At 30.9% G+C, this 127,870-nt stretch overlaps 9 protein-coding genes across 13 annotated transcripts in view; all 9 read left to right on the top strand.

The window, feature by feature from the left end:
• The first annotated feature begins 8,046 nt into the window (after positions 1 to 8,046).
• On the top strand, positions 8,047 to 35,039 carry LOC113511705 (T-related protein). Its single transcript, XM_026895404.3, has 8 exons — positions 8,047 to 8,324; positions 23,866 to 24,027; positions 27,726 to 27,846; positions 27,926 to 28,069; positions 29,869 to 30,145; positions 30,737 to 30,853; positions 31,487 to 31,829; positions 32,138 to 35,039. The coding sequence occupies exons 2-8, from the start codon at positions 23,867 to 23,869 to the stop codon at positions 32,379 to 32,381; spliced, it is 1,407 nt and encodes a 468-aa protein (XP_026751205.1). The 5' UTR covers positions 8,047 to 8,324; position 23,866; the 3' UTR covers positions 32,382 to 35,039.
• Positions 35,040 to 39,546: 4,507 nt separating this feature from the next.
• LOC113511692 (origin recognition complex subunit 3) lies at positions 39,547 to 48,210 on the top strand. Of its 4 annotated transcripts, none has more exons than XM_031913684.2 (13): positions 39,547 to 39,742; positions 39,902 to 39,994; positions 40,628 to 40,771; positions 41,005 to 41,183; positions 42,070 to 42,178; positions 42,621 to 42,844; positions 43,663 to 43,810; positions 43,897 to 44,022; positions 44,542 to 44,859; positions 44,955 to 45,338; positions 45,528 to 45,761; positions 46,564 to 46,748; positions 48,058 to 48,210. In XM_031913684.2, exons 2-13 carry the CDS (start codon positions 39,968 to 39,970, stop codon positions 48,152 to 48,154), a joined length of 2,175 nt encoding a protein of 724 aa, XP_031769544.2. In that variant the 5' UTR covers positions 39,547 to 39,742; positions 39,902 to 39,967; the 3' UTR covers positions 48,155 to 48,210. The 4 variants fall into 4 exon arrangements, with proteins under 4 accessions (XP_031769544.2, XP_026751188.2, XP_026751186.2 ...); XM_026895387.3 differs by having other exon boundaries at positions 39,547 to 39,746; XM_026895385.3 differs by having other exon boundaries at positions 39,547 to 39,811.
• Positions 48,211 to 58,382: 10,172 nt separating this feature from the next.
• LOC113511696 (larval cuticle protein 1-like) lies at positions 58,383 to 59,672 on the top strand. The gene is made up of 3 exons (XM_026895392.3): positions 58,383 to 58,533; positions 58,723 to 58,832; positions 59,197 to 59,672. The coding sequence occupies exons 1-3, from the start codon at positions 58,525 to 58,527 to the stop codon at positions 59,405 to 59,407; spliced, it is 330 nt and encodes a 109-aa protein (XP_026751193.1). The 5' UTR covers positions 58,383 to 58,524; the 3' UTR covers positions 59,408 to 59,672.
• A 3,790-nt stretch (positions 59,673 to 63,462) lies between these two features.
• LOC113511960 (larval cuticle protein 1-like) lies at positions 63,463 to 65,550 on the top strand. Its single transcript, XM_026895695.3, has 3 exons — positions 63,463 to 63,617; positions 63,912 to 64,021; positions 65,094 to 65,550. Exons 1-3 carry the CDS (start codon positions 63,531 to 63,533, stop codon positions 65,302 to 65,304), a joined length of 408 nt encoding a protein of 135 aa, XP_026751496.2. The 5' UTR covers positions 63,463 to 63,530; the 3' UTR covers positions 65,305 to 65,550.
• An 8,481-nt stretch (positions 65,551 to 74,031) lies between these two features.
• LOC113511843 (uncharacterized) lies at positions 74,032 to 87,753 on the top strand. Its single transcript, XM_026895565.3, has 10 exons — positions 74,032 to 74,073; positions 75,890 to 76,161; positions 77,855 to 77,945; positions 78,803 to 78,878; positions 79,237 to 79,579; positions 83,653 to 83,695; positions 84,372 to 84,548; positions 86,014 to 86,204; positions 86,599 to 86,719; positions 87,361 to 87,753. The coding sequence occupies exons 2-10, from the start codon at positions 75,890 to 75,892 to the stop codon at positions 87,538 to 87,540; spliced, it is 1,494 nt and encodes a 497-aa protein (XP_026751366.2). The 5' UTR covers positions 74,032 to 74,073; the 3' UTR covers positions 87,541 to 87,753.
• A 4,043-nt stretch (positions 87,754 to 91,796) lies between these two features.
• LOC113511684 (endocuticle structural glycoprotein ABD-4-like) lies at positions 91,797 to 92,831 on the top strand. Of its 2 annotated transcripts, none has more exons than XM_026895369.3 (2): positions 91,797 to 91,959; positions 92,318 to 92,824. In XM_026895369.3, the coding sequence occupies exons 1-2, from the start codon at positions 91,948 to 91,950 to the stop codon at positions 92,702 to 92,704; spliced, it is 399 nt and encodes a 132-aa protein (XP_026751170.1). In that variant the 5' UTR covers positions 91,797 to 91,947; the 3' UTR covers positions 92,705 to 92,824. The 2 variants fall into 2 exon arrangements, with proteins under 2 accessions (XP_026751170.1, XP_031769466.1); XM_031913606.2 differs by lacking the exon at positions 91,797 to 91,959 and adding an exon at positions 92,041 to 92,230 and having other exon boundaries at positions 92,318 to 92,831.
• A 5,332-nt stretch (positions 92,832 to 98,163) lies between these two features.
• On the top strand, positions 98,164 to 99,113 carry LOC113511628 (endocuticle structural glycoprotein SgAbd-8-like). Its single transcript, XM_026895299.2, has 2 exons — positions 98,164 to 98,251; positions 98,420 to 99,113. Exons 1-2 carry the CDS (start codon positions 98,240 to 98,242, stop codon positions 98,798 to 98,800), a joined length of 393 nt encoding a protein of 130 aa, XP_026751100.1. The 5' UTR covers positions 98,164 to 98,239; the 3' UTR covers positions 98,801 to 99,113.
• Positions 99,114 to 104,463: 5,350 nt separating this feature from the next.
• LOC113511627 (larval cuticle protein LCP-17-like) lies at positions 104,464 to 107,790 on the top strand. The gene is made up of 5 exons (XM_026895298.3): positions 104,464 to 104,618; positions 104,784 to 104,950; positions 105,840 to 105,912; positions 106,672 to 106,761; positions 107,281 to 107,790. Exons 1-5 carry the CDS (start codon positions 104,607 to 104,609, stop codon positions 107,401 to 107,403), a joined length of 465 nt encoding a protein of 154 aa, XP_026751099.1. The 5' UTR covers positions 104,464 to 104,606; the 3' UTR covers positions 107,404 to 107,790.
• A 17,011-nt stretch (positions 107,791 to 124,801) lies between these two features.
• LOC113511549 (larval cuticle protein LCP-30-like) overlaps positions 124,802 to 127,870 on the top strand; it is an 8,288-nt gene continuing 5,219 nt past the window's right edge. The window contains exons 1-3 of the mRNA XM_026895176.3: positions 124,802 to 124,925; positions 125,298 to 125,344; positions 126,570 to 126,773. Of these exons, the coding sequence (XP_026750977.1) occupies positions 124,911 to 124,925; positions 125,298 to 125,344; positions 126,570 to 126,773 (266 nt within the window). The 5' untranslated portion in view covers positions 124,802 to 124,910. The remainder of the gene's footprint in view (positions 124,926 to 125,297; positions 125,345 to 126,569; positions 126,774 to 127,870) is intronic.

Below are 127,870 nucleotides of genomic sequence, written 5' to 3'. Positions count from 1 at the left end.
TGTACAAAAACGCCTCCAGCATTCTTGCTTTCTCTGGCGTATGAGTTTCTTATATTGTTTTTTGGATGTTGTGTATTTATTCCAGTCTTCTTGTGACCGTTTGTTCATGGCTATGTTAAACAATTTCCTTAACTTACGACGGTGTCTTTCCAATTTTGGACACCACCAGTGTTGCCTCCCCCATACTGTGGTGTGGTTAGGGCACAGGACTGTTCATAGCTTGAGGTTAAAATGGACGTGATGTAGTTTGCACTATCGTCCAGATCTGTTACCGCTAAATCGTCTAGTAGTGGCAGTTGATTGTCAAATTTTTCCCTGACCAGTGTAAGAAATTTATGTTGGTCAGTCCTTCGAGGTATACGTCTAGGCTGTGGTTTGGGTAACTCCATATTAATGGAGAATCGAATCCATCTATGATCTGAGCATGATATTTCATTGGATACATGCCAGTCACAAACAGATTCCGAAATACCAACAGTCGTTAGAGTTAAATCTATAATAGTTTGTGATCGAGCGTTTATAAAGGTAGGTTCAGAACCTTTGTTAATTAGAGTAAGGTTATTACTAAAAATAAAATGCAGCATTTCCTCACCTCTGTTATTGCACTTGCCGTTACCCCAAAGGGTATGATGCGCGTTGGAGTCGGCAGCGATGACCAGGTCCAGCTCCTCCCTCTCACAAAACTCGACCAATAGGTTGAGCTCCGGAGTTGGTATGTCCTCGTCGCTCGGCAGGTATGCGGAGGCAAGGACAATATCCGGGAGATGCTGTTCTGTCCTAGTTAATCTGACTGCTGTCAGGTTCCTTGAACAGAATTCGTTGATTAGTAATGTTGGTACATGTTTCGGTACTAGTATACATGTTCTCGGTTTACTTACGGAGGTGTCTAGAAGAAGTTTTCCTCCGCTGTTTCCAAGACCACATATCCTGTTTTTCCTGATCCACGGCTCTTGGCTCAGTGATATGGTCTGTGTGTTGTTTTCCAGCACTCTGCGTAAGGAAGCCGTTGCAGTTTGGCTGTGCTGGAGGTTGATCTGTATGATTTTAGTCTTCCCGGAGAGGGGAGGAGTAGAGGACACCATCGCTGGTTTCACTCTCTCCCCCCCCTTCCGGAAAGTACTCTTCATCCGAGATAGATCTCGGAGAAGGCAGATTTTGCACTTCCATCGCAATCGGGGGTTCCGCGTGCCCAGGCACGGTCGCAGCTTCCCTCGTCGACAATGTCGGCTTAGGTGCCGCGCTCTGCGTCAAGGTTCGCGCCTCCTCCGGTTGTTGCGTGGGGTTTGTATTGGGTTGTGGGGAAGCATCTTTATCCAGAAACCGAATATAAATGTTCCCCATGAGGTAATATAATCTTCTGTCCTGGGCCTTTAACAGATTAGCATCCGTTTCCGGCACCCGGAAGAACAGACAGGTTCCTGGGGGATCCGATCTGGCCCTCTCGTGTGTCAGTGTCCAGGAGTTAATGTTCAAGTTGCGGTTCTGCCGCGCCAAAAGCTTCCGTAGTGCAGCTGAATCGCCAGTATGACCCGGTACGAATAGCAGACACGGTACTTTCTTTGGGATAGCTGATTGTGGCCTGACAACCAATTTTGAATTAGCTACCGGTGAGGCCATGTTTTGAACGGTCCGATTAAGCCAGGCTAGCGTGAAAGCATCCTCGCACCAGGTTTTGAGGACGCCATCCGCATAATGTGCTCGGCCTCGGAACCTTATATCGTTTGGTTCAGTTTCAAGGGAAGCATCCGGTTCCGCCATGAGCTCATCCCGAAGCTTGCCTTCTATTTCTTGCCGAATACCTTCAGCTTGCTCTTGCGTCATGTCAGAGAAGGGTTCCATCATAACAGCAACGCAGAGCTCGTTAGCGATGAAGGTTGCGGCCGCTTCAGCGTACGACGCAGCGGTTCCTCTCACCGTTCGGGGTTTGTTGGTTTTGGGTTTTTTACCAACCCCAGTCGGTGTTACAGAATCCTCTGGACGTGCACGCTTCTGCGCCCTCGGCTCTGGTTTTTGTTGATTATTACCTGATTTCTTTCGACCTCTTGGTTTCATGCTGCGCTTGCGTATGCCTGTGGAAGGCGTAGCACTCGCACCGACAGACGCAGGTGCCGAGGGTCCGCCCAATGTTACCTCTCCTACTGGTTTGGTTTCCACTGGGCGAGAACCCGGTCCCGCGATCTGCCTCGCAGCATCTGCTGCCAATGCACGTTGTGCCGCTGCCTTCGCTTTGGCTTTAAGGCGCCGCTTCTTAGAGGCCGACATTGGTTTTGTTATTGTTTTCCAGGTTGAGTCTGATGGTGATTGTATGGCATCCTTAAGGGATGACATATCCATCGTTGGATAGTCTATTTCTGCATCTGACGCAGCCTTTGAAGACAAACCCTCCGCCACAGCCTCGGTCAGCACCACTGGTTTTCCCTTGGAGGACGCTTCCTTTGACGCAGCCTTAATTGGCGCATCTCGGAGTGCGTCTTTCCTTGGTTCCACCGTTGTAGTAGCCGTCCTTGGTCGGGTAGAGGGAGTTGCCTTGCACGGCGCATCCTTGGACAACGACGTGGAAGGTGCATCTCGGGACGCTGCCTGGGTTGGCGCATTCCGTACCGCTACCTTCCTCATCGTATCCTTGGACGCAGCCTTCTTCGGCGCATCATTTGCATTTTTAGACATAGGGGCATCGGAGGACGCAGCCTTGAGCGGTTGTCGCTTAAGCGCATCCTGAGACGCAACCCTTTGTTCTGAATGTTTAGGCGCATCCGACGACGCAGCCTTTGGTAATTGATGTTCAGGCGCATCCAATGACGCAGCCTGTGATGTTGGTTTTGTTGTTTCGTTATTTGTCTCATTGTCCATGAGGTTGTTTGGTTTTATTCACCTCAGGAGCTCTCCACCCGCCACGGAGCCCTCACGTCGGGGACGTCATTCGTTCTACGAATGATCGCCAGAGTTACTCCCTTGGTATAGGCTCAGCAACTTGAGAAGAAGGTGAATCTGCACGCAGCAAAGCATCAAGAGCGCACCTACGGCACGAGACAATACCATAGGCTCTACCTCGAGACGCCGTGCCGCGCCGACTACCCCTCCCCAAATCGCCGATCCTCGCTTAACAACCCGCTTATGGGATGTCGCAGCCGATTGATCGTGGTTAGCTACTCCACGACCGCCCGTTTGAGAGGAAATCCAGACCGAAGAGATGTGTTGTGAGCAGCGTACAACTACCGCCGGCACACTGCTGCACTCAATCTCCAGGACTCCTTCATCCCTCCGTACGGGTCTCCGCGCACGGCACAAACACGCGGGAGGTCATTACTATCCACCATCAGTCTTGTTTGATGATGAACACGCAAGGACATGACCTCTCCATCCCTGCATTGGACGCACGGCAGTTTTAGTTACGTCTATTTCTTAAGGAACTAGACCAATAACAAGGCGGCAACCTCGTGAAGGCTAGTCTACCGCACTTGCCTTGAGGATCTACACGACTTCTGCGCTCTCCCTCAAGACCACGCCCCCCCACCCCCTCTGAAGGAGGAAGTAGGGTAGGCCTGTATCTGTACTTCTGACATTATACTCTAGAAGCAGAAACACAGGCCCGCCTCTTGTCTCTGTATATATATACCTATATAATCTGTGCCAATGTGGGTAGCTATATTACTTTGTATCTAATTGTCCACGAAAATATTTGATTTGTTAATGTCACTAGTCGGTTGATTTTCAACCACGAACCACTAAGAATTTTGTGTTACTAAACAAACGGATAAAGGGACGTTCAGTAGTTTCCAGGAAGGGTCAGAGTAAGCGTATAATCAAAATATGCTTATGTGGTGCAAGTTCTTCTTGATAATTTTGTAGTATTATTATGCTGGAGTGTTAAATGGATGATTTGTAAATTTACTTATTTAAAGAAACAACGTGTAAATAACTTATTGTAAGTAGGTACCTATTTTTATACTTAGGTATAAAATATTAGGTACCTATCTGTTCTTTCTATGACCATTCTATTCTTTTCAATCCCTTCCTTTCTCTCCGAATTTCCTTAGTTAATTCAGTTCCAGCATTATTGTTTCTTAATAATTTAAAATATGTTTCTATTTTAATTTGATTTCTACTTTTATTATTATTAATAAAAGTAGAAATCATGTAGTAAAAACGTAGAAAGTTGTAATTTTTCTCAGTTTATTTACTTTATATAAAATACATATCTATACATATTTCTAAGGTCAAATATATTATACTTATTCAACTATCTATCTTTCATCTGCTATCGTTATCCATTTTACAGCTTTCCTGATCCTTATCTTAAACGTCGTTCAAAATTCTCTTTCAAAAATGTACTTTCTCAAACTTTGTGGCGAATGCACTCTGTACCGCTCCATATGAACAGAAATAAACTCAAGATCAAGAAAAGTAACACATAGGGTACAGCCTGTAGTCCATTTAAAAAAAATATATTGTGGTGAATTTTTAAAAAATATACATAAATATCTGTCATGCCTATCTTCCATTAGGGTAGGCAGAAACAATGAAACGCCAAATGCTTCGATTCAATCAAACCTAGTTCGCTTCTTACAAATTCATCAATCATTACCTCATTCTAAATTTATCAATAATAATCTTTTTGTACACGCTTGCCAGTTACGGGTACTTTTAATTTGGCCCTTCTTCAGCATGTCGCCTATTTGGTCGATATATGTCCGTCTAGGGCGGTACCTACCGACATCTCCATTCATTCTTACTCAGTAAATCTCTATCGTATTTCTCCTTTCATCCATCCTCTCCAAAGGCTAAATTAACGCAACATTCCCTTTTCGATTTTTGTCATTACGTTATCTTTTAGGCCACACTTCTCTCTAATCACAGTTTTTCGCTCTATCTTCTAATGTAATACCACACATAATTCTCAAAGCTCTCATCTCTATGGCATTTATTTTTCATGCTTTTAAAAATATTATTTACATAAATTACGAGAAACGTAGGTACCTGCCTACCTGCATTTGTAGCGATCGGTTATAGGTAACGGTCACGAAGATGTTTAAAACTGAAACATTTCTGTAGAGAGCATTGAGCTCGGTCGTTGTTTGAGGTTTCCTTTACCAATTAGCACTCCGGCCGGCAGACCGTAACTGGGTGAGGCGGCCCGATGTGTTGGAATGCTGCCTAGCTCGCACGGGTACAACTCGGGAGACTTGCATTATTATAAGTATGTTTATGAACTGTTGGTAAAATAAAGATAAATTTTATTAAACATAACCTAATATTACATATAAAAATTTTAATTTTAATACAAGTCCGTGTAAGCGAGCTAATAATTAATACACAGGAAATCACGATTTATATACTTAATGTCTTTAGCATTTTCAAATCATTAAATTGTCAAGATAATGGTTTATAAGAGAGGGGAAATAACGCTTTTATTTACGTAAAACTATAATAATTTACCTGGATTACCTTGATGTTTTGATGATTGCAATTTGGTTAATTAATTTCTGTCTCTAATAGGGGAAAGAAGGACAAGACGGAGTGGCGGGCAAGAAGGGGAAGCAGCTTTATACGTCGATACAACTGATCAATCAGAATCCCGCTGGCGTGTGATGATGCACCGTCATGATGCCAATCAGTTTGCGTAGTGATTGGCTAGCGACACCGCGTCATTTATTATATAACTGAAAAAACAGGTTTTTGTCATATTCTTTGTAATTTTTGTGTTTTGTCTGATACATGATTGTTGCTAAATGTCACCAGCACAATATACATATGTATAGTTATTCATATGCGTTAACAATCACGCCAACGGGTCTCTTCCTATGTTAAGAGGAAATTAGCTTTTTTTAGCCTCGCTGTCCAGGCAGCTTATAATAGTTTTATTTTGAGTTTTCCTACTAATTATGTATTTTGATAGCTTTAGCAGCCTCTTACAATATCCTGGAGTAAAATATAATGACAACAGGTTTTTATTATTCTTACATTATCGCCACACGACATTCTCTTTATCCCATTTAGATATGTGCCTACTTATTACTTGTATGAGGATGAAGACCTCAATTATCTAAAGATTTTAGACAATATTATAGGTATCAATATCTTTGTGTCCTTATCATATTTATTCGGGGTTGGTGTAATGTGATTTTGGGAATGCATTTGTTGTTGATATCCGTCACCTATAGGTAGATATAGTATCTATTATATTATTTGTGCCTACAGTATAGAGGAAAGTATGGAAGAAAAATGAAGAAGTAAGTAAAGGAAGTTGGTAAAAAAAGAATGAAAGATCAATAGAGAACAGTAAAAGGGGGACACTGCAGTTGCGGAGGGGATACTGGTCAGAAAATGCAGTGACTCGTGAGGCAGAAGTCACACCCATTTATGAATATATGAACCTTTGTAGGTATATGTTGTTTATATATTTATTAATTTATATTTATACTGTAGGTTTATTATTGTATTATTATATACAATTACTTACTATTTTTTATCTTTAGCTATACAGTTTTTATCCTCGTACATTTTATAGTTTTCTTTCAGCTTTTCAAAGCTGGACTGTAAGAGATTCCTCTATGGGTTAAGTAAACTATTGTACTTATATTAGATCTTTTTATGTGTGCAATGTAAATTATGTACTATAAAGATTTTACAATTACAATACAATACTCTTGTGCCCACATACAGAATTTTTTTTAAAAACAATAAAATATCATTTTTTTCTATAACTAGTTAACTATTATTTCTTTAATAATTAAAATTGTCTAATAGCTTAAAATATTAATAGTTTTTTTTTATATACAATGTGAATAGTTGAGTACTTACTTTAGGTACTTATTACGATAATCATTGTTTATTTTGAGACTGACATCTAACTAGAATCCTAATTTATAAGTATATAATATTATATTAAAATTGTTAAAAATATTATCCCTGTAAGTAGGTATTTATATATGCTTTCTGATAATATCTACATACTTACTATATTAATATTATAGGTATATATTTTTATAGAAGTAAGTATTATTAATAATAATTTCTTTTTCAGATATCTTTCCGTCCCACGATCTTCGTTTAAATTAATCTTTGAAATCACCTAACCGATATTAGCAAAAATTTGTAAATGTACCTAGGTATGTGTATAGAACAAACATCTCCAAATTAAGAAATATATGTTTTGATCGTAACAAGAAATTATAGTCCGGTAAGTGGCAGCAGAGAGCAAAACAGCGCCTGTCTAGTCAACTAGTTAATTAAGGATATAAAATAAATAAATGCGTTCATTATTTAGTTCAATATATTTAATTATTATACAATTATATGTGTAGTTGTATCGATGTAGTAATTATTTGTTATTAAAAAATAAATATACAGTAGTGATATATTAATGCATAAGTAAAAAAAATAATAGGTACCTTCCTACCCAAATAAGTAGGTGTGCCTATTTATCAATGATTATGCTTTTTGGTCTTCATAGGGGATTCCAATTGATATCAAGGCATTTACAAATTATTTATTGTTCGTAGCTATAGAAGGCGATCACAACTTTCTCCTTGTGATTTACAGCGTTTATCCAATTTCTATTTATCTACTAATACAAAAAATACAAATGTTTTTTAGGTACCAATAGAATGTAATACGATACTTTGTATATTCTTCTGCATATTTTTAGTAAAATTGATAACTTATTCCTTAAAATAAAGAAAGTAATTTTGTATTAAGATTGATGGAAATATTGTGGAGACTATTTACATGAGTAACCGCCTCAAAGCTGCGCAGGATTGTCTCTACAATGACCAAAGCGCGCCACCAATCGTTTTGTTTGTCAATATACAGAGGCGGAGTTTCGTTCACTTTACGTGATCACGGAGCGTAATTTAATATTAACTCTAACCAGTTAACATAAAGGCTAAATTACTATGAGAATACCTCTGTGCCACTCATGGTCTGATGTATAAATATCTCTTCTAAGGTACTGAACATAGGTTAGGTATTTGATTGATGCCTCCTACAGGTAGTGGGTATGTTATTTTGTGTACATGCTAATGAAGCGTAGTGTGGTCGAGTTTGCGGTAGTTGCTCTTACAGTTGGCACGCCATCACCGATTTAAATTGTGTATGTGACAATAAAATTTAATTTCAAGCACGTAATGCGGATAAAAATTATTTTAAAAATATGTAGTTGTCGGTCTTTAATTATGTGTTAAAAAAATTTATAACCATACTTACGTTTGGTGGTAGAAACAAATATTGTGCTGTGAACTAATATCTGAAAAACTATCTTTATAATATTTAATGTGTGCATAAATTGTGGTCGAAATTGAGGATAAAGCACGTGCCGAGGACAGGTAAGTTTACATAATGAGATTATGAGATCAAGTTACAATATCCGAATATGGATACCTACCTATTTTTTCTTAATTAGGTATAAATATAAGATCTATTTGAATATCTAATCCAGTTAAATTTGCCTATTTATTTTTAGCTTATATTTAAAACAATTTTTTTAAATATTGCGCATGCGCATCTTGAATGATTGAGAAGAAAGGGTTGCCAAAATTAGGCAGGTACCTAATACTTTAGTGTCTAGAAATGTCTAGCTCATAACTCAGTGATTTTGATGAGGGGTTTTAAGACCAATTCTGAATAAATATATAGGTAAGTACCTGCCAACTTTATTGTATATTATGTAAAATCTCAATTAGTCATTACATAATCTAAGTCATCGCAGCAGGAAGCTTCTATATTACAGCATTTCAGAGCCGGATGAAACCATAATAGAAGCTCTTAAGAATTACGCATAGGTACCTGTCTTAGAAGCCTTCCCTAGTACCTAGGTAATGTCTAGTTATTTAAATTATAAATTAATACAAATTTCCAATAGGTATATTAATAATAATTAATATATGTCTTTACCAATCTGAAAATTGACGTCACGAATATTACAGAGGTTTTTTGTGTGTGTTATTGCCACCGAGTTTTGAACCTTAGTATATAACTTGTTTTTATAAAATTGATCTTTTAGTAATAATTATACCAGAAGGAGGCTTTGTACAAAAGTCGTTTGCTTGGGTACCTCTATCCCATTTATGTTTTAACCGTAAAGCAGTTGTGCTTACATGGCTGTGTTTCGGTTTGAAGGGTGGGATATGGCGTAAATTTACAGGGTACAGAGGAATAACCTTGAGCCACAAACTAAAGTTTCATCCCAATCATCTGGACGAGTGGCGGTCTTCCACCGTGCGTTTTTCAAGGCACTTTCTTCCACGCACAACTATTCTTTGGAATCAACTTCCAGCAGAAGTATTTCCGAATCGATACGACAACATAACCTTCAAGAAAAGAGTATATTCCTTTTTAAAAGGCCGGCAGCACACCTACAATGCCGCTGGAGTTGTGGGTAATCATGGGCGGCGGTAGTCACTTACCATCAGGTGAGCCGTATGCTCGTTTGCCCCCTGTCTTGTAAAAAAAAGTCCTCAGGAATGACAACGCATGGGGGGTATCATGGGCGAAACAGTATGCTCTGTTATGTCCATGGTACTGCTCATGTCTATGGGCGACGGTGACTACTTTCCATCAGGTGGGCCGTCAGCTTGGTTGCCATTCTAAGTTGTATAAAAAAAAAATATAAAAAATGTCATTCAATAAGTATTCAATAATATAAACAGTATTTAATTGATTTTACCATATTTTAATAAATATTCTAAGAATTCTTAAAATGATACAACATAGATAAGATCAAAAATAGAGAGTTAATTTAGTATCGAGGTTTGTCCGGAAAGTACGTATAAAAGTTTTTTAAAAATTTTATTTTACAATTATTCAGGTAAATCAATTTTATCCCCTTCAAAGTACTCCCCCTGTGACATAATGCACTTGTGCCAACGCCGTTTCCACTGTGAGAAGGCTCCTTGAAAGTCCTCTGGTTGTAGGTTTCTCAGCTGCCCCGTCGTAGCTTTTTTTATCTCATTTATGTCCCCCAAATGCCGCCCCCGAAGTACCAATTTGATTTTTGGGAACAAGAAGAAGTCACACGGGGCCAAATCCGGCGAATAGGGGGGGGGGTGTTCGGTCACCGTAATGGAATTTTTACTCAAAAACTCACGGACAACAAGAGAGGTGTGGGCAGGGGCATTGTCGTGGTGAAGAATCCAACGCCCCTCTCGCGCCAATTCTGGACGAACTCGTGCCACACGAGCTTTGAGGCGTCTGAGCACATCGACGTAGAATTTTCCATCAACTGTCTGGCCTGGAGGGACGAATTCTTGATGGACAATCCCCCGAACATCGAAAAAAACAATCAACATTGTCTTGACATTTGAGCGGGATTTTCTTGATTTTTTTGTTCGTGGTTCCCCGGATGTCTTCCACTCTTTGCTTTGGGATTTTAATTCGACATCAAATTCGTAGAACCAAGACTCATCTCCAGTGATGACTCGGTTCAAAAAGTCACCATTCTCTTCGGCTTCCAACCAGTCCTCACAGCAAGCAACTCTTCGTGATTTTTGATCCGGGGACAAAAGCTTGGGAACGATCTTGGCGCAAATTTTTTTCATTTGAAGTTCGTTTCTTAGAATTTCGTGGACCACGGTTTTGCCCAAATTAAGCTCTTCAGCCACCTGTCTGACCGTTAAACGACGGTCCCCATTAACACAAGTTCGAATTCTTTCCACGTTTTCGTCGGAATGTGAAGTGGAAGGACGTCCTGAACGTGGGTCATCTTGAACGCTTTCTCGGCCCTCTCTGAATCTTTTTAGCCACTTGTGGACGGTTGGTTCCTTCACAGCATCATCCCCATAAACTGTTCTGAGATCGGCAAAAATTTCACGGCCATTCTTGCCGAGTTTCGAGAGAAACTTGATTACGACGCGCTGCTCTTCAACGGAAGCGGGCTCCATGCCGACGGGGTCTCGTTAAGAGGTAACTTCACAGATGGCGTGACAAGCCAGTTCGCACCGCACGGCGGTCAGACCAGAACTGAAGCATTGTTAGGGACATAAGGAAGGGGTACCTGGCCTCCCCACTCCTCTTTCTCGCATTCCAGAACACTTTTATACGAACTTTCCGGACAGACCTCGTAGACTGTTACGAATTTGGAGCAAACAGATGTACCTACGTGCGAGGTAATATTAACTCTAAGACTTATAATAGATAGAACAATGGATTTGGGAATTAATACATATATTATTTTTGTAGATTTAGAAAAGGCTTTCGATAGAGTAGATTGCAAGAAAATGGTAGAAGTATAGAGGAATTCGGGATTAGATATGAGGGATAGAAGACAATCTACGAAACATAAAAATATCAAGAAACTGTAACAAAAGTAGAAGAGGAGAAAGGAAAAGCAAAAATTTATTAAGGAGTAAGACAGGATTGTTCATTGTTACCACTCATATTAAACATATAGAAACAGCTATAAGAAAAATTACAGAACATACAGAAAAAGGTGTTTAGTTCAATATCAGCTCAGGCCCTGGAATGAGCTCCCTGCCGAGGGTTTTCCTAGAGACTATCGGCAACGCACACATGGCATCCATAGTTTTGCAAGAGTCCATAGGATGCAGTAAACGTTTACGACCAGACGGGCTGTATGCTTGTACCTACCTACCTACTGTCACCTACGTAGTATAAAATGAAGAAAAAAGAATTAAATTTATTAGATTTTCCGATGATATAGAATAAAAACAGACTCTCTCTCTCTTCAGTGGTACACTTTTGACAGAGTGGTCGTGGTTTTTATGATGATAGTGGATCATTCATGAGGCCCTCCTTCGCCACTAAAGTCCTCGCAATGCGTCTCCATCTACTTCTGCTCACAGACGAGTGTGAGCATTTCACAATAGACTGCTGTGTGACCGTTTTGATGAGGTCAGTCCATCGTGTTGGTGATTTATCCCGGGAACATTTGCCTTGTATCGACCCTTGGACAATTAGACGCTCCATAAAATTTTCATTCCGGATGATTCCGAAGTACCCGAAGTGGCGGAACAAAAACACTCAATACCTTTAATAGGCCAATTAAATTGCAATACCAAAGTTAAATAAATTATAATAACATGTCTATCCAAAATGTTAAGAACTTTAAGTACCTACTTAGGAAATATAATTACAGAGGACGCTAAGTGTACATTGAATATTAGATTTAGAAAAGCATCGCAAAACAGGTCTAAAATAATAAAAAATATATATTAACATAAAAAATAATCCGTAAAAAATTTACATTTAAAGAATATGGTTATATATATGTGAAACATAGACAATGACGCAAAATGATAAAAAGATGCTTGAGGCATTACAAATGTGGACATGAAGAAGAATGAAAAGGATAAGCAGGACACACGAGAAAAGAACATTAATAAAAACAATAGAGAATAGAAGAGACAAATGCTGGGCTACCTAGTTATATGAGATGACGATTTTTTAAAGAACATATTAGAAGAAAAAATTAAGGGCAAAAGAGAAAGACGAAGACCGAGAAATTATATGGAAGAGATGATGGAAAGAATTGGTGTCATATCGTATAGAGAGGTCAAAAATATGACCTGAAATAGTTGGAAAAGAATTTATGAATTAATTACTCCAAAAAGAGGAAACTCATGAATAAAAAAATTAGGTGTATAGAAACAATTACTTTCTTAAACTAAAATTATCTACTTAGCACATATTTTTTCATGGACAGCCGAGATCGTAGACGATGGCCGCATATATATCTACTTATAGTTAGTTACATTCCCATAATGTATAAAACTAAGCCTAAGTAGAGTCCTTAATTACAGAGATAACAATTGAGACTCCACTTAGGGTAAGTATGGATGGAAAATGAATGTACGACGAGGTGTTACCTTATGTAATAAATATCTTATGCGAGCAGCGCTTGTACTATCTAGCGCAGAATCTGATTTCAATGTTGAAATATTTTTCTAATCCTCCTTTTGGATCCTTTAAAACCGTTTCGGATGAATTCTGTAAAATGAATTCTGCACAAAAGAATTCTCTTACAGTTAATGTTCGCACGAAAGGCGACAACACGGAAAATGCCGTCGTGTAGTGCGGATTGACGCTGAAACCGATGGTAAATTCCCTTTCGCCAACAGTGATACCATGGCGATAAATCGCGTAGTATGTTTCTCAGCATACAAGATTTATAATAAGATCTGTCAGCGATGGTTTACCATCGGATTTTCTCAGCGAATAAAGCGCTCATGAGCAGTCTCTTTTTTTAATCGACTTCAAAAAGAAAGTTTCTTACCGTCACTCCAGTTCTATAATATAGATTTGGAAAGTTCTTTTTTTATTTAAAAGGATATACTTACAGTTTAGTCTCATATAAATATTATCAAAATCAGTTCAATAGTTTTTAATAGTGTTCGACCGAACTTTCGGTTTCGGTTTCGGCTAGTTTTGACCAGAAATTATACTTTCGGTCTTAATTTCGGTTTAGGCCGGGTTTTTTTTTAAGTTTACTTCCAAGAGTAACTCATAATTTTAACATGTTTTTACATATAAATATATATGACATATTTGTCACATACTTTAATTAATGTTTATTATTACCCTTTAAATATCTGTTTGTTTGTGTAAATAATTGTGATTTTGTGTTTAGATTTCAGTATAGAAGAGAAATTTTAAATATGTTTCAGTAAGTTTCGGTTTCGTCCGAAACAGACCAAGGCCGAAAGTTCGGTTTCGGTTTCGGCTGTAAAACCTGTTTTGATCGGACACTAGTTTTTAAATAAAAATAATTAGTTTAAAATATTAATAATTAAAGTCGGTTTTTTTATAGAACTTTAATTATATTACGAAAATACTGGATATTTAGTTTTATAAAACCAAAATTTTCTCTTGAGATGAATCCATATCATAACCAATCGAATTTAGGTATAAATATCGGCGTATTGTTGGTGAAATTCATCTTATTAAAGCTTCTTCTAAGGCAGAGATATACCTATTAGTTTGTTATGCAACGTGCAACTCGATATATTCATGTTACCATGCCATATTTAGAGTTGATGATTTTCATCAGTAAATATTAATTTTCCTTAGTATTAAAAGGCATTATTTGGTTTTGTCATTTCAAATTATTTGAAAAACGTTGGTACAAAAAGCGAAGATTATAGCTAGGTATAAATAAATGTTTCTCAATAAGAAAGAATTCTCATAACTTGAAATTTTCTAATTTTGAACACATCATTGATGAGAACGTGACTGAATGATAGAAATGTGTTTTTCAGGCCCTTACTAGCTCACTACAAACTCTATATTTCTGATGAGCGAATAGCTAGTTTATAGGTACAACTTCTGAAGCTTAGGGGATCCTACCTTTCTATTATTTCTATTAAAATATAATCAAGAAAAATGTTTATATGCAGTGCAATTTGAATACAATTGTAGTGTTGGGTAAACTAATAATAAATTATAAAATTTCATTAAAATCCATTCAGCAATTATCTGATTGAGATAAGGAGAGATTTTATGAGGAATATACTCGTATGTAGGTTTGTAGATTGCTTTTATCATGCTGGTCAGGAGGTTTTACATACTATTTTAAACTTTTATATTACTGATGTACTGCTTTATTGCTTTATATACCTAATTGCCTCTTACACATCTGACATGCCGGAGGCAAAAGAAGTGGTTGGAACGGTGGTGCGGAGATATTGCACATATTTTCATCCTACTAGTTCAAAGATCCAACCTACTTAAATTTAAAATTTCACTGATAAAATCTTAATGTATGATTATAAGTCCTAATTAGAATTATAATTTAACAGAAGAAAGCTTTTAATGATTATTTTTTTATACTATTGTTGAACAATTGATTTGAGATTTTGAACTTTACCTACGCACGCTAAATGTATTTTTATTTATCTCGTTATATCGGTTTCTCTATAAAGTAACAATTAGTTATATTAAATGTTTTTATAAATTTTAATGAAGTAAATAGCTATTCATGCAATTTCCTACCAGTAACATGTTGACCATAAACTGAATAGTCTCTTTTATCTTAATTTATACGTATGTACAAAATATAATTCAAACCCCGTCCTTAAACATTCAAATCTTAACAAAAATGTTTAAGATATTTAACGAAAATTGGAATTAATCATTTTTGACTAATTCTGGGTTTAAACAATTTATTTAAAATATATAAATTCCAATATGGATGGATGGATTGTCAGTGAAAAATATCATATAATCTGTAAAGTTGTATCTTCTCAATATTATTCATACTATATATGTATACGGATATTATTAAACCTATAGATACATTCAATAATGCAGGTTATTGTGGCCAGATGGGTCCAGTGTATGGCGGTGGCGCGGGCGCAAACGACACAAAGCAATACGGCGGCGGCCGGCAGCCGTTCGCGCGCATCTTCCGTCATCGACAACGAAGGCCTATCGGCGCGTCCGGCTCGCCACAAAGCCCTACAATAAACTTTTACAGCTCACATAAAACCCTGACTTTTTAACCTGAGTTATTTGAATTAATATCAATTCGGAGTTTCTCAATGGGCTTTACTCGTCAAACTTTAAAGTTTTATGACAACCACAGAATTGAGGAATAAAATTTAATTGAAATGTAGCCTCAAAGAACTTTGATTGCTGTTATCAGCTTCCGAATTTGAATATTTACATTGAATTTAAGCAGAAAGGAGAAATTAAAATAGACTGTCAAATCATTTTTGATATTCATTGCATCTATAAACCTATGCGTAACAACTAAATGAAATAGTAATGGAGACTTCAGAAGAATTGATACAAAACTAAGTCGTGTTGAATCATAATAATTATAGTTTACATTTATTATGTCCGACCGTCAACGACAGGGCTTACCGCCAATTACTATCGATCTCAATGGCTGTCCTTGTTCCAGAAGCAACGCTCACTTCGTAACAGGATTCGTGTTATAAAAATTGTCAAAAGGAACTGTTTTTTAAAAAAGAAAAAAGAGACTTAGAATGATAAAAAATTGTTCAAAATAACATCTGTTATTTTGGTGTGATTCTTTATAAATAATAGATACCATTAAAAATGTCGTATTTAAATTTATAAAACTCTCGAGATTGAAGAAGAATTGAAGTAAACAACTTCAATTCTCCTACCTAAGTAACTTTATAAGTTAATTAAAAAAAAGAATTAATATAATAATAAACTACGTTCACGTTACTTGTACCTTAAATAGAACGGTACAAACAAGTAGTTATTATTTATGACTCTTGTTATTTGTGACAGTTTTAGTTTTTACATTCAATAGTCAAGTTTTTTTTATACAACTTAGAATGGCAAACAAGCTGACGGCCCACCTGATGGAAAATGGTAATCGTCGCCTATAGACATGAGCAGTACCATGGACATAACAGAGTATACTGTTTCGCCCATGATACCCCCCATGCGTTGCCATTCCTAAGGACTCAGGTGTTATTCCTCTGTACCCAGTAAATTCACACCATATCCCACCCTTCAAACCGAAACACAACCATGCAAATACAACTGCTTCACGTTAGAAACACGAATGCGACAGAGGTAGCCAAGCAATCGACTTTTGTACAAAGTCTCTTTCTGGTAAAGTGTGACTAAAGTTTGATAGATTGTTAGATATATTTCAAATTTCGCATAAAAATTAAAGATAAAAGGAACTATTAATAAATATTGTAATTAATTGCTTTAACTCTAGAAGAGTTTTCTTAAGTAGGTATTAGTATAATATACATACCTACTTGAGGAAATACAATACACACACAATTTTAATAGAATATGATGTTGTTCTTGATTATTATAACGAAAAATTAAAATAAAAATTTACTACACTTAGAAACCTAACAATAAATATAGGTAATAAGTTATTAATTAAAAGTAAAAAGAAACTTTAAATTAATAATTTCAGATAGTCTTACATTGTTAATCATTTTTACAACCACTCGTTTTTTAGATAGATATAATTCGCATTAGATATTTATTTGTTACTACTTAACTATCTGTATTAACAATAATAAGCGCCACACAATCATACCAATTATCTAATTCTCACGTTAAGATACTTTTTGGTATAATGACACATTGTTTAGTAATGAACATTTAGGGACACAAAAACATCCAGCCATATTAGTCTGACTAAGAAATAAACCCAATTTCGCAAAACAATGTGCCTATGTTAGTTTCAGCTTATTATATCCACTACAATTAAACTTGTATATTATTAATTTTATGTTTATAATTAAATAATAATAATATGAAGTAAAATAAATATTTATATTTTCACAACACTTTGTTTATTATCAATGATATATATTATAATAAAAAGCAATTTAGTAACATTAGGTACTATGAGATAGCTAGAGGGAAGAATCAAGTATTTTCAGGCTCAACTGGTAGGAATGCATGAAATGAGTTATATATTATGAAAATTGCTTGATGTGGCTATAAATCTATCGAGGTATTTGGCACTTGATTCTTTTTTTACCCCCATCCCTCTCTGCATGTACGAAAGCTAACGTGAACAAGCCTGTCTTTTGTAGCAGTCTATGGCGAGGATTTAGTATTTAATAAGTAGATACATTTAGTTCCGTAAGAAATAACAGCGCCTTCATTCGTGAATATGTACGATGAGATTTAGACACACTAGCTACAGTTGCTCCCAATTTATTTGTTCAACAAAGAAAAACTATTTTTAAAAGAACATACAATTTACATGAAAAGGTTTGCTGGAAGAAATCTCTTATTAGAGATAAGCTTGCCTTTGTACATTATGTTTCAAATGAATTGTGGTTATCATTATATTTTGTGTACAATAAAGAATAAATAAATAAATAAAAAAAATTAATATGAAAGTTCAAATTATAAAATGTTGGCTAGGTAGCTTGCTATATATTTTTATTCTCAGTTTTGCTAGTGTTGCATTGATATTTTATTTTATTCCCTCAGTCGTCTTTTATGAGGTCTTGAGAATGAAAAGTAGTGATGACATGTTGTGTTCTTACTCCATTAACATACATAGTTTTCGATATAAATACTCTAATCAATTTTACCTTTAATTTATTCCGTCTGAATATAATACCTGTAATGAGACTGTCTATTGGAATACAAAAATATGAGTGGTTATATTATCTAATATAAAATTGTTAATCAGCACATAATTTAAATAATTTATCGTCAAAATAGAATATCTATTTATTAAGCAAATTGTTTTTTTTAAACACGGTATTGGTAAATTATGACGCTTAAAATTTAGCATGTTTTCCATGACAATGTAAGCACTTGTAAAGAAAATTGTTGCTTTTCATTTTTTCCTTTTAAAGCGGTTTTGTGTTAGAAAACAAGTCTGCGTAACATAGCCAAAAAAAAAGCGGAAAAATTGACATACCTAAAATGACGACTAACTCATTTCCATGTGTAGGTACCATAATTTCAAAGTAAATTAAATTTATCGTTTTATTTGATACCATATTCATTAGTTCTATAGTGTATTATTGTATTGTAAAAATATAGAATTTGACAGCCATACTAATATAAATAGATGAATCGACAAGAGGAAACTTTTAAATGAAAAAAAAACTAACATAAAATATAGATAATAAATTTAAAATACCACTGAATCATGAAATCTGAAAAAATATTTATTGGAATTAGTATATATGTATATATTTATATGATATAGGGACAAGCTAAAGTAAGATATCTGGATACAGCTAATAGTATCTATAGTAAGTTATAATAGTTTATAATAAGAAAAGTATATAGATATTTTTTAGAAAAAGATACCGTTGTAGGCTATAGGGCAGTTACTTCTATAAATCAAATTAAAATGTACACTTAGAATAGGTATGCACACAATATTGTAATTTTATTTGTAAAGTCAAATCTTATTATTGATCATGTCTTGTGGTTATTTGATTTTAGTCTATTGTTTGATTAACATATCAAGGCTGACGTTGTATAGGTACATACTAAGTGATAATGAAAATTCAAGTTTGAAACACCGATGACGCAAGACCATTAAAATACTTACTTGAGTTTTCGGCATCGTTCCATTTGCATAGCCTTCATTACGCAGCCATTCTGCAAACTTTGAAATTGGAAAAGACAACACAGCCTGTATTGTTTCAATGGTTTCAATATCGGTTTGGTCAGTCTTGCATTTGATAATTAGCACCTCTCGCCTCACATCGCTTGTACTCGCCCGGCTCGACAATTGCGCCCTGATACTGACTGATATATTCACTAGGTACACAGGTACATATATAACGTACACAATGCAATACATTTATTGGCCTGAATGTCATAAATGTCCAATCAATGGACTGGGGCTTCTTTCGTCGTAGCCGTCAGAACCACTCGTTGTTATCTTTGATATTTTATAGGGATCAGTAAAACGTCGGCACTGCAAGTGATAGAGGACATTCCACGTGCAGAGATCGAGCCATCTCTTCTGGAGGATAGAAGGGAGGACCTGGCGGCAATAGATAAAGAACGTTATAGCTTATGCGTAATTAAAAGGCGATAACAATTTATGTTGTCTGGTACGCTTTGAATATTTTGTAGCGAGCCTCATCAGATACAGAGTTAGATTCGAAACCGGGGCCAACACTCGCACATCATATTTAACCTCGCCATTAAAAAGAAAATGTTCGCAATTCGCCTATACGACTTAAGTTTAATATTTATACCTCATGGAGTCGTAAAACGATGAATAATGACGCTGCGGACGAGTGGGCTAGCGCTGTAATTACTTCGCTTTTATACATACATGTTGGATGCTTTCTTGTTGTTTAAACTTAAATGTTATACGAATACGATAGGAACCTTCGTAGTTATTCTGTAAGATGATCATAAAACAAATTACGAGTACATACTCTATAGTGGACACAACAATAAATAACAGTATTCAATAAAGTGTCGGCATTCAGACTGTCTTCGTAGCCATGAACACATCGTTTCAAATTGTTTCAATATTCAGCCAGTTCTTCCTTTCGTGTTTATTTTTATCGTTTCATAATTTCACTTAGAACTGTAATACGTCAGTATTACGTAGGTAGATATATACAGTGTTTACGTATAGGTATATATTTATATTTTCGTTAACTTTAAATGTTTATTTAAGTATTTATTTATTCTTTACTATAAAATATTATTTGTACAAATGGCGAGCTTAATGCCATATGACATTCTCTACCAGCTAACCATTACGTAGAAACTGCAAGCGTATGGGGACAGTGATGGGGAAATATCTACCTGTATATAAATTATTGTATTACTTTTATATTCTGTTAATGATGTTAAATATAACAGTTTACTTGAATTATTTTATTTCATTTAATATAAAAATAAATCTAATTAAAAGTGCTGACCATCTTTATAAATATATGAAATGCACAAACTTTATACATATTCGTATATACGTAAATTTAATATTAATATATGTAATTTTTATGTCAGTACTTACAGCTTTTTTTTTACATTTATATCGAAATAATAACAAACGAATTACTGCTTCGCAGTAGATAATAGTAGGATAATTGTCAATTTATATAATACACTAATCTTAGTTAAATTAATGTCTAATAAGAGTAAATATTAGCTCATCTGATATTATAGAGCTGTTTAGTTTTTATTAAAGTATCAACTGTCAAGTGATTAGTGAATTGTGTTGATGAAACTGAACAATTATTTTTTTTGCACAAAAAAACCGATTTCAATCAGGACAAAATAATTATGCAATCAAAAAGGGGTAAACCCTATTATTTGCAAAAAGAATCTCCAAATTTGATATTACCTACCTAAAAAAAGTACGAGTAAGTACCTGCAGTTGAATAAATTTTTTTAATAGGTAAGTAAGTTTGTAATATAGATTAAAAATAAAATAGTATAATACGTTAGGTGATAAATTGATGTTAAATTAGCAGATTTTTAAAAGTTTAGAATATTTTGTTTTAAGTTTATGGCTAAAGCAACATTCTAATATGACAATACTTATTCTAAAATATAATGATGATGATATTTGAAAAACTAAGAAACTAATCTAGACTAGATATTAATAACTTTGTGGATATTTATTCATATACCTAACCCTAATATACAATTTAGTAAATAAATTACAACGTATAATATAGGTACATATGGTAGCTATATATAAGTCGAAATGATCCCATAGACCAGGGGTGGCCTTTTTGACTAGACTAAATCTACCAATTACATACTTGAAATCTCAAATTAAACAACATAGTTCAGTACACAATACTGTCTAAACAGATGATTATATTACTGTTTGTTATATCGGAATACTATGAACCGATATAGGAGTAGACAGATAATTAGATGAGAGTGAGTGAATCTTTGTGTTAGTTTTTATTATATAATTGCCAATTCTATTTAATTGAAGGGATTTCTTGTAATGAAGACAATAAGACCATGATTTTTCTTGATAAATACAAACAGTCGGTCAAAAGTGACGTGCTTATATATGTGTATATTAGACAATTTAGATTTATTTATATAAATTAATATGAAAGATGCCGTATTTTGTGTATAATATAAGCACTTTTTATATTTTTTACAAATTTACAAGTAACTCTTTAGGAATGGAAAGCACTATTATAGTTGAAAAAGTTTTTCTCCTGTTACGTTAGATTGAAATACTCGGCGAAAAGTGGATATGTCGAATATTATGTTCGTGGTGAACAACGGCGATATTGATAGATGTCTCAGACTGTTATTATTAATTATTTATATTGAATTTAAAATTTAGTTGTCTATATTTTTTATAGAAGCAAAATGTTACAATTGATTTTTGCATAAATAAGTACTTTCATAGTTTCCTTTTAATAAGTTGCCGTCTTAAATTATATAGATAGAGTGTCTTCTTAGAAATGCTTTGAGAAAAACTGGTCAACTTTTTCATACAATATTGCGTGTGTTATATATAGTTATGAGTGATTCCTTTTTAACTTCTATATTTATTTTGTCTTATAATTTCTACATATTTTTAATGCGTAAACACCCACTTTATTTATTAAATAATACGTTAAGATACATTTGAACGAAGTACACGTGAGAACACTCACTAAAAAAAAAAATGAGTTTGCTAATTTGACAATTAGCTGACAAAATTTGACCTGGTTTTGAGGCTTGATGCTTTATCTATATAATCTAAAGTTGCAGTCTTTATTATCCTTATTTATATGGGATTGCGTGACCCACATAAATATATTTAAGATTTTAATTTATCTATAAATTAACCTACAAAAAGTTAGGTATACTTATTAGAAATAAAAAATAAGTATAAATCTAATTATTCAGTTTTAGTGATTGCTGTTTTCGTATTTAGTTTTATTGATCGCGTTGATGCTATTCTTCCAAGTTTTATTATATGCTTAATAAAAACTTTTTTTTGATCATAAATACCGAAGATTTTTATAATAGACCACAATTGCCACAAATCAATAAAATAATAAAAATGTCTCCTCTAATTTTTGGGTAGGTATTTAAACAGTTTTTAAATGTAACCTAAGTATTATACGAGTATAAACAGTTTTTAGTCATTAGGTACTTTTAGGGTTCCGTATTACATTTTATATTATATTTATTTTAAAAAGGAATATAGTGAAAATTTTGAAAATAAAAAATTTAAAAGTTTGTTTTCTAATTTTATAATTTAGGATCAGTGACTTAATATTTTTGTCACTATACATATAATTTTGAAACTATACATTTTAAATTTACAAAATAAAATATTTTAAATTCTTACAATAAGCCCTTTCTTTTGATAAATCACACGATGTAGTTTGCAAAACTTTTTTTTCCCTCCAGAATCATATACTCATATGTTTAAAATCCATTTACATTGCACATTCGTTTTTGAGTTACCAACTTACATATATGAACAAAATTCACAGACAAGCACGTGAGTGATCCTATAAGGGGAATCCTTTTGTCTGCTTTTGTTGTAACACTAAAAGTGGTTGTTAATGTTATATATGTATTAAAATTTTAATAATCATTTCTAGAAATTTTAACACAATTGACAAAATTCGTGTATAGTAGCAGAAGTAGGTACTGGTACGTGGAACCGACATGTTGCCAGCGATAATGGGCACAATAAACATTCGAGTCGATCGTGCAGCGGCCAAACTTACAATAAAATATCCCGCTTATTTGCATTTAGATTTCGTGATGCTTTCCGTTTGTACAGTGGAGATTTGTGTATTTCATAACGCAGTAAACTAGTAGGCATGTTTGTTTAAAATCAAACTTGGATGACTCGTAAAGACCTTGGAGTTTTGTCACTGTGACTGACGTGGTTTGAGCACTGCGCGAAATATTAAAATTATGTTTTCCAATGACTTTAGAAAAGAGGTAGTCAATTCGACTGTATTTTTTTAATTATCACGATTTTGACTATTTACTTTTAAAATAATAAAAGTTAATATAACAACAGAATACGATGGGTTAATGTAGGTACAAATACATATAGAGTTTAATTGCTACACAATTAGTACGATATTACTTTGATAAAATATAAAAACAGTTACCAAAATATGCTAAGACATTGTGTGATATCACAGACGAAGACTTACTTACTGCTGAATTGAAAATCACCTTTTCTTTAAAAGTTGTTTAAAAACAAAAGTTACTTACTTAGCTATTTCTTATATATATGTCACTACGGATACCTAATTAGAATTATTAGATAAGTAATTATTAATTTATATAAAATATTTATATATTGCTTCGATTTCTATTAGTTAATAAAAAAAAATCGAAATGAATAAAAAACACAACAACTGTAACCGTAATGGAGTATTAAATTTTTAACACGCACACAATTCCCGGTAATACAATGTGACATAGGGCATAATACTATCTATTACATATGTATGTTTTCTGCAGGATGGCGGCATCGCACATCCTGAGCGCGGTAGAGCCGACGGTTGGCGGAGGCGGAACGCGCGGCGGCAGAGAACGCGAAGTTAACGTCGCGCTCGACGATCGGGAGCTTTGGGTGCGCTTCCAGACCCTTACTAATGAGATGATTGTCACGAAGAATGGACGGTGAGTTTTATATATCCATGTGCTCTCCTTAACTCCACGAAGGCTGCGGCAAAAAACGAAACTGAATAACTCATATAAGTGTAGAAATATTTCCTACATGTATTTACATTTATTACAATAATAATAGAGAAAACTACAGCAGTTCGATAAATATAAAGTAGAAATAATATTTCACATTTACCCAAGTGCCGTAGAAATCATTGTGATAGTGAGGTAATGTTTGCTGGGTAATGGCAAGTTATAAACTCAGAATTTTATTATTATTGAAAGACGGGCTTTTTCAGATAGAAAAACCTTTGATACTGCGACTTTTCTATGATATTTTATGCTCGCCATTTTTTAAAACTTTTTCTTTCGCTGCTAATTCTGACTACCTTAGTTAGAATTAGCAGCGAACTTTAAATAATTTATTTTATATTGTTATACATAGAATTTCCACAATTAAAACTAAAGATAATTATTATTATAATGATGATGAATATGATTAATCTAAAGATACCCTATTTATTAATGTATTAAGATTTTTAGGTATTGTGGGTAACATTTTGCACGAAAAGTTTGGTATCACGAAAAAACACAAATATATATGCACCCGAAAAATACTACCGTCACTTATTTCGCAGTGGGATAAATATAAAATAGGAAATGTATTTTCTTACATCCTCAAATTGTAAGTTAATTCGCAAAAGATAGCAATATAAATATAGTAGATACTAAATTATATTGCTATCTTTTTGACATTTTTTTAAATAGTAGTTATTTAGCAAATTTACAGTTAAATAGGCAAGATATATATTAAAAAAAAAGATAAATTATCAGTTAGTGTACAGTGGTACAATTTGAATAATGCATTTCTCTCCAAAAATTAAAGCGTAATAACATATAAAAATGTAGCCCTATTAATGCAACAAACCAAAGACATCAACGCGCTTGCATACAATATTTCTTGCAATTAAATACCTGCACATTTAACTATAATTTTTAGACAAGTTCTGTAAATTAATTCAAATTTTTCAAATAATTATTTGTTTACTTTTGAATCATTATTATACTTCTACATTGTTGCTATACTCACATAATATAGTTTTTAATTGCTGTCTTATAGGTTCAGGTATCACTACTACAATGCTGAAATGAATATCTTATAATTATACCTAGTCTTCTGTCAAGAATAAACAAGTTACTATATACATATTTTTTATCTATTACTACATTTAAACACTACTAATATTTAAGATATATTTGTTGTAAAATATTGAGTTTCCTACTAGGAAATACTAATATTTAATTAAGACTTCGCTATTATATATCTTTATAATAAATATTACAGTATCTATTATAAAGATATAGTCAGCGGTTATGGATAGCATTGTTAACATTATGAGTGACCCTGTATTACAAACAAACGGTACAAACCCGTATACATAGACACAATAGTAGAAATATTTATAGTTCCTTGTGTCATCTTTTTATGTTGAAGTCGTAAATTTCATCTGAAATATATTATATGGATGAATTTGCAATGTTTACATGTTTTATTTAGAAGGTCAAGTTTAAAATAATTATGAAAGTGACGTAATAGTTTATTTACAGAGAGTAAAACTTATGAAATGACAATTATGTTTATTACTTACTGCGCTGCGTGTTTCGTTTTTCAATTTTGCATTTTTTAGAATCTAATTGCATATGAATATGCAACGATTGTATTAGAAATTCTTAAATTATTATGCCTACTGCTTAGGTAAGCAAGATCTTATTTTTCAACTTGAAATGTCAAATAAACTGACAGTCCAGTCGATAAAAAATAAATCTAATCTATACAGAAAATAACATAATGTTATAGAAGTCTTGATTTATAGATTATTTATACGTGAAGAAAATATATTAGATGGATTTGAATAGGCATATCTATTCCATACGTGTTGTCGCCGCCAAGCAATTGTGCTTGTAGGTTGGCTATGTTTCATTTTAACAGATGACCTATGGTAGATATACTTAAATATGTTTTTTTATATACAAACCGCACGCTATGTGGCATCGGGATAGAATGGATGACCCCTTCCTTTCTTTTGAGTATCGTAAGAGACATCTAAGGAAATCTTAATAGTCGATGGACGAGCAGAAACTTTTCTCTTAAAACATTACCACAGCATAACTGTGTCCGCCTGCCATGCGTGGCAACAACGATCATATACAGACATAATATAAATATAATACATGTATACAATATATATATATATATATATATATATATATATATATATATATATATATATATATATATATATATATATATATATATATATATGAATACAAATTGTACAAAAATTTGTACAATTTATGTATTATATGTATGTATGTATTGCGGATAGAACCCGCGGCCTTTGAATAGTGGGACAGTGTGTTAAACCGCTATATAACTAAGTCCATTATGTTAGAAAAGTTGCTTTTTGCTTTACTTGAAAATATCTATAATGTCGAGTAATGTCCTATCTACCTACGCAAAATCAATGTACCTCTAGGATGCCATTCGCATTATGTATCAACACGGAGACATTCTCAGTGTTAAACAGTCACTGACGGGCGGCTAGTTTTTAGCTATTAACATGGTAGGCCATTCTCATTAACGCAGACAGGCTAAACGATGCCGCTGATGGAAATTCAGCGGTACGAACACTCATGTCGCAGATGTAGTACTTAAAATGGAGAGACATTTTAAAAATACAAGTAAGTATGCCTTTCTTTTATGAGTTGCAGCTGTACTGGCCTGAACTGATGGCAAATGGTAATTAAAGACATGAATAGCATAATATATCTTTATTTTTAAACATTTTTTTTTATCAACTAGTATATACTTGTTTTAATCTATGTCTATATTTCTATAATATATTATAAAAAAAAAGTCCTGACTGACTTATTAACACACGGCCGAAAATAATAAAGTTAAAATTATCTAATTTTAACAGTAGGTTCTTTTTATACCCTACACAAATAATAAAAAGACAACACTGCAATAGCTAAAACAGGTTTATTACATATATTGAAGGTTTTATACATAAATATAGGGGTTAAATGATATTCTACTTCCTACTTCCTACTACCTCTAACTCCTGAAACACAGGTTTTTTCATACCAACCTCGGGAGTTAGGGACTTCAAACTATATTGTAACAAAGAGTGAAATAATGATTATTTATATTTATATATTTATATTTACTTCACCTTATCGAGTACTACTGTTATAAAGTTTGGGAGGACGTACATTTGATACTTAATTATGTTTAAATGGTTGAACGAAATTTAATGTTATTTGGTACGGGAGTAGGATATATTTTAATATATAGGTAATTTATACATAGATAACGCGGGCATAGTTATATAGTAACAGCTAGTTTACTATAAAAGTATAAAGAGATCGTTTCCATACATGGAGTTTTTTTTTATTACGATGTAGTTAGGTAGCTATTGACTTACAGACAGTATTCTCATTTTTGGTATTTCTTAGTACAATAAGTATAAGTAGAAATTCGAATGTTACAGATTATTGTTAGATACCATTTTGATGAATGTCGCACAAAAAATGCCTAAATTTCATGAGCATATTCAAATCCAACGTGGCAATAGGAGATATCAAAAAACTATATTTTTAGATTGTTATTTTAAAATAAATCATTATAATCTTAATTTAATTTGTTTCAGGCGCATGTTTCCTGTAGTTAAAGTAACCGCTAGTGGTTTGGATCCAACGGCAATGTATACAGTTTTGCTTGAGTTTGTTCAAGTTGACTCACATCGGTGGAAATATGTTAACGGTGAATGGGTATGTTGATTGTCATTATAGTAGGACCATAGTCATTAAATTATTAAAAAATAATGTGTAACTATTATTTACTTTTTAGGTACCTGGTGGTAAAGCAGAAGTACCACCGTCAAACGCTATATATATTCATCCAGAAAGTCCAAATTTTGGAGCCCATTGGATGAAGGAGCCTATTTCTTTCGCGAAAGTTAAATTAACCAATAAAACTAATGGAAATGGTCAGGTAATAATTGTTAAAAACTTTAAAAAGCAACCCGATACTTTACAAATATTAATTTTTACATCATATAAGATTATAAATTTAGATTATAAACTGGATGTTTAGAGATAATAGTTATTTCAGGTAGGCTCTGTACTAAGTTCAATGGTTTATATATTTGATTTTAATACAAAGAAAACAAGTAGAATAAAGGTATAAATTCCTACTCCAAAATGTACAAAGAATAGTTGTTTGTTATACTCATTTGTTACTTATTAGCATGATCAAGGTTCCCACTGTAACAATGTATTGAACAGTTGAACTACATTACCATCTCCAGCATATTTACATTTGATTTTTTCTGTGCTGTATTTTGTTCAGCTTCTTCAAAATATGGCATATTTAATTAGTTCACTGTACTCTTAGAATACGTTATTAGGAGCATGCGATTTGAAGGTGTCATCCACAGTTTCGTAGTTACCGCTAGTTTAGGGAAGCAAGTTCTCACGATTGAATTTGGTGCGAATGATTATGAAAGTAAACACATGTAGTACATCCAGATCCATATGTTGACGGCTCGGTGTGAAATCTGTAGCTTTACCAACTGTTTAGCGGGTGCCGTATGCACTATCATTCGTAATAATTATTGTCTCAATGCTATGTTTACATTACACATCTTTTTATGTTAGTTGCTTCTAATCAATATGCAACTGACTTTCATTATCAAAAATTGATTTATACGAGAGAGACTAAGATTCGCATGTCAACGTGAGATATTTGTTGTAGGCATACCATTTCATGTTTTGTTTTTTCTACAATATAGCCTTGTTTAGAGTTTATTATTTAATTAGCATAAAATAGAAGGCAAGAAAATGTAGTAAATGTGTTTTTTTTTAACAATAACCCTTATCTGTCGTATTGGTCTGATTTTTATATTAATAAAAAGAGAAATATGGATCACTATCTTGAATGTGGGCCTTTTTTTAAGCTACTAATTATTTTTTATCACGTTTAATAGAATTATAAACATTGAACTGTTCTACCACAATTATATATATATATTTATTTATTATACTTAGAATGGCGAACAAGCTATCAGTCCACATTTTGGAAAGTAGAAAACGTTGCTTATAGCATGAACAGTACCATAGACATTACAGAATACAGTATTTGTCGATGGAACCCATCATGCAGTGCCAGTCTTCGTCTTAATGGTTCTCAAAAGTTAATACTGGTGCCTAATAAAGATTTAAAACTTTTGTAAAAGAATTTATTGTGGTATCATAAGATATAAAGGATATTAAAAATAACACTCTGGAAAAAATATACTTGCTCTTAGCATTAGTACATATATGTAGATTATACATAAATTTTCTTTCATCAAAAATAAAAAACATAAAATGATTTAAAACATGTTAAAAAAAACTAAATTATTATTATATAAGTTTTTAAAGAAAACATGTAAATGTTAAGCCTGTTAAGCACGTAGCCTTTCATTGGAATATAAGGTTTTTGGTTTGAAGAATGGGATATGGCAATGAAATTATAGAGAACGGAGGTGTGTTATCTTAGTCCTCAGAAATGGTAACTATAAGGAAATCATGTACTGTTCATATCTATAGGCTACAGTTACTACTTTCTATTTAAAAAATAAAATAAAAAAGTAAACATTCACTTAAGTAAGATTTTATTTGCATGCAAAAAAAAAATAGACATATTTGTACACAAATGATACAAGAAGTAATATTTTTAAATTGTTGTCAAACACATTTAATTTTACTTTTATATTAAAGCAATAAAGTTTATTATTAATTTCTTTGTAGATCATGTTGAATTCTCTGCACAAATATGAACCTCGGGTTCATCTGGTTAAAGTCGGTACTGATTTACGGCGAATCATGACTTATCCTTTTCCTGAGACACAATTTATCGCTGTCACTGCATACCAGAATGAAGAAGTGACGTCACTTAAAATCAAATATAATCCTTTTGCAAAAGCATTCCTGGATGCAAAAGAGAGACCGGAGGGATATTACCAGAGAGATTTTGTAGGCACCCATTATCCTCAACAAAGTTCTTCGCCCCATCAGTATCCACAATGTAAGAGTTTATTTATGTATTTATTTTTTATTTTAAACGAGTCCAGTTTATTTATTGTACCTATATTATCTGATGTATTTTGCGGCACTTATTATTATTATTTTTAATAACTAATAGATATAGTAAAATGTTGAGTAAGTAGATTTTGAGTAGGTTCTTTCTGTAATATTGTTTATTCAGAAGTCATTTAAATTGACAGTCTTACAATTTATTTTATGTTAACACCTTGGTTGAAGTATTTTTTGGTATCAATGTTAAAACCTTTACAACCAATAAAGTACAATTTCTGATAACATCAGATGCAGCAACGTTTAAAAAATATTGTTCATGATAGGTATTACGAACATTTATATGCGACAATTATCATTTTCCATCAATTTAATTTTTAGTAGAATAACACAATAGAGACTCGTGACAAATGTATGATTTTAATAAGTGCCCCATAATCACACCAGTTATCTTATAATTCTTTCAGTGAGGGCATAATTCAGAATTTGGAAAAGTTTTATTTTCTAAATTGACAGGATCGGAAATTTAAATATTATTGTAGCACGGATGTTGTATTAAGTTTATAAGAGGTTTGTTTTACAGTTGGTGGATGGTTTGTAGCGTCGCAGTCTTTGTATGGAGGTAGTAATACAGCGTCTCGGAGGCCAGCGCCGTACCCACCACGACCGCCTTCACGGCCACGGACACTATCTCCTCCTTGTAAGTTCATACATATTCTTATATAAAATATACGCTACTAATTTTCCAAGGATTTGGAAAATCATTAAATTTTGTATATAATTCATCCAAATACCAGTCGTTATCTGTCCATTGCTGAATATAGGCCTCCACATAGCCTGCCATTAGGAACAGTTTTAAGCCACCTGCTTCCGCTGACTCCCTGCAATAGATTTTAAGTCATCACTTCATCTAGTGGGGGAGTTGGCATTTGTGCCATTGGGGATTGCCACTCAAGAACCTTTCTTCCATATTGAGTATTGGTAGTTGTCACTTTTTCTGAAGCATAGAGGTTATGACATAGGCGCAAAAACAGAGTCCATTTGAATTGTTTTGTGGCTCGTGGCAGTCTGAATTTTATTGTGGGCAATCCGTATGTAGGTATACTGGCACAGGAATTTGTACGTTTGGAAACAAATTTTGACGGCAAACCTTATCAAGATTGTATTACGCGTAAAACTGCAAATCATATATTTTTGTTATGATATCTATGGCACAGCAATAATGTATTTTTTATTTCTTAAGATTCAATAGCAATATTTTGATACTTATTTTTGAAATAGGAAGAAATATAATATAACTCATTATAAATATTATTTTTTTCTCTTTTACCAGCTTCGTATAGCAATTCTGAGCGGACTTCTGTAGCGCCCTCAAATAGTAGTAGCAGTTATACATGGCCAAGTAGCACTGGTTATTGGAGCTCAACACAAGGAAACAGTTCACCGCAACCAAATACATCTCCTGGGCCGTACCGTACTCCGCCGCATGGGTATCCTGCTCCACTAGAATATGCACCTCCACCACCTACAAGCAACTCTGCGTCAACATCTGCGCCGACGCCTTTATATCCTTTACAGTATGAGACTCCTACTCAACATCATTCACCTTACTACCAACATGCATATGCGCCGTATGCCCATCACGCTATAGAAGATATATCTTACTGGCCGAATAGGTAATAAAATACTTATCCTATTATATATAATATACCTATGCTACAAATGTTAAGAAATAATGTAAGTGTAAATAAAAATGTTTGGATTTTGTTATTCAATTATGCTATTTTATATTCAAATATTTAAAACAGATGAACAGATGTGAATAAATTTGGTCTAATACGGGCAAAGACATAGGTTACAGCTGTTATAAATATGATAAATTTAACGATACATTGATACAACTATAGATATAAAACAAATTATATAATTTTGAGACAGGAAATATTATTCTAATAGTTTTAATCAACTTTTCCTTATATTTCAGTTTGAACAGCTACGGATATCAACCATCTGAATATGTCGGGACAGGAGAAGTGGCCTATGGAACAGAGAGTATGGCTTTCGGACCAGCGGGTCCTACTCTGGAGGCGTCTACTACTACCGAAGGCAGAACTTCTCCCGTACCGGAACACTCATCAACTGAGAGAGAATATAAATTTAGTACTGAAGAAGAACGTCATTCTCCATGTGAAGAATCTGCATTAGCACCTCGCTCTCCAGCTCAGTGATATATCATAATAATATAGTTCAATTTTTTCTCAATTTATATCGGTATTAAACATCAAGTATTATTGGAGAGCATTATAGCTTAGTGGTATACTATCCGGACTTACAAACTATAAAGGCCATGAATTAGAACGTGGAAGACACATAAAAACTTTGTATATCAATTTTAATTTTCATCTAATTTTCCGGCTACTCTAAACATCACCAAACCAAATCAAATTAATTCAAGTGAAGTCGGTATGCTCGCCAGCTTGTATCGAAATATGCTCGGCCAAATATGAGCAAAACAAATGTCAAGTGTTATATATATATATTACAATGGGAATAGTGTGGACAAATTATTTTGACTAACCTATCAAACATTACAGTCGTGAGCATATATTTTTATTTATTTAATATGAGATATGACTATATTCTTTTTAAACTGGATTAGCGAGCGAGCAATATTTTATACAATAGATAATACATATGATTACAGAAATGCTTAACTGTTCTTATATTTCTGTGGTACTTCCCTTCTGTGAATATAAATAAAAATGAGTTTTGAATTGTCATGTAATTGTTCGACGGTAGACTTGGTTGTTCTTTGTATTAAGATAAATATATATATATATTAAAACTTATATTAATTTTATGTATGTTTATATATAACTGGGAAATGATATTGAATTATAATGTTTGTTGTTTAAACTTTATGAAATCATCTATGTCAGGTCTTGAATCTCTACACATGTACGGCTCAAATATAATACTTATAGAGTGAGCATTATGTATGTATATGAAATTTGAAGAGTTCTAAAGTTAGCTGTTATATACTATAAAATTAAAAAAAAAAAACTTTTTATATAGTATATTATACACCTATGTAACATATTGACTTTACATGACATTTTTAATGTATATTATTAAGGGTATCGGAAAAAGAACATAAGAACTGTAGAAAAGTTATGTCGATTAGTATTTACTTATACACATTTTAGGTTCATATTTTTAGAGAAGAAGTGGTAGAACAATCGAATAATTCTTATGATACTAATATTATAAATGTGAAAGTGAGTTTGTTTGCCTGTTACCTTATAGCACCTAAATCGAACTTTATGATATTTGGTATAAACGGCCTACATGGGATGAACAACGATATAGGTTACTTTAAATTCCAGTCAGTATACCGGCCACGCGGACGAAGTCGCGGGTAAAACTACTAAGTAATAAATGTAAAATTAATTGTGCTATACTTTTACCTATGTATACGTTTACTACTTATAAATGACGTGATTATTTACATTGTTATTTTTTTTTATGTTATGTGAGCTTAATTTGATCATTAGATTGAGTATTTTATATTCTTCGTACCCGTATACTGACCAGTTTTCAGTAAAATGTATAGAATTAAGCAAAATTAAGATATTCTGAGGTGCTTTGGTGTTAATGAAATTCTTGTTAAGTATTTTTACATGCACATAGATACTTGTTTCAAAAGTAGGATATTAAACTCCTCAGTTATGTACAAGTACCAATTACCTAGCTTAATATTTAATTTCTTAAATTATAATTTCAATTGTTTAAAAATAAGAAACTACCTAAATAAATAAATAAATAGTTAATTATATTAGGTACTATGTACCTAGTTCCTATAGCAGCAGGATTAGTAAGGCCTGTAATTTTTAACATTCAAATTGAAAAATACCTCCGATATTTCATGATTTGGGATCTCGTGTTGACAGAGAAAGATATTTATAATTAACAACGTAACCTAGTTTTTCATACAGTGCGATACGCGTGGGTGTATATATAATAGTTATTTTTTGTTTCATTGAGAAAATCATGAATGTCCGAAGTTTACAATTTGTAATGAAAAAAATATAATAAGTGTCAGATTTAATGAACATCTTCCACGAAAAGTAACGAGAACATTCTTAAAAAAAATATTTAATTTTTTATTACATAAAATAACTAATTTTGTTATGATCAACCATAATAAAATTAGAATAAAACCAAAATTAAAGTAAATTTTAAATTAGAAAAACAATTATCACAAAAATATAGTTAACTCCAAGAATTTCCAACAATCTCTTTTTTAAGATAATGGAGGATGAGGATAAAATTATTTTGTGGCTTCACCTAGAAATTTACTTACCCATAAATTTTATTTTCTTAAGAGAAACAGCTGTTCCTTGTTTCTGTTTTTAGCGTTGTTTACGATTTGGATATGCTCTCATATTTATTTTTTAGAAACCATTTGCACTAGGCTGTATCACTATAATCCCTTAGTATAATCCTTAAAGTTGCCTGAGTCGTAATTACCTATCTACTTATATATTATATCAAATTTTTCCAGGTAATATAATCATTATCTATCTTTTTCAATGAAATAGTGGCATGGTTTAAGCTGAATTAGATTATTATGATGATTGAGAAAAAACACATATTAGAGTTACAAGGAATGGCTATTAATAACTGTAAAATCTCATCTCGGTAAGGGTATTGGAACTATTGAAATTACGTTAATAATTTGAAAAGTTTGTTGTATGTTATTTTAATAAACAATGAATGTACATAAATCATACAATGTTTATAGGTGCTTAGTTACTTCATTAAGCTATAGTGAATGGCTTTAAAGTATTTTATTGAGCTTCAACAATAAAACAATTTTTCTTGTTACAAAATTTTGTTATTTTCATTTTTTTATTGAATTATGTATTTATGATAGAGAACATCAGATGTTATTCATTATAGGTAATTATTTCATGTCGTTATAATTTCTAATTACATAGATGGTTAATAAATATATATATGGTTTAAAAAAAAATTTTAGGAATGGCAACTATCTATACGTTTGTTATTAACTTTTAATGGCAAATAAGCTGATGGTTCACAGGTTCACATCATGGGAAAGTCAATAATATAAGAGAAAGTGATAACTGTCTCATATAGATATAGCGGTAGTCGTTTTACCATCAAGTGAGCCGCATATTCGTTTGTCCCTTGTGTTATATATATATAGTTGTTAAAGGAATCGTTAGTAATGGGGTTGTAAGACCCCATTACTAATAAATTAAATAAGAGAGGTGTCGGCTCGTTAAAAATGTACATCTGCATATACAGATAATACACAGATACGGATACGGATTTCTACTTTTTTACTTAGTTGGTGTCAAACAATATTTTAGTAAATTATAATGGTATGATAAACCTTTTATGCTATCAAAATATGCTAACTGGACTTTAGTGAGGGATGGTAAACAAGGATAAATCAGGTCTGACCCATTGTAATGAGTTCGTCAAGAATTAACCATGATAATTCTAAGAGGAATGATCTATTAGGCTAGCAATGGGCCCGCTAGCCCTTGTCATTAACAATCTCTTACCCTTCATGAAACAATAGTTAACGTTTTGCATCAGTAATATGACATTTCGACTTGCACTGTGCGAGTTTTTTTTGTTTTCTTTAAAATTTAGAATAACACGAAACAGCATAGATTTCATTTGTATATTTAGCGTAGTATTACACCTTGTTGAAAAAAAATTAAGTAGATGATATCTATACATAAAAGATATTAAAAAACATGTGAGGGGTCTCAATAAGAGCAAGAGAAGTCAAAACAATAATTTTTAGAATTATTGTCTGTCTGTATGTTTGTTCTGGTATCGCTCAAAAACTAGCGCACCAAATTTGATATGGTTTTTTTAGTGTTATTCCTAGAAATCTTACTTAAAAACTAATGTATTTTTTATCTTGATGCACCATCTAGAAATACTCATTGGTTTTCGTACTCTTACTCTTAATTAATAAAATTGTAACTAGATCTTGTTTATATAGGAGATAGATGAATAGAAGCCAAAACAATATTTAAAAACAATTATGTCTGCTTGTATGGTTCTTTTGATTACACGTAAAAATTGTTACATGAAATTGAATGCGGTTTCCACAATTATTAAAAACTATGTTTTGTCTTGATACATCATCTACTAGATGGCGTATCAACTAAACACATCAAAAAAAGTTTAAGCAACACATACAAATTTCTATTTTACAATGTGTTTTCGCATTAAATCCTTAGTTTTTTTTGTTATTTATATTATTTTTTAATGCTTTTTTGATATTAAACATTTTTTTTTATTTATTTTTTAATAATCTTATCAATAATTACGAGTAAGTACGTACGTAAGTATGTACGTAGTATAAAGTAAGATGCCTAATCAACTAAACCTAAACTAAAATTAAATGGTTGTACAAAAATTGCATAAATTAATACAAAGTATGGCTTCCTCTGTTATGGAGAACTTGCTGGCACCGATTATTCATAGAATCGATGAGACAGTTAATGTTATCCTGCGGCAATTGCTCCCAATGAAATTTTAGTAAGTCCATTAGTCTTTGGGTTGTTGTCACTCCATCCAAGTCCTTTAAAACACGTCTCTGGAGCATGTCCCATGCATGCTCGACGAGGTTGAGGGCTGGCAATTGTGCAGGCCAAGGCAATACCAGGATGTTTTCCCTTGCCAAGTACTCCCGTGTGTGCAAAGCTGTATGCGAACGCGCATTGTCATGCATCAACGTGAAATCGGAGCCAAGCGTTAGTGTGAATGGACGGACATAAGGCCTTAGAACATCCTCAACGTAATTTACAGCGTTCATATTACCATTTACAAAAACGAGCTCAGTTCGTTTGTTCTTCATAATACCCGCCCATACCATAACTGTTGAGGCGTTGTATGGATGCACTTCCATACTCTTAAACGTTTCGGGATCATCCCTGACGACAAATGCCCATGCAACGCCGACCACCAGCAAACCATGGATCACCTCATCCGGGCCTGCCCAAGGTTCGACTCCACCAGACTCGACCATAAGACCGCTTGCCGAATGACCGGCATCGCCGACCCATACAACCTACTAGAGATCATCGGAAAAGAATCCACTGTGCATAGCTTCAAAACACACATCAGATGCATTATCAACAACGCCAAGTCTTTTAACTGAACCTAACACCAAAAGCGCAACCGTAAGTGCATGGGAATCCAAATCCTGTACATTAAACAAAAAAAAAAAAAAACTCATGCAGTCGATTTCGCAGTTTGGCAGTTAACAACAACACCACTTAAATTTGTAGCCTTAAACCTATCTCTCGGGCGGTTAACATCGGCTGGCGTCTTGCAGTCAGTTGTATGTATCGATCTTGCTGTGTCGTTGTACACCTTCCTCGACCTGGGTGCTGCTCAGTAGGATCTCCCGTCTTAGTATAACGCTGATGAAGACGGCAAATAACGCTTCTGTTGACACCAAAATACCGAGATACCTGAGATTGACTTCTTCTCGCTTGCAACATCCCTACAGCTTTTTGCATTTCATTTGCGTTTAAATGATGTCACTGCATGACGTAAAAAATGTCTCAAAATCCAAATTTGTTCAAAACTTTTTTCAAATTATTGTTTAAATTATAAAATTAATACAGAATACTAAATTTTAATAAGTAAAGTAAACGCTATAAAATTCGAACAAATGCATGCTTTTGAATTTGTGAAAAAAAAACAAATGATACTCGATTTTTTTTTACAACTAGCCAGTATGTCCTTAAGATCAAAAAAGTTTACATAGGTATTACCTATTTGGTAAGAAATGATATAATAATTGATTAATAATTTGAAATAGTATGTGTTGCTTAGACTTTTTTTATGTGTGTATATATAGTGTATAAAACAAGATGATCTAGGGGAAGTGATTATTAGTATGGGCTTACCAACCTCATTGCTAGCATACCCTATCAGGTCGACCTTCCCGCGGTCCCCCTTAGAAACAAACTTAATAATTTTTTTTACGAATTCGTCCCTATGGGTTATTCCATTACCACTCATATAAAAAAAGCGGTTTATTTCTTTATTTAAAAGAAAAATATTAAAATGTTATTTGTTTGTATTCACCCCGGACATGGGGTTAAAATAAACGACATATGGGGTGAATAGAAAAATTGGCCAGGGCTATTACCGTCCAAATAGCATTTTAGTAGATTTAAGTTAAACTTAGTTTTTTCTTCAAGTCAAATATAAATTCATGTCTAATTGAATATACACAAAAATACTACATGAAATGTTTAAGATAGATTTATCCTTGTTTTTATTAGTGAGTAAATTTGTAATATAAACCTTTACATTGATTTAAATATTGTACTTTTTTACAAAATTGTTAATAAGAAGGAGTCCCTAAAAGAAAATTGAACAGTTTTTTGTTAAAATTTGACAATTTTGATTTGACTAACTCCAAAAATACTTAAATTTTATTAACAATATTACATAAGTATAACGTATTTAAGTAATATTGTAATTTAATTAATTAAAAAACTGATAATAGATTCTTTCTTTGGCATTTGATTTCAAACCTGATCGGCGGAGTAAATGTTATCATTAATAAAACGACAATAATCGACGAATGCTATGTGACTACCTGGTGACACTTAACTGGCAATACGAATTACACACTTATTATATGTTTTCTTTGGAAAATATTCTATTTATCGATATAACAATAATATTGGCAGAATTTAAATTTTACCTACGATTTGTCTATTGACTTCTTGTCCGTTTCTATTAGCCCCATATTACCTATCTATTCGTCCCATATTATGTCTCTATTTATCTTTCTTCCATTACTATTTACCTCTAATCATTCTAAAAAAGAGACATTTTTCAAATTTTAATCATCTTACTTAAATATTTCACAAATTTATTAGATTTTACATTATATGTATTCCGGAAAAAAAGAAAGAAATATTTTTATTTATGTAAACCTAGATTTAAGAATTTTTATGTAGTCATTTTTATGATTAATGTACAGTCTCCCTCTGGTAGACCCTGTCAGGTAGCATTAAGGTTCGCCCTCTAAATTCTTAATATCTGCTGTCAATCTTCATTTGCATAAAATGATACCTACATGTTAAATTAAAGCCAAAGTAACTCTTTAATATCAAGAATAAGACATTTGCTGTTATGGATTAAAGATAATAGTACCCACGACGATCTTTTGTTGTAATGATTGATCTAAGTTTGCTGATAGTTTTGCTGTTAAGGTAACGTGTAAGAAATCACCACAGACATATTTAGGCATACATCTGTGGAAATCACATTGCCTATTTATGATCTGTCATCTGTTCTGTTTTGTAATCTGTCAGTTTGACTTAAAAGTTTCTCGCGGTTACTTTTGTTTGTTAAATATTTCTTCACGTTATTATATTATTTGCCGCTTGGTTTTTTGTGATTATATTGTGATACGAATTTTATTATCTTTTTTGCTTTTCTGTTCTTGATAATCGACAAATAATTAAAAGAAAAGTTCAAGTAGTTACAATTTACGGGATGTTTCTTACCTGTTTGTAAATATAAATTTCGTTTTAGTTATTTATATCGACTTATTTATCAATAAATTTCGTTTTATTATGTCAGTAATTGAAATATTTTTGATAATTCTATTTTTTTTAATGTTTTGGTAAAATTATAATTGTTTTAAAGTTTCCATCTTTATTCACAGGTACTGGTAACCTCCTTTGAAAACTTACTTTAATGCTAATTCGTTAACCCGAAAGTTTATTATAACATGGAGTCTACAGTTTCAGTTTCCAAGGTGGGCAATCAATAATTCCTTAAATAGTAGTTGTTTCTTTTTTTTTTCATTTCTAAGTAGATGAGGTTAAGTATATTGTTTTTATGTTTATTTATATAGATTAAATACTATAAAAAGTTTTTGTACCGTTTATATACAGAGGAGCAGATTTTTTTGTAATTTTATACTAACAATTATATTTTTATATCTTTATATTTACTTTGCATGTGCGATTGTGATGTAGGTGACAGGTTATTGAAACTATATGAATTGAATGATTTACAAAAAAATACTTCTTTTATAAATGAGTAGAAAAAGTTGAGATTGAGATAGAAAGTACTCCATTTCAGATACTTTGCACATGTCAGATTTTATATTAATTGATTAACACGTTAAGGCTCCAAGAGAACAAACAAACTCATATTTATAATATTAGTAAGGATTTCCTTCCTTTGAGCTTGATTGTTAAAATTCCTGCCAAGTATTATTAGGTTTCAAGTTAAGTTCTATAGAAATTAAGTAGATAGAGTTATGATCATAGTTTTAAAATTTGTCTGTATAAAATGATTAAAATAAATTCTCATGTAATTTTTATGTTGTCTAATAATTTTTAAATAACTACATAAAATGATGTTAAGCATTTCATTATTACAGGGTGTATTTCTATTCTCTAAGGGTTTAAATAAAAAGCACTCCCAGAAGAAAAGTAATCCAAATCTTTTTGATAATATATTCAAAAAAGAACCTTGGTATGTGACATATAAAAGGAATTGGAAATATATAGAAAATAAATTAACAGTAAGTTTTTTAAAATATTTTCTTTTCCATTGTTATAATTTTTTTTATATTTATTATTCAACTTGCAATCCATTGGAGGACTAGAAGAGCTTTCTTTGTAGGATATATTCTGATGTGTACGTATATCCTCCTAGTGTTAGACTGCCTTTATTATTACATACTATTAATTTAAACTCTTCTAACATATCCCATATGTTTATTAGAAAAAAAAAATTATAAACAATTATTTACAGGAATTACATTGCAAGACTTATAGTATGTTACTAAATGACATGGTAAATTATATTAATTCTTTTTATTTTAACAATGAGACCGATGAATGTGGGAGTATTATACCTAGTGCTACTCTCCTTACTGGTGTTAATCAACCTGATCATGTGTCTCAGTTCACAGCCCTTATTAGTAAAATCAGGTAAGAATATATTTTTTTTATTGAAATAAGTAATGAATACTTTTATAGATGTAATTACTGATGGTTACTAATGGTAAACTCTGTTACTACAGTCATTGTATTGTATTGTAAAATCTTTATTGTACATAACTCAGATTAAACACTAGTAAATGATTTAATATACAATAATAGGAATCATAATAGGAATTAAAATTTCTAGAAAACAGTGACATCATCATTATCTATGATATAATTTTCATTATATTATAGGTGTAGAGTTTGATTCTTGATTGGACTCATTTAGGACATTCCTTTTTTTCCTTTCAATTTGTTTGAATCGGGGGTATTTAAGTTTGCTTTTTGGTATTACTTGGTTTTTCATAACCCAACTTGGTTTATGGCATCCTATGAAGGTAATTTGTATGAGTATTCTCTCTTTGATAATGAAGTAAGAATACAGTTGAATAGCCCCTTCATTGCAAGGATGCTGTATAAAGTGACTATGTGAACAAAACATACCACTGCAAGAAAAGTAAAAATTGAATTCATTATATATATATATATATATATATATATATATATATATATATATATATATATATATATATATATATATATATATATATATATATATATATATATTCATTTAAACAGTGTGACAGAATTTTTAAAATTGGTTAAGTATTTATCCTTTAATTAAATACAAATTATTTATTACTATTTATTATTATATTTTCAATACTTTTACATCAATCAGTTTCATCTACAAATTAAGTAGAGTAAATTTTCTCTACTATTTGGACTTGTTTGTTCAGAAATGAGGACGAAATGAGAAAGCTAACATTGTGTAACTAATAATGTTTCATATATTTGTTTTTTATCTTTTATTACTTTTTGTATTTTTTAGGCAAGAAGTGACATCACATATAGCAATGGTAAATTCACAAGATGCTCCCACTTTGAAACATTTGGTAGAAAATACCGTTTGGCAGTTGATTCATGGATATGAAGCATTGGTAAATAGCCTTTATGATTTTTAGACAATTTTTTAAGGCTTTTGTATTAATTGATAATAATATTCATAAAGTATATGTGTAAAATAAGGACAAACTTCTAAAATACTAATAAAAATACCATCATCATCATATCACTTTTGAACATAGGCTAAATGGAGTGTTTTTTTGCCAATAGTTGCCATATTTACCAGGTGGGATGACAATACAGTTCAGCTTTTTGTGATGTTTTAAAAGGAATGCTGCTACCCATCTTTCGACTATTAAATTCTACTAGTCCCCACTTATGACACCCATGGGAAAGAAAGGGATGGCCTTTTCTATATTTTGACCACATGGCAAAAAATATTTGTCAGAAATTCTTTAAAATTTTAATAAAATGTTTTTTTATTAATAAAACTGTTTAATGGGTAGGTACATTAAATTATATGTATATTCATTACAGGATGATATAGAGAGTAAAGACTCACAAGATAATAATGAAATAAAGAAAATAAAAAAGAGTCAATGTACATTGAAAGTATTATTAAAGTGGTATAATTCTAAGTATATAACTGTATCACCAAAGAAGAAAAAATGCATAAGAATGAAGAGATCTCTAGTTATTATAATACCTGATTTTGAAAGTTTTAATTGCAATGTATTACAAGATTTTGTAATGATTATAAGGTATTTTGTTTAATTATGTAACTTCATTAACTTAAAAGAAATAATTTGTTGTTAGTATATCAGGAAAAAATAAAAATTTTTATTTTACTATAAGGAGTATATAGCTAGCTATTTGCGCTATTACTAGCCGTTTCCCGCTGCTTTACTTGTGTTAATCAATACATAAAATATCCTATCTGTTAAGTTAGGATATGACCTACTCATGTACCAAATCTTTTTTAAATCCATTCAGTAGTTTTTGCATGAAAAAGTAACAAACATCCATCCATCCACCCTCCCGTCCACCTAACCACCCATCTATCCGTACATCTTTACAAATTTTCGCATTTATAATTATTAATCAGATTTTGACATAATTGGTTTTCTCTAGATTATGACACTAGCGGAATATTAGAAAATATTAAAATAGATCAGATCAAACAACTACTCCATCTCTGTCCCATTCATATTTCTACCGTGTTTGAGTACATATAATTTACAGGGTACATCATGGGCGAAACAGTATACTCTGTTATGTTCATGGTACTGCTCATATGTATAGGCGACAGATTCCACTTTCCATCAGGTGGACTGTCGGCTTGTTTGACATTCTAAGTTGCATAAAAAAACTTCAAGAACATCTAATGAGACTAACAATCAACAAACTTCAAAGAGGTTGGGGAATAACTTATTTGGGGTGGGGGGAGGGGGGAGTGCCCATCTTCTCCCCATCCTCTTCTCCCATACCTTTCCTCTCTAGCTAGATAAATGGAAATATGAGACAATAAAAGAATCTTGAAAAAAAAAATTATATTGTATTATATTTTGTTTGATTTCAGTTCATATGTACCTGCACTGCCAATAGTATTTGTGTTTGGTGTGGCAACAGCAGTGTCGGCGCTACATAAGTCACTTCCGTATCACGTATCATCCAAGCTCTTGATAAAAGTATTTCATTCACACTCATCACCTGTTTATATGAATCAAGTAAGGAGAATTGAATATAATTATGTTTTATTATTATATCTTAACATTAAATAGAAATGTTTTTAATACGTGCAATCTAATTTCAGGTGCTTGAAGACATATTTTTAACTCATACAAGTCCTTTTCATTTATCAGGGAAAGCATTTGAGTTGTTGACCGATGTATTCTTATTTTATGATTTTTCAGTAACAGGACTTGTTCAAAGTATCAAGGTAAAGTATTATTTATAATGAAAGCACTGATATCTGTTATCTAAGATAGGGTATTATGAATTTGCATAGCAATACTTGCTTTCTCTAATTTTTAAAGTGTATATTTGTTTTTTGGATGGTATTTTAATTATTATGTTACATACTTCATACCAGAGGGAGACTTTGTACAAAAGTCGATTGCTTGGATACCTCTGTCCCATTCGTGTTTCTACCGTAAAGCAGTTGTGTTTTCATGGCTGTGTTTCGGTTTGAAGGGTGGGATATGGCGAAAATTTACAGGGTACGGAGGAATAACACCTGAGTCCTCAGGAATGGCAATGCATGGGGGGTATCATGGGCGAAACAGTATACTCTGTTATGTCCATGGTACTGCTCATGTCTATAGGCGACGGTTCGACATCACAGTCATTTAACAAGCCACTTTGAAATTAACATAATACATATATAAACATCTATTTTTACAATATATAAATTATTATTTTAAATTACTCAGATGACTAAAGGTAAAAATGTTTTCAGTACTGTATGATGGATCATTATTATGGAGACAATATGAAAGCACTTTGCTGCGAAAGAGAAAATATTGAGGAAACAGTCAGAAATTTAAGTACAGATGATCTTGAAAGTATTAGGCAACTATTGTCTTTCAGGCCATTTTTGGAAGCGCAACTGGATTGCCAAACAAGAATCAATCTGTTTGAAGATGACGATTTCTTCAGAGAAGTACTTTGTACTGAGATTAATAAATTGCATGACTATATGTACACATTTTATGTTTGTGTCAGATTATTATCGGTATTGGTCACTGATCTTCCGAAAAATGTTTTAGGAAAATCGGTAAGAAATCTTTTACTCTAATTTTAATAACATGGATCACGAATGTATAAAGTTACAAATTATTACTAGAAAGATTGTATATATTATTCTTACAGGTTCGCGAAATTTACACAAAATGTGCAGTGGAATGTGTAACTGGTACACAAGGTTTCAAAGAGTGTATGCAATTATTAAATTTCCAATCGCAAATGAAGTTGGTTGAAAACATAAAACAAGCATTGAAAATAATAAACGCTGCTTTACAAGTGGTCTCGCCAGTGAAACCTCTTCGGTCTACACCAACTAAAAATAATTTAAATAATATTCAATTAAGCAATGATATTGGGGAGAAATTCGTTAAAACTATTCGAGTTCATCTTTTAATGTTTTCCCGACAAATTGAAAATGCCAATACAGAAACTTGTATTTTAACTGACAACATTGAAAAAGGTGATGATAATTCAGAAAATATTCCTGGAAACAGATACAAATTAAAAGAGGTAAGTCACCTTCAGTACATTTCTATGTAAATTTATAGGCGCTTTAATAATATACTGTAGCACGCTACGATATCGTACGATTGTATTGCGATATAATAGGAAGATCAAAACCTAAATAATTGTATGGAAATGCTTTTATTTTTCTGCGACTATACATATATTGTATTTTAAATTTTATAATAATTTTAGAAACTACTTAAAGCTACAAGAGTGGACAAAATACAATCGGAATTTGAAATGGTGCGTTCGAGGTTCGTGAGTTACTTAGAGGAAATGTTTAATAAGGGGTTGCAACCGCCGCACACACAAATATTCCATGAGATATTTTTCTTTAGCGATGTTGCGAGCGTAAAAAAGCATATAGTAGGATCCCCACGGGGTGCTTTACACACGGCTCTGAGCAACCCAATCCATTATCTTCAGGTATGTTATATAATCAAGCATTAAAAGAATAATATATAATTATAATATATTATAACATCATGTTTTTTACGTTTTGGGAAACAAGTTCAGTTCACTTGATAGTAAGTGCCTCATGGTGTCAAGGTACAGACCTATAGACATGATATGACTATAGATATCGCCGAATATATCGCGACGATGGGAAACCGATGGGGTAGAAAGGTTATTGAGTGGTGACCTCGTACGGGCAAATGCAGTGTGGGACGACCCCCCACTAGATGGAGTGACGACCTCAAATGCATTTGCAGAGTCAGTGGATACAGATGACTCAGGACCGTCACTTGTAGCAGTCTATGGGGGAGGCATATGTCCAGCAGTGGATGGATAATGGCTGAAATGATGATGATGATCATATTGCTACGACTTCATGCGGTTCTCAAGTATTAAGATGTTTCCCTTCACTAGAAGATTGCAAAAAGCAGTAATTTTAATTCAAATTCAAAATATCTTTATTTATGTAGGTCTATTACAGACTCTTATGATAAGTCAAATCTACCGTCAGTTCGGAATGATTTCAAGATGAGAAGAACTGACAAGAAACTCAGCTCATATTCTTTTTAAATAAATTTTATACATGTATAAATTTTATAATGCCATATCTCATCCTACAAATGAAACACCGTGATGCAATTATTTGGCAGATGACTATGTATAGTTTTCTGGATTTTTTTTGGAATTCTTTGGACATACCTATCTCAAATTTCTTGTTGAGTAGTTTTAGTTTTAAATAATTACGAAATTCTTATTTTGATAAACTTTTTAGTGTTCTTGTTGTCTTCTGGCGTCTTCGGAGAGCGTAGTGGATACATTACCGGACGTTTGCTTAGCGTACAAGTTGCATCGAGAGTGCGGCAAGCATATAAATTTATTCGATTGGCTGCAAGCGTTCGCTGCAGTGTTGCGTCCCGAGGATGACGATGACCAGCGACAACAGGATACGAATATTCAGTAAGCTCAGATTACAATAATATTTTGTTATATGATTTGGGAAGGCAAGCAAACTGATGGTTTCTTTAATGCTAAATAAGGGCCGTATGAGCAGGTCAAACTATGAGCAGTCTTGTGAATAACACAGAATTTGCTGTCGCGCTCATAGTAGATGTACTATTAGTGAAAATTCTGTCAAGCGTTGTCCTTCTTGAGGATTACGATGTTATGTATTTAGTATATAAAGACCAAGTGTGTTTATTTTCCGTGCATTTCAGTTGCAGAATCTATAGCGCATTTGGGTTTTCCTTAACTCTAAATAAAGTGAGATTAACAAAGAAGCGATGATATTTTTGATCAATATTACATAATAATGAATCCTACTAGTAGATAGAGTTCTGTATGACTTGCTTGGGTTTTATTTACTCGTCTATTTTTGCTTTAACTCACATATAAGTAAATATAATAATATTGTGAATGAATATTATGTTCTGGTCTGATGTGTAAAATAGCCAAAGTAAGTGTAATGGTTATATATTATTATTGGTTTCATAGATGATGACAGATAAGATTATAACAACTTTCCATCATGTGGACTATCAGCTCGTTTTGTGTTTTTAGAAGTAGTCTTTTTAGGTTCTGCTTTAAAAATGGAACAAAGGAATCCTTATTGTGTAACTTTGTTATTCTTTTATCAGATTATTATAGAAAGTATTAACGCTATCAATTTGGAATAGTTTTACATGTAGTTGGTCCACACATATTGCCATATAAATAATGGGAATTTTCTTTGTTAAAATTATATGATACCCTATATAATATAAAAGAGTTTCATTTGAACATATTAAGATTATATTTTTATTCTGCTTAATTTTTGACTTACAATCGATAATAAACAAAAATCGCTTATTTCCGAAGGTATTATATTGTTTGTGTCCGAAAAGCTTGAAGCGAAAATCTGAATTAATTACAGTTTATAAAGGTATATGTAAATATTATAGCAAAATAAAAAGTATTTCTAACTAGTATCATTTTGAGAAAATATTAGAAAATCTTCAAAAACTTAGTTATGCGGTCCAGTTTTTAAAATTATGGTCCAAAATATTACGAATTGCAGTATCAGTAATAATAACTGTGGGGTTTCTAATTCTTATTAGAAATGCAATAATCTATGTACGGAACCCTCTTCGTGTGAGTTCAATATGCACTTTACTGGCTTTTTATGTTTAAAAAAAAATAAGAGCAGTTTTGAATGGAAGTTAACAACTAAATTCTCGTAACAAACTTTTATGTATGTGAAGTAATATCTAATTCTTTTTGTTTGTTTCAGTATAAGATTCACCCGTGCTGTGGCAGAGCTACAGTTTCTTGGTTTTATAAAATCATCTAAACGAAAAACTGATCATGTTATGCGTCTGACGTGGTAATATTAAGGCGATTAATTTATTTCGTGTACCAAATATTAAAAGTTTTCAGTAAATAATTGGTTTGTTTCAAATTTTCCTTATCTGTCCTATTTGTATAATTTCAATGTTCACATATGGTTATAAGGAAATATACATTGAAATGTATGCATTGTAAACATAGGCTTTGTTTTCTTTATTTTTCTTAGTAACTGGATATACTTTAAAAAAAAATCACTCTTTTTTATAGATCCAGAACGAACAAATTCTAGTTAAATAGTTTATTAGAAAACAATAGCCGACAATCAATATTTATCAATATAATTTCATACTAAGTGTAATTAATCCAGTTGTTTTTGTAAATAAAAAAATGTAAGTATAATATAAAAAGGATTAAATAACAAGGTTATATAAGTAAGTATGAAAATGGAATGTAAAACCCATCTGCGCTATCGGTTTACGCTGGCCATCAGTGAAGGATAATAGTTAAGCATGAACTTTAGTCATTAGTTATTTGATTAGAATTATTTAATTTCGCTATCATTAGTATGTCTGTGACTGTCAAGATTCCAAGATTGATCACTATTACTACCAGAATTTCCACAACCTTCTATATAAGCCATCAATCTATGACTGCTATTTTGTTTACACAAGTTTTGCGACATGTGTTTTAGCTCTAAACGAGGCAACTTCAGGCAAATTATTAGATCGCTGTTTTGAGCCTAGTGTTAACCGTTCGGCATCCAAGCTGTGAATGACAAATTTGAAGTCTTGTCTCATAGTCTATTGTGGTGAATACATTAGGAATTAATCATTACAGGTTCCAAGAAATATTGCGTAGACATCTAGTTGACAGGATATTAACAGTGAGGGTCACCCATCACTAACAAACTTTTTTCTCCTTGTAGTAGTTGGTAGGTAGGCAGTACGTAGGTGTAGTATTACTTTGATTGTCATTATTTAAATGTTTAAATCATCTTTATTCAGCTCAAATTCATGTAATTATTAAGTTTTTACTCATATAATTGCACGAAAAATAACTTGTCAAGTTTATATATGGGAATTTACTAATAAAAAAAAGAATGATATTTATCTAGATAAGCACGCATAATTAAAAAAAAGTAATTGTATTAGTATATATAATTGGATGGAGTTTGAAAAATTAAGCTAGGTGTCTAATTTCTTTGAATATAGATTTATGTGATATTGAGCTAATATTTACCTTTGCACTTATCCGGTTTTTAATAGTGTATCTACAAACACTTGACCTGTTGTTGCCAATTTTAAATACCAATACATTTTGTTGACTTTTTGTTTTGAATAACATATTAGGAACTTTATTACACTTAAATATTGTTTTTGTTCTCTTTTTTTTTCTTATTTATGTCTGCAATAATTAAAACTAAAAAGACTAAAAAGTTGGACTGATAAACTATGATTCAATTTATATTTAGTATCCATTTGCTTTTGATGTGGCTGCGAAGGATGTTTGATCAAAAATAATTAATATATATATGGGGCCGTCCTATATATATAAAATACTAACTTTTACCCGCGACTTCGTTCTCATCATCGGGATTTGTTCATTGACCGGAATTAAAAGTAGCCGATGTCCTCTTTACCATATAGTACATGTATACCAAATACCAATACCAACCACTCTTTGGAATCAACTTCCAGTAGCAGTATTTCCGAACCGATACGACATCATAACCTTCAAGAAAAGCGCATATTCCTTTTTAAAATGCCGACAGCACATCTACAATTCCGTTGGTGTTGTGGGTGATCATGGGCGGCGGTAGTCACTTACCATCAGGTGAGCCGTATGCTCGTTTTCCCCCTGTGTTGTAAAAAAAAATAGCGATTGGTTATCACGTTAAGACATTAAAATTTAATAACAAACTTTCACATTTTAAATAGGAAGCAACGACAGTTTCAGAAGTTTTTTTTAATTGATGATAGTGGAATGGTAACCCCGCCCCCGTTAACGGTTTACGCTGGTGGGCCACCATTGAGGTATGATAGGCGAGGATGAGTGCAGGTCAATTGGCCCATCGTGTTAAATTCAACATTAACCACGACAGTTTCTAGGGAGAACCGCGTGAAAGTTGGCCTGATAGAGTAACAAGGGGGTGTTGGGGGGAAAGGGATTGTTAGTAATGCTAGCAATACACCCTATCAGGTCGACCTCTACGCGGTCGGGGGGAAAGGGATTGTTAGTAATGGGGACTAAAAATTTCATTGCTAGCAATATACCCAACCAGGTCGACCTCCTCGTGGTTTCCTCTGGAAACTATCATGGTTAATTCCTGTTGAATTCATCATGATGGGCTAACTGGCCTGTTTTCATTCTCATCGATCACCCTTCACTGGTGCCCCGCCAGCGTATACCGTTAGCACAGGCGGGGTTACCATTCCATTTTCACCCATCAAAAAACCTTCACGCGGTGGAGGGGGAAGGGATTGTTAGTAACGCAAACTACTTGTTGCATTGCTAGCAATGTACTCAGGTCGGCCTTCACGTGGTCCCCCCCTGGAAACCATCGTGCTGAATTCCAGGTTTATTCATCACGATGGACTAACTGACCTGCATTTTCATCCTCATCTATCATCCTTCACTGGTACCTCGCCAGTATATACCGTTAGCGCAGGCAGGGTTAACATTCCATTACCAACCATAAAACTGAAACCTTCACGCGGTTCCCCCTGAAAACCATCGTGGTTAATTCTAGTGGAATTCGTCACGATGGGCTAACTGACTTGTTTCATCCTCACCTATCATCCTTTACTGGTACCTCGCCAGTGTAGGTACCGATAGGCGGGTGGTGACCATTCCATTAGGTATAACCCTAAAAAAAAGGGGTTATTTAGACCCCATTACCACCAATCCTTTCCCCCTATATAAAGGCAAGTAGGGTTATTTGTAATAAGAAAAAAAAGTAGTCCTGAACTTTACAAATTGAAACTCTTAATACCTATTAAGGTAAAAGGTATAGGTAAATTGAAATAATATTATTAGGTCCTTTCATATGAAATTGGCGTTTTCTATGGGAGGAATATAAAGTCATTTATTTTTGTAAAATATATTTAATTAATCAAAGTATGCACCGTTATTATCTATGCACTTTTCTCATCTCATAGGTAGTTCATTGAGCCCTTTACTAAAAAACCATGGGGGCGAGAATTAATAAACTCTTTGAAGGCAGTTTGGACTACTGCATTGGAGTTGAATTTTTTCTTTGTTAGAAGTTGTCCAAATTTTGGAAAAAATGGTAATCTGTTGGAGTAAGGTTCGGGGAGTATGGTGGATGTTGCAGACATTCCCATTGTAGCTCATCTAACTTAGTGGTTGTTTGTTGTGCAGCGTGTGGTCTTGCGATGTCGTGAAGCAGCAGTGGCCTAGAGTAATTGACCAATCTCGGTTGTTTAGCAGTTTTTAGTTCTTCCTTCATGGTTTGCAGTTGCTGACAATAGATATCTGCCGTAATCGTTTGGCCAGATTTTAGAAAGCTGTAGTAAACGACACCGGCGCTAATCCACCAAACACAAATAACCTTTTCTGAGTCAATTTTCGTTTAGGGTAAAATTTGTTTGGGACTCCAGAGTTCAGCCATTGGGACGAGCGTTTCCGATTATCGTACAGTATCAACTTTTCATCACAAGTAATGATTCGATCCGATAAATTCATTATTGTGTCGGTTGAGCAAAGTAACACAGCAGTCGACGCGTGTTTGTAAGTTCGATTCACTCAATTCATGAGGTACCCATCGTTCAAGTTTTTTTACTTTCTCGATTTGCTTCAAGTGAATTAATACAGTTTTATGACTTACCCTGAAGCTTGCAGCTATCTCTGAAGTGCTTTGTGATGGATCCGCTTCCACAATAGCCTTTAATTCTTCATATTTCACTTTGAACAAACAAGAATTCCACACGAAATTTACAGAACGAAAACGTTGAAACCAAAAACGTACCGTGCTTTCTTTTATGACACCAGCGCCGTACACATCATTGATTGATTGATTGATCCTTCGAGCTGTTTCTGCAGCACTGGTGCTACCGTAGAACTCGTTCTCGTAAATATACCGATATTTCATGTTTTCCATTGTGCGGTAATAAGCGACGCCAAGGAAAAAAATAAAGAATGAGTACAAGATAAATTAATTTATAAATTTGAATTTTGAATTCTTAATGAAAGAACAGAAGAGATATTTTAGATCAAAGTGGTCAGTACGACAAAACGCTAATTTCATATATAAGAACCTATTATTAGTCTAATTAAGCTTGAGTAAACATCAATTTAATTATCAAATCAGGTAGTCTGAAGGCGTCAATTCCATATAATAGAACGGTGAACCGCACGTAGTAAGGTGCGATACCTACCTTTTCGTTTTAGAAACCTATCGTTCGGTTCAGGTGAAATGGGCGCGTATTAAAGATCTGTGTCAGGAATATTACATATATATACTATATTTTTATTGTTTGTGTTTACATTACTTTCCATATATTTATTTTTCTTTTAAGAACGTTATGATATAATTTTATTTTAAATTACATTATGAACATATTTCAACCTATTTAAAAAGTCCATTGCAACAAAATACGGTTCCGGCTGTACTACATACGTCCATTAACCAACTGCAGTTTGTTTGAGATTGTTAAAAATATTTTTTTCTGATTTTATTTATAATAAGGTATAATTTAGTTTACATCTTAATTTTATAAAATCGTGTTTTTGTACATGAGAATTTGTATTTTGTTTGTCAGCTTTTCGCGACTCAACTATTCTATTGATCGTAACGAAATTGACACAAATGTAATATTTGGAACAAAGAATGACGTGGGCTTTTTTATCCCAGTAAATCAATATGTACGTAATATTTTGATTATGTCAATTACGTCGCGGGTCAGAAATTAAAATGTACATTAAAACGGGACTACCAAAAAAGAAATCATTTTTACGTATAATTTTTTTTTTTAATTAAAACATCGTCATGGTAACGTGAAACGTTATCTAATGTAATCTTACCTATACTTACATACTTTTCTAAAAGACTACAAACATAATAAAATTTACACCTTATATAAGAGGCAAAAAGCACCTAGGTAAGTGTAAGTAAATATATGCGTTCATAATTTATTAGAATAACTAACTTTTCAAGTTCTGTGAATTATGACAAATATAAGTTATATGATAAATATATTTAAGAAAGTGAACATAGTTATGGACATTATTAATATCAATTATATTAATTGTCGCTTATATTACATATGTACCTACTTGTATTTATTATAAAAAAAGTAACCTTGAATTCTATATTTTCACTATGGACCGGACCTGAAAGGTCATCGAAAAGGCACATCACTTTTATTGCGATACGGCGGCATAGAAACGTAAGACGCTTCTAGACATAGGTAGTTTATTTTTTCTTATTTGAAACAATTTCCAGAGTTTAAGAGGCGATATTTTAATGTCGTTTGAATTTCTACATTATTTTTATATTTTAACTATGTATATGGATTAATACGCAATCGGCGTATTAGGCACACGAATGCCTATATTATGTATAATATTGATTTTATTTGTACTTGCTGACCTTTTCGTGTTTTTGAATTAACTAGTCTTGTTTTGTATTTAAGAGATGTAAATTGCATTAATTAATTACCTACCTATACGGTGATACGAGTATATGTGCGCATTTTCGTGCTTAATCTGACTCTGGCAGCTTTATGTCAAGTTTCTTTTATATAAGTGATAGGTATTCAAATTTGCTAGGTGATTTTTCAATGCAATCATAAATCAGAATATACGTTAGTCTATCATTATGTGTTGAGCTTCTTTGGATAACAGGTCTGGTTTTAGTGTTTTGAGACACGGAATGCGGTAATCACGCAACCGCGCCCACGACTGAGGACACATGTTTGATTCACAATTGATGAAGATGTCATGTAATATAAAAAAAAAAACTAACATCGATAGAAACAAGAAAGAATATTTTCCTTTCTAAATTTATTAAAAATATTTTTTGGGTCACGTTTTTGATTCAGTATTATCAAAAACTATTTTCGTATCTAGGCTTATAAAGTATCTGTAGGTTAAGATGTTTTATAAAAAAATAACCTTTCTAAAAATCACATTTAGAAGCGCCAATAAAGATCTTATATATAATAGTATTATTTGAAAGAGTACTCTTTTGTTCATTAAAAATATTTTTATTTTTTGCGAGGGATAGACTACTAGCAAGACAATAATAATATTTTTTCAATTATTTCTTTTGAAATAAGGTTAAGAATATTCCAAATTTTAAATCGATAGCGTTAATCATTTCTAAGTTACAGCGTTGTGACGGAGAAACAAAGTCACACAGATTAGGTACGACACTCTTAAAATAATATTTGGATTCTATGTCTATGTATAGATTAGGAAAAAATATTTATTGCATAAATAGTTCAGTCTTTGTAGCTTTGATTTTATTATATACGTGGGTGTTTATATTAAATATATATAAATATAAACAATAATTTGTAAAAGAAATAATAAAACAGTTCTATATAGTCAACGTTGTCTGTTCATTTGGATGTACACAAACAAGGTCGTCAAAGCTATAAAATTATTGTAATTTATTTAGAATAGACTATTAGGCACTTGGATAAGTACTATGTATTCAAGTGCAGATTAGGCAATCGATCAGGATAAATACGGTACGCAGGTACGTAAAGTTTTATTCCATGTATTTCCATGACCTACTTTTGTACAGATTAGGGACGTTTACCGTTGTTCACAGTAATAAAAATAATTATATCTTATATCAAATTTATTTAACTGTAGGTACTAACAGTTTACTATATCCACTATCTATATAGCATCTACTGAGGTGGGGGGAAGAAGGAGATTGTTAGTAATAGGATTAAACTATCCCATTGCTAGCAATATACCCTATCAGGTCGACCTCCACACGATTCCCCATTGAGACCATTGTTACTAATTGTTAAATTCGTCATGATAGACTAACTGACTTGCTTTATCTTCACCTGTCATTCCTCACTAGTGCCCGTTAGTATAAACCGATAGCGCAAGCGGGGTTACTTTTTAATTTTTACCAATTAACAAAAAAATAGATAAAATGCACCTGGGTGGCTTGTTCTCAATTAGCCGCAACCTAGGGTTGCCTAAACAGAGTAAATTCAAGTAAATAAAATAATTTAGTCATGGACTATTCGTTGATTTAAGTAATTAAAAATATTAATATTATTAGACACAATAGAATACACATGTGCAGAAGGTTTATCTATAGGTAAAGATAGGTACTTAATGACGATACAAATTATTTTTTAAATCTTAGTAATCATTAAAATTATGTTTTGCTAATGTTTCATGATACTTCATTTGTTTGTGTAAAGTTGGTAACAGTAAGTGTCTAAGTAGGTATGTATGCTGTGTATTAATCGTTATTAAATTTAATACATTTTGATTAATTATTTAATATGTATTTAATCGAGTTATATGGAAGATTACCAACCAATAGGGTATTGACAAATTTGTGTGCGTATGTGTGCGTATTTGATGAATATGTTGAGTGTGTAAAAATGTGAAGGTAATTGAATGTGGGTCTCAATAAATATCAGAGGTCAGTTAGCTTTGGATTACTTAATTTCAGTATAATATAAGGATAGGTGGTGCTTTATTGAATAATAAAAAATCTATATCTGTGTACTAGTACTTTGTTTCGTAAAACCAATATTTCTATGTACCTACTCTCTGATGAAGTGAGGAATGATTTATGAAGAAGTCCTGGCATTTTGCAGTATTAATGACAAATTTAACAAAAAAATGACCTTTTATAACTTGTAGATGGTATATAGTGCCAGGTAAATATTGAAAGTTCAAAGTTTATCGTATGCATTACATGAATAAAAAAATGAGAATAGCAAACGTTTCACGAAATATTTTAAAAGACTTATAAAAAAATTAACTGCAAAATAATAAGTAGGGGAATTCCTAAATACGTGCTTCAAATCTAAATTTTTATAATTAGGTACAATACGTATATATTTTAGATACATAATGGCGTATAGCTGCGGTTATGAAGATTTTTATTTCAAACTTATATTATTCGGGTAGATAGGAAAAATATTTTCAGATTGTTTACTAAAATTGTAGTAAGTTAAAACTACCAAACGCATAAATAATAATAGGTAAGTATAAAATGTCATAAAATGGTCAAAATATTGACCAGATCGCTGAAGCTGTTTATGTCGATGATATAGAATGTTTAGCAAATAAAACAGATGAGTTAAAGCATCAGATGAACTACAACAACATAAAAATAGAATTAGTGTAAGATTAAAACGTAAAGGAGAAAGATAATTCTTTTTAGTGACAAAATCAAACTAGATAACCTTCACACTGAAAATGAACCAGATAACCTTCACACGTAAACAAGTAACTTCACAGTGGACGGTGGAATGAAATTATGTTCTAAAGGTGTTAAATATGAAAGTGGATGGACGTAAAGGCTCTCCTTCCATACAGTTCATCTCCCTTTTCTTTGATCATACCCCTGGAAGATCGAAGAAAAGGTGGATGAACTGTGTGAAAGATGATATGCAAGAAAGAGGAGTCAGATATGCCGGTTATTTGAGATCTGTGTAAGAAGAAGTTATTTTATTATTTTTATATTAATTAATGACTGCATAAGCGACAATATATTTGACTACTGGTGACTCGAGATCGATTCGAGGAAAAAAGAAGAGAAATTTAAAATTATAATTTAATATTCTTTATAAAAATATGGATATAAGTAAAAAACCTTTAAATATTTATCGATGAAGATAGGTTAAATCTTTGGGCATTAATACCTTATAAAGATAACATGTTGGAGGGCAGCCAGAGCTGTTAACCAATTAATGCATCCATGCTATATCTTGTCTGTCTTTATGCCCTTCCGTGTCTGTTAAAGTAGGTAAGTAAGCTACTAGGTATTGCCTGTGGCTTCACACGATCCCAACGTTTTAGTTCAGTTTAAGGTAATTTATATAAAATAATATAGTTTTTAATTTGGACAATAAGACTAAATAAAACATTAACGTATGTTCTTTAATTTGTTATCTAAGTAAATAAAGCCGTACCGAAGTTTGATGACAAACAAACAGACAATAATTAAAATCAATTGGATTAGAATTTCCCATATATCTAAGGTATTTTATAATAATAATTATTATATTTCAAATAAATTAAATATTTTAAATATTTTATAATAATAATTTATTAATTAAGGAATTATATGTCCATAGTAACGATATTTTAGCATATTAAGTTTGTCTTAACGAATGTGCAAATTATAAACAGGCCAAGCAAGTCTGTTAAATAAATACTTGCACAATATTAGACATCACTGATAGCCCTTTATGATGAGGATGGTGTGGTTTTTTATAAGATGGAAATAAAAAAGTAACTCTACCTGAGCTATCGGTATACGCTGGCGAAGTACCAGCGACGAATCATGTGCACGAAGTCAGTTCAGTAGGTACATAGTAACGAATTCATCAAGAATAAATCACATTGATTTTCAGGGGGGATGGCGTGGAGGTAGACTTGATAAGGTATATTTTTAGCAACGGTAAATAGGTATCATATCATATATTGCTAGTGGTGATGCCAAAGAATTCTGACGGAGAAAACTACGTAATGCTAAAATGCGTTGCCGTTGCCTACCAATGCGCACAAATCCATGGAAATGTCAGGATCATTCCGTAAAACCTGTGAATTTACCAGAAATCTTGAGAGCTTTTGGGTACTATTTGATAATATTAGCCATGATTTTATATACACAACTATAGGATTGCGGAATATTGAGTCCGTTTTACTGTATGTATTTTTCCATTAAAAGTTTAAAGAAATAGACTTACTGTATTTATTATGTACTTATCACATTATGCCAATAGTCCCTATTAAAATTTTATACATGTTTTTAAATTAAATTTGTTAAAAATAAATAAATATACATACATACACGCACTTTTATATTTGTATGTATATGTATATAATTACTTATGTAAGATGGGCCTTTACCCTTGACCTAATACCTACCGTATTATAATTTTGTGACAAATTATTAAGTAAATTATTGTGAGTAGAACCTTCAGAACGGTTGCGTATACGCACACATGTAACCATACGACTAGGAATATCCGTAATATACGTGTAGGCACATAACGCACAAGCATACGCTTGTGATCATCGATGACCGAATCCGACGAGCCGGTATATCGACATCGTATGTTTGTTCTCGCTTGACATTACGTTAGATGCCGGAGAAATGTATAAAAGATTTTGACTTGAGCGAGTAACCATCAGTTGCTCATCAGGTAGCCAAGAAACCAAACCAAAAAATAAAATGAAACTCGTACGTCTCTGTTTTTAATATAGATATTTGCAAATATTTATTGTAGATCCTTTTATTCCATATTTAGATTTAATAAGTGAAAATGTGTTTGTAATTAAGGCTAAATTAAACAAGTGTTTACATATCAAAGTGCTAACATTCAAAAGTTTATATGTTTACTGTCATTAAATAATTGTGAAATAATTGCAGATCGTAGTTGTGTTCGCCCTGGTGGCAGTAGCTGTCGCAGCCCCCCCAGAGCCACCAAAGATCCTACGCAGCGACTTCAACCAGGAGCCTCAAGGAGGATATGTATTCAGGTATGTATTAATGTAGTATGTCGAATTAATTTACTAGAGATGTGGTTCCATTCTATTACATTCTATTCTATTCTTAGTGGACAGTTTTTTTTATATAATACATACTAGACTTGTCAGTGACTTCTTAGAAAATATGGAATGAAATTAATATTTCATTTCTAGATATTTTTAATTTTTCTATGCCAGCTTACTAAAATTTGGAGTAAAAACTAGGAATCAAAATTAATTTATTCTAATGTTTTTTCAATATATCTGTGTTCGAGAAATTGTAGGCACGTCAAGTGTGATTCACTATGATAATGTTAATATACCTACTGCCCCATCTAAGTTTGATAAATTAATAAAATTCTCCAATTGTTTTCAGTTTTGAAACCGAAGATGGCATTACTCGTAACGAGAACGGCGAGGTGAAACAAGTTCTTGATGAGGAGAATAAGCCGCGTGATGTTGTCATAGTGCGTGGATCCTACACCTACACGGACCCTGAAGGAAAACCCGAGACTGTGAACTACTACGCTGATGAAACCGGCTTCCACGCCGAAGGGGCCTCCATCCCGAAACCTGCAAGAAAGTAAAAAGCGACATCTATTGTTTATGACATAATCGATTATTCGAAATTACAGTCTTGAATAATGGATTATGCCAAATAGTCTATTGGCTAAGGCTGATAGATATAAGTACTAATGCCAAGTATGTGCGTCGATGCATCCGCCGCATATTGTTGCTTGTTATTATTATAACAGATGCACACTGCCATATTTTTTACGTTTATGTATGTCAATATTTTGTTAAGTTTTTTTTTACGAAATCGGAATGTAAATAAATTTTGATATAAATTAACTGGTTTTTCTATTAAAAGGAGGAGAATTTAATCCTAATACAATAATATATTTTTGTATGTTGGTATGTTATGCAATATTCATGCCAATTATAACCTAAGGGATTGATTTAGGTGATTTTTTTTTTAAATCAGTAGGGTTTCTCCCTTATTAGTCCAATATTATATTTGTTGTCATTGAAGTAATGTTTTGTAAAACAAAACCTTTAATTTTGTCTAATAATAATTGTCAGATTATTGGAGGAATATAAATAACATAAATTTTGTTTAGATGCTCTTAGATTTCATACTGTTATCTTTAAAAAAGACAATTAGAATTTGGGTTAGAATTGGTATCGCAGTATCATGTCTAATTAGTGTAACGGGTACCGAATAAATTAATTACAAATTCCTTTCCTTCCTTTCCTTTTTGTTCCTTTAAAGAAAATGCAAAAGAAACCAATATGTTACTAGTATTGCAATTCAATAAAATTACTAGCGGATTTGATTTCAAAAGTAGGTATCTTACATTTGCATATGGGATATTTTTAATGGATGATAATGGAAAGATAACCCTGCCTGTGCTAACAGTATACGCTGGCGGGGCATCAGTGAGGAATGATAGGTGAGAATGAAAGGACAGATCAGTTAGTTCATCGTGATGAATAAACCGAGAATTCAGCACGATGGTACCCAGGGGGACTACGGGGAAGTCGACCTGATAGGAAGCATTTGGAGTCAGGTCACAATATGTCATACTTATTATTACATATACTTTTGTGTTTCCCCGGTCTTGCTTTAGAACTTTGTAGTTTAGTCTTAGGACCTTCACGGTTTGAGATACTTGTAGGTACTACTCATATCTATAGGCGACGGTTACCACTTTCCATCAGGTGGGCCGTCAGCTTGTTTGACATTCTAAGTTATATAAAAAAAGGTAAACTGGCATCGGATAGTCTATTTTCAAGTGTAACCCATGTTTATATAAAAATACTAGTATATAATTTTAGCATTTTGGAACACGAAGTTTAAAGTCTAAAGTTTATTATTGTAACAAAAATTCGTCATCACTAACTTAACTCTTAGAAATGTTATGTAAACATTTAAAACAATAGGTACTATTATGTTTAGTATAGTTTACATATAACATATATTTATATTCGACATATGAATATGTTGATGTCCACTGATATTTAAAATATTCAATATATTATGTGAAATACGACTATTTTTTAACCATAGATGCGTCGGGGAATTTCAATGTCAATGTTATGTAGCCATTATGCATAATTATTTCACAATTACATATATATTTATAGTATTAGTTCAGTGTGAAGGTTTAGTAGATATGACATCTAAAATAGACATGTTATGTAAACTAAATCCAGATTTTATAAACTTTCAAATGTTTAATATTTTGTCATTTTAACAGATTGTGATGATTTTTAAAATTAGTGACTTATAAATTGTAGAACTGTGTTGTGATGATTATTTTTGAAATCATTAAAATTGATTTAGAATTGAATAAAAATTTAATTTTTTGTATTTGGCAATTAAAATACAAGTAAATTATAAATAACTTGTTTACTACTAAGATTAGGTATCCCAGTATTTCCTGAAAATGTAAAATGCACTTAGATTTAAGAATGATTTTCCAGACCAGTAAATAAGTAGCTAATCTCTTTGGCGCGGAAGGGAAAGGAATTGTTGTTATGGGGTTAAACAGACACACTGCTAGCAATATACTTTATAATGTCGACCTCCATGCGGTTTCCCCAGGAAACCATTGTGGTTAAATCTTGTAGAATTCGTCACGATGGGCTAACTGACCAGCTTTCATCTTCACCCATCATCCCTCTCTCACTAATGTTACGTCAGCGTTACCGATAGCGTAGGCGAGGTTACCATTACATTATTAACCATTTAATAAAATTTTGGCACAGTTAAGTATTGTGTTGAAAGAATAATTCTTAGAGCTAAGGACTTTATACAGAACCTATAATTCAAATGTTCGAGAATTGTTCAGTTTACTATAAAGTTTTCCTGCTTTATGTATCTAGATAGAACAGGAAAAGATCAGTAGGTAACATAGATATCTTCCTTATTAATAAAGAACAAAAAATTAAACAACACTGTCATTATAAATCGGACTATTTTTTAGGTATAGGTAGATATATGTATATAATTAAGTGAATACCTATCAATTAAGGACAGATCTTTAAGCTTTTTATTATTATCGTTAGTTACATATGGGTGCTTGCTGGAATCATTTGCGTAATCGCGTTAATCATTGAGAATCTATTTTGATACCTCTTTATAGCAATAATAATAAAAAAAAAGATAACTTTAGCACTTAGGTTTTAAGGTAGTATACCTGGTGTTATGAGAGAAGTATGTTCTTTAATTTAATCTAAACGAGATTCGATAATGAAATAATAGAACGTACTTATAAAATATTTAGCAAGCTGCTTTAATTATGGATGGCTATGACGGTTATGTGCGGGCGGTACTCTGTAAATATATATATATAAATATATATTTAAATGTCAGTGAAGTACTTATTAAAAACTGTTATATACTTTAGAAGTAAGTGGAGAAAGAGACGGATAATACAAGAAACTTATTTTATAATAATAATTAGACATATGTTTAAAGGCGTGACGTGGAAAAGTAACGGGAATTTTAAGAACTTGCTATGACTGTTGTTTGTTTAAAATAATTGTCAGAAACGACAAACGTAGTACATACATAAAATTTCCGTTACACGTATAGAAAGAAAACTTACTATTCGTTTTCTAAACAATGCAAATATGATTGTTAAAGATTTTTGTTCAAAAATTTAATGATTAAATGATTGGAGCCAATCGGACCTTTTAAACGCTTCTTTTATTCGACTGATTTAGAGCATTATCATGTTTTCAGATAACCCATTCTTATATATATTTTTAACTAGTGTACGTATATGTATTTTTTATTTATAGACGCAGAATATTTAGTTACAGTTTTGCAATTTAGTTTTAGTTTAATTGAGTTTACGTTTATCTGTGCTTTCTTTAAGCAATAATTGTGCTCATAAAACATTCTATATTATGTTCTTTTCTATGGACAATTTACAAGGTCGATGGTCTGTTGCCTCATGTCTATGTATATTTAGAGGTTAACGTTACAATTTAGAGCTTGTAATAAAGCGATACTTAGCGACAGGCGTATTTATATACATTTTAAATAATACGATGTGTCTGGATAATCGTGCTTGATTTATGTAATTAGTTAATGAGTTTGTATATGATTGTGATAAATCTTTTTTGATGTTTGTAATTTTTTTTAGCTAAAGAATTTAATTATAAACTTAACTTATCAAATTATGATAAAAAAGAAAACGAAGTTAAACTTTGATTCATTAGTTTACGACTATGGAACTTAATTATCAAATTGTTTAGTATCTAATTAGTAGTTAGTAGAAGAGGAAATTGTTTGTTAACTATGAAAGCTTAGCAATCTTCAAAGAAAATTGACTGCTCGCTAATAACTACGAATATATTACAATATTACTAATAAGTGTATATCACTAATAATAATAAACAAGAGGAGGTCAGGAGTATCTATTAATAAAGATGGTTGATGTTCTACGCAACCTGCATATATATAGTAGTTTTTTTACTTTAAAAATATATGTGTCACACGTGTAAAATATATCCTTATTAATGGAATTCAAAAAGAACAGATTTGGCCAAGTAGATACCTGTGAACCTGTATTTAATGTCTATTATTGCTTACATTACAGACGTTGCTAAGGTGATCACTAATGACTAAATGACGGGAGCCGGTATATCGACATCGTATGTTTGTTCTCACTTGACATTACGTTAGATGCTGAAGAAATGTATAAAAGATTCAGTTTTGATCAGAGATCCATCAGTTGCTCATTTGGTAGCCAGGAAATCAAACCAAAAATCAAAATGAAACTTGTACGTTCTATTAATTTTGTTTTTAATGCACAATTTGCAATACGTTTCAATTACTGTGTTCAATTAGTTTGTGTCACATTATTTTTATTTCCTGGATTAAATATAATTGGATTAAATAAATACAATTGGATTAAATACGTGAAAATATGTTTAATTATTTTTGTAGTTATTATTTAATTGAAAATTTTTACTTTCTTTTATATTTGAGTGTTAATATTTCCAATACAAATTATTTAGTGTCATAAATAAGAATTTTATGTAAATCGCAAAATATTAATTAGGAATTAATTACAGATCGTAGTTCTGTTCGCTCTGGTGGCAGTAGCTATCGCCGCTCCTCCGGAGCCACCGAAGATCTTGCGCAGCAACTTTGACCAGGAACCTGAGGGTGGATACTCGTTCAAGTATGTAATCATAACTTGTTATATATTTCCATGTTCTTCGTACAGATTAATGAGATCGAGGGATACTTCTGTGGCCTCTTTTCTATAATAGTCATGCATCTTTTGAAGATATAGATTCTTATTTTGGACGGATTAAAATGCAGAAATATTTTTATATTTCTTCATTTTAGCCTCCTGAAGGGAAAAACAGGCTATCTAATATTTCAGAATAGGCTAGATACTTGATTTGATATTTTACAAGAATCATTTCTAGCATTAATTAAGGACTCAGACAGAATTTTTGGTATATATCATATGAGAGGAAGAGAAAAGACGTGTTTTGTAATATATATAGTTAAAACTAATTTCATATAAATAAATAGGTTATTAATGTACTATTTATTAATAGTCTACTATTTATTAATCATGAAAATTCATCTATCTTTACATATCTAAAGATTATATAACAAAGTATCTTTCTTGAGATAAACATTAACGTGAAATTTGTACAGAAACTTTATAAAATAGTAACAAATATTTCTAAAAAGAATAATCCATTATTATGTATTAATTATTATTTGTATTTTCAAAAGCAATATAATTTTACTAAATTTTTGTAAACAATACCTCTATTCAAAAGGTATATAATATCTAGGTCATATATTTGTCAAATATATATATTATACTATAGGTTAAAAATAAAAATCATTAACATCTTTTAGATTTCCTTCTACACTAATACGGCACATTTTGCAATCAAGTATTACTAGTATAGTATTATATTATCTGTGGTATGGGGCATTCACTATTTTTTGTTCTATTTCAATCTATGTTTCTGTGTATAAATGTAGAGTTTGATGCTTATATTTTTAATTCTAGTCTAAATATAAAGTATACAAATAATTATATAGACTAGTTATATCCCATGTGGACCATGTATGTACTGAGTCAGGATATAACTTAGCCGTTTATCATGTTTTATTCAAATCTGTTTGATAGTATTTGAGTAACATCCATCTATTCATCTATTTTTACAAACTTTCGCATTTATAATATTAATAAGATAATTTACACTAAATGTAATTATTTCTAGCTTTGAAACCGAGGATGGCATTTCTCGCAACGAAAATGGAGAGTTGAAGCAAGCTGTAGACGAAGAGAACAAGCCTCACAATGTGGTTGTAGTGCGTGGATCCTACACATACACAAACCCTGAAGGAAAGCCCGAGACTGTTAACTACTACGCTGACGAGACCGGCTTCCACGCCGAAGGGGATTCTATTCCAAAACCTGCAAGAAAGTGAACAGTGAACGTTATTTCGATTATCTACAGTGTTCTATTAGTTGATAATCGATGATCTCGAACAATTGTATATGTATAAGTTCGGTCTATCACCGGATGAATTTGCGAATACCAAGTATTAATTGCCTTAAACTTAACAAGGCATATTGTATGAAATATTTTGTTTTAAATATAACATCCACTGCCATATTTTTTATGTTTTTATATGTTTTATAATGAAAGTGAAATAAAAATCTGTTTGATATTATTTTCTTTTATTATTTTATTATAAATAATTTATTAATTAGTTGCGTATACTACATTTTTCTATAAAAAGACTTAAGTTTCTCTTTATGAATTATCTTGAAATTGTATATTGTAAGTATAGTTAGAATTTTAATTATTACAATGTTAAATATAAAATTCTTTAATGGCGATAGCTATAGCTGGTGGAATATAACATGATTGAGTTTGAGCCTGCTATCTTTGAGATTAACCGTGTTTACCATCACAGAACAGTTAATATGAAGTTGAATTATAAGTTTTTTGGTCTCGGTCATATTTGAACTGACGATATTTGGGGTCCATTAAGTTTTGTACTTTGTTCCAACTATTATATATATCTTACTATAATAATACTTGCTATTAACAGGAATCGTTTTTATACACTATAGCATACCAGTCACCATGCTTGGTCGGCGGGTTGGCAACCGTTGTTAGGTCTTGGAGATGTTTTAAGAGGGGCGCTACTGCTCATCCTTCGAGCATTAATTTTCCTTAGTCGCCTTTTACGACATCGAAAGGAACGGAATGGGCGGCCTATTCTCTGCTGAGGTCACATGGCAAAACACACTTTTTACACTATATTTATTACATATTAAATTGCTATGATATCATATTTATAATGTAAATTCTTAGTATAATTTTGAAAATCTAAAAGTATAATAATGATAATCTTGAATGCATCTGTGTCTCTGTCTGCCCAATGATTGACAGGTAATAAACACCATCCGGAATTAAGTTTGCCAAACAGATATAGAAGTATACTGTTTATTAAAGTTTAAATAAATAAATAATATAATATTTAAACATATTATAAATTAAATGACGGTTTGTATGTATGTTAGATAGTGAAAATTTTTAACCTAGTTTTGGAAAAGCAAGTGGTACCAAAGCAATGGTGTGAATCTGACATTATACTGCTGTACAAGAAAGGCAACCCGCTTGATATTGGCAACTACAGACCTATCAGCTTACTATCCACAGTTTACAAACTCTTTTCATCCATTATTTTGAGCAGAATAGCAACAGAAATTGACAAATATCAACCAATAGAGCAGGCTGGATTCAGACCACATTACTCTACAATCGATCACATCCACACAATAGAACAGATAATAGAAAAGTACAAAGAATTTAAAAAATCACTTTACATAGCATTTGTGGACTACTCCAAGGCCTTCGATAGCATTACACATTCATCCATATGGCATGCTTTGGCTGACAATAACATAAACAGCACCTACATAAATATTATAAAAAATATTTACTCTAATAGTATAAGCAGAGTCAAACTGGAGAGGCAGGGTGAAAAGTTCACAATTGGAAGAGGCGTAAGACAGGGAGATTTTCTCCAAAACTTTTCATAGCAGTACTTAACAACATCTTTAAAAGTATCGATTGGAGCCATGAGGGTATATGGATACTGAACAAAAGACTAACACACTTATGTTTCGCAGATGATATAGTACTTTTTAGCGAATCGGTTAGCAACCTAGAAAAAATGCTACAAGAACTAGATTTGGAAAGTAAGAAAATTGGCCTAAATATGAATGCAACCAAAACAAAGATCATGACAAACCACAGCAAAAAAATTATCACAATAGAAGAGAACCCTATAGATTATGTGGATAGTTATGTGTCCCTAGGTAAAATGGTCTCTTTCGAAACGAACAGTGGAGAAAATGAAGTTGATAGAAGAATAAACATAACATGGAAGAAATATTGGGCTCAAAAAGAAATCCTGAAAGGGAACTACAGTCTCAACTTAAAAAAGATAATTATGGATTCCTGCATCCTTCCAAGCCTAACATATGCATGCCAAACATGGACCTATACAGAAAAAATAAAGAACAAAATCCTATCATGTCAGCATGCGATGGAAAGAAGTATCTTAAAGTTAAGAAAAATACAGAAAATAAGAAACACTGATATTAGGAAGAAAACCAAAATAAAAGATGCTCTTCAGCATAGTATGAAACAGAAGTGGAGATGGGCAGGTCATATAGTGAGGTACAAAGATAAAAGGTGGACTCTCCAAACAACAAAATGGCGAGGTCCAGCAGGAAAAAGAAATGTTGGAAGACAAAGAAAGAGATGGGAAGATGACATAATAAAGATAGCAGGAAAGAACTGGACAGGTATTGCTATAGACAAGGAGAAGTGGAAAAAGATGGAGGAGGCTTTTACCCTTGGGGACCACGGAAGTGGATAAAAAAAGCTATAATAATAATAAAAAAATTGTATGTTAGAAGTAATTAATTACAAGAAGAAAGAAAACGCGACATTAAAAAAAACTTCTCTTTATCAAATCATAAAGAAAGGAAGACTTTATGTACATGTTATTGGTTTAAGAGCTATACATGTTTTGTATCTATTTGCTAAAATAAACATGGCCTTCCTTTAACTGTAGGTATTATGGATTTTTTTTAATAATAATAATGATAAATAAAAAACTTGGAACGAGTTTGCAAACATAGGTAGTGTTAGAACAGAAAATATGTCAATGGGAGTAAAGTACAGAAAATGAATATGTAGGTGTCTAACGGCACACCTGTAAGAGCAGTTAACATTGTTTAATGTAATAAAAAAAGCATTTCGCATGTAGATGTAGCGCATCACAATTCTCCGTAGGCCATAATAAACAAATTATAGGTGTATTGAACTGGAATATCAAGTGCTTTTTGTATGTGCCGTGATTGCAAATTTTTATGCATGGATATTGTTTTTTTTTCATAAAGTATAATCGTCTTATGATATAAAATAATATATTAAGGTCAGGTTAGTAGGTTTTTTCATGATGTTTAGTTTCATGATATTTGAACCAGAGGTACCTTACACTGCGCATGTATTATTTTTGCAGTGATGCTAGACTCTGGGTATGTAATATATAAGTAAAATAATATGTTATAATAATAAGGCGGGACACGTTTATTTAGTAATAATACGTTTCTGCTCTATTTTAAACAAGTTTGTTGAGAATAATTTATTATATCTATTAATGCGTACTCAATAATTATATTATTAATATACTTAGGTATTACAAATAAAACTTAAGTTTTTGTATTATATGTAAGTACTTAACCTTATACACTCTACTTACGAGAACACCCTGACACGTGTATTAGATGTATATAATCAGATAACATTTCAATTCATAACTTATCAAACTAGATTTGAAATATCTATGACCGTGGGAAACTGACTATGCGGATCTAAAAAAACAACCTTGTTTAAAATATAGTGATTATAAGCTTCGTTCGAACAATAATGAATACAATTCTGCAATAATAATTGTTATTTGATATTTTGATGATATAATCATCTTCTGAATATAATGTCGTATGACATAATTAGAAAAATAGAATACTAAATAGTTCTTAAATTGTGAGAACAGGATATATCATGTGTTTATAAATTTTTATATATGTTCTGAGTGATATCCTTTTAAAAGTTCTTCATGTTTGGCGCTGTTTCTGCTGTATAGTAGCTGTTATAGCGCACATGTGATAGGTGGTAGTGATATAACTATTATACCTTAGTCTTCAAGAATGACAATGCATAACGAGTGTAATGGGCTTTACTATATATTCTGTAATGGCTTTACGAGTACCTGTGCATACCTATAGGTTTCTATTAGGTTTCCATTATATTATCAATGCCGCTGGTGTTGTGGGTGATCATAGGTTCACTCCATCATATTTTTTGTTGAATAGAAAAAAAAAATAATAAAAAAAATAAGCTGTAGGAAACTATTAACTTTTAGACTTTTATATTACGTTGGTTTATAAGAGACGGCGATGGCCGGTGTAACCTGATCAAAACGACGAGAAAATTCGGGTAAATGATCATTGTTTACCTAAATGTCCGTGTTAATTTCTGTCTCTTATAAACTATAGGAAATTATGCTAAACAGCAAATCAACTGAATTAAAATACTCTGTGTAGACAACAAGTCTAAAACATTAGGGTTGGAAATTTAAAATTATGAATATTAATTCATTTTAAGACGTACATATATAGTAGAAAAAGATTTACTGAAATTCCCACGGGAATTATTCCCTATAATCTCACGGGAATAAAGTAGCTTCTATGCTGGCGAAGTCGCAATAAATTGCTAATCTATAAAATAATGTATTTTTTCATCAATAATTAATTAGGTATAAAAAGAAAATCTAGCTTTATGATGGCTATATGCGATAACTTTAAGATCTTAAAAGCTGATATTATGATGTCAGCTTTGTATATTGTATTTTTACCGATTATTTAATTTTAATTTGCATGATGAGATGACAATGTAATAATTTGCATATTAATTTACACTTTTTTTCTTATTATTCTATGAAAAATACCTGTCTCATAGCGATGACATAACGAAATGAGGTGTGGTTTTATCCACAGGTAATTAATTTTCTTTATAGTTGTCAAATAATCAGATTTATATTTAAATCTGCTGATATTAATAATTTTGTGACAATTAGGTATGCCAACCATGTATCTGGTTTAAATTATTTCGTGTGTATATCTATCATGTTCACAGCTTTGGGGTGATTCAAGGTCATATATTACTTCGATTGTATGTTGATGTCTCATCTAGGTCTTACTTATATTCTGAAGATTGAGAATTTATTTAACGTGAGAGGATTACAAAGAAAAAAAAAATACAATTCTGGAGATTATTTTCTAAATAGGTAAAATTCTTATTATTGTTATAAATGTGAAAATGAGTTTGTGTGTTACCTTATAGCGCTTTAACGGCTCAACCAATCATTATGAAATTTGGTATACACGTGCTTTATGGAATAGAGAAGTATATAGGCAAAAGGCTTTTAAAAACTAGTGGTAAGATAAATATCATCGGTGCAAATAGATTTAAATTTTTTTGTTCCGAAATAATCGAGTTTTACTTTTTTTTTCACTTTTTGCGGTAATTAATTATTAAGATAATTATACTCTTAATAATTATAAATAATCTTCCAGGAATTAATTATGATAAAAAAGAAATGAAGAAGAAAATTCATATTTATATCTATATCGCTATCTCGAAGTTATAAAAATTGAATTTTGATGGTAAACAAATCTATGTATATAATTGAACACATAAAAATAAGTTTAATTCTCTTAGCTGCATATTATTCACGTAGTACTTCAGATAGAGAAGGAAATAGTAGACTATATTCAATTTGTGAAACATGACGATTTTGGATCGTTATGAGGAATAAGAAAAGTTGTACAAAATATGTGCAAGATATATAATACAGCAGTGCAATTTCACCAATACAATAAAATTGTAATTGGACGAAGTATATGAGAGATATTTAACAAAAAAATATATTAGGGACTTTAATAATAATGATGGCAAAACAATCGTTTTTAAAAATTGTGTTGTCTGTCTGTATGTTTGTATTATGAATAAAGTAATACATCAAATTTAATTTTGTTTTCATGGTTCTTATTCCTGAACTTAAAAATTAGTGTGGGTATTATTTTGATACGTCATCTAGGAGTGATTTATTTCATTAGTTTTCCTACTTCTGAAATCCACGCGTATGAAGTAGCGGGCCAAATTCTAGTATTATATATGTATATATTTAATTATTGTAAATATATACTTGTATAATAATTTGAGCGAATTAATTTTCATATCGGCATATAAATCTGAGAAAATACATATTAATTTAATTATCTAATCGGTTCTTATTGACCAGAGGACAAAAAAAGTGGGGAAAAATAGATGTTGTGTAAACTTTGTACTTTGGGTGTTATGATTTATGACTTACATATTATATGATAGAACTGGAATAAATAAGTTACCTAAGCTATAATTTTGCAATATAAATCATAGGATTCATCATAGGTAAACTAGAATTGTTTTGATTTATTTTTTATTTCAACATATTAATTAACTTGTTGCAAATTTATAAATAACATAAAAAATGTTAAAAATATTAAGAGGTATCTAACTAACCTATTATAAATATACATAAAAATGATATAATTACTTTATATTGAAGTTTACTATTGAATTTAAATAGGAATAAAAATGAAACAACTACTGGCAAAACCTCCCCAAAGGTGAGGCTTTTGTTCAGCAGAGGCCAGTTAAAGGCTGATATGATGATGATGATGATGATAAAAATATATTCTTATATAATGCCCTTATAATGATGTAGTAACATAACTACACCGTTTCTTTGGACAATTGACATTGTTTTTCTATTATCATATAATAACAAACCACAGCTGAGAAAAAATAACAGGTACACGCAATCCCTCCGTTATAATGTAGCTTAATTAATATTTTACACACAAAAAGTCAATTAAGACTTTGTAATGATACAAATAGACCAGTGTCTAGTTAAAATTAGTATGTGTGTTAAGTATGAGGGAGTTGCTGTGAAGTTTAATTATGTTTTAGATTTCGATCTGAGTTCTGTACTAGTTAGTGTCGAGATAACTAAGCTATTGTCCTTCTTTACGAATGATGAATGACAGTGGATGCCATATTAGATTTCAGTTACTGATGCAAATAAAACAGCAGTTTGAAACAAAATTATTTTTTAATAAATATTGAGAGATTAAGTGAAATCATTGTTACATTGTTTAGTAGACAAAATTAATTTTGATATTTTTTTTTATATAAGGTGACAATAAACTTTTAAGCTAGCTAATTTAAATAGCTAATAAAACACTTTTGTTCTTAGAAATGATAGTGCAAGAGCACTGCTTTAGGTAACACATTTTATTCTATTTACTTCAATTTTTATTTTTTATTTACGGTTTAGAGTGGTAAACAAATAGACAACAAACAACAGAGTAAGATGGACCTCTGTATCATTGACGTAATGGGAAACAATTTCTGTTGTTATGATTGCTATTTTTTATAAATTGAGTGGTATCTTTTTTAATTTGCACCATTGGACATTTCAAACTATATTTTACATTATCTAATAATTCAGTCTATTATATTTTGTCACTATATTTGGATATTATCTGATATTAAGCACGTTGATAAATAAAATAAATAAATATGTTCACAGCTATAATTCTAAGAATGGTTTGTTATAGATAAAAACGAAATGGTAATCATGCCTATGCTATCAGTATAAACTAAGAGGGCACTAGAAATAGATGATAGGGGAGGATGAAGTCAATTGGCCTATTGTGTACGTAGCACACTACCACTACATGCATCCCGTTAGTTTTTACCTTGTACATCTGGGTTGTTAGGTGAGTTCTCTTCTGCAGTTCTCCCCTTACAATATAATATGGGACAGTTCAAAAAACGTACCTACAAACATTTAAAAGGTCGCCAAAGTATAAGCAACTACCTTCATGTTGCAAATATTCATGGCTGACGATAGCCGCTTCCCATCAGGCGGACTAACTGCTCGTTGGTTTCCCTAACAAGAAAAAAAATTGTGACGAATTTGCCAATTAATAACAATTTCTTAATTTGATAGAATATATTGCTACCAGAGGGGGAGAGTTTAAGTAATAAATTATATATAGTATAGCAATTTCAACATGTCCACATTAAAATCTACAGTCCACGGTAAAGGGTCAGTTTTTTTAATTAGGTAGTGTCTTAATAATGTTTTCACTAATCGAGAGTTACTTTCGGTATCGGCCTGATTCTAATTCTTGACGTTGGTGTATAGACACCGTAGGGGCTACTCATACTTTACACTAGACAATGTCATGATGTTTTCAAACACATTAATTTATACTTTATTTTTATTTTATAAATTTTTTTCATTATATGCTCAATGTTATGAAATAACCGAATATATAAGAAAAAAAGATGTTCATGATCATCATCTAAATAGGAGTCTGGTATAAGCTATAATCTAAGCAGACCTAATATCACATTTTTTTTTATTTTTTAGTTATTTTATAGTTTTTGTTTTATTTCATTACGGGAGTGAGTGACTATGAGATCTGCGAGCGAGCTGTGGAATTTCCGTCTAGTCTTCTATATGTATTGCTAAATATTTAAACGATTACAAAATGATACAGGTAATGTAATGAGTCATGAAATATTATTGGACGTGTTGATACCACATCGCTCTCGTTCGAATTCACCAAATAGAGATAACATGATTCTGTTCATGTCGAAATGTCAGTAAGCAACTTAACAAAGATGTTTGTACTAAGTACTTAGGAACCCCATTTATCTATCATGGTAATAGACCACCGACAGAGAGGTTTCTGCAACGTAATTGGGAATAATATGTTGAACCGGCGTAGCATTTACAGTAATTTTCGGTTGAATTGTTAGTGTTCCCATCTCATCGATGGATCGTGTTGTACAAGTTTTGAATATGTGTAAAGTTGGTTAATGACAAAGTAAAGGGGTCGTGTATGAGGCTCACGTTTGAACGATGGCATAACAAAAAATATCTGCACAAAGCAACCCTGCTACCTATAAATGGAATATTCGGATCTCACGCTAACAGTAGCACATTGAATACAACGTGTGCAGTCGGGTTTGGCAGAAGCAGTATAATAAGGTAAAAGAATACATAATTATGAGTGTTAAATGAGAAGTGACGATTATAAGCTAAGGTGTCGTGATTGTGAAAAAAAAAACAGGATAGAAATATATTTACTTTTAATGTTATAATTAAGTTTTCTGGATTTGCAATGACTACCATACCGTAGAAAGTACAGGTAATAAGTTAAATTAAACAAAAGATGTTCCTAATATAACAAGTTAAGGCTTTATTATTTTCTTATTGATATTTGGGGATACGTATTTTATGGGTGAAAATAATCATATTGTTTATGACATGTATTCACTCACTATTACTCATTTAAGATCATCATGCAACATCTGATCTCTGAAAAAATCAAATGAGTAAATATATATATGATTTATATTCTAAATTTATTAAGTAAAGAGTTAGTAATTAAGTATTAGAGTTATTTTCTCTAAGATTACATTAATATAATTAATACTTTGATCTAGATCCATTTACATAGATAAATTGAGAAAATATAACACTATCTGTATATTGTAAAAATATATTATGTTTTATAAAAATGCAATAGTCGAAAATTAATAATAAAATGCCGACAGTTACGTAGCGAGGATCTATGTTGCTTAAATTATTATTATTTATATTAAAAATTTCGTTATTGCTTAATATAATAAGTAATTTATTTAATAAAAGTTTAATATAACTATTTATTTATAAAATGTATAAAGTACTTGCAAATAAAAAAGAAAAAAATTGATTAGTCTGTACATATATATGTTTGACACCACTTAATAGCTTTTATAAGTTGAATTTATTTGGAACGACAATTATGATGCCATAGAAATTAAAATAGACAAAAGAAAAATGAATACTTTCCCATTTTTCGTCCAGGGTTCAATAATATATTCAGAAGTATAGTAAAATTTATGTGACACTATCATTTCTTACACATGCATGTTCACTTCTTTTCATCTGGAGATTGAAATAGCTAACTTGGTTCTTGCTAGTTATTTTTAGCTGAATCCTCCTTATATTTATATCGTCACTTATAAAATGTAACGTCTCTAATTATTGTACTTGCTAATAATGTGAATAGTATTTTGATTTGTTAAATTATTTTATTATTACAGTAGATTACACAAATGTTAATACACCTGCAAGGTGACTACCTGAAACTCTATATTTGCACGTATAATGTCAATTTATAATAAGTTTTTTATAGAAGTGGATATCTTTACATACTCTTCAAAACAAACTTATAAAAAAAAACTTTCTGAAATATTTCTTCAAAACCTCTATTTTTATTTTGTCATTTCCATTGAAACATATATATACATATATCCATTTAAAGAGCTCACACATACACACACACACACACACACACACACACACACACACACACACACACACACACACACACACACACACACACACACAAACACACACACACACACACACACACATCCACACACACACACACACACACACACACACATCTAGTAACTATTGTTATGATATACTATAGTGTAGTTTTTTATTTTTATTTCCTTCTAAATTTTATAATTACTCTAGCCACGACAAATTTATATCGCTATAAAAACCTGTTATTGGCTTTTTATATGGATAATTTGTTATAAATAAATTTATGTTGTTTTTCCATTATATATAAATAAATAAAATAGCTGTTTCAAACTTGCTATAATTTTATTTATATTGGCTTTATTCAGGTATTTATTTTCGGTGTTGTCCGACTAGTATGATTCACAGTATGACTCGCGGTAGTGACTATTCAACAATAGCCTTTACTTATTAAAAAATAATTATAATTATCTATATCATTTCACAGATGAATCGTGCAATATTTTGCGTGTTGCTCTTCTGTTCACTATCATCCACTTTGTCCGTGTCACCGATTACGCCCACGCAGTCTCCATATGGCGCGGCAGCAGCTGGTGGCATTATTCCGCCTGTAACACCTACTACCTATCCCTTACTACCTAGTACTATCCCACCAGGTTACAAGAACCCCTACTACCCTTACAACCCACACGGAGGACCCATAATACCCATATTATCATTTACAAATGATCATGGTGCAGCAGGAACTTATTCTTACAGGTGAGTATGTACTATATAAATTGTGGTACAATATCATGAAAAGAAAAATAATCTAAAATAAAATGATCACGTTCATAAAACAAGTTAAATAGATAAATTGCTTTAATTAACACGTAATTTAATTACACGTAAGTTAAACTGGTAGTTATTACATTATGAAAATAGTCTTTTACCTATTACAAAGCGCCCCTAATTCTAAGCGAAACAGAGCATCTACCACTAGTATTATTAATTCTTATTTTACATTTCCTATTTTCTTACTATGGTTTGCCTCGATGGAATTTTATAAAAATGTAAACAAATGAATAATTGTCCAGACTATAAGACATTTTGCAGATGTTCAATAGCAGTACAAATCAAAAATAGATTGATTGAATGTTTCGAATTTTACTAATTTCATTTTGAGGGTATGTGAAGGATAATTTCAATAAAACTTTGTTGTCCTTTTTTAAAACTTATTAATAATATTTTAATATTAATTTTAATGAAAACGTTATAATTATGATAAAAGTGACTGTATTTAATTATTTGTTTATTATCATTTAAAATTGTATTATTTAGAATGGAGAAGTACATAAACAATTTTTCTATTCCGTTTAAATATATCCGGGTCATTCGGCCGTAGTCTTGGGTAAATATTTTTTATAAGTGTAGATAAGATGTAAAGTGCTCTTTATAAGTCATAATAATTAATTGAGCTTAACATTTTGAATTGACAATTCATTTTAGGTATTTGGGAAAATCCAAGATTAGTTTTTTCAGATCGCATAAAAAGTTCATTGTTTACGAGAAGTTCCTAATTATGTCGTAATATATGTATAAAACTACAATTAATTTTGAGTTTTTGCCTTAGAATGAGCTTATAATTTTAGTGGGAGTATCGTCTGCGAAGTTAGTTAAGAATTAGTGTTCATTGTTATATGAGGAAATATTAAAGTAATGATTACTCTTCATTCATTAATATTAAACACTTAATTATTGCACTGTATATGCTTCTCGTAATTTGTTTGAATTATAATAAAAAGTAATATTTGTGGTAATTCAGAGTATGATTTATTTATATACTAAATCTTATTAAAAACCGTTCAGTCATTGAACGGAGTAACGAAAATATTCGAAAATCTTTGCAAAGTTTGAAATATATAATACTATAAATTATATCGTACTCATTACAATTTCTATTATTTAATTCATATAGATATAATTCTTATTAATATTACAAATGTGACTTTGTTTGTCATCTTTTGATTCCTTAACACGGCTCGATCGATTGGCATTAATTCACCATCATGTAATATTTGGGATGGAAAGGACATAGGCTACTATTTATGGTATTCGTGCTCAATCAATATATTTCAGTCACAAGGACGAACTCGCTATTAAAAGCTAGTAAAAATATCACGTTTTTAAATAAATTTCGAGTCAATTATTTTATATTTACATAGAATACTATCAGTTAATAGATTTGATATTTTCAAAAATTCAAAAACACAGGTCGTTGAGATAAGGCTACGAAAAAATAAAAAAAATAAAACGAAAGTAATATTTATATGTACTTATCAATAAATTTATAATAATTACTAGTATAAAAAGGTTTGTATGTTATAAGCTTAAGAACTTAGAACCAATAACATCTAACTACATAAGCGCTTGATTAAACCACTCAACCGTCTCAGAAATTCCCTTATTTTAGTTTTAGCACAGCTGACGGTAAGCAAGTCCAAGAGAGTGGATACTTGAAGGATCCTTATATTGATAATGCTGGAGAACCACAAGGAACACAGGTTTGTATAATTAAATATAAGTTATATTAATTTATTTTTTTATTTATAGTTATAATTATTTTTATATAATACACAGTGTTTTACAAATGATGTCAAGAAAATTACCGTTTTTCCAGAGGGAGACTTTGTAAAAAAGTCGATTGCTTAGGTACCTCTGTCCCATTCGTGTTTCTACCGTGAAGCAGTTGTGTTTGCATTACTGTGTTTCGGTTTGAAGGGTGGAATATAGCGTGAATTTACAGGGTACAGAGGAATAACACCTGAGTCCTCAGGAATGGCAACACATGGGGGGTATCATGGGCGAAACAGTATGCTCTGTTATGTCTATGGTACTGCTCATGTCTATAGGCGACGGTTACCACTTTCTATCAAGTGGGCCGTCAGCTTGTTTGTCATTCTAATTTGTATAAAATAAAAATTAAGTCATTTCATATGTCTGCAATGTTTTTTTGAAGGTGTAAAAATGTTTATTTTTAAAAGTTCCATTCTAAGAGAAATTTCAGTATACTTTTAACTTATTAAGCTATGATTTGCAAAGTTTAATTGATAATTTTCATATTACAGGAGAAAAATTGAGGATCAATGGAAGACAAGCGCAATATACATATATCTATCAGCATATTTTGTTAATATAATATACTGTTAATTTATTTCGTAGCTGCGATAACACAGATAAACACACACACACAGATTTTATAAAATTATATTCCTTACTATGACATGACGTATTTTTTCTAAAATGTATAGACCAGCTGTCCCGTCATGTCTCTATCAGTGTGGTACAGACATGACCGAGACACTGTGTACCTTGGTAGGAGGGAAATACATTTAATTATAATGTAAGTTATGATTTACAGGTTGTTCAAGGAAGTTATTCCTACATTGCTCCTGATGGCACACCTATACAAGTTAGCTATATCGCTGACGAAAATGGTAAATACCATAAAATAGTGAATCAAGATTAAGAGTATCGTATGTGGTAATCCAACATTATGGTCTACCAGAGTATTAAGTTCCTTTCATATTCAGCAGTTTGTAAAGTAATTAGTGTTGAGACGGGTAGAATGAAAATTTTTCTAAACTTACGTCATTTAAGGGTGATACATATTAAAAAACCTTTTTTTAACAGATATTTAGGTTATATATAAAATAAAAAGAAAAAATGCCAAAACTTAACTCGGCAGTGTTTGCATTTATAGACTAGTAGACGAATAGTCGGTGAATGTTTTTCGATAACAGCTGTGCAACAAGTTACTGGATTCTGTTTAGTATATTTAATATTATTTTACAGGTTTTCGACCATCAGGAGTTCACATACCAGCTGATGGAAAAATTTTAGCGACTCTTGCTCCCTTTGTCGATGGAAAACTAGATCCCAATAGATATAACCCATTCTATAACAATCGTTTTAATAGACCTTATGACCCAAGATACCCTTATGACCCCAGATATCCTTACAATTCTAAATATCCTTATGATCCAACGAAATATAACTCTTTTTACAATAATTATAATGCATTTAATCCTTTGCACCCGGGTTTGAATCCGGCTCTCAACCCTGTTTTGAACTCAGCTCTAAATCCCTCGGTAAACAAGAATGCTGTAAGTAAAGAAGGAAGTAAAAAGGACTCTGCGTAATATGTTACCTTATTTCGATTGAGAAATATTTGTATTGATAGATAAGTAAGAATTATGTAATTATTATTGAATAAATGCAATGGCTATTGTACATAAATACAGAATTTTTTATTTGCTCATCACTGCGTAATTAACTAAATTTTTCTTGATTTTTAATATGTTTACGTAAAAAAATATACTTATAGATATATCTATTAAAATATTTATCATAATCACTAGAAAAACCTTTTAAGCTCAACTTTTGACTTTACTTTCAGAGTCTAACATGGGTGTTGTAATGGCAACACCCATGTTAGACTCTGCATTCTCTCTCAACATTATTAGCAATGAAACTATTAGTTCCTATTCTTAACAATATCTCCTTTTTATTATGAGTTCTTTGAAGTTTATTATTATCGTAACATCTGCAAATGGTTTCATATGATGTTATGCTTCCAATTTCAAACACAACATAATATTAGCGCAGGATAACAAAATTACTTTTTAGAATGCTTTTATGTATTTGGGATGGAAAGAAATGGACAATTTGTATTTAGCCATTACAATTATTAGATATGTAATTCGAAATTTCGAATCGATACTAATACTTTTATTATAAAAAAAATCTAAAACCAACCGAACTCATATACGCTCTGAAAATTAAAGTAAAAAAGGTTTCGTCTGATTTTAATTTGGCCTGTCTCCTGGTAGACCTAGCAGTATTGAATTAAATAGACCACTTCTTGATTAAGTCAAAATATACACCAGAGTGACCAGATTATAAGTTAGATCTTCAGAGACCTAACTATGCAAACTGCATTCAATATAGTGCTGTAATTTTTACATGATATCGGAACAGATATACATATAGACAGACAGATAAAGTTTTTTATTATTATTTTGGCTTCTGTTCCACTTTTTAAGACTTCGCATATATTTTTTTTCTTAACTATCTTCTATGTACAGACATAGTTTAGTAGCAATTTCATTATAATACATAGTAAAAAGTCAAGTACTATTTAAAAAAAAAAAAATAAAACTGCCATACAAAATATTATATTAAATTATAGAAAATGCATGATATACAATAAATAGTTATAAATAAGTAACTACATACTTAGATGCAAAAGTTCTATTTATTACGTGAATATCTAAAAAAAAAAAAAAACTAAAGTAAAATGTTATAATGTTAAACTATGTCTCTGTTACTCCAATGGTTAAGTTAGAGAATACCATCCGGTGTTAAGTCCATCAAATGTACATACAAACACAGTATAAACTGTGCATTAAAATTGAAGAAATAAATTGATATGTACATCATTTAAAGGGTAAATATGACATGACAAAGGACATGCTGATGTATATGAGTGTAAATTTGGAGAGGGTTTTAATAATATTTACATGTTATGTATTAAGATACATTTTTATAAAACGTACTTATTTCTCTTTTTGTCCAATGGTTGATTGGTAGTGAACACCGTCCGATATTAAGCTTGTACATACATTTTCACTATGAATTAAAATAAATAAATAAATATGTAGATTATACGAGATATAATGGTTCATACTTTACTTTTAAAAATATTATTCAGTCATATTTTATGATTCTACTATTTATATTCCGCGACCTCTACTGCGTAAATCAGCCGTGTGCAACAATTTCATTTAAAATCCCTTTAATAGTTTCTGCATCAAAGAGTGACAAACATCCATCTATCTTTCGCATTTGTATTTTATCATAATATTAACAGGATTATTCAATGCAAAAAGAAATTTCTGCTGTGAAAAATGGGTAAGAAACACGACTGTAAACTGTACTGAAATATATATATTTATAATCGAAAGTAGAATTTCACACACACACATACACACACACACACATCACACACACACACACACACACACACACACACACACACACACACACACGCACACACACACACACACACACACACACACACACACACACACACACACACACACACACACACACACACACACACACACACACACATATATATATATATGTATCTATATATATATATATATATATATATATATATATATATATATATATATATATATATATATATATATATATATATATATATATATATATATGGCGATATATATATATATATATATATATATATATATATATATCAGTGTTTTGCTCTTTTTATATATATTTTGTTTTTGGTTTTATTTATTTTTTTTTTTTATCTTTTGTACATATCTTTTTTATCTTTTTTCACATTGCTTTTGTGTCTTTTGTTTGTGTGCTGTAAGTTATGCAAATAAATTATCTATCTATCTATCTATCTATCTATCTATCTATCTATATATATATATATATATATATATATTCCACAGTCGTAAATGTGTATATATATATACATTGTTTTTGAAGATTTTTATGAATACAAATCGTATACTGTATAGATATATTGATGTGACAATGATAACAATATGTAGGTATGTTTAACAATAAATGTTGTAGAATTCATAATTCGCCTATATGAGAGTATAATATATAATATAAAATATCCTGCGTGTTAAGTTAGAATATAATGTACCTATATTACCACATTTTATTTATATTCATCTAGTCATTTGAGCGTGATTGAGTAACAAACATACAACGATCTTTACAAACTTTTACATTTATATTATTAGTAGGATTACTGAAACACGTATTTTAGTGCTTTACGGTTGTGATTTTTTGCGCACAATTATATTTCGAAAGTACTTGCAACTCATCCTATAGCTGCAGGGCGCATATTAATCAATTTGATACTGGAAATAAGTAGCCGAAACAACTACGATGTGACGATGCAATCAGAAATTGTAAGAAACAATAATAGTACGAGTATTGCGTAGAAGTAACCTAGTACTTAGGTAGATACAAACTATTATACTAATTATATACTACATATTATACTACTAGAAAATTCTTAATCCAATTGATAATAAACTTGTCAGTAGATAAACTTCCTAAACTGAAAAAGAAACGTGTCTTATTTTAATAAAAAAAAAAATTACTCAGCCAAACGTTAAATTAGTTGAATAAAGCTTGTCACGTTTTTAATACTCCATCTATATAACCTAAGATTGTTTTTATATTAGAATCGTACCAAATATTGCAATAAGTACGTCATATTAAAAATGTTATTATTATTTAATATTGTTCAGACTCACGCTCAATTTTTCTTTTTTTTTAAATATTTTTATTACGGTTATACCGTTATTAAGGTTTTTTCATACGTGTATATTGATTTGTTAAGAAGAATATAATTATCATCACTTTCTGTTAAAATTTATTATTCTAGTACTTATATAATTATTTCTGCTTCTTAAAAATATAGTAATACAAATCTTTAATTACCTATGTTATGTTTATATAAAGTGATATTAAAGTACAATACCTAATCGTATTTGTCTAGTATTATTATAGGCTTTCATAATTTTATTTCATAAAATCCTAAAGGTAAAATTCTTCAAGAACCTACACGAAATGATGATGAGGAAATTTTTAATAAATAAAAACATTGTGGAAGTATGTCACAAGTGCATGTCTGCAACTGGTTTGCATCTGATTGTTTTGCGTTAATCGTAGGTATATAATCTGTGACAGTCGAAAGCGCTTGTTGTTAAAAAAATACTACATATTTTATTTTCTTTGATATTAGAATAATACTTTTTTTATGACGCATGAAGTTGATCATAAACCTTTGAAGCATAGATAATAAATAAAAATTTTTTTTTTAATAAATTGAAGTTTTAAACTTTTTAATAATACTGTTTTAATACTGTTGTAAAATTTTGTAATTGAATCTATATCCTATTCTGTAACGCTCTACTCTGTACTCTACTTTATTATATATACCATTATTACTTTATTTACTCACATCTAGGGTATTTGAATTTTAATAAAATTTGAACACTGAATTGCTGTACCTAATAATATACATAAATTACTTTAATCGCAGAGAATATTTGGGATCAGTGACTAAAAAGAACATAAAATAGTCCAAAACTAACGGTTTACGTAAATCCATTATTAGACCTTGACTTTATATTCTTGAATTAGTCTAAATCTCCATTTTTGTCAAGGTCAGAACAATGAAGTTATGGTGTGTAATTTGTTAAAAAATAAGATGATAACAGATTTCTTATGGATTTCATCAATCATTTAGTGGTATATGCTTTAGATATTGTACTTATATTACATTATTAGTTTTAGTTTATTTTTGAAAGTTCAGTAGTCACATATTACGTTTTGGAAATGCCTCCAAAGATATATAGACAACATTGTTTAATTGAAGACGAATCAAAGAACTGACCTCCAACAAAATAGAAATTCAACAAAATAGAAATTCATCAGATATAGGGTAAGCATATTTATTTTATTTAAACTTTAATGTACAGTCTAAGTGTATATACATTTGGCGGACTTAACACTGGATAATGTTCTCTATCAATCAACTATTTGGCATATGTACAAGATGAGTGTATATTGACTGATGTTATGAATAACAAGTTCTTGCAAATATGACAGTAAATAAGCTAACTTATATAAGTTATTAGATCTGCGTGCTTGCTAAGTACTTAAACAATATCTTAGTTAATCTCTTTATTCTTGATAGTGGTAGATAGTAGTTTCCTTTGTTTTTTTTTTTGTTATAATTATACGTAGGTGTAGACATTTTGTGGAATGTATTTGTAAACTATATGTCTATATAAATTGAGTTGCTATTTACCTGCACGAGGCTACCGGTGCCATGGTCGTGTATAGTTGTATTGTAACAGTTTCTGAGACTTCTCATACTGCCTTTAGCCCATAAAATGCATAAAGAATTTGCAACGATGCGTAATTGCAATAAAATTTTTCGTATAAATACGATGGGGTGGATCCGAGATGCATCACATCACATTAAACTTTTGCAAGTCGCCTTGCAAATTAAATACAATATGAAGCGCATTATAGTAAGTCTTATAAAATTTTTATTTTATGCATAACTTTTAACAATTTAATTATTAGTATTTTACAATTTGGTACTATAGATGTAATATACATGCAAAGTTACAATATTTTAATTTTTTTTTTAAATTAATTTGTTAAACATGAACAGCTTCTTATTATGAGATTTAACTTGGAAATTATTTAAAATATCTTTAAAAGCTTTTTAACATGCATACGTAATGAGTACCATACTTAATATTTATTATTATTACTTAAGTGATTTTACAAAGTAGACACCGGTTGCTTGATCTTTTCTGTATAAACATGCCAGACTAGGAGTTTGTTCTATAATATCACTATTCTTGGATTTTAGATTCGTTAATATGACTTTTTTGGCTAATTCATCTTTTTCTTTCTTTATAAAATAATTAACCAAATATATCAATTAAAATTTGCAATGTATTGCTAAAATTAATATAGCGAAAATAATTTAATGACTATATCTAAAATAATATAGAAACCTACTGCGTAGTTTCCATTGATAACTATTAATAATTTCCAAGGTGGATAAATTAAGCATTATATATTAACAAGAATTTCTTGTTATTGATTGAAGGAAACGACATTTTAAGAATAGTAATAAGTATAATATTGTTTACTTATAGAAATATATATTGTATATCCTGTTAACTTTCCTTGTCTTATGTCATTTTGTTGACGTTAAAATAAAATTATTGGCAATAGGTAATAGTCTTCTTCTTGTTTCGCCTGCCAACTATCTTAAGGTCATGTCTTAACAATATTTTAATACTTATTGCTTTGCTAGATAATTTGTCTTCAGACACGGTATACAGCTTGTTTTATAGTATGTAATTTAATTAGGTTTTAATTAAAAATATGATACAGAGAAACAATAATGTATTATGAACATTATTACATTATTTGTGTGTTAAGTATTTAGGTATAATTTCACTGTTTTTTTTTAGGTATTTTTTTTACTTGAGGACCAAATTTTTAGTTGTTTTTCGACCCATATTTCTTCAGGAAAAATGATAATGTGTTAATTAATGCTTAACTTAAAGGATGTTGATCATTTCAATTTTGCTCATTTTATAATATTTCACTTTGTGGTCCCGGCATTAAATGGACCATCTCTTCTTTTGCCGTGAGTGTCAAAGGGCGACTAAGGGAATTAAATGGATAGGGGATGGTTTGCAATGTTCCTCATAAAATATTACCTAAAGCCTGTCTGCGGTTGCCAGCAAGCCTGCTGAGCATGGCAACTACTGCCCTCTCCCCCTCCTTATAAGGGAAGACTATGTTCAGCAGTGACAGTTGATGGTTGATATAATAATAAAAAAAATATTTATGTATATTTTTCAAAATTAACAAAAAATATTATTTATTTATAATTAAAAAAAATCTTATAAAAGATGTCAGATATTCAATAAAAATATATAATATAAATATAACTATTTTTTTTTCTAGTTTGTCCTTGTTGTAATATTTGGTAGTGTGAGGACGGACGTTAGCGACTTCCAGGCGTACCAACCTCGTCCACATCCGCAGGTCTCTCCATATCCACGTCCTGGTAGAGACGAGCAATTGTATACTACGGAACCGATACCCATCATTCGACAGGAGCAAATCCTTAATCCCGATGGATCTTATAAATGGAGGTTTGTACAATATTTTTCTTATAGATTTTGGTATAACCACGAAAGTATACAATCAACTGTAACAATAATTATGCTGATTATTAAATTTTTTTTCGTCTGTATGTTTCTTTTGTAAACAAAATGTCCAATTCCTTTTCTAATATACAATATACAATTGAAGTATTTGTTTTCTTTTTGTATCTTTAATTATTTCCATTGTAACTGATAACAAATGAAAACCCAGATGTATGAGTGTAAGTATATGGCACTTATATTGAAAATGTCGTTATGCTATCCTTATTCTAATATTTATATACTTCGCCGCAACATAGTCGAAGATGTGGCACAGCTAGTGATAAATAAATACAGACTAATAAGACAATAAGGATATATCTAAAAATGATTTATATTTCAGCTACGAGACTGGTAATGGGATCTCGGCAGAGGAACAAGGCTATGTAAAGAATCAGGGAATACCCGACCAAGAGGCACAGACGGCACAAGGACAGTACTCATACACCGCTCCTGACGGACAGGTTTGAATATTTTGCCATTCTTAATAAATACATGAGAATTTCGCGCCTTAATGTTCATTCACGTTAATTTCTGAAACTGCTTAACTGATTTTAACAAACGCAACAAACGAACGCATCTGTAAAGTTTATATTTTGTAAATGTGTATTGTTTGTTTCAACTTGAGAGATAGAATAGTTTTTATTATGATAAGTGATTCTTAAGGAATAAAACAATATTTAGCGCATCAGTTAGTATTTTTATAAAATCTTTATACAATTATAATATATAACTGTATTTTATGTTAAATTAATTTGAAAGGATGTCCGGGAATGATTAAAAATTGGGTCTTAGAAAAAATCTACTTCAATTGTGATAAAAACCAATTGATTTTGTAAAAAAAATATTTAAATACTGAACGGATTTTGATAAAATTTTTATGGGACCAATTTGTATATATATAAATCAGATGTTTTCAGATAAAAAATATATTTCCTAATCGGTTAAGAACTAACGGAGTTAAGAGGTAATAAATATAAAAATACAATCCAATTCAGAACCTCCTTCTTTTTGGAATCGGTATGAAAGTACATTATTTATTTATTTTTTTAGAATAAAAACTTAGGCGTAATTATTGGTTTAAATATGTTTTCCTGGATTTTAGGTAATTCAACTGCAGTATTTAGCAGACGAAAATGGATTTCAGCCTCAAGGAGCACACCTCCCTACATCGCCTCCTATTCCACCAGAGATCCAGAAGGCTCTAGAATATCTAGCTACTTTACCGCCAAGTAACGAAGACTACCATAATCAGTACAGACACAGAGACTTGCCGGCTTTTTAAACACGACTAGACCAATAATAAAAACGATATCAGTTTCCTACAAAACGGAGGCTCAAAGATAATTTTAAGTATAACATATTTAATACAGTATTGTGATATAAATTTATTTCAAATTAAAAATGTGTGTCTTATAATTTTAATGTATTTAATTTAGATAGTTATTTTATACTGTTGTAATTTTGTGCTGTCAAATATACATTGATGTTCATGTTACAGAGTATGTTATTCATCTCTATTTATCATAACTAGCGATATAGACATTAATCATATTGTTTAAAATAAAGTGCAATGTCGTAACATTATAAAAAAATGTACCATTGAGATGGGTGACCTTGCTAGTTTGAATAATGATAGCGGTTGCCTGCGTTAACAATTATAGGTTCGCAAGTTGTCAAAGTTAATTGCAGTGCAGCAGAGACGGGTCATACACGAATGCGTTTTTGCGAGAAATTACAAGTACTTATCTGAGAACAACTGAAGAGCGACTGGCACCCGACCCCCAGTTGCTTAATAACCAGTCTGTTCACTTTCGCCGCACTACACGTGTCAAGGTCGCATGGCCATCACATACCCATAAACTTCACATACCTCATTTACGCGGACGTGAAATATAAGGCGATAATTTAATAAACATTATCATTAAATATTTTGATATGGCAATGGATAAAATATGTATCAGTGGTCGATAAAAATAAACACAATGTCTTAAATTTATCACGTATAAGTAGTTTTTAAAAATATTTTTTTATTTAGATTATTGATTAAGAGTATATGTTTATTTTATTTTTGCATTACATATTAAAATAAATGGGTAAATGTGTTCATATTTATCAATTTTTTATATGCAAAATGTATTGACGCCTGTATCCACTACAGACGTCAGTACTTTAGACAAAAAATTATTTAATATTGAAAGAATAACTATGATATCATTATAAATGGGCGTGGATCTCTTCTCATACAAGAAGGATATAACCTACTATTACTAAGCTAGTTAGGTAGTTTAGTATAAAATTTAAATATGAGTTTTTCTTCTCGTACTTTGATCTTACTTTGATTTATTCACCTTTTGACATTTTGGTGACGAAAAGGAGTGGCGACCAACTATATTCTTACTTTGTTATCACTATTAAGTATACATATTATTTTCTTTGCATTATTTAAGAGAAAACACCAAACCTTAGATTAAACATTTGGTTACGACAACTATACTTATGCTATATGCACAGTATGGGAGGAATAAATGAAAATAATCATATTGTATTCAGAATAAAATCGCTAACGAAATATTGATATTCGGGTCATGTTTAGAATAACATGCGCCAGTATAGTTGTTAGAACTAGAACCGTCACATGACTTCATCACATTATCATAGACATACATCATTCAGTCATAAGTTCATATGCCACACCCAGCAAATAAATGCAGCAATACTAAAATTTGCCTGAAGATATTCGATGAGCCTACAATGTGATTTACATAACAGATATGAGTGAAATCCTTTGTTGTCTGAATACCTATTCTTATAAATGACTATCAAATTGCATAATATTACAGACATGTATTGATATGCTACACGATGTAGGCAGCTTATATTTTTGACGATTTGATAGGTGTGTAATATTTGTGTGTATATAATTATGGTAGATAAGTCGATTATTGTGACAAATGTCTGACCTTTTAGTAAAATAGATAATCAAAAAGGAGGTGGTTTCATGTTTTTATTTATTTTGCATATTCATTACGCGATATCAGTGTCAATTCTGAACAGATTTAAGTTATTTTTGCAATATATATATGGATATACTTCCATATTTGTCTTATACTAATTTTGTCATGACCGTGTGTTTTTTGCGGAGAAAAATTTTTGCTCTATTATATATTTTCTATGTGATTATTAAGAAATTATTAAAATTAGTTTCGAAAAGCAATTTGATAAAATAAATTATGAAATGCTTTTCAAAATCAATTTCAATAATTTCGTATTAATTTTTTAATCGTGGTAAAAATATTACATAATTTAATTGTAGTATTTATTTATATGTATGTATGATATGTAATGGCTTTGATGATTTTAATGATATATTAAAAACAAATTTATATGATGATTATTATTATTATATTACACAGCCTTAAAATTTCTTGTTTTTTTTTCTTATTCTTGGTTATTTCTTTTAGTGTTACTCGACTATTAAGACAAATGAAGTCGATAATCACTCGACTTCATTTGTCTTAATTCTATATTCGAAATGTCTGTGCATATAATATATTGCAAAATTGATGCTATCACGAACATTATTCGTGAATTTCACCTCAATTGTCGGTACAAAATAGTGGTTGTGTGCATCTAATGTAGGTAGTTGGTATTATTTACATTAGTTCTTTACATAGTTTAAAGGTTAACTATACAATAATTGAATATTCATAGAAATATAGTTTTAAGAAACCCAGACAACGATGACCAAGGACAGCAAAGTTTTCTAGTGACATCATAGGATAACGCAATATTTTGACAATGATGCTATGATGCAAGGCTTGTCAATTTTAACCGTCTTGTGGTTTGATTTTTAGCCATTGTATGCGAACTTTCACCTGGACCTACAAGGATTCTTTTCGCATTCTATTAGTATAATATATTATTAAAATAAAAAGTGCAACAACGACAGCAATGTAACATGGATTTTTCTGTCGTAATAAGTGACTAAAAAATTGGATGAGTAATTTAGATGCTAGAGTGCAACATATCCAATTACAAACAATCCTAATTTAAATATGTTATAAATATGTATTTAGAATATTATTTAAATTTTGGGTTTAATGTTCCACTTCTGGGCACAAGTCTATTTTCGTAATAGAAAAATAAAAATATGATAAATAGCTTATTATTACCCTGACACTATAACTTTTATGATAGAGTCAAAACCTTTGTTTGTATGGAGACAGTATGAGAATACAATGTGTTATCATACATTTTAGAAGCTAATAAAGATCACTGGTTAATTATTCACTAATTTAAGAGAAATAAAACTTGATACAAATAGGGAAGTTTACTGGTGGGATGTTATGGAAGAATGAATACGTAGTATAGTATTATATCTAAAATAGTTTTCATGTTATTTGTATGTATCAAATGCATATAATATTTATTTCATTTATTATATTTTCAATTCAATTTAGAACGGAAAATAGACTGACGACCTACCTAATGGAAAGTGGTAATGATCGAATATATGTGTAAACAACATCATGAATATCATAGAATACCATATGGTAGCCATGGTTTCCCTCATACGTTACCGTTTTTAAGAACGACAATGTTGTGCAACTGGATACTGTAATTTCATAGTCATACCTATGTTATTATAATATACAATATATTATTATTGTAATATTTATTCCGACATGGATTTTATTTTAATCATTTTAAATCTAAATAATCCCACTTATTATAAATTAATATATGAGACTTTGTTTGTTATTTATTAATTATAATTTTGAGAATTTAAATATATACAGTTTTGAGCGTTTTTGTTTTTTAACTTATAGTTGACCATAATCAGAATGATTTTGTTCACTATAATATTCTTTATTGCACTTAAACATAAAGTAATAATAACGATTAGAAACAATGACAATGTAAACAAAGGTGATTTTTTTTCTAAAATAAATCGTTTTAAGCATATTAAATAAATAAGAACACACTCATGACAATCTTGTACTCAATACTGATAGTAATAATTAAGTGATATTAAAAAGATGTGATTTAAAAGTTTTCTTGAAGGAACCAATAGAGGGACTTTTTTGAATGTTCATAGGATATATATATATATATATATATATATGTATATTCTATTTGATGGTTTGTTGTGTTTAAATATTTACATATTATTTATAGTGTCATGCCGATAAAGCAAAAAGTATGTTATATGCGTATACAACATTAATTACAATTGCATCTAAATTATTTTAATAAAGTTAGATTAATTTGTATGAAATATGGCTCATGAAAAGGTTATATCCAGAGTTAACTATAAGATAATTTAAAATATTATAATAATATAACTTAGAAATTTTAATATTACTATGTAGTGCACGTTTCTTTTAAAGGATTCATGAGAAGTGCTTTCTATGAGACTGTGCTGGAACTAATGAAAAGTCTGTTAGTTTTGTTGACAATTGACAACTATTACACTGCGCCCCGCCAATATGACATTACGCATTGAGGTAATGCATCTACTGTTTACTTATTTCATGGATTTTGCGACATAGCAATGAATTGTGAAATTAGTAATGCAGGGAGGTGGCCATGTGGTACTGAGTATATATAATAAAATTGTCAAGATGTATCTTCATCAGTTGACATACGGTATCTTCCCAGTTCAATTACCAATCATATAATTCAAACAATGAAAACTATTGTAAGTGTTTTATTGTAATTGTGCATACGATTATTTCGGATTACAGTTCACCTTGACAGTGTTATCATTAAGTTCAGTGACTTGAACGAATAAATCACGATTAAGTGTGTGTGGTTGAACAATAAATATGCAAATAACTCTAATCTGTATATGAATGAAACACCTACTCATTAGTGATCCAAATTTAATTCAAATTGATACAATTGGATTAATTGTGCGCTTTTTCGGTTATATTAATTCTCCTCTAACCAAACACTGTTACGAAGTGAATGTCAGTGATAAGATCGTCTTTTGTACATTACTATAGTCTACATTATGTATGGTCTTACTGGTGAAATAATAAATAATTTATTTTTAGGTATTGATATCGACTCTGGCGGCGGTGGCGTTAGCGGCTCCTCAAGGATCCCAGGCACCAACGGAGCCTATTCCTATTTTAAGACAAGACAGTCAAGTCAACGGTGACGGATCATACCAATACTCATACGAGACAGGAAATGGAATTAGTGCAGACCAGAAAGGTGACTTGAAGAAGGTTGGAGACGTTGAAGCTTTAGAAGTACAAGGACAGTTTCAATATCCCGGGGATAATGGAAACATTCAGCTGTCTTACGTTGCTGATGAGAACGGCTTTCAACCCCAAGGTGCTCATCTCCCTACTGCTCCTCCAGTACCGGAGCCCATTCAGCGCGCTCTCGCCTATCTTGCCACCGCTCCTCCTCAACCCCAACAGCCAGCTCAGTAAATTAGTCAACTGAAGCAAAGAAATACTCATAGTCATTTTGTGATATGTATTTTGTACTTTTATACCTTATTATCATGCTGTTGTAATAAATTTTTGTGATAAATAGTTAGAATTTTATTGATATATTCGAATAACAATAATGTACTATGATTGATTACTACAGCTCGGGTAATAATTCTGAACGTATTACAAAAAGAATTTGTTCAGCTGATAAGGTTTTGTAGCATATTACTACTTCATAGAGAAAACACATATATTTATATGTAAGTAGATTGTTACCGATTAATATATTACATTCGATAAATAAATTACATTGCCATTATTGTGTAAGATTTATAAAATATGAAATAAATGAAAATGCTATTTTTATATCAATATTACATAAAAGGTAGGGTGGCACGACCCCCCCCCCCCCCCCCCTAGATGGAGTGACAATCTGAAATGCATTGCAGGGAGTCAATGGATGCAGGTGGCTCAGGACCGTTCGTTATGGCATGACCGTCTATGGGGGAGGCTTATGTCCAGCAATGGACAGAAAATGGCTGAAATGATGATGACGATTCCATAATAGTATATATACAAGTTTGAAAAATATCTACTATAGTATCATTTACGAAAGTTACACTGTATATGTAAATATTGTTGATGTAGGCATTTTTAAAAAAATACTTGCTGGGTAATTGCAGATTTGAAAAAATACTTTATGAAATAGGTACTTTATTTTTTTACAATTTTTTTATTTAAAACCATAAGGGCAAGGGGTGCAACTTATAGTGCTATAATAATTTATTTTATTAATTGGCCCGTGATCATATTTTTTTTAAAATAAGTTTATAGAAATACCATCATTTGTAATCTATAAATAAATATACATAAAACAAGGCTATAATAGAATAATCAGTGGAATAACTTAATTAAAAGTGGAAACTACGTGATATTTTAAATGCCATCATTCTATACCAACGATGTAAGATAGCATTATTATTTTTATAGGATAAATAACACCTGTGGTAACGCTTGTGTGTGTGATGAGGTATTTATATAAAATTAATATTAAAAGAACAATAAACTTTAACTACCGGTTTTTAATTTTCATACTAAATTGATTACTACAATCGTACGCTGCCGTTTGTATTGCTGCTTCATTATCATCACCATTTCAGCCATTATCCGTCCACTGCTGGACATAAGACTCCCTCATAGACTGCCATGAAGAACGGTCCTGAGCCACCTGCATCCACTGACTTCCTGCAACGTATTTCAGGTCATCACTCCATCCAGTGGGGGATCGTCCTACACCGCGTTTACCCGTACGTGGTCGCCATTCAAAAACCTTTCTTCCCCATCGGTTGTCGGTTCTTCGAGCTATGTGATGTGTGCTATGAATATATTTTTGATGTATTTATTATGGCAAATTATACAAGAACTGAAAGATCGAACAGTATAATCTGACATTGAGCGTTTGTGGACTATGAGACAGTTTTTGATTTGGTCGAGACATGGGCATGACATGGTACTACGGTCCCTCCAGCGATGCCAGATTGATTGTAGGTATATCGAAGTATTGAAGTGTATGTACAGTAAGGCTACTATGTCTATCTGAATACAGAATCAGGGTACGAATTCCATCCCAGTACAGAAAGGTGTATGACAGGGTGACATCTTATCCCCGAAACTCTTCACAGCTGCATTGGAAGATGTTTTCAAACTACTGGACTGGAATAGATATGGCGAATATATCACTGACCTTCGATTTGCCGTTGATAATCATGACGGATTCCTTGGAGAACTTGAATAATATGCTCAATGACCTTAATAGTGCTTCTCAAAAGGTAGGGCTTAAGATGAATATTGACAAGACTAAAATCATGTCTAATGCCCATGTTACAACTATACCGGTCATAACTGAAAACACTACGCTCAAAATTTACGACGAGTATGTACACTTGGGACAACTTATCCGATTTTTTTAATGGATGATAATGGAGTGGTAATCCTGCCGGCGCTAATGTCATTCGCTCGCGAGATACCAGTGAGGTATGATAGGTGAGAATAAAAAGGCAGGTCAGTTAGCCCATTGTGATGAATACACCTGGAATTTAGCACGATAGTTTTCAGGGGAGACCACTTCAAAGTCGATCTGACAGAAACAAGTACATTAATTATAATTAGTAATTTGATACATGTAGTCGATACAAGATATTTAATTCGATCAGCACGACCTCACAGAAAAGATGCCAATTTTGCCTTCGGGATATCGTTTGCGCACCTCGCAGTTAACTATGATATATATCGATATCACTGGTAAGTGTATGGAATAATAAAATTTTATCACTGAGACTGAACGGTATGGCATTGTAGGTAATGTGTCGGCATAGAACCTTGTCAACCGCAAAATCAAGTGAGTGGTATAATTAATATCTTTACAACAAACTTTTTCCTATTAAATTTGTAAATTCGAAATTTTATTTCTAATAAAACATACAAAAAAATAACACTTCGTTTTTATATAGATCTCTAAAATTATTTTGGAAAATATTTTGAAATTAAACAGTAAAAGCAATTGAAATTGTTAATTTTGTCAATCTTTGGAGAAGATATCGCGTAAAATATACACAAAAGTAAAAAATACAGCATAATTGAAAAGCTCGACATGCTAGTGTTTAGTAAAAGTAATATCTCATTAAAAACATAAATGTGTAATGAGAGCCAAGTTCAATATTACGATTATGCATCGTTTCAACTCCGAAATGAGACCTAAATGGATATTGGATACCGCGTTCTGTGTAGAAAATCTTAAAATTTACAAGTTACAAGAACATGCAATATTATTAAATTAATTTGTATAACATTTTTTTGTTTCTTGATACTACTACCATGTTTGTTACTTAATAGGCATTTTAAATTTTTATATTTTAACAGACAATTATGATTATTAGACACAATAATTTTTTTCCACTTGGGATGTAATTAAAGCACAAGATTTGGCTTGGATATTTTTTATCAATAAATGAAATGTTATAAAAACAATGTAGGTATTATATCAAACTAACAGTATGAGTACAGTACAAACAGGATTAATATGCGTATGATATAATGAAGATATGTTGATTAGATAAATATAATAAATGCTACACATAAAAACTAAATGATGCCAAATATCAAGTTTCTAGATCAACTGGATGTAGCTTTTTTATAGGTGAAAATAACATGGTAACCCTGCCTGCGTTATCAGTATGAACTAGCAAGGCACTAGTGAGAGATGATAGGTGACGATGTAAGTAAGTCAGTTGGCCCATTGTAACAAATTAAACAAGATTTAATCACAAGGTTTTCAGGGGGTATCGCGTGGAGGCTCACCTGATACGGTATATTGCTAGTAATCGGGATATTAGATCCCATTGTTAACAATCTCCACGACTTCGGATGTGGCATAGTTTTTTGATCTATAAGTCAATCAGTGAGCCAGTCATAAAATGTTACTTTTTAAACGTTAATATTTAATTAATATTTATGATATTATGGAATCTTGACAAGCTAAAGGGTCTTTAATAACTGCGCTGAATTTCATGAACTTAAATTAAATAGGATTCGAGTTTTGAGGTGGTAAAAGTAGCTCGATATGGTTCATGTAATATTACATTCAGCTGCTGCATCGTTAATACTTTTTTTTATATATATTCATTATTGCACTAAAATATACAGTATCAACAATAATTCAATAACAATGTTAGCAAAGGCGAACTTATCTCTAAAAGAGATTTCTTCCAGTCAACCTAACACAGTGGCATAGGAAGTAGTGAGCGGGCAGTAGTAGTGCAAAACAGAAATTAAAATAAATATTTACATAAATTACAAATCATTATATATATATATATATATATATATATATATATATATATATATATATATATTTGAAAGATACAATATTAATACATACATTTAAATATAAACCTACGTAAATAAGAATATGTATACATATATATCCTTATTTATGTAGTATATAAGAATAAATATCAAATAAAAGAGAAAACAATGATGACAGTCTTCTAATCAATTACATTTAAACAAAATTGGAAAGATAGAATGATTTTAATCTTTTCTTGAAGGAACTGCTGGATGAGCTATTCTGAATACCCACAGGAAGTTTATTCCACAGCTGTACAGCACGGTATGCAAATGAATTACCCCTAAAATGGGTTTTACAGCTGGGAAGCTTTAGTACCATTTTTCTTTGAACTTAGCTGGACACGCTACCTTGTGTCTAGATATAGGCGAAGAATAGCAAACTATCACTAATTATTGTAGTCTATATTTTATGCAATTTGGTATGAAATTCCATCTCGTTTGGTTTCACAATCATTAAATTACGTTGCTATTGAAAAAGGTCAAATATGGAATATACACATAATATAAAATAAGTTATGGCAATTGTTTACTTAAAACATTTAAGTTCATATAAAGCTTCTATGTCAGGGTCCTCTATACATGGTGTTGGTAAAATATCGAGTGTCTAATAAATTACAAAAGAAAGCATAACATCTTCTGTGAATTCGTTACGACATCGATTATACACTTTCAATAAAGTTTTAAAAGATTATTGTAAATTTTAAATAACGTGGTAAAGACTAGAACTTTCTTGATTGTTGAAAGGTCATATCGATTATTTTTTGTTAGAGAACACACTGTTAATATATATGAGTAATAAAACGAATTCTTAGGTCATGTGCCTAATTATATATTCTTTTAAGTTTATAGCCCTCAATAGTTTTTACGTGTTATACGCTTATTTATTTGTAAATTCATATTTTATGATATTGACTGACTGTCAGACAAGGACGTCTGACAGGTTTTGTCGCTAAAGTATTGTAAATTATAAATTTTGGCAAACATTTATTGCATGTAGTGTAAATTGATAAAAATATTGCATAGGTAGGTATTGCTACTGTGGCAATAATACTTTAATACACAATACAATCAAACTGAAATAGTTTTGTTAATAATAAAAATAAATTTAATAAAAAGCTACTATTATTAATGTCGAGAGACACCCCCTCTGATGTTATTAATTTTTAGGGTCTATTCTTACATATATGTATATATATATATATATATATATATATATATATATATATATATATATACATCGAAACACGGCCATTCTAATGTGGCTTGCTGATTGTAGGCAAAAAATGTAAATTAATATTAGTAACAAAAGCTTTTTTAGTCATATTATAATTGACTATTAATATTTTAATTGTTAGTTAAACTAGCAATTACATTAGTAAATTATTATTTTATTTCATACACGAGCTTTGCCATATGTATATCGATTAAACTATAATCATGCAGAAATCACGCAAGCGCACATCAACAGTAGGCTTAGACATTATATTGTCGGATTTATTCTGACGTGCCAAATGGTGCAATACTATCAGAGGTGGTAGGCGGCATAGTGACCCGTCCATATATATACCGATATAGCACTGTTAGAAGAACATTGTTCAGTGCCTTCACCAACAAACAAACACAAACATGAAGACCATTGTAAGTGTCAGTGACAGTGCTCAAAGATATTCAGTGATAACATACATCAGAATTGTGTGCAGTGATTGAAAATATTTAGCAAAGTTATCAATATCGACTTTGCAGAGGAAAGTTATTGAAGGAACTTTTTAACGGACACAGAATTTAAATTTAATTACTATTTTTCAGGTATTTCTGGGTTTATTGGCAGTCGTTTGCGCTGCACCACAAGGCCCAGCTACCGAGCCCATACCGATTATTCGTCAAGATAGCCAGGTCAACCCTGATGGCTCGTACCAGTATTCTTATGAGACTGGAAATGGCATAGTTGCTGAGGAGCAGGGTGAACTGAAGAATGTCGGTGCCGAGGAGCCTGCTATTCAAGTTCAGGGACAATTTCAGTATCCTAGTGACGATGGCAGCAACATTCAGTTGACTTATGTTGCTAATGAAAACGGTTTCCAGCCTCAGGGTGCTCATCTTCCCACTCCTCCCCCAATTCCCGCAGCGATCCAACGTGCTCTTGATTTCCTCGCTACCGCTCCTCCACAAGCTGAAAATAGAAATTAAGTTAATTAAACCTGCTTATACACAGGTTACTGATAATGAAATCAATCGACAGTCATTCATATTCACTATGTGAACTAGAATGATTAATAAATTAGTTACAAATAACTTCTTCAAAAGTGTTCTATGTTTTTCATAGAAACATTGAGGCATGTATTTATTTTTTATACTTTTGATAATCATTTTGTAAATACATTTAATTTAAACGTTTTGTACAAATAATTTACGCTTTTTTATTAAATCCCAGTATTTCTCATTATTATATAGATTTTACAATATTACAGATTGTTTGTCACATAAACGGTTAAACGGATTTAAATTTAATTTGGTAAGTTATCTAACATACCTGGGCAAAGACGTCATCTGAAGTTATAAATATTCTGCACGTACTTGTACATTCGAAAAACCACTAGGCAAGGCGGAGGCTACATATTGCCAGAATATTAAATTTTAATGTTATTAGGTTAATATGAATAATAAAAACATATGAAGTACAAACGTCGATCTTATCGCTAAAGCAATTTCTTACAGACAGCCTTTAGGTAGAGGAAAAAAAGAAAGAATATTTACATTTATTTCTGTAAATAAATTACAGAAGTTTGTAGAGGATTATCATGAATAAATAATTCAAATTTAATGTTCTTTTGAATGTTTACACATTTAAAAGCTATTTAGATGAGTACTACTGAATTATATTTAATTAATTTTAAATGAAATTTGGATATAATTAATTTTTGTTATGAAAATTCAAACGAGCAAAACCTCGCAATTTAAATAAGTATATATATATATATATATTAGCTCCATCTATAAGTTAATATTTTAGTTAAAAGTTAAATGCACTGGCTGCTTATATGATTTTATTAATCCATTATCATTTATATTTAAATATATATTCATAATTTTTTATCGATCATTCCACTAATTTTCAATAGATGGCATTCATATAGTATAATATATACACTATACACTCGCGAGCAACCAAATCGACTCAACCCTTGACGGCGCACATATGTATTGATTTTACTAAAACGACAAATGTCAATTATAAAAATGATATGGCATTCGAAAGCTTAAGATGTCAGCTTTAATTTGATATCATCATTATTGAAGTCCATCAATTATTTCTTAAGTAAATGATGTCTGAACGTAAGAGTAGGAAAAATGGGAATGTAGGAAGAGGGCCTAAGTCCCGTATTTTCGAAATTAAACAAAAAAATGTAAAAATTTGGTAAAATGGTAAAAAAATGGTTAAATCCTTGAGGGTTGAGTCGATTTGGTTGCTCGCGAGTGTATATAATAATAATAATATTTTTACGGGCGTGTATATTTTTTAATATAGAGTATCATTATAAAAAAATAGTATCTAATTAACAGATTGCCAAGGTATATACTATATATGTTATATATCAGAAGTAGAACGTAAGATAAATTTACAGTAAGCTTTAATTAATGGATTTAAAAAGCATTTTGTTTTTTTGAACTAATTACTTACCGACATACATTTTTTAAATTATCATTGTAACAGTTCCAACAGTTCTATAACACTTTGATGCCAGGTCAAGGTAGCTGACATATATATTTGATATCTTCCGAGAGTTTCTATTCATATCTAATATCTATATAATTTTAATGTTACGTTACGAAAGTTTAGATTTATGACTTAGTAATTAGCGATTCTTCTAATGCTCTGACAAGATATTATGAGTAGCTTTATCCAATTTAAAAAATTATGTTTAATCAAATTAAATTTCCGATCTCAATTATTTCCTGTTAAGAGGGTAACTCAATTGTTTGATATCGAGCATTTCCACATATCTGTACCTAAATCGTCTAATAAAAAGGAAGGGGTAGGAAGGGGGAAAGGACCCTATTCGACCGACTTCCACACGGTTTCCCTTAGATGTCGTCGTGGTTAATTTTTGTATTTGTTACTATGTGTCATCTAACTTGATTTTATGCTCATCGTTTCAACTTCTATTGGAGCTCCTTTATTGTATTCCATTAGCATGAATAAAGCCATTCTTTCTTGATTTATTAACCTTCAACCACTTGACGAAGAAGCAGTTGCTATATATTTAGTGCCTGGTTCAAATCAGCAATTATATTGTATTTTGTTTTTTAAACATTTCACATGAAGACAAGTAATTTTAAAATGTTTAAAATTTTTGCTGTACATATTTGATAGTCTCGGTATGCGTAAAAGGCACATTTCCCATTAAAAAAAGACCATCATCCATAACACTGTTTCTGTATTGCCTTTTCATAATAAATCATTAAAGACCCACTGATGGGCATGAATCTATCTTATAAGAGGATAATATTCGTTTACTATTTATTATAACTAGATGTAATAATTGTATACATTTTATATACACACACACACACACACACACACACACATACACACACACACACACACACACACATATATATATATATATATATACGTTTATAAAGTTTTAAGTTAGTGTTATGTTGTATATTTATATATATATACTATGGTATTAAAATAATTATTTTTAGATAAATATTGAATATTATATATAATATTGTTTAGAAATATTGCGTTATTTATGACTACACATAGTACATCGTCTGACCTCAGTGACCTCTCGTAGAGGTGGTAATAATAGCTGTTGACATTTAGTTGAAACTAGTTTCGTAGATGCCTGCGGTTTTGGTTTACGATTGGTGCCTTGGTCAGCATCGTAATGTTTTTCAGACATCACGAAGGTCGAGGATATCCTCTTAATACATCATTTTTAATGACGGAAAAAATTCTCAGAAATTATTGGATAGTTTAAAGTTTTAATTTAATAATATTATAGACGTGAAAGTGAGTTTATTTGTTGTTGGCGCTTTAACGGCTTTACCTATCTTATTTAAATTTATCTGTTAAACTGAATGTGACGTCTTGTAGAGGATATAAAATCAGCATAGAATTTATTTTTAAGTATGCGGTATTGCGTATCAAATTAAAGGATTTAATTAGCACATTTCAAATATGTAAACCATATATTGTTAACTGTTGCTTACGAATTTTTTGTATGCACCCGATAACTGGAAGTAATTTCTAAAATCACGCTTCAGCTGTGAACCAAACATCTCTCCATATTTAAAGCGTATCTATAAGTATTTTGTTATGAAAAAAATAAGTAAAAAACTAATATTCGACTACTGAAAAATCACGCCCTAAAAATTTTAAATAAGAAAATATACTCATCTGAATTTGTTATGTATAGACATTCAAATATTTGTTGCCTATTTAATTAATAATTTAATGTATTTCAGTGCTAAATACACCATATATATATATATTCATAGTGATATTCAGAGGATAGACGTGGTCGTCTGCCATCTCACATGGTCTTATGGCGCCCTCTAGATATATAGTGTGATTTTACTCTAAAGCTCATGGTGGTTTATTACTGTTAGAATGTATTGTTTTGTTAAGGTAGGTTGCATATAATAATATATAGTTATATACGTAAAAAAATAATATATATGGTTAGTTTTTACTTATATAAAAAAATGAACCCAACAAAGGTTTATAATAAAGAAGATGTGTACGAGTACGAGGTGCAGATGATATGATTAAGCATTTTGATGTTTATAGATAATATGTATAGGGCACAGACATTTTGAAGGTTCATTTGGCTTATCGGCCTTTTTTATAAGTACATCATTTCGTTATTTTGAAACAGCGTTTGTGTTTGTTTTATATTTTTATACTTGACTATTATATATTCCAATAATATATATAAAAATGTATCTATATCAACATAAACAAGGTCAGACAGATGATTATAATATTTTATGGCACGTAGTTAAATTTAGACATCTTACATTTTTTTTTAAGAATAAATCTATACATATAAAAAGTTTTGTTTTGTTTTGATTGCTCGATCTTACCCTGACTGACTCGCCAAATGTTTAACTCAATCAACATATATACTAGTAGATAATTGTTTTTGTATAAACTTTTAATATAATTTTGGTTTCTTTTTTCATCTGTATATAAACATGCCTAAGTATACGAAGAAAGGCTTTCTAGAAGTATCATTCATCTGAGACCCATATGTCGATAATTTGCATGCAGTAGTAGCTAAAGCTATAAAATTGAAATAAGACTTTTAATTTGATTGACGAAAAGAATTGATAAGAGGAATTGGCAAGTTTTTTATATTATATAGAATTTGAAATAGGCTGACGAAATCTGATGAAATTGCATCGGATGCATTATGGAGAACATACTGTGACAGTCATTGTACCTTTCATGTTTTGTTAAATGGGCACTAATTACTAAAGAAGGACAGAAATATCACGCCTTCGTATCTAATAATTTAATTGTCTTTTCTTATCATTCAAATCGAAATAGCTATGTGAGCATAGATAAACATCAAAGGTGGTAGAAATATGAATGAGATAGAAGAGCCTATGCGAATAATTTGATATAAATTCTATCTATAAATAGTTATGTCATACATCTGTCCATATTTAGCGAAATTATAATATATATATTGATAATATGTGGGCCAAATAATAAATACTAATTATTAGGCACTTATTAATTTTTATGATACTGTTTTTTTTTATGCCGGATACATAATATGGATAAAGAATTTTAACTAGTTGAAGTAAAATGAATAATTCACAAAACCTTGGTAACGAATGCACGTTGAACGGTGTTGACATTTTAATTAAAGACGCAGAAGTTCTTCAAATCAAGATTAGTGTATGATATCTTTTTTTCAATTCATATAGACCTATTTCTATATCACGGTTTTTTTCCTGGAATTACAACAAAGATAGTGAGAAAATAGAGTCACATTTTAAGTTTATAATTATTATTAGACAACAAAATTTTAGACTCGTTCTTTGAATATCAAAAGTGTTTGTCTGTGCCATATTATTATAATGTAGGTACGTGTAAAGAATTACTTGATTAGATAAATACACTATCGTATTTGGGACATGAAGCAAAATGGTAATGTATTCAAAACCGTAATACATTAAAAATTATATTTAGAGTACATGAAGAAATAGATAATATTTTTTCAAAATGATAAAGAAGAGGTCTCCATTTTCTATTACATCGCTTTCTTTTGTTGTAACACAGATTCCTGTAAATAATTTATAAGCATCGGTAAATAGCCCAATTTCTATTGTTATTATGTTAATTGCTGCATTTAGCAAAGGCATTTCTTTGAATTAGTATAGCGATTCATCGTAGGAAAGTTCTAAACTTTCCAAAAATTTCTAAAACATAATATTTTTCACTATAATACACACTTGATGATGCAAAGAAAATTTATGTCACGAAGGAAAGAGAGGCTACAAAAGTTAATTCTTTATATCAGTGAAAGTAGTGGACTTTAACTAGTATAATAATAATTATAGTCATAAACCTGAAATCATAACTTTAAACTTACTCATGGGCGAAACAGTATACTCTGTTATGTCCATGGTACTGCTCATGTTTATAGGCGACGGTTACCACTTTCCATCAGGTGGGCCGTCAGCTTGTTAGCCATTAAGTTGTATAAAAAAAAGTAACCTGACTATCTAAAATAAAGTCGATTCGAATATATGTCTATTAGAAAAATAAAAGTAAGAATTATGGAATTTAATATAACGCGCAAATGACCAATGAAGCGCGGTTAAACTTTTGGCAAGGTCACTCTCATGTCAGTACCCTTTAAAACAAAGATTCTTTTTTTATTTTTAAAACTTATATAAAAAGGATACACTTGAATGTTGTCACACTCGTTGTTGCTCACCACTCACGAGATACGACTTCATCACTATGAGGTTTTTCGTAAGTTTAATGATATTATTATAAATTTTCATTTCAATTGTATATTACTATCATTTATTCATAATAAATTATAAAGTAGAAATGGTCTAAACACAACACAAAAAAACAATTTAACAATATTAAATAAAAAATAGATATAATAATATTCCTTTTTTTATATTATAGGTTTTAACTACGTGTATCTGTTTTGCCGCGGCTGCATACCAACCAATACAGCCTGCTAAAGTAACCCATGCTCCACCATCATCTCCTGTCAAGAGTTCAGGTAGTGACGTGGATGCACCAGTATTAAGATCGGATATCGACGTGAAACCTGATGGATATGATTACGCGCAAGTATTTTTTTTATTAATCTTAGAATGGTAAATAAACTAAAATAATCATTTCTATAGATATAATCATATCCATGGTATCTCTCATGCGTTGCTATTATTGAGGACTATGGTGTTATGCTGTGTATAGTCCTGGCATAGAACAAATCAAGAATTCCTTTTCCGTGGGTGTCGTAAGAGGGGACTAAGAAAATTTAGTGGTCGAGGGACGGGCAGCAGCGTCCCTCTTAAAATATTGTCAAAATTCTAACTGTGGTTGTCAAACACTTTTTAACTGTCCACTGCTGAACATAAGCTTCCCGCCTGAGGGTATTGCCAGTAGTTGCCACACTTGGCAGGCGGATTGGCAACGGCAGTTAGGCTTTGGAGATGTTTTAAGAGGGACGCTGTTGCCCATCCCGCATCCTCCTTCAGTCGCCTCTTATGATACCCATAGGAAAAGATCTATTCTATACCGGAACCATACGGCTATGCCCATGACTTTTGTACAAAGTTTCCCTGTGATTTCTTGTTTTTTTAATTGATTTGATACAATGTTTTGTGTACTTATTTACTTGTACTGAAGTTATTATTTTTAAATATGTAACAGATTATAATTATTAATTATAAAAAAAATATAACATTTTTCTTGTCTTTTATATATAATTTGTTTATCATTTTTTGAAACATCGGGTGGGCTGTGTAATGATAAAGGTAGTTTTGGGTAATCATATATATATATATATATATATATATATATATATATATATATATATATATATATATATATATATATATATATATATATATATATATATATATATATATATATATATATATATATAAAATTATAGTGATTAATGAACTTTTTGCGAGCATAGCCATTAAATAAAATTATTGACGATTTCAGATATGAAACAGGAAACGGAATTTCAGCTTCTGCCGTCGGTACTTTAAAGAACGTAGACAATATTGATGCTCTGGTAAGTATTATTTTCAAGAAAACAATATTTTTCTTTCGACTTCGATATTCTAATTTTGAAGATTGAAGAGCATAAAACATCCATAAGTCATCATTGAGAGTCTTATACGATATTCTTGAATTATGAATCTCACCATTACATTATTTTAATAGAAAAGTATTTAAAAGTATATATTATACTGTAATCCAGCAACAATATTAAATTCATTAAATTTATAGTATAATGCATTTACAGTATAATGCAAATATTTTAAATTGTAATTTATTACATACATACCGGTATTTCCAGCTGTTTAATATGTCTCCCTATATTCGTGAAGTCATAATATTAGACTAGAAGATTAGTAATAGTTTATATATTACGAATATTTTAAATGCAAGCGACCTTTGCTTATTGCCAAAGGTTGTATAGCTGCTGCATACTAAACATAATGACTGTTAAGTGAGTTCATTAGGATGGGAATGCTGGCGGGAATGATAACTTACTTATAATTATAGAATAAACAAGAGAAGGAAAATCCGTAATACCTATGGCAGAGTTTGCGTAGTGTTACTTAGAATGAAATGAGTATATACCCGACTTATTGTTCTAATATATTTTGGTAATACTATGTGCATTTGTGAAAATATAATTATTGAAATAATATGTAATAACTAAATATTTGAAACATTGAATGGAAGACATCTCTCTTATGGGTAAACCAATCAACGAGACTTTATTTATCTATATCAAAATAAAAACTAATGTTATTTTTGACAGGTTTCCCAAGGCTCCTACCACTACGTGGCTCCTGATGGTACACCAGTAAATGTGGAGTATGTCGCTGATGAAAACGGATATCAACCTAATGTAAAGTTAACTCATTATTTATATTTATTAGCTACTGTGTCCATACATCTATATAATTATAAAATTTAGAATAATAGAATACATTAAATTGAGTTAGAAATATAAATAAATATGATAATCACATTCTAATAATTATCTTTATCATTATCTTTATTCTTTATTGTGCACAAAATATAATGTTAACCACAATTCATTTTGAACATAATGTACAAAGGCGAACTTATCTCTAATAAGAGATTTCTTTCAGCAAACTTTTTCATGTAAATTGGACGTTATTTCAAAAAATAAAATTATTAAGTGATTAAAGAATTTCGAAGTGTATGGGATTTAAACCCGCATAAATATAATTAAAATATGATTTTCATATTTTAATAATATTTATATATAAAATCGCCAAGTGTTTAATCATAAAAAAAATTCAAATTGAGTTCTTTGTAACGTTCTTTGAAAATTAAAATAAAGTTTGTAAGTTCAGGAATATGTAAGTATATTTAATTAAACTGATAATGTTTGTTTTAGAGTGACATCCTGCCGACGCCTCCTCCAGTCCCACCTGCTATTCTGCGTGCTTTGGAGTATCTGGCGGCTCACCCACCAGCAGAAGAAAAAACATTGCCAACAAAATTTGTGTCTCTTGGTTAGAAAATTTACCGTTAAAAATGCTCTCTTAAAAAAATCTTTTTTCTACATATCAAATATATTATCTTTTTTCTTTATGTTATTATTTTTTACCGCATGGGGTTTTATATTGAACGGGTCGATTGTACAGAGGAAAATATGTAAGATATCATTGCATTAAATTGTGTTGAATTGTTAGGCGTACATCGACAAATATTGTGTTTAAATAATAATAAATAATAACAATTACAATACTATGATTTACTGCCACGACGACATCGGCCAAAGATTATTATGATTCGAATGCGACAAATCTTTGTCTTAATAAAACTGTTATGTTTGTTAGTTATATTTTTACCAGCATTATAGAATTAAGTTTATTGTAAATAAACTGTGAAAGTGGATCCACAATATGGCCTTTTATTTCTTTTCCTTCACCTACTCATGAAATAACCTACATAATTTTGTTTTGTGATATTCCATTATAACCAAACATTTTACAGTAGTAAAAGGTAACCTAGATATAGTAGCATGTACTTTTTTTTAATGAGTGGAGATGGAATGGTAACCCCGCATGCGCTATCGGTATATGCTAGTGGGGTACTAGTGAAGTGTGACAGGCTAGGATGAAAGCAGGTGAGTTGGCTCATAGTGACCAATTGAATAAGAATTAACCACTACGGTTTCCAGGGAGAACCGCGTGGAGGTCAACCTAATAATATATAATATAATATAGGGTGTATTGCTAGCAATGGAGTTGTTAAATCTCATACTTAAGAATTCCGTTCCCCCCGAAAGCATGTACTAGGTTATCACTATAAAACAATGTTACAAAAATAAACCCGGCAAACGCTGTTCTTCCATATAAATTAAAGATAGAGACACCCTAATCACCTAGTGGTTTTTTTAATAGTTCTGGGTCGAGTAAATCGAGGACGGACCTCGCTATTCGATACGGGTGACGGGTCAGCTCGAAATATGAGATGAGATACTCAAAAATGTATGTACACATAGTATATGGTTGATATAGTTAAGTTATTAAATCATCTAGTGGAGTGAAATATATTTTACAATCTATTTTCATACTAGATACTATATATATATATATATATATATATATAACTACCGCTACTTTCTGTGTGATATGTGCACAAATTCGGTCTTGTGAGTTTTAGTATACTTATATATGTGAAAAGGCCAAGTGCCTATCTAAAATTTTTGCCTATACGGAAATAAAGGCGTTTGTTACTATTGTTAAAAGATGGGCTTATTCAGGCAGAATAACCTGTGACACTGCGTCTCTTCCATGATCCTTTGTGGTCGGCCTTTTTTTTAAAGTTCGCTGCTAATTCCTGTCAATGATAGGAATTTTAAGATGTATTTATAGCGACGTTTTTTATCTTTTCACGATAGACGTTTTTTCCTTACTGTGACAGTCTGCAAATATTTTTTGGGCATAAGCCTAGTTGGGTCATATGCTTATTTAGTTTGCAGTGTCCTGTGAAAGCCCTTGTTAATACGCACATATTATTTTTACTCAAAAGAATTAATTTCTTAGAATAATTTTCTGAAAACCCTTAATCAGAGCTTTTGAGTGATTTAATCCTGGCAATAGACGACAGCTATTGTTTACTGATTCTAAGCTTTCAACTTTGAGATGTCTGAGCTTTGTGATATGCTACAATAAGGTTTTAGCCCTATTTGGGCATTCTTTGCCCCTTCATTTGCTACTTGGTATGTAGGTATTATTTATGCAGGTATAAACCTGCCGAATGGTGGGATTTTAGGTTAGTAAGGTTTAAGTTGATAATTTAAACAAAAACCATTATTTTTGTAAATACATTAAGAATTAGTAAATTAAAATAGATTAAGAATTAATAGATATTTAATTATATATTAGCAAAAGCATTATCTTCTTGTATAACTGGCGAACTTGATTTGATTTATTTTGGATTATGAAGATTATAAGATAAACCAATAGTAAATATAAATATATATATATATATATATATATATATATATATATATATATATATATATATATATATATATATATATATATATATATATATATATATATATATATATAATACTAAAAATGATTGAAATGAGCATTAGAGATAAAAATATTTCATTTATGTGCTTTTATTGTAAAATTGTAAGAATAGTATTACTTACATTGGTTTTACGAATATTTTTTTTACTGCCTGATTTGAAGTAAATAGCAATTTTGTTTGTAGCCCGTTGAATGTCTTCTGAAATAACTTAATCAATACAGGCGCAGGATACTAATTAAAACATTTCTATAAAAGTTTTTCATAGAGGGTATTCTAATTTATAATGCAGTTTACATTAGTCTAGTGTCCTACGTCACTTACTATATTTCCAACAGTCACTCTTTTTTTTATAGCCACCGTTTATTTTCCTTTCTTACTAAATCCATATTCAAGGTTAGTATACAAATTATACTTTTATTGAAAAAAGTAAATAAGCTAACGCCTTCCTCCTGATTAATAGTAGCAATAGTCATCTGTTAATATGAGCAGCACCGTTGACAATATAAAATATATTTTGGCGCCCATAACATCCCTCATGTTAGAATTTCTGAGGAATATAATGTCACTTTACTATCATAGCTAAAGCATGCAGGCAACTAACACCTGAGTCCTCAGGAATGGTAACGCATGGATGTATCATGAGCGAAATAGTATACTCTGTTATGTCCGTGGTACTTCTCATGTCTGTAGGCGACAGTAACAACTTTCCAAGAGGTGGGCCATCAGTATCTTTGCCATTCTAAGTTGTATAAAAAAACTTTTGTACAAAACCTTTGTCTGGTTATTAGAAGAATATATAAGTATATTATATAAAACTTAGTTTGTATGAGTTAACTGTTACTTTCTCAGAAATAGGAACGCATGGGGTGTACTACGCCACTGTACATTCTGTGACTGTCAAGATATTTAAATCGGTATAAGTTACATTTTGTAAAAAGGAAGAGTAAAAAAGTGTATATATAGTGTATGTATATGTGTATCTATGCGTCAGGGGTGTTTTTCTTTAGAAATCTGTCCGATTCTAGAATAAGGGCATACGGGTATGCGACCCCGGCCTCCCGAGCCGCTGCAGTGTCCCAGTCCTTTCCGCAACTGCAGTGTCCCCCCCCCCCCCCTTTCCTTTCCCACATAAGTCCCTTATTCCTCTCATTCACCAATTTCCTTTACGCATTTCCAATGTTCCCTTCCTTTTTTCCTCAATCCTTTCCACAATACCGTAGGTGGCGGAAACCACCAACAAATGCATTCCCAAAGAGGGTTGACGTCAGGCAGGTGGCCGGTCGTAAAACTAAAAACTAAATCTTTTTGTAATATGGATAAAATCATATTACGGCGACCCCAAATGATTGGGATAAGGGTAGGAAGATGATGATGATGTATATGTGTATCTATATAATGTACACACACAATGAAAAAAACAACCCATCATGATGAATTCATCAGGAATTAACCATGATAGTTTCCAAGGAGAACCGCGAGGAGGTCGACCTGGTTGGGTATATTGCTAGCAATAGGATTCTCAGTCTTCAATACTAACAATCCCTTTCCCCCCGATACAAAAGTGTTTATTTACTTATTTATAAATATTTTCGTATTCTGCGCTTTTTTATTTTATTTATGTATACTTAAGATATGTATGTGTAATTGCTAAATAAACATACATATCTAAAATAAAAAATTTTGTTATTACGAATTTTATTTACGTATTAGGAAATCGAGAAGCGCCTTAACATTTAGTATCGTTAATTCATAGTAGGCACCTCTTATTTCATAATGTACCGTAATTACCAGGCGTTTCTAATTTCATTAATGCGTTATAGTTTTTTAGTAGTTGTGGATTGCATAAATGGCAGAGCAACCCGTCTTGGTTATTGGATATGGGTGAAGGGTCAATGCAAAATATAGGAGACAGAGTCAAGAGTAAATGTATAGAGGTAATGGTAACAATTGAATACGGTGTAGGAAAGGGATTTTTAATAATGAAATTTAACAGGCCCATTACAAGAAATACATCAACAGGTTGATCTCTACGTAGTTTCCCTTGAAAATCATCGTAGTTAATTATTAATAAATTCATCACGATGGGCCAACTAACCTGCTTCATTCTCATCTATCATCCCTCACTGGAGCCCCGCCAGCAGAAACCGATAACGTAGGCAGAGTTACCATTCCATTAGCATTCAATATAAAAAAATTGGATACGGTGGGAGTTGGTAGAACGAAATTAAATATTGGAGTGATTGATATAATTAAATAAATAATTATTATATTTTATATATGACATGGCTATGTCTATGCTAGCTATGTCTAGGCTATGGACAGATGAAAATGGGGTACCTAAAGGAATTTATTAATTTAATTTTGATGGTGACGGTTTAAAAGACGGAGTGGTGTTGTTATGTTATATGAGGTAATGGAGAGATTATCCTGGCCATGAAGATGTTGATGGGAGATGCCAAGGTGATTTTTTTGCTGCGGTTTTTTTAGTTCGGATTTAATTATAATCATATGGCGTTACCCTAACAGCAGCAGCTTTCGTGCTCCAGTCGCTGGGTTCCATAAATAGGGCAAACGTGTAGTCTATAGGCGTTGTTTTAGAGATTAAGGAACTGATCTGTGTTCTGAGGAATGTCAAGTGTCTATTTATATATTAAAACTTATATTTATATTATTAAATTGTCCATTGAAAGAATATTTATACTTTTTTATATTACATTTATACACTTTTATTTTTATAAATCATTTGTAAGTATTTAATACTTCTAAAATACTCATAGAAATAAAACGACATATATATTTTATTGTTACTAAGAATCCGTCAAATACAGCGACATCTAGTTCGATTTACTTGAACTTACTTTTATTTAATATAAATGAAATAAGCGATTATTTAACTTTATAATATTTATAATTTTGAAAATTAAACAAGAAAATATTGCTTTTGGTTTAAGATTTTAACCAAAAGTAATGTATATCAATATTGATATATACTTGAGATAATAGTTAATAAATAAATTAACCTAAGGTTAAGACAATTAAATAAGAAAACGAATTTTTTTTTTTGGTAAGATGTACATGTGCTTGAGTTAATATTACTTTAAAATTCCAAAAAAATCTTTATTAATGATTAAAGAAATTTTTTGCCTGTGTGATTGACTGTGTGAAAGAGGATGGCCAGAATGGGAGTGAATGCAATAATGACTAAATAGAGAAGAAATTGAAGAGGGAAAATATATTATTCTTAAATAATTTGGATAAGAGCAGGAAAGTGATTAATTAATTATCATTAACCGATATACATGCGCAATGGGAATTTAGCAAATTTATATACTGTGTTGTCTTATGTTGTTGTTTACTAAGATATGCAAATAGACATCGTTTAAAAAAAAAAAACATAAGTTTTTCCTATTCTCAGATATGGATCTCTCTCAACGTCTTTCAAGCAATACAATTTTTTGTATTTGCGTTTCCTCAAAAATATATTAAGCCTAGCTTTCTCTATCCCTTGTATGTAATATGATAATTAATATACGTATATAATATTGTAATTAAATATTTTTATAGATTTCCTATAAAGAATGCTTAATTATAATTAACTTTTAAAATTATATTACAGATAATGAAGATTGGCACTCAAGATCTCGGTTCTACTATACTAATAAGTCATAATAACTTTTGTCTGTAACAGTCCTCAAAATGTTTGTAGTTTTTACAATATAAGAATAGAAAGATGAAAGATTTTATTTCTATAGCTTCTATATGTTGTATATCATTAAAACTGAATTAATTCGTTTTTACCCAATATACTTTACCTTTAGATACCTTTATTTCTTTTGCTATTTGAGTATAGACAGTAGATAATTATTAATTGATTCTTGCACCACCTACTTCTATCTGTTCTCCTAAACTAAAGGTAGTTTGTAAAAGATGGCCCTAGCGATAAGACCGCCTTTTGTATCTTTATGTATATAACTCAATGTGTATTTTATATTACTGTATTTTACTTGAATTATTCTATTGTCATTGTATATTTTTATGTTTCTGTCTATAATCCTTTAAAGAGTTAAATAAATAAATAGTAGGTACCTACTCGGGACCGTTTTTTACATTACTTGTGTGGATTGGTTTTTGAGGATCCGTTTCTGTTTCCGCAACCTACAAGATACTATTATAGCTACAAGACATTGATCACCGATTACACATATATTATTATAATTATATGAATTAAATTTTTTTCCTTCCCCCAATTTTTTATATGACTAAAACAATAAACCAGCAAAGGGTTTATTGTATCATATTGTAAAATCATTATTGTACAAACTTTTCTTTTGACAGATTAAAAAGTATTAACATAAGATAGCGGGCTTGTCCTATAGAAAGATCTCTTATAAAAACCTTTGAGAAGCTGAATGAAAATAATAGAATAATAAATATTTAATTGAAGAAAAGCGATCTATAGATATGAATAGAATCTTGGATATCATTAAAATGATGGTTATCACATCACACACTTCAATTTCCACAGCAGTTTTATTATTTAATGTAAAATACGTACCTACAATAAATATTAACAACAATAACTTTTTAATCCATATTATTTTATATTTACTGATTATTGGAAATATCAAATAAGTTTAAAATTATGTTACACTTCATGCGTTGTCATTTCTGTCGACCAAACGGTATATCACACATTTTAAAAGTTACTTAAAATTATCAATCACTATATATATTGATTCTTATAATATTAATTTTTCTGTAATATGAATTTATAATATGAAATTAATAAAAAATTAAAGAAAAAAGCATATGTCTTTCTAAAAGACCAGCAACACGCCTGCAATTTTTCTGATTTTGCGAGTGCCTATGGGTGACAGTAATCACTTAACATAAGGTGAGCTGGATGCTCATTTGGCATCTATGTTTAATAAAACTAGAGGTAAGAAATTACCATTCCTTATCTCTAATCTATCCTTCAGAATCGTCTCATATAAATTTTAACATTTTATCAGCGTAACAGGTTTCTATGAGAATTTCCTAAAAGCCTATAGTCGATGCCTACGTGATGTAAATTAAATCTGTGTAGTAAATAAAACTTATCTCATTTGAAATACCTAAATTATTAAATAATCCCTCTTTTTAGAAAATCACGAATCGCGATAAAAAGCAGTCAATGGTGGTTATGTATATATGTCGATCGTGAAACTAATTAACATAAATTTAAACGTATTCTATGGTTTATGTCTTTTAGTGATAAATAATCTTTTTTTCTAATATAAATTAGGTGGCCTTGAACTGTGGTATAGCAGTAGGTAAGTCACAAATTTAGTTGTCTTATCGGCACGCATATTAATCTGATCGGACTTTTTACATATATGAGTCTTTATGCATCATTAAGATATTAGTATCTAATATGCTAATTATAATTATTTCTAGACCATACGTTAGATTTCTAGAAAAAAATTGAAATAGCGTCCTTTGGGGAAGGTATATCTTTTAATTGGAAACTTATTTCATTAACAAATATTTTATGTTTCTCGCTGTACGAAAATATTATATAATATAATAAATATAAATGCCCGTACTTTCCGACATTCGTACAAAGTTACAAAAACAATGCGTCAACTAGCCAGGTAGTCGGTTTATTTCTTGTTTCAATTTTTGATATTCAACGCTCTGTCTAAATCTTTGTAGAGCTCATTAAAACTAATAAAAACCTAAGTACTTAATTTTTATAATATTGTCTGATGAAAAAAGTTTAAGCTTCAATCTTTCTAGAATTAGTATGAAACTGATAAGTAAGCTATATTCAGCGATTTTGTATGTTAGGACATACATTTTTGCAGTTTCTTAAAAGGGGTTCAAAATTGTTTATAGAAATATTTTTTTATTCCAAAGCTTTGATAAAAAGTCTCATGATGTCATTTTGGGTTTGCCATGCTTAGTTAAATAAAAACAATCTTTTGGTCACAATATTATATTCATAACAGTTTGTATTAAATGTTGAAGGTGAGGGTCACGTCTATACGTATTTATAGAAACCTGTAGTCGTTGAAAAGAGAGCAGATGCGCATAAATAACCGAGACTTGATGTTTGTTAAATGTCAATGTTAGTAGTTATTATGGTTATTTGTTTTAAAAATATTATGAAGGATTATTCACTCAAGGCATAGGATTGGTAAAGGCGGGGTTGTCCTTCTATGTCATCACCGATCTACGTAGGTATATATATAATAAATTGATGAGTTCAGTGTATTCTGACAGGTTAGCTCATCTTATTATGTAATTTGGAATAGCAAATTAACTAGCGTCCGTCCCACTTGATGGAAAATGGTGATATGGTAGACCATAGACATGCACATAAACATACAAAAAAGAAAAAAAAATGAAACTTTTATTTCATTTCTTTACAACATATTATGTTGTCATTCCTGGAGACTATAGGTTTTTATATTTTTTTAATTTCATTTAGTGTTTAGTAGTTTGGCTTGTCATTTCTAAGATGAGGGTAATGAAATTATAAAAACAAATTTGTACAGTAGATTTCTTAAAAGACTATATATAAAAGAAATAGACAATTAATATGAATGTACTTTAATTTTGAAATTAACAATTCATCTACAGGTAGATAACAACATTCATCAAAATGAACTTTTCATTGGTCAGTCACTATATTATTTAATACACCTACCGAAGATATTGGGGTCGATTCTGAGACGTCACTTTTTAAAACCTATATTTTAACCTAATATTTTAATTTGGTATTTTCGTAAAATTACTGCTTTATGAACCATCACAAATTAAATTTATAATAATTTTGCCTTACATCTATTAGAAAAATATATTATATTATATGTATTGGTCCTTAAACTAAAAATTTTTCAGAATCGACCGCAATTTATTCTTTCATAATATTTCTCCGTTAGAAATCGACTATGTAAAAATCAACTAGTAGATGTCTAGAATTTTAGCTTGCTGTTTTTCTCAAAACTCTGACAGCAATTGCCCAACGGAAATAGCAAGAATGGTGGGCGAGACTACAGACTGTCACTGATTGTGTAACAAAGGTTAGAACATCTAAACTCGCTTTGTGATTTCCTAGTTACGGAACGACTATAAATTTAATGTGTCATGCCAATGTTGAATTAATATTATATTTGTATTAATTTAGATGTACAATTAGATAAACAAATCCTATTAATATTAAATTAATCATAGTATATTAAAGGGTGATTGTACATAAGTTGTCGTTATGGGTACATTACTTCAATGCCATTCGTCTGTCTGTTACGAAGCCTTTGTGTTAGAACATTGTTTGTATAATAGGGTGAGATATAGCAGTGATGCTAAGGTACGGAGTCTTAACAGTTGTCTTTAGAAATTCAACGCATTGGGTAAATGCGGATATCGCAGAGTATAGTGACTACAAAATAAATAGAGCTGTTGGTAGCATTCATGATTATAGGCGGTAGTTACTACTTTTCATCAGGTGAAGCATCAGTCTGCTGGCTATTTTAAGTTATATGAATGAGTTCTACTAATCATTATTACACGGATAAAGTCCGTTATGCTACGGAGTAAAAAGTAATATATCTTAATATTTTTTCGTATTATGTAACTAAAAAGACTTCAATAGTTAAGATATAGGTTCTGTTTTTTTTAATCATTGGTGTTTAGACTTAATTTTTCAGTTTTTCTAAAGTTGTTATAAAGACAATTGTAATAGCTGTTTAATTTTATAAAATGTTCAAGATATGGTATTAAAAATAAAGGGATTCAAAAGTGTTTGAAGGACATCCTATCTTTTAAATAAAACTAAAACTAAGATTGACCAAAAATATTTTACATTATATTGTACATGCATTATAGTAACGGTCCTGAGCTACTTGCATACATTGACTTTTTGCAATGTATTTAAGGTCATTACTCTGTCTAGTGTGGAGAGGGGAAGGGGACGTCATACACTGCGTTTGCTTGTATGGGGTCGCCACTTAAAAATCTTTTTTTGAATATTTTTCAAATTGGTAAGTAATAGATTAAAAGTTTTAGATAAAAATATTTATTCATTATAGAAATATTATTAAAATACGAAAATAATATTTCTTTAATTATTGTATAGCCGTATCTCGCGACCTCACCAGTGGTGCTACCATGTTTGTGGTACCATAAAAATGTGGTATAAAAAAAAAGATATTTTTTCTAATCTGATTGGTATTTCTTGAGATTAACAAACTCTTCAGTTTTATTATATTATATTAGTATAAATTTAAAAAATATATTTATTTTAATCAATTAAGAAATTCTCAATTGTCTGACACGATTATAAATGTGAAAATGAATGAATTTGTTTATTTGTTACCTCTAAGCGTTTTAATGTCTTAATTAATTATAAATATGACAGATCAATGAACGGGATAGATTACGCGAACGAAGGTGCAGGTAAAAGCTAGTCATAGATAAATGATTAAATATTTATTATTATTGGTTACGCAAGATTTCCTCTATATGACACTTCGATTGATAAAATTCAATAAAAACATTACTTTGATTTATTAAAAATTGTTAATTTATGTAGCAATTTAAATAAAAACGCTTTTAATAAAAAATCAAATGTCGTTTTATATTTCTTTACATAGATAAGATATAATTTTTGTAAAGTTTTATAAAGTTTGAGGTTATGATGCTGTGACATAAAGTGAGCGGCCCAGACTGACATATATGAAATTATAATGCGGTTTTTGCCATTTACATACGGAATTATAAAAGGAAATTAGATTTTTTTATATTACTAGGTAGGTGGGTAAGGTGTCAAACATGTATATGATTCGCTTGACGGTGTGAGCAATACCTGGCGCATTGAAAGCATCTGTAGGCTCTGTCGGAAACTCTTTAGCCCTCTTTTATTTAGAATACAACGTACATAAATCAATAAATTATTACATAATATATGAAATTATTAATTAATTAGTTAAGTATCATACATAAATCGTTGTCTCTATTTGTGCAGCCTGTTGATAATTGTTACCATGTTGACTATATAAATGAACATTATATGCATAAATTCTTATTAGTGCGTTCTTTAAATATAATGACTCAATTACTAACAGCAACCTGATCAACATATGAATGGGTCATTGAATTAATGTGATATGTAGTTTTTACGTTTGTTAATTACAGGTAATGAATGAGAGTAAACTAAGCAATATTTTTACATATATGTTAAATTTCATTATTATTTATTTATTAATCAATGCGTTAAAATCGGGTTAGGTGATAAATCATGGATGTTTTATGTATAGCCGTGATATGTGTTTAAATTAAATTGTGAATTGAAAATAAATTGTACAATACATTAGGTAATAATTTCTTTTCAACTGATTATTGATTAAGTTGTAATAAACTATGAAGTTTAATAAAAAGAAAAAACAAAAATATTAATATACTTAAAAATGTTCTAGCTTTGAACATTTTTAACACAAATATTCTGTACTTAAGAATTTTATTTATGTAAACAAAAGGACCCTTTATTAATACAGATTGCAGTTTAATTATTACAATTAAACGCATTAGGTACAAGCTAAATCTATTTTACAATATATGTATCAGAACGTCAAAAATTTCTTTAGTAACAAAAAAATTGTACAACGAATATGTGGACTCTGTTATATAATATTAAAATTTGACATTTAATAATTTAATAGATATATGAGTCCAGGGTCATAAAAATCATAAATAATGAGGAGTTACAATCCTACGCATCTTATTAGCATTATAAAACAACATGTAACAGGTATACAATATCACATAATGATCATAATTATGACTTACCTCTTAACGAGGTTTTCAAATAGGCAATAAAAATAACATGTTCATTTGTTAGTGGACTGATTAGCATTTTACAGACTACGATATTTATATTGATAAAATGTAAAATTTACAATCAATAAAAATATTATTGTCATTATCAAGAATACGTACTTGTACATATGCATTTATGCATGTTGGATTACCTCAGTAGCACCTCGCCTTATTGTATAAATGATCTTTGGTTAATTTTGCGATGCTTTTATGATCTATACAACCTATATTGACCTACTTATAATAAGATAACAAGTAGTTGAATGTAAATGTTTTGCAAATATTACTACCTATTATCATCCACTTAACGTACAAAGTACCTAGAGTATAGATATCTATATAAAAGCTCGTCGTGATGGGCCTATACTAAACGCCGAGTAAATGGATTATGGCAATGAGTGTACGTCAAATATTAGTGTATATATTATTTTTATTTTAGATTAAAATATTTTTTTACAATTTTATTACTCAAATTTTCAAAATATTCATAGAAATGAACATCTTCAAATCATCATCATCATTTTAGCTATTTGTCCGTCCACTACTGGATGTAGGCCTCCTCCATAAATTGCCATAATGCCATTGCAATCCCACCTGCATTCACCGATTCCCTGCAATGTATTTGAGGTCGTCACTTCATCTATTGGGGAGTCGTCCTATACTGCGTTTGCCTGTACGAAGTCGCCACTCAATATCCTTTTTTCCCCATCGGTTGTCGGTTTTTCGAGCTATGTGACCAGCCTATTGCCACTTTAGCTTGCTTATCCTTTGGGCTATGTCAGTTATTTTGGTTCTTTTGAGAATATCCTTGTTTTGGATTCTATCATGCAAAGAAACTTCGAGCATAGCCCTCTTCATAGCCAGCTGAGTAATTTAAAGTTTTTGCGTAAGGGCAATCGTGTAGGACCATGTTTCGGTTCGATAAGTTATCACTGGCAACACGCACTGGTTAAAAAACTTCGTTTTCAAACTTTGAGGTATTTTGGATGAAAAGATGTGGCATAGTTTTCCGAAAGCTGCCCAGCCGAGTTGGATCCGTCGGTTAACCTCTCAGTTGAAGTTGGACTTACCCATTCGGACAATTTGTCCCAGGTATACATACTCATTGACAACTTCGGTGCGTAGTGTTCTTAATCGTAGCCGGTATAGGTCTGACATGGACGTTAAATACGATTTTAGTCTAATCCATATTCATATAGAGACCTACCTGTTGAGAAGCACCATTAAGATCATTGAACATAGTATTTAAATTCTCCAGGGATTTCGCTATGATTACTATGTCATCGGTAAATCGAAGGTGAGTGATGTATTCGCTATTGATGTTTATACCATATTTTTATTACTCCAAGAGTTTGAAATCATCTTCCAATGTAGCTGTGAAGAGTTTTGGGGATATGACGCACCCTGTCTTATACCTTTCTCCACTGGGATGGGGTTCGTATTCTGGTTCTGTCCTCGAAACGACATCGTAGCTTTATTGCATACATTTCAACACTTCGATATGCCTATAGTCAATCTGGTGCCGCTGGAGGGACTGTAATACCGCCCATATCTCGACTGAATCGAAGGCATTCTCACAATCTATAAAAGTAAGACATAGTGGTAGATTATATTCTTCGGTCTTCTGTACAATTTGCCGTAGCGTATGTACGGGGCCTATGGAGCTAAAGCCTTTTTTGAAACTAGCTTGTTCGGGTGGCTGGATGTTGTCCAGTAAGGCGATTGGTTAAGCCTTTAAAAAACAGTACGTAGTCGCGATTCAGAAGGGATATCGGTTTATAGTTTTTTAATAGGATATTGTCGTCCTTCTTGAAGAACAGAACTACTGCGCTTCTGCTTTTTGCCGTTTTTAAGCTGTTTCAGAGCCATTAACATGTTTTTTATGTCTTGCAATTTAAGTTAAGAGAAAAGTTTTGAAATTTTATAAAATAACAACTTTTCTTGCTTTAATTATATTTTGTAACGAATTTGTGTAACGAATTAAATTTCAGGATATATTTAATGAAGTACAAAAATTATACTGAATATATTCTATAGAAGCTTACTCAAGGATACGAAACTTAATTTTTTCAACTACTAAATATTTTTAAAATAGGTGCATATAATAAAGAGATAAGACCCGATTGATCGATTTTTTATTACAAGTTTTCTCTCAGAGTCAGGTTCATCGTCTTTGAATCGAAGCTTGTCATTTATAAAATAAGTAATAAAAAAGTTAAAATCTGTTTTATAAATTAACATCATTAATACATACACACATTTTATTGGACAATTTAAATATTGATAAATACCTCTACGTTAATATTAGCTAAAATATCACCAAAACCTAACTGCGGTTGCCAATCTGTTTGTCAAGCATGGCAATCATATATATACACACACACACATATATATATATATATATATATATATATATATATATATATATATATCCCAAAGAGGGTTGACGTCAGGTAGGCGACCGGTCGTAAAACTAAGCCAAATCTTTTTGTAATATGTGGATAAAAACATATTACGCCGACCCCAAATAATAATTGGGATAAGGGTAAGAAGATGAGAAAGATGTATATATATACTTAAGAAACTCGGTATTATAATCTTATAATACTGAGTATCTTATCGGTTATTAATGATGATTGTACGAATGTATTAAATTATCTTTTAATATTGTTCAGATTATGTTAACAGGGAAAATATTGACATGGCCTTGGTGACAGTGACCGGTAAACATTAGAATACAACATGTATCTCTCTAAATATAAACTTGTGACCACACTTATAGATTTCCTTTAGTTCTATGTGGACAAATTAAAAGTTACTTTTTTATTTATATTCATACTATTAAATTAAACTTTATATGATGTTGTATTATGATACGATACTGTGATACTGTAAAAGATAATGACCACATTCCTACAAAAATTGCGCCTAACATCTAATAATGTTAAAACAAAAGAAAGTCTATGTTATTAATAAAGTATTAAGATTGTGTTATATAAAAAAAGGAGTTCAATCGTTGTTAAATCAATTATTGTAATTTCAAAACTAAACTACTGAACTGATATTTTTTTTTATGAGAGCAATCTGAAAATATATCCGTTCAGATAAAAAAGAATTTCCTAAATTGTTTATAATTGACGGAGTTATGAGCTAATAAATGTAAAAAAATACCACAGAATAGAGAAATTTTTCATTTTTTAAATTAGTTGAAAATAAAAAAAAAAAATGTTTAACTTAAAGTTACAAATAAACATCATTAGATATATATAAATATATAAACAATATTTAATCACTTGTACAGTGTTTAACAAAATACTGTGTAAGTGATTAATCTAAAACATTTTTATTGTCGATATTCAGAAAAGTAAATAGTGTTTTAAATATTTTTGTAGTAAGGTCGAAAATGTTATAATAGAGTTTATGATGATTTTGTAACATTATAGTTACATAAGTTTGTCAAAGTTTAGGGGTAATGAAATTTGTGTAACTTTAGTTTTTTTTTTGTTTTTGACTATTCCGATATATCCAACACTAGTAAATTTTACTACATGTTGCATAGTTAGTCGGATATAAGGAGTATTTACAGCTAGTAAATTTTTTATAATCTAATCTAAGGGTAATAAAATATATTTAAATATGTTTTATAAACCAGTTCTTATAAATAAATCAGTTTAAAATAATTTATTAAAGTTGTGTATATAAAAAAGGTAAGGCCATAAAAATAAGAAGATTATTTATTTTTATGGTATGGCTTAATATTTCTTCTAAATGATATATATCTCTATTGTTATAAAGCTATAGTAGAGATTTTTAACCACTATTGTGTAGTAAGAGAAAATGTTAATTTTAATTTGGAATAATTTTTTGTAAGTCTACGTGGTGCCAGGATTTTTATTTTTGTATTATCGATTGAGTTATTAGAGTTAGGTAAACATTTACTTTTTTGTTGGCCTTCCTTACTTATTAAAATTATAATAAAAAAATATCGTATTACGACAAATTAGGCATTGTTGAAAAGTTTCTTTTTAAATTTAAATTATTTAATATTTATCATCGCCGAAAATATTATAATAACGATAATATTTTTTATCTTATTATCGTTTTTTAAGTATATATTTAAAATTTTTGAATAAAAGTATATTAGTTTAAAGCTTATACAGGATATAATTTTTTATGTTTAGTATACTAAATCCAATTTGTTTTGGTCTTTTGATATCCAAACTACAAGAAAGTAGCCTTTAATAAGAACTAGTTGTTTAAGTCATTACATTTCATATGTAAAACCAAAAAAGATAATTACAAAATTAGAAATAAATACTCCTAATTCGAATCTAGTGAGACATTTTTCTGTAAATTTAATATTGCTTATAAAACTTTTGCACTAACGTGTAAATATATGAACGAGTTGGTTCATTTATTATACATACTATACTAAGTAAGAATCGGTCCATCCTATGAAGATGGTAATTAATTAGCTGATAAAAAAGATTCTCAAACTGTGTTAATAAATAGATATATTAGAACAAATTTGTTTACTTACCAAAATGATAAAGTTATTAGTCTTAAAACAAATTAAAATATTCTTTGGTATAAATATTAAGTGGTATGGTATATTTATATTTAAAATATATACAAGTATATATTTATATTTGTATAAAAATGGAGTATTGTATCTGATACTCATCAGATATTCGTTAAGGAGTATAGGAATATAAAAGACAGTAGAAATTTATAATAGATTTCTGATGTTGTTAAAATGTGCAATGTATTTTATTCAACTTGGAATTAATTAAATAATTAAAAATAAGCTGAAGATGAACCTATTAAAAAGTCTTTTGGACTATACTAGGACACTTGATGAGGATTGAGTCGTTAAATCTCGGTATCCAGTAAGTTCAGTATCATTAGTTGTGATTCAATACCAAATGTTTCGTTAAACATTTAAAACCTGGTGAGACAGATGATTTTTGTGGATAGAATTTTACTGAGGTCCCGAGTTATAAATACATAAGAATTTCTGTTGGTATTTCAGTGGATTTGTACCTATTTTTTATGTATGTTTTTATTGGTTTAATGTAGTATGTTGCTTGGTGGCGTGACAGGTGATTCCTACATAAGTATACCCCATGATTTAGAAAAAAGATTAATATAGTTTTTTATTGACTACTACTGCCACCATTACATAAATTATTATTTGTATAATATTCACACTAGAGAAATTGAAATAGTTTTAGTGCAGGGTAGGAGGAGAGACTTACATTATAAAATATGGCAATGCAAGATGTACCACAGTTACCAATTTAGTTGTTGTTTTTGACAAATGATAACACTTACATTGTGAAAGTTTATGAAGACTTTGGATGTTAGTGTAATTGTGATTGTTGTTGACTATCATTCGAAAATTTTTTTACTCCTAGTTGCTAACAGATATTGATGAATAAAAATTAACAAGTTTGAGAAGCTCATGCTAATGAATAAACGTCAGACTCCACATTATAAATGAGACGATGCGAACGCGAGAATTCAATATATAAAATTAGTCAAAAAAGGTATAAATAGGCTTTGATCTGTAACAGAGAACATTCAGGTAGTTAAGCGCGACAGATAACTACGAAAATGCGTCAGTTTTTGGTAAGTGACGTTCTAGTACGTGTTTCAGTGAAGTGATTTGCATACAGTTTGCCATCAATTAGCATAATGCCAACAGAAATTAAGTGATGATATATAATATAATATGATAGTGTTATAATCGATTATGATAAGTTATGAATAATATAACTGTCAAGTTTATGTCATATGTATGATTTTTGTTACAATATTGTCAGATATGGCATTTTAATTGTTGGTAATAAAAATTATCTCAGAAAATTTAATAATAACAAAATTGAAAAGTATGGAACATACATTTTATCAAAAGTTTATAGATAAATGAATAAACTTTTACAATGCGATCTTTTCTTTACATGTGTTCATTGATTTAATACTATTTAAATTTATTTTCAGGTACTTTGTCTGTCGCTGACAGTTGCTTTAGCAGCTGAATTCCCTAGGTAATAATTATATTATTATTAATAGTATTTATACTGGATAATGATTTTTTTAAATTTACTTTAAAAATATACCTAAGCATAATTTCAAAAATATGCTTATTTAACAATAAGTTATTGTTTAAAATTGCAAGGCTTCTTAGTATAAATCAACTTTGTTATAAAAAAAATGGATTTTAGGGAATACCTAGATTTATAAAATTCTATATATTTTATTTATAGTAAAACTGAGATTGCAAAATTATTGCAATTTCACAAAATAATGAAATAAAAATCTTACTTCTATAATTATATTTGTAATTAAGTGATAATGATAGAATTATTACTGGAAACTATTTTTGTCCATCTTTACTTTTTATAACAATTACCTAGTTGTAATCAAAAGTTACGTTACTTATGTTACCTATGATACATAATCTTCAGATAAGACATAAATATTACAAATTTTTAACCAACGTCAAAAAAGGTAGGAGGTTCTAGGCTTGACTCTATATTTTTTACAATAAATATCGCAAAGTACAGATATTCAAAATAGTCTAAAAACTATAATAAAAGGAAGAAATGGAACAACTTACTAAAAGAATGGAATCTTCAGGTGGTGAAAATTTTACACAAAATTTACTTAGATTGTGAAATAAATTAGCAAAAGAAAGGATTATTAGAAATTATCATAGGAATGGTATATATAGATTTCCGCAGACGAAACTAGTGGGAACAACCAGTCTATACGTAATTGTAACAAAATTGTAACGATTTATTATAATATAATGCGTTCCTGTTATAACGTAGGCATCTGAAAAAGATTTTTATGAAATTCCCATGGTGGAGTCCTTAATGTCGAAAGTACATGCAGTATCACTAGTTCATATGAGATTATATAAATAATTGTATTTATAAGTTACCAGATAGTAAATAATAATAATGGACACTAATAATTTTATAATTAAAAAATTCTTAATTCGGATATAAAAAAAATATTAAAAAATAATGGAATAGATTTTTTATTGTAAAATAATACTACACGATATGACATGACGTCATATATATTTTTATTTTACATGGACATTCAGAGCTATTGTTCAAGGGAATTTAGTAGTTTCTTTATTAATTTAGAATTTTTATTATATCGTGGTCTGCAATGTATTCCATCTTTGCCTTGGCAAAATAAGATTAATGAACAGTCTAGAACGGATTATGGGTATATATTTCATATAGAATTTGTTAATAGTTTCAGGGCAGCTCCCAGACGTGTAACCGCTACAGCAACTGCTACGGCGAGACCTTATAATAGTAATAATAACGCTGGTCAATACAACCCAGGAGCGTACAACCCAGGCCAGTACAACTCTGGAGCCTACGATAACTCAGGTCGTTACGATCCCAGCCGTGACCAGTCTGGCCGCTATGTACCTGACAATTCTGGCGCTTACAAGTAAGTACCTAATCATTTGTTTTTAATCCACTACGAATATGAATTGTTTTAAAATGTTATCGAAATTAAATGCTGTTGCATTTGTTTTTAACAGATTTATCAGATATATGTATATATGTACAGAAATTTTACGTAAGGTACAGCCTAAACAACTTTATGAATTCCAATAAATGGGGTATCGTTACAGTTGTCTTAAGTGTAGTAGTATTATCGGTTACATAACGGTAACATTTATTGTGAAAAAAAGCTGAGTTTTTTTCGTGATTATCAAGTCTATTTACATATGCTTAATATAATATATCTCGTACCAATGTTTCTCAAACGAATAAAGAAGGACTGAAGTATGAACAATGATATGCGTTGCCTATAGAGATGGCTCGCATCACTCCATGACCTCTGTGGTACTCCTCGTACTACGTCATTCCATGTTCGGTAGAAGTAAGGTGTTATGCCTTCCTAATCAGTAATCTAATCGAAACACCGCTTTAAAAATATAGCTGTTAGACGGCATGAACATGGATGTACTCTTACCGTCAATTATAATCTCAAACTTGTATCGATTTTCACTACGTTTCGCCATGAATCAAAAAGCGAACGAGTATCTATATGATTCCATTTTTAGCATTCGTGTCTTATTCTTTTATCTGTTTTGCTACTTTTATTCATAAATTTAATATGCCGCTATACGGTTTCCCCACTTCACACTTTTTCCCAAAAATTTTCCAATATTTTTTTTACAATTTCGCCAATAGCAATATTTTTACCCAAAATCTGCGAAAAATATACCTAATCTGGCAACGCTAAATGTACATCATTTGAGATCAGATCGTACTATGTATAACGAAGAGCTTTTACTCATAGAGAGTGTCACTCTTTAACTGAGATGCTATAATTGTTGTGTCAGAGAACTCAATATTTACGAATCATATTTTTTTGTACTTATACTCTTAACAACGTACGCTTATTATTATGACAAATACTATAAGGCGACTTGAGAAGTAGGTTTCATTTTGACTTACCTATTATTAAAAAAAATCAAACTCAACGATATAAATTCGTAGATTGTAGTTTCGATTTTTGGTTGATAGTATGTATTG

This window comes from Galleria mellonella, unplaced genomic scaffold (genome assembly GCF_026898425.1).
Source record: "Galleria mellonella isolate WM207_F2 unplaced genomic scaffold, CSIRO_AGI_GalMel_v1 utg117, whole genome shotgun sequence".
Classification (NCBI taxonomy): Eukaryota; Metazoa; Arthropoda; class Insecta; order Lepidoptera; family Pyralidae; genus Galleria; species Galleria mellonella.
The sequence above is the reverse complement of the archived record's forward strand: the minus strand, read 5'-3'. Positions and strand labels throughout refer to the sequence as shown.

Excerpts from the sequence above, each read along its gene's own strand:
- LOC113511705 (XM_026895404.3), top strand. The coding sequence starts at position 23,867 with ATGGCGGCATCGCACATCCTGAGCGCGGTAGAGCCGACGGTTGGCGGA. Across the intron at positions 24,028-27,725 it reads ATTGTCACGAAGAATGGACG|GCGCATGTTTCCTGTAGTTA; the intron begins GTGAGTTTTATA and ends AATTTGTTTCAG. Across the intron at positions 28,070-29,868 it reads AAACTAATGGAAATGGTCAG|ATCATGTTGAATTCTCTGCA; the intron begins GTAATAATTGTT and ends ATTTCTTTGTAG.
- LOC113511692 (XM_031913684.2), top strand. The coding sequence starts at position 39,968 with ATGGAGTCTACAGTTTCAGTTTCCAAG. Across the intron at positions 42,845-43,662 it reads GATTTTGTAATGATTATAAG|TTCATATGTACCTGCACTGC; the intron begins GTATTTTGTTTA and ends GTTTGATTTCAG. Across the intron at positions 44,860-44,954 it reads AAAATGTTTTAGGAAAATCG|GTTCGCGAAATTTACACAAA; the intron begins GTAAGAAATCTT and ends TTATTCTTACAG.
- LOC113511696 (XM_026895392.3), top strand. Across the intron at positions 58,833-59,196 it reads CAAGGAGGATATGTATTCAG|TTTTGAAACCGAAGATGGCA; the intron begins GTATGTATTAAT and ends AATTGTTTTCAG.
- LOC113511960 (XM_026895695.3), top strand. The coding sequence starts at position 63,531 with ATGTATAAAAGATTCAGTTTTGATCAGAGATCCATCAGTTGCTCATTT. Across the intron at positions 63,618-63,911 it reads CAAAAATCAAAATGAAACTT|ATCGTAGTTCTGTTCGCTCT; the intron begins GTACGTTCTATT and ends AATTAATTACAG. Across the intron at positions 64,022-65,093 it reads GAGGGTGGATACTCGTTCAA|CTTTGAAACCGAGGATGGCA; the intron begins GTATGTAATCAT and ends AATTATTTCTAG.
- LOC113511843 (XM_026895565.3), top strand. The coding sequence starts at position 75,890 with ATGAATCGTGCAATATTTTGCGTGTTGCTCTTCTGTTCACTATCATCC. Across the intron at positions 86,205-86,598 it reads GATGGATCTTATAAATGGAG|CTACGAGACTGGTAATGGGA; the intron begins GTTTGTACAATA and ends TTTATATTTCAG. Across the intron at positions 86,720-87,360 it reads ACACCGCTCCTGACGGACAG|GTAATTCAACTGCAGTATTT; the intron begins GTTTGAATATTT and ends CCTGGATTTTAG.
- LOC113511684 (XM_031913606.2), top strand. The coding sequence starts at position 92,114 with ATGAAACACCTACTCATTAGTGATCCAAATTTAATTCAAATTGATACA. Across the intron at positions 92,231-92,317 it reads AACACTGTTACGAAGTGAAT|GTATTGATATCGACTCTGGC; the intron begins GTCAGTGATAAG and ends ATTTATTTTTAG.
- LOC113511627 (XM_026895298.3), top strand. Across the intron at positions 104,951-105,839 it reads CCTGATGGATATGATTACGC|ATATGAAACAGGAAACGGAA; the intron begins GCAAGTATTTTT and ends TGACGATTTCAG. Across the intron at positions 105,913-106,671 it reads TAGACAATATTGATGCTCTG|GTTTCCCAAGGCTCCTACCA; the intron begins GTAAGTATTATT and ends TATTTTTGACAG.